The sequence below is a fragment of the Pinus tabuliformis genome, chromosome 6 (genome assembly GCF_031772625.1).
Source record: "Pinus tabuliformis cultivar Carrire ecotype Pingquan chromosome 6, CPIR1, whole genome shotgun sequence".
NCBI lineage: Eukaryota > Viridiplantae > Streptophyta > Pinopsida > Pinales > Pinaceae > Pinus > Pinus tabuliformis.
The window spans coordinates 769,912,106-770,056,284 of record NC_142292.1 but is presented as its reverse complement, the minus strand read 5'-3'; the positions used below and the strand labels follow the sequence as shown (position 1 = coordinate 770,056,284).

Genomic DNA, 144,179 nt, shown 5'->3' with positions numbered 1-144,179 from the left:
ACTTGTCATGAGGGGAATAGAAGAAGAAAGGCTTCTCAAACTGCAAGGAACCTCTGCTCATGCACAACATTTCTCATATATTTCTCGTCATGAAGAAGGTACACTTCCATCAAGTTTATTATGGCATGCTAGATTTGGACATTTAAACTATGACAGTCTCCGCTTATTGAAGAAAAATGGTGTTGCTGGTTTGCCTACAATTCCTAGGAAACATAAGCAATGTGATGCTTGCATTCTAGGAAAGCATAGCAAACAGTCTTTTCATGATTCACATTCAAGAGCACATAGGAAGCTTGAACTCATTCATTCAGATTTATGTGGTCCAATGCCTGTTCCTTCTGCAAATGGAAATAAATATATCATGACATTTATTGATGATTACACCAGAATGTGTTGGGTTTATTTATTGAAGAACAAATCTGATGCTTTTCAAACATTCAAGAATTTTCATAAATGGATTGAAAATGATGCACAATCTCATATTGGGTCTATTCGCACTGATAATGGAAAAGAATATACATCAAATGAATTCGAAAACTATCTTCGCCAACATGGGATCAAACATCAAACAACTGTGCCTTATAATCCCCAACAGAATGGTGTAGCTGAAAGAATGAATAGAACAATCTTGAATATGGTACGATCCATGCTTTTCTTCAAAAAATGTAAAGATAATGTTTTGGGCTGATGCTGTTCTATGTGCTGCATATATAAAGAATAGATGTCCATCTAATGCTATAAGAAACAAGACTCCTTATGAATTGTGGTATGGACATGTTCCTTCGGTAAAACATCTCAGGATCTTTGGTTCCACCTGTTATGCTTTGATACCAAAGGTACATAGAAACAAACTTGGTGCTAAAAGTCATAAGTGTATCTTCCTGGGATATTCAAACACCTCCAAAGCATACCGCCTCTATGATGAAGTAAATAAAAAGTTTGTCGTATCTAGAGATGTAATTTTTCTGGAATCATCCAAATCTGGCAATGTTGTTGAGCGGCAACTTGATCGCTTGGATAGATTCGCAAAAACGAAATCATTTCAAGAATTTGATAATCAGATTCCACATCTTGAAGGTGGGATTCCTATACTAGATCAACATGTGGAATCTTCTTCTGAAGAACAATCTTCTCTGCATGAAACTCCAACAACGGATGATGCTTTAAGTGATGTAATTGATAGAATTGGGAGACTCAATCTTGATTCAGTCCCAACTCAATCAACACAGCAGCCTGGACCATCTCAGAAAGGTCCCCCAAAGTGGCTGACAAAGACACTTGAAAGTGTTCATCTTGATGAAATTGGAAAAACAGGAACCAAAAATTCAAACCAACAAAATGGAGGTGATGTAGATGACTCTAATTCACCTGTTGATATGGATGTTACTTATGATTGTGAATTGAACTTGTCTGCAGATTTTGAACCAACTTCCTTCAAAGAAGCTGCTTCTTATGATGAATGGAAAGAAGCAATGCAAAAGGAGTATGATGCCCTCATAAAGAATGGCACTTGGAAGCTGGTTGATCCTCCATTTGGAACCAAACCAATTGGCTGCAAGTGGGTCTACAAGAACAAGTACAAAGCTGATGGCTCACTTGACAAGCACAAAGCTAGGCTTGTGGCAAAAGGTTTTTGCACAGAAGGAAGGGGTCGATTATGAGGAAACTTTTGCCCCCACAGCAAAATGGGCCACCATCCGGACACTCTTTGCACTAGCAGCTCAGAACGGTTGGAAAGTCCATCAAATGGATGTAAAAACTGCATTCTTGAATGGAGATCTAAAAGAGAATGTTTTTATGTCCCAGCCTGAAGGATTTGCTGTGAAAGGACATGAACATAAAGTATGCAAACTTGTGAAGTCCTCGTATGGCCTCAAACAAGCACCGCGAGCCTAGTATGAAAAACTAACTGAGCATCTTCTAAAACTCAACTTCAATCATTTTGATCTCGATGATGCAACTTTATTTGTCAAGAAAGTTGGCAAAACAGTTGTGTATCTTGTGGTATATGTAGATGATCTTTTAATGACAAGGAACAATGAAAGCTACATTGCATCCATAAAGAAGGAATTGGGGAAAAGTTTTGAAATGACTGATTTGGGCTATGTTCATTACTATCTTGGCATTGAAGTAACCCAACATCCAAAATCCATATTTCTTTCTCAAAAGAAATACATTGGAGATTTGTTAAACAGATTTGGCATGACAGAGTGCAATTCTCTTTCTACTCCAATGGAACAAAACTTAAAGCTCACATCTATTGAAGGAAAGGAATTTGAGGATGCAACAAAGTATAGACAGCTTGTAGGAAGTCTCATCTACCTCACTACTACCAGACCAGACATTTCATTTATTGTTGGAATCCTCTCCAGGTTCATGCAAAAGCCTTGTGAGGGACATTGGTCTGCTGCAAAAAGAGTTCTAAGGTACTTGAAGGGAACTCAAGACCTTGGAATCAAGTATACACAGGTGGACGACTTCAGCTTGATTGGATACTATGATTCAGACTTCGATGGAGACAAAGAAACTGGGGTATCTACTTCAGGATATGCTATGAGTCTTGGATCAAGAGTTGTCTTCTGGAGATCACGCAAACAATCAGTTCCAGCAGATTCCACAACAGAAGCAGAATACGTGGCAGCAGTTGAAGCAACGAAAGAAATTGTGTGGCTCAGGAAAATTCTTGAAGATTTGTAGGTAAAACAAGTACAATCAACTCCACTCATGATTGATAACACCTCTGCAATAAAGTTGACCAAGAACCCAAAGTTCCATGATCGAACAAAGCATATCAATACTAAATATCATCTGATTCGACATCATGTTGAGACCAAAACAATCCATCTCCGTCATTGTTCCACAAATGAGCAAATTGCAGACATCTTCACCAAAGCACTTGGAAAGGAAAAACTTGAACGATTCAGAATGATGCTTGGACTCACCAACATCCCTTCAGATTAAGGGGGGGAATGTTGACACCTAATCTTCATGATTGGGGGAATTTGTAAATAAATAAATTAGGAATGTGAACAGTCATCGAGAGATGAACTGGACAATCACTCCTATTGTATATAACAATAACCTATTTATGGAATAATAGACGAATCAGTTTTACTGCCTTTGGAGAGTTACTGCCTGGTCTAACACATATGACATAAACGTCTAATGCAATTTCACTTTTCAAGATACTAGAGGTCAATTAGACAAAAGTCTATAATACAAACTTCACATTAGACCTACACTTGGTATTTTGACAAGTTGTTAGAAAACCTTTGACTTCAGAATTCCCAAGAACAATATGTTGCAATGCATCTGATTGATCATACCTTCTATTTGCGGTCCCTTTGTCTAATCATTGCTTCTTTATATCTGCAGTATGTTAAGTCATCAAATCTTCTTTGAATACACCACAGGAACTTGGTTTGTTACATAGTTTTCTCCTCACCAAAAATTCGAACCTCAGTAACTTCAAATCAGTGCCATAAAATTGTCTCAGAGTTTACGTCCTCAGTCTCAATAATTCAAACTTGTATGATAGATAACTCAGTCTTGAATAAGAGCTAGAGCATATACCATAGAACTTTTGACAACAACTTTGGACTTGTATTTTAGTCAACTCGGACTTGTGTCACAGAAACTTTGTAGTAGAACTAATTTAGAATCCTTCAGAAAATTTTTTGGGCTATAGTAGGCTACTTGGATGCTTCTTCTCTTTTATTTTGATCTGTATTCATCAAAGATATGCATATCTTCCTATGAATTCAAATTATGTCATGAGGGAGAATGAGTGACTTCAGTAGTCTTCTGAAAGGGTCGAAAATTTTTCTCATTTGAGTAGGGCTTCTCTAGCTCAACTATAGGACAAATTTGACCTTTTTGTTTATGGATCATGGCCTTCTTCATAAGGTGATATCAGTGCTCCATCCATTCACCAAAAGCCCTAATACCATGTTGATTTTTCAAGTGCAATTTACACGAGCAATTTATTTATGAAACTTGATAATTACTTCCAATGATGTAGACGTTTATTTTGCACCTTTCAATGTATCATTAAGCAATTACACATTCATAAATTCAACCATAAATACAATGAAGTAGTAGAGATCACAATGCATAGTAAAGGCACAATGTTTACACTAGGGAAACCCACTTGGGGAAAAAGGCCAACAACCTTCTTCTTAGAGGAATATTCAATTCAACATGAGATACATCAAAGACAATGTGTATGGTCACACTCACAAGACAATCAACAAGATGTCAAGTCCAATTCTTTTACTTGTCCACAAGTGGTCCTCCTTGAACAATTTGGTTAAGGGTCAGCAATGAAGTCCAAGTATGGACCTCCTTCTCCCACAAAAGCTCACCATCATGTCATTGTCTTACACAGACTTAGATTACACCACATGCTCGTACCGTTCGACATATTTGGATCATCATAGGTTCGGACCGACATAAAAAAGAAGGCTCGATATCACAGACTTGGATCGTGTAACTTATATTTGTTACAGAGATATTCTCACACTTTTCATTCTCCTTTTCTTCTCTTTAGATCAGATCATATGTACTCCTGTTGTGAGGTTGAATTATATCTTTGGAGGAAGGACTTATCTCATATTTATATGCATAGGAAGCGGTTCGAAATTAAGTCCTAGGGGCTGAGCCAACTTGAAAATTAGAGGAGCCGAATTGACATCTTATTGAGTCTAGATTTTACTTTTGAAAAATCCAATTTCTTTCCTTTGAAAAGGGCATGAAGAACAAAAATCATAAATCATGACAAAAATCCTAAATAATTTTTCTTTTTCTCACAAGCATGAAGAAAATGCTAAATAATATTTTCTCACATCACAAATACAACTTATATTTTATCTTTACATCTACAACAATGTACATTATGAACATTGACCAAAGCTACAAAATTCAACAAAAAGTAAAATGCAAAAGATGGTGAGGACAAAAAGTTAGCACATGGGGAAAATCCTAGCATGTATTCGACCACCTTCACTAGCCATAACTTAGTTCTCGAGCACTTGATGCTTCTTCTCATCAAAAGGAACCCTTGCTGTCCCAACCTTGATGAGTGAGAAATTGACTTATCTTAAACGGTAAAATAAATTCTATATCATAAAGAACAAGTTTTGATCCTTGAGAAATGCACTATTAAAAACATTATCAAAAGGAAGTAAAAGGTGCATTAGAGGGGTGAAAAAGGCAAGTTGAGAAAAGGGGTAACTCATGCCTTCTTTTTTACTCCACTACATCTATACACTTTGAATGTGGACTCTCATTGGTGGGTCCCCTAACCATGGCGCTTGGCCATGAAGTCAATCCTCTCAATTGCCACCTATTGTCACATACACTTATAAATTGAAGGGTGGACCTTGGGAATGCCACCTCCCCTTAGGGGCAGGAAGCACCTAATAGGGTTGATTATCTGGCCACCCCTACAAAGGCATGAAACACTTTTATGAGACTTGGTCTAGTTAGATATTTGAAGGTGATCTCGGTTTGAAGTATTATTATGGCCTTAATAATTAAATATGGTCCACACTTAGATTCATATATGGCTATTCTCTCTAACGAATGTTTTCTTTCACTTTAGTTTGAGATGATTTTGCACGGAGCAGGTGAGGCAGAAGAGGGAACATTAATTTACTCCTACTCCACATGATGGCCATACTACACTTTTGGAGAGCATGATGACTTTGCAGATGCAACATTGCCATTATTTAGTAGAGCATTGGGCACTTGGATGCTCTTTGATAGTTGATGGACACCTCAAAGCACCGTCGAATGCCAGAATGCTAAGCTTATCTTGCATAGCATTGACAATGGTTAATGATGTACTAGTGGATCCAGCTTGCCCCCATGATGGCCTTTACATTGCTTGATGAGAAAACCTTGAACTAGAGCCTAGATGAGGATGATTATCTCCTAGAATGATTGAGGAGGGATTTTTGCACCTGATCGAGCCCCAATGTTGAAGAGAGAGTACACCACGTTGTCTACATGGCACCCATAGAGATGACATAAGGCCACCCAGAGCTAGTTCTGGGACACATGGAGATGCTTTGATGCTCTATTTCAAGACCCTTTCTCAAATTAAGGTTAATCATCATGCTCTTAAACTCATCGCACCTTTCCATTGCATTTTTGGAACATTTTGAGCAATAAAAGGGCATAAGGTTATGCTTATTGAGGGCTTATGGCTTACACATGGGCATTTATTGGCATATTTTATTTGCTAATCTAATGGGTTTGCTTGTAATCCATTTATTTTGTGTCTACTCAAAATAAAACTTGTTTTAGGGTCTTTTAGTGGATTATTGGAGGTGATAGACCTATAAAAGGAGGATCACCTCTTTTCATTGATCATCATCACACTTATGGATTTCAACCTCTTTAGAGGAGCTCGACTTAGCCTATTACACTTGACTACTTGAGGAGATGTGATCTTATGTGATTTTTGCTATTGGGGACTAGTTTATGTGTTCGAGACATCATTTTGGGATTGAAAGAAGGTATGTTCATCGATAATTTGCGAGTATTTACTGCATATATTTTATGCTCTTACATGTATTGAAGTATTTCTAGGGTTTATATTTGTTCCTTGTCTAAATATGATTTTTTTTTGGAAATTCTTGGTAAATTGTTGCGTGTGTAATCTATATTCCTTGAACTCCGTAGAAAACCTCCTAGTGAGCATATTTTCTAGTTAATTTCTCTTGTCATAGAAACATAGCTAGGGCTAGAAAGTAAAAACTAGGGTTTCCCCCTAATTGCATGAAAAAATTTGATATCTCTATGCTGTAAATCCCCAAGACTCCATCAACCAAATAGGTTAAAGGCACTGGGATCCCTTTGATGATTTAAAATATTGAAAACTTGTATTTTAGTCTCTCTCTCTCTTTGTTCTTTTCACCCTTCAGGGCAAGCCACGATGACTAGGGAAAGGGATGAATTCAATTAGGGCTTGAATTATTAAAGTGTTGGAGTTGATTCGGTATTCTCTCACCTTGCTTGACATTACAAACTTAAAATCTAGTTTATTGCATGGTGGAAAGTCCCTCATTAGGGTTGACATCATCAACTCTACATAATTTATGGTGTTAGAAAACCCTAATTCTATACAAGGCTTTAACTTAGGGCTTGTTGAAGGTTTATCATTCCTGTTGTTGATCATATGTTTAAAGTAAACCTTTTCCCTTATGCTAGCATGCCTAGGCGTTCTCTTGTTTAATTATATCTTGAAGCCCTAGGCCCCAAGCACCCTTTTCTAGGCTTAATTAGTTGTATGCTGCTCCTTGAAATCAAGACTTGTGACTCGTTGCCTCAAAATCTAGCAAGTCTTGTGAAAGGGCTGTCAAGACAACTAGACCAAGGGAACACAATCAGGTGGAGGTCCATTGTCACTACAACAATTCACCCCTTGCTCTTTAGTGGAGTTTCACCACAAGGGAAGCTACTCAGTACGGGTCGCCTAATATATTTTCTAAGGCAATAGTTCAAAGGTGACAATTGGAATAAGCTTAAGAAGGGCACTGACACACTGCCTGAGAACAAGGCTCAATCCAATGAAAGAAGGAATAACATGCTCTTCATGAAACCTATTAAGGGTACATATAGCCTAGGGTTTGAAGAATATACAACAAGAATGGCTCACATAGGGATATAAGACCAAAAAAGGCTTGTAAAAAATAGGTATAATAAAAAAAGGAACCACAAACGTTCATTAAGCCCTAATTTGCGGCCTTAATGCTAAACTAGGGTTTCCTAGGGAAAAATTGCTTAGGGTTAGTGACGTTAGCCTCAAAACAAGCTACTAATGAATTAGACATAGCTGAAGTCATCGTTATGTCCTAGCCCTAGCGACTTGCTTTGAAGGGCTAAAATTGATAGATAGAGCGAAAATATAAGGTTGTAATGATATTTGATCATTTATGTGGAAGGCCTCTTCTTATGTGATGGATTCTTTAGGGAAAAATTATTATGGAGATATCAAAGCCTAGAGGGGAGTAAGGTGAACCCTAGTTAGCCACTTTCAAAATCCTAGATATCACTTTATGAGGGGATAAAATCAAGAGAATATCTCTCTAGGAGGTTCTCAATGGATGTCCAAGATTCTTCAATTAAAGCATATAATATTTCACCAAAATTTCATATAAAGATACACAATTGAAGAAGAACATAGAAAACCCTAGCAAATATATTGCATGCAATAATCATTAAAAGATATTCAACAACAAAAATACTAACAAGATATCCATGACCAATCCTTCATTATCCCAAAAAGACATATCTAGAACAAGGACTAGTTTCTGATAGAAAAGATACCCACAAAGATCACATCTCCACAAGAGTGATAGGCTACATGAGCTAGGCCGAAATCTCTAAGGAGGTTGAAATAGTCCACAAGTGATGATGAAATGAAAAGTGAGATGATATTTTATTTATCTAAGGCCTATCTCACCTAATTTTATCTAAGAAGTGTCTAAAACAAGTTTAACAATGAGTAAACACAAGTAAACCTTGGGTTACAAGCCAATTCACGAGCCCAGCATGAATTATGCCATGATATACCCACATGTGTGTCGTAAGCCTCAATTTTGATGATTCCATGCTCCTTTGGGGCTCCAAATGTTGAGTGATGGTGAAGAGAAGACTAAAGGTGTCTCTAAGCATCATAATTATCCATCATTTGAGGAGTAGTCCTCAAGTACAATTTCAAAGCAATTCCATAGATCCCAAATTCAACCCCCATGTCATCTCCATGGGTATCAAATGGTCAACGTAGTGCCTTCTTCCTCTGGGGTTAGTGATCCATCAAGTGCAACAAGCCCTCCATAGCCCTCTCATGGAATACTATCCTCATTTAGGCTCTGAATCATGGGTTGCCCATTAGGTAATGTTAAGGCCAGCTTGAGGGCATGCTAGGTCCAACGTTGCAATCATCAAGAATTCTCTGTGCTAAGAAAAAGAATACCAGTTTCCTGGGTTGTGGAGGTTGTGCATTAGCTGCTCAAGTCATCATATTTCCCAACGCTTTGATGAAAATGGGCACTGGTGCATATGCTAAGTCATCAACCTTTCTGTAAGGCCTTGGTAACTATGGAGTGGGTGCCCTTAAGGCTTGTGTTGTTGTGGGCCACCTGGTAAGACCAATGTAAACTCCAACAAAAGAAACCATTCATTAAAGACTAAGATCATATAAGCATATAAGTGTACCAAACTTGTATGTTAAAGGCATATTAATATTTGAAAATGGGATCACATTCCAATATCCAACTAGACCAAGTCCCATAAAGGTGTTCCTTACCTTGATATAGATGACTAATGTTCAACCCTATTTGGTGCTTCCAACCCCTAAGGGGAAGTGGCATTTGCAAGATCAAAGACTCAATCAATACGTGTTAGTGTAAATTAGTGGCAATGGAGGAAAAATGATTCATGGCCAAGTGTCATGGTCAAGGGGATCGACTAATGGGGATACACATCCCAAGTGTATAGATGTAATGGAGGGAGAAATCGTGGAGGCATGAGTTACCTTGCTTGGCCTGCTTTTTCCACCCGTCTAGTGTGCCTTTTACTTTCTCATCATAAGGCTTTTTATTTTGGGTGCATAGCTCAAGGGTTAGAGCTTGCTCTTTATGATGTAGCCTTTAATTTTACCGCTTAAGATGAGACAATTTATCGCCCAACAAGGATGGGACATGTAAGGGTTCCTTTTGATGAAAGGGAGCATCAAATGCTTAGGATCCGAGAGATGGCTAGGAGGGTAGAGCTCATGCTAGGATTTTGCCCACACGCCAATTTATGTCTCAACCATCTTTTCATTTTGATTCTCTTTTTCTTTCATGGTGGCCATAATATTACTTTCCATTATTTTAGTTGCATCAACCTACAAGGCAATGTTTCTTGGCCTTTGCTCAAGGACATGGATGAGAGGGTGCCAAATCCTAATGAACCAATGACAAGTTAGACTGGGAGAAAGGAGATGGTATATAAGGGGTTTGTAATGTGAAATGTAAAGTGTCAAGTATTGCTTAAGGGAGAATGAATACATTATTTCAATTCATGTTTTCCAAGTAGTGCCCTCATATAACCCTAAGGCCTTAAGGTAGGTCCCACTGGACTGAGGCTAAAGATTAATTCCCATGGTAAGGTGAGAGAACAGATTTTACAGTCAAGATTAGTCAATCTTCTAGATAACCCCTTTATCCATACTAAATGCCCAAAACAAACAAGTATAAGCACCCGATTGCAAAATGATCAAAGTACCTTTTGAATAACAACCCACCTTCTTTTAAGAGGCAATGTCAGATGGTGCGAAGTGCATGGTTGATGGAGATGGCGTAGGAATATGGCATATCATCATGAAGAAATGAATGTTAAAGGTTATTGGCTAGCTGGTTGTCAAAATACGAGAGAAATTTTTCCTCAAATAGGTTTACTCGTTTTGGTGGGTAACATGCCTTAATTAAAATAAGTACCTTGATCAAGGAATCTATTCACATCACCTCAAATGTGTTGACTTATAATAAATTTTAAGTGATATACGGGGAAGCCTCTCATGTGTTGAAATTCCACTAAACCACGGGAGGTGGAGTGCTAAGGTGGTAGTGGCAGCCGCCTCATTATTGTGTCTTAGTTTGGTTGTTTCCTTGTTAGGTCTCTCACAAGTCTTGCTATATTTTCAGGCAACATTTCTGGACTTGTTTCCAAGGAGGATTTTATTCGACCTCATCGTTATCTAAAGAATAAGCTTCATCAAAATTGTGGTGAGAACACCAAGCTAAATGACAACATTAGTTCTGACTTGGCAACTTCATTTATTGTGGGGGAAGAAAACTTCAAACAAATTCTTACATATCAGAGAAGGACAAGTGATTCCTATTTTAGAGAGGTTAAACATAGAGGGAAAAATTAGACGTTGGATCCATTATACTATGTCTCCTCTTAACTTGGAAGGAATCTTGGGATATCCTCGCTCCTTGCCAAAAAACAATAAATGGTTACCACTCTTTCGTGGGTAACTTTGAGGATCCAAAGAAGCATTTAAGGGATTTTCAAATACCCTGCTTTTCTCATTTAAGCAAAGAAATTGACAATGATGTGATTATGGATCTTTTTTTTTTTGTTCTTGAGGGATTATGCTAGAGAATGGTTCCTATCCCTTCCCAACAAATCTATAAATTCATGGAATGACCTTGCCAAAGCCTTCTCATTTAGATGGATTGAAGAAAGGGATATTGCAGAACAAGCATACATGAAGATATAGGGGAGGGAGTATGAATAGTGCACTTTAGTTACATCTTTAGCACAAGATGAACAAAGATGAAATGAATATGAAGTGGTTATCATCTCATATGTCTTCTTCATCTTCTTCACAAGAGTAAACCCGTCACAAGAGGAAGATCCCAACAAAGATGTCCTCTTTCCCTTTCATAACTCTCCTAGGGTTTCGTCGTGAACTCTAGGAACTTCCTTCAAGAAGACAAATACAAAGGGTGTTGATTTTGGGTAGCATTGGATGTGCTCTAGCTCTGAAATTTTGTGAAGGGGCTAGAACACATGAGATATCCAAGACCCAGAAATCGTTTCATGAAATTCCACCCAGATTGTATTTTTTTAAAACAATTAATATTTTTAATGGGGTTCCTAAGTATAAACTTAGGAAAATTAAAATATTAATGGTTATTAATGAAAATATGGGTGAGAAGCTTCTAAGAGATCAAGATCAAGTCTAATTTAATCTTAGCCATTGATTAGAGATTAGATCACGATCGTTGATATCTCAATAGGAAAAGTATAAAGAAAGACTTGAGAGTCATTTGGAGACACACTGGGCAAATACTCAGTAACCCGAGGGAAATCGATTCTCAAGAAGTAAGAGTTCGATTTCAGAGGGAGAGTTGTAGGGTGAAGGAAGAGGAGGGCATCAACATCAGTCAGAGACTGAGGAGGAGGTGACACAGTGCATTAGAGAGACAATGCAGAGGGATAGCTCTGAGAGATAGTGAAGCTAGGGACGCAGTCCTCACACAGAGATGATGCAGAGGTGACGCAGTGAACGCTGGTGGGTCTCTGGGGTGTCAGAATTCCTCCAAAGGGAGGAGGAAAATTATCTCAGGTGTTTTCTCAGAGGTTTCTCTATGTTCTGCAAAACCATTTCTTGTAAAGAGATTGTTGCTGAAGAATAATAAATAAACCCTCATTTGCTACACCGGCTTTCCCACATTGGGTTTTTCCGGGGACTATTGTCCAAAAACAATTGTGTTGATGTGATTGATTCTTGTGCTTGTATTTCACTGTTCTTTTCTCTATGCTATTATGCGACACTTCAGTAGAATTTACTTCGATGTTTATTGAAGGGTTTTGTAAATAACTTATTGTGGAAAATAAGTAGGAGAAATAAATCAGTGATTGCAGTAGAATTTCTTGTTTGAAATTTTCACAAAGGGAAGAGTACAATGATGATAATGAATGAACAAACTCTCTCCTTTCTCTATATACATGAGAAGTAAAGGAGGTCAACAATAGATATGTGGGTGATTGCTTTTACGAGCAACCTATAATAATCACATGTAGGCTTACATGTGGAATGCTACACTCCAAGGGTAGAAATGACAAGTTTCAAGGTGATGTCATCCACAAGCAAGGCTCCAAATGCAAGGGCACTCAATGAGGTGAGTCCTTTGGTTCTTTTACAAGTCTCTAAAGACTACATTAGTCCCCCTAAGCCATGTACTCTGATGGGTCTAGTCTCCTTACATGAAGACTATCGCAACTTGGGCATCACCAAGTCAACTCCAAGACTCTACGCAAACATCCAAGCTACCCTACACTATCTAGGGCTTGATGCCTTCCTCCAAGATGTACAACTTCCTTGCTGCTTAGGGCATTGGGCATTCTCCAAGCAAGCAAATTTTTCCATGTGGCCATGATGATGGACATCATCTAAGTTTTCAAGAGAACTACAGCTCCTTAGGGGAGAATGCTAAGCAAGAACCTAAGGTCAAGAAATCAGCAGCAAGCCATCTCCAATCTGTAAGACCATTATGATCCATTTCTCATGTGCAAATCTGTTTAGGGCCACCTAGGACCTAAACATACACCATGTACCCCACATCTCATGAAGCACCCTGTAACATTGTGTAAAGATTTTTGGAGTAACCCAAAAGCTAAAAATTTGTTTGTGTTCTATTTTATTTTTTAGTTAAAATTAGTTAAGCTTCACGTTGCGATGCTTTGCAAACCTTGTAACCTAGGATTACTTCCTTGGTTTTATTGACAACTTTATCTGACATATATTATGATGGATTGCAACTATGCCTGTGTCACAACCTTTGTTGCCTTGCAATTGGAATTGACTATATAACTCAATTATATTCTCATAATAATCTGTCATTAATTTTCCGATCATTTTCTTTTCATTTGTATTTATGTCCTTTGTTTATTTATTTGTATTTATGTCCTTTGGTTTTTTTTTTTTTATATAACTATGTTGATCATTCCTGCTGAAGTGTATCTTAGGAGTTATAATTTTTAATGCAATAGTTATTTGATTTGTTCTAAGGATTTCTTTTTATTCTAGTGGTTGCTACTTTGTTTAATTAGAATATGAATGACATATCATGTGAAACTTGGGAAAGAAACAGAAAACTTATTTTCAAATTGGATATCAACACATAATTTTTGTGCATATTACATTATTGTGTTATTGATCTCTATAAAAAAAATATATATTACTAATCATTCTTTTCAAAATTTGGTATAAAAGAGTAATACCATTTGAAACTAATCATTCTTTTCAAAATTTGGTATTGTATAGTGAAAATTGCAAGGGTGCAGATGATAAAGAAATGGATATCCAAACGCCATGTTTACACTTCTACTTGCAAGGGAGTGGTACTTCAAGTACAAATGAAAATGTTTGGAATACCATGGTAGATGAAATATCTCCAAAGTTGTTGGAGACCACAGCTAAAGGTATTTTCTGTGATAGTTAGTGATGTGGAAAAATATTCTGATGGAAAAGTATTGTGATGTACTTCTACTGTAAAAATTTTACATATCAATTTTTTCTATTATTTTTTTTATATATATTTTCAATTTTTTTATATTAAAATCTTTGAATCTTCACATGATTGGTTAGTTGATTAACTTGAGATAAAAAGTAAAAAAAAAAACTTAATAATGGTTAAATTTAACAAATCAAATTTAGGCTAGTAGCATAAAAGAATTTATACACGAAAAGATGGTAAAAGACTTGCTTTTATATTTGAAGAATAATGGAGGAGAGGAAGATATGTGGAAATGAGCATTTTATATAATAATTAATTTATTCATCATGCATTAAATTTGTGTTATTTTTACAGATTTATTGTGTGGATGCACTCTCTAGCTCAATATGGTAAAGATGTTGTAATGTAATGTTTAACATTTTGACAAAGTGAATTTACATAAAATAAAATTAAATAAAAAGATTAATGTAATGCAATGTAAATATTTTAACTCAGTCAAAATAAAATTAAAAAATAAAAATAAAAATAACCCTATAAAAATAAAAAATGATCCATGGTATTCCCTGGGCTATTGAGAACCCTTGGTATTGACCTATGGTATTCATGTGGCATATAGTCTATTTAAAGGGGGAAAAGTAAATTAGTCTAGATCCATCTTAGCTCTAGATTACCAAGCGCCGAGAAAGGTCAAATCTCTTAGAGTTGCAAACATTTTTTAAAGTAAAAAGAGATTTAATCCTTCTCTATGCTTGGTAGATCCGGAGTTAAGATGGATCTAGACTGGTTACATTCCAAAGCTCATCCAAGGAAATGTTTATTATTATTAACACTGTTATTATTATTAATGTTATTTTTCACTATTGTTATTTAATTTAAGTAAATTAATTAATAGAGAAATTGATTTTTATTTTGGAAGTTTGAGCAAAGCTACTTTTAAAATTTTTTAGCAAATAAAAAAAAAATCTCCAAATTTTTTCATAAATATTAACTAATAATTCCAATTTCATCATATTTTCTATGAACATTAACTAATAATTCCAATTTCATCGTATTTATACAGTTAGAAGGGCTTATGATGACTATCAGTAATGTGTTCGTCTATTTTTTCCTTTAAACTGGTTGGAGCTCGTTTTAGACTGATTTAGGCTTGAACCGGCTTGTTTAGGGACAAAACTAATTTCCGTTCATCGTCTAAATAAATAAATAAACTATAGTCAAATTAATTAAAAAAAACCACGATTAGAATAAATTCTGTCCAAATGTTTTTTTAGGGAAACGTAAACATTAACTAATCAGTAGTGTGTTCGTCTCTTTTTTTCCTTTAAACTGGTTGGCGCTAGTTTTAGACTGATTTAGGCGTGAACCGGCTTGTTTAAGGACAAAAAATAAATTCCGTCCATCGTCTAAAAAAATAAATAAGCTATAGTCAAATTAATTAAAAAAAACCACTATCAGAATAAATTCTCTCCACAATTTTTTTTGGGAAACATAAACATTAACGAATAATTCCAATTTCAGCATATTTGTAGTTACAAGGGCTCATGATGACCATCAGTAATGTGTTAGCACTCGTACTTCCTTTAAGCTGGTTGGAGCTAGTTTTAGACTGATTCAGGCTTGAACCGGCTGGTTTAGGGACAAAAATAAATTCCGTCCATCGTCCAGTGATAAAAAAAACATATACATATTCGCCGTTCAGTCTGCCACCTTCAGATCTTTCAACTAGAAAGATGGATTAGAGGAGACTAGGATACCTCAAATTATTGTAGATAAGCACAAGTTGCAGGCTCCAAAACCTCGCATTTGTTGCATTGGAAAACTGGTGTGACGCACCTTTTCCACACATAACATCTGCAAACAGGGATAATGAAAGGTAGGACATGCAGTAACGAAACAACCAACCAACTATAATGCGTTGCAGTAAAAACTGTATCTGCAACTAAACATATTAGCAAGTCAACAGTTCTCAAATTTAAATACTACTATGATCTCATTCCACTGCATAATTGTGCTAAAGCCAACTAGAATCCATTAATCGAGTCGTCATTGTCATTCGGTTGAAAAGGGCTATGGTGAGGTGAAACAACAGCTCGAAAACAATGAATGCGCGTTTACAAGGAAGAGAATGGGCAGAGGAATGATGGAAGAGATGAAGTAAAAGAATTAGAAAATTCATGTAGTAGTTGGCCGTATTACTACCAATATTAACCTGAGCCATAGTGGCCTCGAACAAAAGAGCAAAACTACTTGTGACAGCGGGTAGCGGCGGCTTGTTACTTGAACCGTGAAATTATGAAATTAATACCAGCAACCCTTAGATGCCACATTTATGGAGTACTTGTACCCTTGCGTTTGCAATAAAATGCAAGATGTGAAACGATAATGACTACACAAAATGAACTAGCGATAGAGATGAGAGATTACACATAAGCTATAGAAATAACAGATTACACGGAGAGGGAAAGTGGTTGCTGTTTTTCCTTGTCCTAGTCTCTATTCCTTCTAAACGACAGAAAAAATTTCATTTATTTGAGGTTCAAAACCTTCACTTTGCGCTAGTAGACAATGCATAAATGCTTTTGACGACACTTAATTTGCTTGGTTGTTGGCTGCAGTTGCTATTGGTCCTAGTCTTCATGCCATTGACACAATCAAGAAGAATGTTTATCCCTCAAGGTCTTGATTTTAGTTCAGGAGAAAATACATAATTTGAAGTCTTCTGTTCTCTTAATGCATTTTCTTCAGATATTCGATTCATTTTGTGATTTGACAACACATAATTTGCTCTGTGACGCAAATCTTCCATGCTTCTCTCTTCATCTTAAATATCAAATCTTCCATGTTTTTCTCTTCCTCCTTGATTTCGGAGATAGTTTAAGTAAATATCAAATCTTCCATGTTTTTCTCTTCCTCCTTGATTTCGGAGATAGTTTAAGTAGTTAAGTGTATTTGACAACAGCTTAGTCAAACTATTTGATACTTGATTTTTTTAGGTATTTTTTGGTCCAATATTTTAGAGGGATTTGTTAGAATCGTAAGTTTAAGTTGTGTATGCGCACAATCTTAGTGTGTCATTTATTTGTCAGGGTGTTGAATTATTTATGCATTTAAAACACATTTTAAATAATAAAATATTAGAATCTTGTCAAAAATTGTATCAACGGTTTTTGATGAAGAAGCCAAAACATCTAACAATTAGAGTACATTTATAGTAGTTTTGCACACTGAAAAACAACATTTTGGCTCATAGTTCGGTTTTTGTCTCTTCTATGACTATTGATTAATTTGAATCAAGTATTTTTTTTAGTGTGATTTACTACAATGGAGATCAGTGATCGCTACGTCTACAGAAATATTCAGGCAGATCCACCCAAAGGGATCACTTCCTATCGGCTCATTATAGACCCTAACCTCGAGAGCGTCAAGGATAATTGATTCCGTGACCTCACATTAGCAAAGTGCTTTTAACAATGGGAACTCGACCAATTGAGCTAACCCTCGGAGCTATATTTGACTCAAGTATTGTATATAACTTTTTTAGAATTAAATGGTGTTTTTTTTAAATTTTAAAATATTAAACATTTAGAATTAGATAGTGTTTATTTAGTTTCGATCAATGTTTTGAAAACGAAACCAGTGACCGGATCGGTCCACCTAATGAACCGGGTTTCGAACCGGAACAGACGAACCGGGATTGGTCAAGTCTAAACGAACCAGTTTTAAAAAAATACATTAAATAATTAATTTTTAATGAAAAAACTATTTTTAAGAATTAAAACCATGATTACAAGCCAATAGAAACAAAATATGCAAGGTTTGCTCATATATGTACCTTGTAAAGGTGAATATATCAAAATGGCATTGAGTGCAATACATATCTACAACAAAATACATAATCAATGAGGCTCTAAATGGCCTCTAGAGCCCGAAAACAATGCTCTAAGCTATGGAGTCACTGAACTACTACAAGTCTACATATCAGTGATCAACAACATGATCACTCCTCATCATGATCAAACTCATCACCACTACTAGACAAGAGATCATCAACATGAGCTACATAAATAATATGCCTCTGAGTTTTAGGACTCCTAAAACTCCTCTACAACTTTAGTAGTAGTAGCAAAAATAGACATCAAAACTACAAATCATTGATCAACATGGTCACTCATGAAACTCATCATTGATTCAACACTACTAGAAAACATAAACATCATCAACAAGAGATACATGAACATCATCTAGCTCAAAGTCTTTAGACTTGGATTTATCAACCTTGTAACATGATAGAAATTGAAAAGGTTTAACATGCCTAACCAGTGATTTTGGTTTGAGTGAAGGGTTCATCTCCTCAACCTTATAATTTGGTAGAAAAAGATTAGCATGCCTAACCAGTTGTTTTCCTTTGAGTGAAGGGTGCATTCTTGTTAAGGCCATGGTAGAGGAGTTCAACAATTAGTACCACCAACATCAACAAAGTTCAACAATCAATGCCACCACAATCAAGGTTCTTAAAGGGCTTCATGTTCTTGATCAAATGTGAATCCCATACCCTCACGCATGATAGAATCAAATGGAAACATTGCAAACCCTCAAACCATGAAATCTTGAAAACCATTAAGTCTGCTGAATTTTGTGTGAAATCTAAAATTCTAGTTTCTCCTTATGAAATCTAATGAGGTCGAAACCACTCTCAAACATCTTGAGTCATTTCATGGTAATGTTAAAGTAAAAGGATGAAAATGAAAATTAAAGGAAATGTCAGGATGAAAATGAAAATTAAAGGAAATGTCACTATGAAAATTAAAGGAAATGTTAGGATGAAAATGAAAATTAAAGGAAATGTCACTTTTACTTTAAGAAATTAACATTACCATTAATTGCCAACATTGTTAGGGTTGAGATATGTTAGGAAAATGAGAGGGTAGGCATGTTTTTCTTGGAAGGACTATTTTGGAGGAAAACAACCCCAAATTCCCCTTAGAACAACTTCAAAACTCATAGAAATGCATTTTTTGGGGTTTATAGTTGCCCTGGCAATAAACCAGCCAATTTAGGACAAAACTGGCCGGTTTGACCACAGACCGGCCGGTTCTGTCCTAAACCGGTCGGTTAGGACCGGTTTGTCCATTTTTTTTGGCGAAATGGAGGGTCAAATGGGTTTTTCTGCCAGTTTGACCCGGTGGGTTAGCTCACCAACCGGTTTGACTGGTTACCAATTTAGACCGGTTGGTTTAGATATGTTTTTGACATTATTAAGAAAGATCTATCATAAATTTATTTTGAAGTGTTTTCAACATCTTAAATGGACATTCCACATATTATTAAAGACTTATGAGAAATTTAAATAGTAGAGAAAAATATTTACTAATAAAAATAAAATAAAATAAATATTAATTGGAGATGTAGCCATAATACCTTAGAAATTAAAATATCCAACATGAAATTTTCATATTACTAACATAGAATTAAGTATTTGATCAAATAATTTATTTGAAAACTATTACATAATAATATTCGTCAAATGTATATATAATTTATTGGAAAACTAACATTATATATATATATATATATATATATGAATTTCATTAAAATAAAACATTCATTAACATATTACAAAAAATATTACATTTTATAAAGTGCAGGTAGCAGTGCTGAACTTTTGGGAAAAAAATAAGTTCTATTTCAATTTCGATAACATATTTTTGGATTAATTAGAATAATCATCAAAAGCTTATCTTAAAATATCTTAACTTTTTGTTTTCTTTCCAGTGTAGGTTGAGCCTAAACTTGGCTCATCCTATGTGTTGGATGGAAGAAGGATCAACCCAACTACAAAATGTTGTCACAAGAATGGTGCAAGACCTAGTTAAGCTTGGATGCCTCGGGAGAGTTTTTATCCCCACAATTGGCTCGCACCTTCAACTCCTTTGTATGATATTTGAACTTAGACCTAATGGGAATTTCTTAGCTATTTCTTATCTTCTATCTAATATAGATATTAAATATATGAAAAGTTTCTATCAAAATCAACATCAATCCATAACATGCTTCCATATCAATTTTAGTGAAGACATCTCTGAGAAGAAAGAAGCTAGATTAGAGTCTACTAAAGACAACGACAAAAATGCCTAGAAAAAAGAAGAAAGGGGTATTTAAGTATCTACTAAAATAGCCATCCTATTCTTGCTAGATCTACCAAATCCAAGGTCTAAGGTCTAAAGGAAGTGCCTCTTTGGATAAGGAATTATCCTGAGCATTTTGTTAGAGAGTATGTAATGGAAAGAAATATATGAGAATTGTGTCTTCCTAGCATGGACCTTAAAAAGATGAAATAGAAAGAATACATGAGAATATGTCTTGCTAACATCAATGTCCTCATAAATAGGATGTGAAACAATGTTTTCACAAACAAAAAAAACCCACCATCTGATTGATAACCAATAAGGAGTCTCCAAAGTCTTGAACTTTCTAATAAGTGCAAATTTTGTATAATTATTGGATCTTCTTCTCATGCCCCCATTGAATTAAAAAAAACAAATGATATGTATATGTATATATGTAAATTAGTATTATTTATTTTATAGAGGCAATTGAACTTGGTAAATTAAGATTATTTAATTAATTTTTTTTATAGAAAAGAAATTAATAATTGATTGGGGATGTAGGATTGAGAAAGTTTTGTTGATGAGAAACTATAGAGCATAAAGTGGGTGGACTTTATATTGATAGATCAGTAGGACATAGAATTAAAAGGGAGGAATGCATAGTAAAGTAAAGAACAATTAAATAAGGGGTATATATATTGGAAACTTTTAGAATTAGAGAAAATTGCTGAAGGAAGGGGGTGATTTAATAGGGGTTAGGATGAAAATAAAATATATAAGCAGTAAACATAAATAAAGGAGAACCAAAAAAAGGGGTTTAAATTAAGATTAAAGCCATTTGGTAATGGGTTGCCAAGATCAGTTAAGTTTAAACTTTATACTCATCTTTGTGATGAAAGTTATTATGATGTTTTTTAATTTCAAATGTTTCACTAATTATCTAGGTTGAATAGGGGTGGTAGTGGTTAGGGGCTAATGCCCCGAAGAAAAATTGGAAATTTTGTATTCATGGGGACTCAGTGTTCAAGTAGACGCCTATGGTTTATATCAACGTTTCTTCCAGGAATCATTGCTCAATGTTCACAATTTCTTTCTAGTAGGTGATTTCTGTATTTCAATGTATCATCTGAAGTTTGGTTCCAGTGATAAAGATGCCAAAATCGACATCCTTTTTCAACGAATTCGAAGTTTCTTGTCCCAATTCGAAGAGTATATTTCTCTTAATGTATTTAGACACAAGAATGTTGAAGTAGATCAGTGTGCTAACTATCATGCCACAATGGGAGCCCAAATTATTTCCCAATCCCTTAATGAATGATTGTCATGTTTAATACACCCACCTGGGTGTTTACTTCTTAGTCAAATGTCTAGGATGATAACGACATTTTGAGAATGGTGGCATGATCTTATATAGAGGACGAGATGCTTTGATATTTCAAAGGCCATCGGTGGAGCCTTTCATATCAAATTGAAATCTATGCTACAAGATATGGGTATGATCAGTCTGCAAAAGGATTTTTTATTATTGCACAATCTACTTGTAGAGGAGATGAGGATGGTGTTAGCCAATACTAGAATTTATGGTGATTTTGGGTCTATAATGTTGAAAAGTGTAACTAGGTTCGGTCTTCATAATGACATGTAATTGTGATTTTATGTAAGAGATGTAAAGAAGAAAAATAAAATTATTGTAATACTTGCATCATGGGTTTCATGAGCAAGAGATTTTATTTTTAGTATAGGCTCCCATTGAGAGCCCTTAGGAATTTTTTCATGTAGTCATAAAGTCTAAAGAGTCATTGTCATGTAATGAAGACATGTTACACATTGTAAAGAGTCATACTTGTCTATGTAAAGTCATCCTCCAAGACCTTGTCACTAGCCCTCATCAAGTCGGCCTACAATGAAGAGATTATTCTAGAAGATGAAGTTGGCCTTCTCCACAGGTCATCTTGGCCTAAATAGTCATGACCAACGACTATATATACAAGTGGTTGTCCTCATTTGGAGACAAGCAATTCGGTGAAGCAAGTATGCATAGAAGTGCAAACGAGATACTAGAAGAAACCTCTATATCAACGTAGCAAGAAGGAAGGATAGCCAAGATAGTTGTCACTGTTTTGGGTTAATTTTTCTTCCCACATGCGAAGGTAGCAGATCCAAAGGTGTCTAGAGAAGGTCGAAGGATTGCACCTACATTGAGGTGATCGTGTTTGGGTAGAAGACCTCGCTAGAAGGAACAGAGTAGAAGTGCGATAAGTCTCTCTCTCAAGGAGACTATTCAAGGAAGTGAAAGTAATCTAGGGTTTCTATGGTAGGGTTGTAGACCTACAAGAAGAGCCCAAGATTCTCAAGGAAACCGAGAAGGAGAATAGAAAGAGCAGCGTTGGAGAGGAGGCTAGTGACTTGGTCTTGGGAGGACTCTAATGTCAAGCGTCTTTGTCATGGTCTTGGTATTCGTCAATTGAAGATCTATAAGAAGAATTTCATTTGTGTTTTCCTCTCAAAGAGTGAGAGGTTTTGGCCTTGGCTGACAAGCCTATATACTATGTATCTTATCTCCTTATTGTTCATGATTTGGTAATTGTCTTGATGAAAAGAACATAATAATAACCTAAGAGGAGAAGATCATAATCAAGAAGTAAAAATTCTATAGCAAGCAATTATCATAAGTAGAGAAATCATCTATACATTTGATGTCGTAGATTTCCCAACATGGTATCAGGGCTAAGGTGCTAAAGTCAAGGAGGGGCATCTAATCTACTTCAGCAAGAGTCTTGCAATCATCATCAAGGAGGAAGCAGAAAGAAAGACCAAAACCCTAGAACCATTTCCGAGACCATCACTCATCCATCATCTAATGAGTGGAAGCTTGTCAACGGCTAAGGAAGACTAGATAGAATAACATTATCATCATCTTCAAAAGGGGTTCATAAAGAAATATCTCTCTCATCAAAGAATACTTCAAGGAATAATCTTCTACTATCTATATCACTATCAAAAAATTTAGGAGGAATCAAGGGAAGAAAGCAATGTCTACTCAAGTAAGTATATGACTTCATCTAAATCTATCATAATGTCTTTTTGCAAGGAGAGCAACAAATTAGTTGGGGCTTCAAATTTCCTTTCATGGAAGAAAAGAACAGACCTAAACCTCATTGAGAATGAAGTCATGGATCACATCAAGGGGTCAATAACCCAACCTCCCAAACAAGATACTCAAGCACTTGCTAAATTCATGAAAGGGGAAGTGAGGGCCCAAGAGTGTTCTCATAGAATCCATCAAAGACTTCGTCATCCCATATGTATCAAAATTAGACACTTCAAAAGTAATATATGACAAATTGGTAGAGTTGTTTTTTGTAAGTACCATAGGAGAAGTTCTCTCTCTAAAGAAATAACTCTACAAATTGAAGATCTCAAGGGAAGAGGGATTAGCCTCAAGATCTGGGTGAAATAATGTCTGACAAAGAAATGACCACTGTAGTATTGAATGCACTACCAAAGGAATGGGGAACCTTCACTTCAAGCATTTATGGGAAGAAAGAAGCCACCGCTTTCCAAAATATATGGTCATTATGAAAGATCGAAGAAGTTAGACTGAAGGTAAAAACTAATGTGGGATCAAATGAGCAAAATGAAGCATATGCTGCTATGACAAAAGGAAAGGGAAAGTTTGGTAAAATTGGTCCTCAAAAGAAAAGGAAGAACATGGCTAAGGTACAGTGCTATGGATGTCAAGAATATGGGCACTATAGAAGAGATTGTCCTAAACATAAAGGGGACAATAACAAGAGAAACAAGGAAGAAGCTCATATCACCGAAGAAATGGAAGAACCTGAAATAAAGAAGCCTAAGGAGGAAGTGAGAGATCTCTACTATGACTAAGATAATCTCTTTCACTAAAAGGTATTCTACTGTTGTGTAAATTATAGATAGGAAGCTTGGTAAATAAGATAGGATGCATCATATTAGAGAATGGCATCATGGTAGAAGCATTAGAAATAAGAGCTTGTGACATGAGTAACATGAAGGATGTTTGGGACAAATCTATAGCTATGTAGGATGTAGCTCTTGGAAACCTTATTGAAAGTTTAAAGGATACTTATGTAAAAAGGAAGAAGTCATCTAGGATAAGGCTCATCATACATTTGTCAATAAGTTAACATCTGCAGGATAGGATATGCAAGGTCCTCCAAGTTCTCTGATGGAATCTTCATTGCAAGGTTCACCAATCATAAGGAGATGCAAGTGCTTCATCAGGAATTACAAACTTGTGAAATTCATGGAATGATAGTATGATGACATAACAGAGAAGCAGGTCAATGGAATGAAGCTTCTTCATTCAAGGAAGCTGCTGCAGGAAGACTGGATGACCCAAAGGAAAGATGAGGTAGGTATGCTTACAGGTGATATTACGAAAGTCATATGGTTGCAGACAACATGGATCAATGCTCTATCTTGAGAAGCATGATCAAAGAAAAGATCTCCTCCCGCAAAGGTTGCAGGAATGCATAGGTCACATATTTACTACATGAAATCAACATAATATGTCCTCATATGGAGTATGAGGTGACTAACTACAATTGAGGAACTCTAATTGGAAGTTCCTGGGAATGAAATATGTGACGAAAGAAAGGAAGAGATCGTGGAATAAGAAACAATGGTAAAGTGTTACACAATAAACATCGAAATAAAATCTATTGCAGCCTTCACAACATAAAATATTGCGGAAACAAAATACTACACAGGATGGAAATAAACACAAACACGAATATAATGTTGTTTTTGGACAAACATCCCTGAAAAAACCCAATGTGGGAAAACCGGTGCAGCAGTTGAGGGTTTGACTTATTATGCAGTAGTTTCTGACTACAAATCTCTAGATGCCCAAACTGGCAATCTGACACAGAGAATAAATTGGTGAAGAGGTAGTGAGAAATATTCTCACATTGTCATTGGAAATCTGACTTTGATCCAGACTCTGGATGGCTAGCCCCACGGTGCCTCTGCGCAGTCTATGCATCACAACTTCTAGGAATTGCATCACCCTTCCAGCTGATCGATTTTCTGATTTGAACTTGACTCTTTGGCCCTACGGTCTCACACCTTGGCTTCCGGCACTAGATCTCAATGGCTCCCAACAAAATTACCGACTCCCTCTGAAGCATTGCGCTACATCTCTAAACCTTTCGTTGCTTTCTCTACCTTGCACTCTCCGGAACTGGAAAAATCCCCTTTGGTCTACTATCCCTGCCCCTCATTACAAGAAGATCACTCAATCTCTCTCTGGCAACTCAATGTTGCTACTCTTGAGAAATTCAACCTCTAGATCTCACTATCTCGGTGTGTTCTTCAAGTGCCCATCATGCTCCTTCTTATAATCTCTTGTTAAAACATAATCAAAAGCTAAGATTAATTGGGAGCTGATCCTCATCTTTTTCTAGAAGATTTGCGCCAAATTTAATTAATACCCTTTAATTAATCACATTTCCTAAGTTTAGACTTAGGAATACATTAAAAAATGATTAATTATTTTAATCAAACCATCTCTAGGTGGAATTTTCCCAAACAATTTTTGGGTCTTGGAGAATGCATGTGTCTTAGCTTCTCTGCAAAATCTTGAGGCTAGAGCACATTCGATGCTATAGAAATCAACACTCCCTCTTCGCGAGGAATGTGCTCTATTGTTGCAACCCACTAAAGCATCACTCTGTCTCTGCACCATCCCCTGCTACGTTGCTAATGTCTAGCTACTACTGCCCACCAACTATTGCGCAACTCTAATCATTGGATCTGTGTTGCTGCTGGACCTGTTGAATTGCTTCCAACACTGCATCTGCACTGCAACCTTCTCCAACTGCTGCTGTTGCAACTACAACAACTGCAACGGAAAAGCATCCAAAATACTGAACCAACTGCTGTCAGTATGATGCATCTATAACCCAAGTCCTGATTACTGCTAGACTTTGCTCCATCATTGAAGCCTCTGCACTGCTGTTGACTTTGCACTACGGACAACTCTGATTTGCGTTGCTCAGTCTCTGACCGCTACTAGCTACTGCATCTGTCACTCTGGCACCTGACTACACCAAGTGCCACTGATCCATCCTGCTACTACATGTCTTGGGCTCTCGTAGAAAGGTATTCATTCATGAGGTGGACCACCTCAAGAATCCTTCCCATCCTATAGCTCGTTGGGGCTAGAACTCCATATCACCCCACCTCACCCCTGGAGGTAACTCAGGGACCATGGCAAAGTCTTCCTCCAATCTGGAGGACAACTTGTCGATCTCAGCAGATGCAGCCTGTTGATCCTGCTTCTCCTCCTTTTCCTTCTTTATGAGAGGACATTGAGTGTTGTAGTGGCCAAGCTCACGACACCTAAAGCACTTGATCTTGGAAATGTCCTTCATCCTCCTACGTTGCTCCTACTGTCCCTTTGATGCAAGGGCCACATCTTCCTCCTCCTTTACTTGCTTCGTCCCATTGTTGTTGGTACCACCACTGATAGTTCTCTTCACCAGATCTCGCCTCATCTCCTCCTGTTGCAGATCAACCCACACACATTTCCAATTTGGCAGTTTTTCTCAGCCCAGGATACTCTGGACGAAAATTTTCCATTCTTCGGAAACGTTGTTTAGAGCTAATCGTACAAACTCTGTAGACTGGGGCGCGCTGTCCCTATTGAAGCTAGCTGATCCCGGACATCCTGAAGCCTAGTAAGGAAAGGGTCTATACGCTCCTCTTTCTGCATTCTCGTACGTCTCATCTTCTCCTCAAGATACATCTTCCGCTGCTCGGAAGATCCTTCGTACAGCGTAGCTAGTGCCTTCCACATCTGTCAAGCAGTCTCTTTGCCAGCTATGCGAGATAGCACGTGATCTCGAACCCCATCAAGGATCAACCTCTTAGCTTTCGCCATTTCCTTCTTGTATTTCTTAAGCGGATCTGCATTTGCAGGTACAACTACCACACTAACAATGTAAGTCTTGAGATCATGTTCATTTAGAAGGTAGGAAATTCTAGCCTTCCAGATCACATAGTTGTAGGCTTTGTCCAACCGATCTTGCTCTCTCAACCCTGCTGATGCCATCTCTCTGAAAATGTCGAACTCCTCCTCTTCTCCTTTGCGCAGCTATTCACACTCGCTTTTGGAGTGAGAAACCCCGCACATAGCTACTGCAGCTCTACTAAGAAAATTTGAACTTCTTGGCTAGAAGTCCCCTGAGGAAGGAATTCCCTCAGTGTGTGCTCTTCTTCCCTTCTGCCGCTACTTTGCCAGCAACTGCTGCAAAATGACTGCGTCCCAGCTGAAGATCTACTCTGCCTGGAAATTGCTGCACTGATCTGTCTGCCTCTGCAAATCTTCGATTCGAAAAAATTTACTCTCTGTCGACTCACTCTGAGAAGTAATTTTCCACGAAAATTAGCCCTCCTGGCCAATGGATTGCGCAGCCACTCTATGGTTTCAAATTGTTGCATACACGGTCTTTTCGAACTCCCTCTTCTGCCTGCAATTGAGCTCTTCTTTGCTTCACTTGCGTTCTGATACCATGTGAAAAATCGGTGACCTAATTCCCTACTGGAGCAACTGATTAAATTTCTCCTACTTGTTAATTTTTGAATCAAGTTATTTACAGCGTTACATAGTAAACATCGAAATAAAATATACTGCAGCCTTCACAACATAAAATTCTATGGAAACAAAATATTGCACAGGAGAGAAATATACACACACAAATACATTGTTGTTTTTGGACAAACGTCCCCGGAAAACCCCAATGTGGGAAAATCGGTGCAGCAGTTGAGGGTTTTAATTATTATGTAGTAGTTTCTGAATACAAATCTCTAGATTCCCAAACCGGTAATCCGATATAGAGGATCAACTAGCAAAGAGGTAGTGAGAAGTATTCTGACGCTGTCATTGGCGATCCGACTCTGATCCAGGCTCTGGATGGCTAGCCCCACGCTGCCTCTGTGCAGTCTCCGTGTCAGAATATGCAGATCTACGTCACAACTTCTAGGAACTGTGTCACCCTTCCCGCTGATCGATTTGATGGCTGGAACTAGACTCTCTGGCCCTCCAGTTTCACACCCCGACTTCCGACACTAGATCTGGACTACTCTCTGCAAAATTACAGACTTCCTCTGAAGCACTGCGCCGCCTCTGTGTGGCACTGTGTTGTCTCTGCGTGGAACTGTGCTGCCTCTCTGAACCTCTCATTGCCTTCTCTGCCTTGCACTTTTTGGAACTAGAAAAATCCCCGCCCCACACTGCAAGAAGATCACTCGATCTCTCTCTGGCAACTCAGCGCTGCTATTCTTGAGAAATTCGATCTTTGGATCTCACTCTCTTGGTGTGTTCTCCAAGTGCCCATCAAGCTCTTTATAATCTCGCATTGGAGCACCAATGTCCAAGATTAAAACATAATCAAAGGCTAAGATCAACTTGGAGTTGATCCTCATCTTCATCTAGAAGATTTGCACAAGATTTAATTAATACCCTTCAATTAATCACATTTCCTAAGTTTAGACTTAGGAATACATTAAAAAATGATTGATTATTTTAATTAAACCATCTCTAGGTGGAGTTTTCCCAAATGCTTTTTGGGTCTTTGAGAATACATGTGTCTTTAGCCTCTCTACAAAATCTCGAGGCTAGAGCACATCCAATGCTATAGAAATCAACAAAAGGCAGGCAACATCCGAAAGACCAAGAAGTTTTGACTATGATATCTCCCAGAAAGATATGAAGAGTGATGGAAGTCTGGAAAAGATAGAGACCCTTGACAATGCATATCTTTAGGAGATGTGTCAACATCTACGCTGGACGCTAATGCTTACAGAAAGATGTCATGATGAAAGACCATTGCAAAGGTAATTATGATTTAAGTGTACATTTCTTATTTATGAACTAGTATCTGGATGGGATGATGCAGTTCTACCAAAGGGATGCACTGTATATGTCTTCCAAGAGAACCATGTAGAAGGATGCAAGATCCTTCCGAAGAAGAAAGCATGATGAAGGTAGCATAACAAGGAGCAATGCCAGATGTAGACTGATAGATCACTTTCTGATGAGAGGAATGATGACATGACTAACTCATGAATGAAACTGATTGATGGTCTTTGCCTTATGAAGAAGTCCCAAAAGATGAAGACTTCGTAATAAAGAAATTCATGACATCGAAGGAAGGATTTCTTTAAGCAGTTGGTTGGCCCATCATCTACACTTGAGGTGCTGTTGTGGGTCCCTACTGACTCATGGATGAAAGTGATTGATGGTATTTGACCTATGAATAAGTCCCAAAAGATGAAGACTCCGTGACAAAGAAATTCATGACATCGAAGGAAGGAGTTCTTGAAGCAGCTGGTTGTCCCATCATCTATATCTGAGGAGCTGTTATGGGTCCCTAATTAAGAGGGAGCCTAGAAAAAAGTTTCTTACTTGGAAGGAACTTGGAATTCCTAAGCCAAGAGGGAGCTTAGGTACGTTCCTTCTATAGGAATGAGTACATTCCTTTATTGGAATAGATATGCCCTCCCTAATTGAGAGGGAGAGGTAGACACATCATTTTGGTCTTCACCTAGGAAGACAGAATGGAGGATTGATTAATCATTTGGCAATTGATACTCTTTGAGGATGAGATAGGGCATCGAAGATAAGAGTAGTCATAGAGGACCGATATTCTTTGAGGACTGGGGAGTCCAAGATAAGAATAGTCCTGATGGAACACACCCTGAGAACTCGGGTGGGGTATGTTCCGGGAGAGACAATGATGAGCGTGTCTATAAATTCTTGGTCTCGCCAAGCATTGAGCTCAGATCTTATGGAGAGATAGAGTTGTTAGTCAAGGCCTTGCTATGTAACAATGTTGGTTGATATGATGCTATACAAATGGGTTACCAATCCGATTCTTCTTATGAGAAATTCTTTAGATTGAGAATGACCAAGTACCATTATGAATACCTCCCTAGTTAAGAGGGAGTGTTGAAAAGTGTAACTAGGTTCGGTCTTCATAATGACATGTAATTGTGATTTTATGTAAGAGATGTAAAGAAGAAAAATAAAATTATTGTAATACTTGCATCATGGGTTTCATGAGCAAGAGATTTTATTTTTAGTATAGGCTCCCATTGAGAGCCCTTAGGAATTTTGTCATCTAGTCATAAAAATCTAAAGAGTCATTGTCATGTAATGAAGACATGTTACACATTGTAAAGAGTCATACTTGTCTATGTAAAGTCGTCATCCATGTGAAAATTCGAGAATCCCTAAATCACTACTGCAACAAACTGATATTACTTCTCCTACTTGTTAATCCATGCAAGTTATTTACTGTGTTCTACTGTAAATATCGAAGTAAATACAACTGCAACCTTCAGAACTTTAAAAAACATGTAGAAACAAGAATCTGAGCAAGAAAGAAATAACACGCACAAGTGACACCGTTGTTTTTGGACCAATGTCCCCGGAAAAACCCAATGTGGGAAAACTATTGCAGTAGCTAAGGGTTTGTATTATTATGTAGTAGTTTATGAATACAATCTTTGGATGCCTTACTGGCTATCCAATATAGAGAATCTGACTGACAGAGAGATGAGTGTGATATACCTCACACTATCACTGGCGATCCAGTACTGATCTAGCCACAGAATGGCTAGCCCCTTGTTGCCTCTGTGCAGTTTCTGCGCAATCACTGTGCTGCTCTGCATCACAACTTTTGGGAACTGCGTCACTCCTTTAGGCTGATCGATTTGCCTCTGGAACTTTGACTTTCTGCCCTTTTGGTATCACACCCCAGCTTATGGCTCTGGAGCTCATTTCTCCAGCAAATTTCGGATCTCCTCTCAATTGCCTCTTTTGGATCTCTCTATGCCTCCTCTGCAATGTACCCCCGGATCAGGAAATCTTCCTCGAAAACTATCCCTACCCCTCACTGTAAGAAATCACGTAGATCACTTCTTCAGCAACTACTGCGCTGCTCTCTTTAGAAATCGATCTCTTGATTTCTTATTTGATGTGTTTTCCAAATGCCCATCAAGCCTCTTCTTATAATCCTCTCGTTGATTAATCAACGACCTAGATTAGATTCTGATCAATGGCTTAGATCATTTTGGCTTGATCCTCGTCTTCTTTTATAAGATTCACACCCAGTTTTTTAATACCCTTTAATTATTTTAATTTCCTAAGTTTAGACCTAGGCATCCATTAAAAATAATTAACTATTTTAATAAAACCTTCTCCGGGTGGAATTTTCCAAAACGATTTCTGTGTATTTTGGAATACATGTGTCCTGGCCTCCATGCAAATTTTGAGGCTTATATCTCATCCGATGCCACTAGAAATCAACAATCCAAGAATATCCCTCATAATTAGTATGATTCTGAGTATGTTGAGGACAAGCAACACAAGGAGATGGACATGTTGTGCCCATAAAGATATAACCTCAATCTTATGTAAATGAATAATTTAGTAAATAAAAATGAAGGTTGTTGCTGCAAATTCCAGCAGGTCTTGTAGAGGGGTACCCTACAAGGCAAGCACTAGACTAAGGGACAATAATAAGGTAGTGGCCCATTGTCACAACAACCACTACCCCGAGCGCTTTATATATTTTCACCATTGGGAGGAGTCCTTGTATATAGGTCTCCTACAACACATTCTAGGCTTAGAGTTTTAAGGTGACACAATAGGCTTCCAATGGATGACACAACTCAGGCACAATGCTCAAGCAATGAAGACAAGGTAATTCACATCCCTAAGATAGGCCTAGGTAGCGGACGCTTAACCTAGGATTTGAGTAATAATGTGTATAATGTAATAGCCTAAGGTCAAGGTACCATGAAAAGGTTTCCAACAATGTATTTTAGCAAAACAATGGCACATGAAACCTTTAAGAAGCCCTCAAGTTGAAGCTTAATTGAACTAGGGTTCCTCCTTGGGGAAAATAGCTAGGGAAAGAGAAATTATGGAGAAAAATAGAGAAATTAGCCACCAAGTGGAATGATTTTGAGGGAACCACTTCTACTCTTGATGTTGAATCCTTCGAATGCCAAAAATTCCCCTCCTAGTTCAATTCACCCAAAGCCCTAGGTGGGGATGCTTATCCATGAGAGGGACAAAAATAGAAAGATACAAGGAAAGTGAAAATCAATTTGTGGGTAAGATAAAGGTTGATTGCCTATTAGACAAGGCCAATGCCTAGTCCTTAGGTGGATGGAGCCTATGGATTTTCAAGATTGGCTAATCCTTGTGAAGGAATAAGGATATTTTTGATGGCTTAACACCAAAACCCTAATATTATCTTTGTGAGGATCAATATTCACGTAAAATAGCTATTTCAATCCCCCACCACGGGTGATAATTCACGCCATCTGGGTTAAACATGCGGATCACCCTTCGATTTGATAGCCACTTGGCTCACGTAAATTCCACAACTAGATGACACAGATGATTTCAATTCACTACAATGGGTGTAACTCTCTCACTCTAGGTTTTGGTACGAGATCTCCCTCCTAACTTTTAGGGTAATCATGGTGATTCATAATTATATGGATTGGTATTCATGGAGGTTGTGTATGGGCAGCATCATGGCCAACGCACACACTTCGTCAAGTCCATTTATAGATCAGAAATGCTATCAGGCAAGGTCATCTCTCCTTTCTGCAATGTATGTGCCTTCCGACTGCCTTGCCCACATTCTTGATTATTACCCTTCATTTGTTGGCTAGTCCTTTTGTTGCTATGCACTAGTCCTCGCAATGATGAAGCATCAACATTGTCGTAGTCTTCTACGCCTTTCCTCCTCCAAGAGTATGGGGAACATGGGGACTTTCTTGGCCTTTTCGATTCATGGTAATGGTGTGTCTCTCATAGCGAATGCTTGGCTTCCGCTTGGTGAGCAGGCGGCTTTGAGTGTCCTTCATCTCATGAGAAGCTCTTTCAATGTTCAACAATGTCTCCCACATTTTAGGTTTGGTGTGGTCTTAGTCTTGCAGACTCGGCTCTGTTAGTGGTGGAATTTAGGTCTTTATATGGTAAGATCTGCTCTGTTACTGGTGGTTATGGCATGTCTCCATCCTTTTAATGGCGATAATTGCATGTCTCTTGAATCTTATGGTTCTCGGAGGGGGCTCTGTCAATTTTGGAATTGGGATTTCAATATGGTAAGTTCGACACAGTTAATTGTGGTAATTAAAATCCTCCAGCCAGTGTCTCTTGAAACTCATAGTTCCCAGAGGGAGTTCTCCTTTCTACGCACATGGCTTGCCTAGCTCATGCTTTGTTGCTTTGGGTGTCGATGGGGTGGACGAGTGCACTATGGAAACTTTGTGGTGGCTTACAATTGATGACAATGCTTTGCAACAACATGTGGTCAGTGGATGGTATTCTTCTATAGGGTTCCATAATGGTTATTCTCGGCATGCTCAATGGATGGTATGCTCTCATCACAACCATTCATGTGTTGTGGTTTCTTATCGTCATGGATGCACCTCTTGGTTAAATCGCATTTTGTGGGTGGTGCATTTAAGGCCGATGATGTTCCAATGGCTCTCAATGTGGCCAAGCCAGCTTAGTGGTGGCTCTTCTCACTAATGGCCCTCTATGCAACACTTCCAGGTCTTGGCAAAGCTTCATTTTGTGTCTCAATTGTTAACGGGTAGCTCCATTTTGTGTCAGACTGGTCATGACTCATAATTACTTTGTCAAGTAGAGCTCCCATAATTATGCTCTCATGTCTATGTATGTACTTAGGGATTATGTTTTCCTTTTGTCGTCCAAACTGCTGAAAAGGACACTTGCAATCTTAAGATTCTCTATCTATACTATTGGTCTGGTTTTCTAGCGGGCGGACCAATAGTACAGTGAAATATCTCATGTAAAACTCTATTGCAGTAACAAAGAGGCAAGCTTCAAACGATAAAAAAGATCTAATTCAAAGGTTCACCAAGGGATTACCATTTACATATTATTCATAAGTAATGCATGCAATAATGACATCTAGATTCTATGCAATTGATTTTCAACAAATTATAGAAAAACCCTAGATTATCAATATATTCCACACATTAGACATAAAAGCATAAATTTAGCAATAACAAGGCTCACTTACAAGATAATAAGCATGAGTAATCCTTTCACTGGTCCAAGATAACTTCTCCAAAGACAAGAATACAACTCCAATAAACAAAATGCTCCATAGATCACATCTCTCCAAAGGTACAAGAATACCAAAATTCTCTAAGAGAGGTTGGATTAGTCCAAGTGATGATGATTAGGAATGAAAGTCCTCTCCTCTGTTTATATGAGGAGGAGTCATAATATTAGGCTAAAGCCCCCAAGAACGAGCAAAGTCACAACAAAACCCTTGGGTTACAAGCGAACCCACTAGCTTTTGAAAATAATGCAAAACAAGCCCACACATGTGAGATGCTAGGCTTCTAACTCTTACATCATTCATGAAAGGTGCTCAAAATGCCATGCATTGGTGGTACAAGGTTCCAAGTGTGATGTAGTAGCGTCTAAAAATCATGAGTTGATGGTTGGCCCTTAAATCACCCTCAATAGCTCTCTGTGGTCTCAAGTCGGCTAGGGTACCACAAAGGGGTCTCCAACTACTCATAATGTCCATCTCTACTCCATTGTTGAGGGATTTCCATGTGCTACTAGCCCTACAAAGTCTCTGAAGGTGAGACCATCCTCATATGGGTTCTGAATTAGTTGTCATCCCTCATATAGTGCTAAGGCCGACCTGGGGGCATGTTGGGTCTAGGTGTGTCATCTTGAAGAATCATCAATTCTAGTACAAAGTGGTAGAACGTCTTGGGTGCAAGAGGTTCTTAGGGTCGCGTGATGTGCTATTGCTACTTGGAAGCCCAAGGCTCTCAATGCTTCACCTATGAGTTCCAATATACTTCTCTGGTGGCCTCGGTACCTGTGGGTAAGGTGCCCAGGGCATGGTCTTGAACCACCTAATAATTGCAAAATAGATTCTAGTGAAAGTAAATAATCATTAGGAACAATAACCATTGTTGCGACCGAGTGAGCGAAGCTTGAATATAATGGGCTATTTAATACTTCAAATATGGATTTCCTTCCAAAATCAAACCCGGTTCTCGCAATAATGTTTCCTCCCTAGGTAAGAGTGGCTAAAGGATAACCCTATTAGGTGTTTCCAGCCCCCAAGGGGAAGTAACATTTCCTTAGTCCACCCTTCAATTGATAGGCTTTAGTGAATAATAATGATGGTATGGAGGGGAGAAGATTTCATGGCTAAGTGCCATGGTCAAATGGACCAACATGGTGGGAATCCACATCTTGAGTATACAAATGTGAGGAGGGAGCAATGATAGATGCATGAGTTACCAACTCGGCCTTTGTTTTTCCACCCCTCTTGTGCACCTTTTTCTTTTTCTTTTTCTTGATTTTTTCATTGTATTATTGTTGGTAGCTCAAAATGTTAGAGCTTGCTTTGAATGATATAACAATTGTATTACCCCTTAATGATGAGCCAATTTATCGCTCATTGGGGGTGGGACATGCAAGGGTTCCTTTTTATGATGTAATGGAGCAACATGTGCTCAAGAACTGGGTGATGGCATAAGGAGCGAGGTAGAGCTCATGCTAGACTTTTGCCCATATGCTCATTTGTATGTCCCCACCATCTTTTGCATTTTGATATTCTTTCTTTAATTTTGTTTTATGGCCATGTTATGATTTTTTACTTTCTTTTAGCTGCATCAACCTCCCAGGGAAAATATTTGGGCCCTACCCAAGTATGTGGATGTGTGGGTGTCAAATCCCAAAGATCCAATGGTTAGGTGAACCTGAAGAATGGATGTGAGATAAGGGCTTGTAATGTATGATGGAAAGTGGTGAGTATGGCATAGGGATTGATGGAACTACACCATATTAATCAGGACTTCCCATCTAGTGTCCCTCCTATACCCACTTGGCCATTAGGGGAGGTCTCAATCGACTAAGATAGAAGATTAATACCCCCATTTATGGTGAGAGAACAAGATCACAGTCAAAACCGCCTCACCCTTTTAGGTCATCCCATAATCCATATCAAAGGCCCAAATATAAAGAAGCATAAGCACTTGATTGCAAAATGAATAAAGTACCTTTTTATCGAAAGCCCAACTTCATCCATGTGCTCTTGTTTGATGGGTGAGAATTATATGGTTGGTGTAGGTGGTGGAGATATAATGGCACATCATCAATAAGTCGGAGCAAAGGAAAGAGCATCATAAATAGCAAGAGACAGAAAGGCGGGAAAAAAATGAATGAACCAGTAAGCAAGTGAGCAATAGCAAATAACGATCAAGAGGTAACTCTCTCTATTGGGAGCATCCCACTTTGTTTCATTCCTCCCCCACCGACAGGCCAAAGGGTCATATTACCTCCTTCCCCACTGACAAGCCAAAGGGTCATATTACCTCCTTCCTCGAGGGCGCACCCCAAGCCGCTAGGAGAATAAGATTGTCACCCCCTTTATTAAGGAGAGCAAGGTCCAGACGTCTTGTCCTTCTTAAGGAAGGTGAATTCACATTCATTGACATGCATATAGTTTTTCCCAGGCATAGGGGAAAGAAGAGGAAGATAGATAGTAGAAAGAAAGTGAATATAGATAGAAGTGGCACCCTAGTAATGTTTTTTCCTTGTAGTGAATATCCCACGCCGGCAAGGCTCTGAGGATAGGGAAATGAAGCAATCCACCTATATATGTCGAAAGTCCTGAATCAGAAGGTTAGAGGTGGTTGTCAAGGGTTGCATGGTTGGCCAATTGGATGTGAAGAATAGGAGAAAATTTTTCTCCTATAGGGTTACCCATTTTCATGGGTAACAAAGGTTTAAGAGTGTGAGTCCTTCATGATGTATATTACATTTGTATCCTTTGTAAGTTCATATATATGATATAAGCCTCAAACATCTTAAAAATGATTAAATACATATCTAATTATGCCTTAATGTTTTCCTACGCCCAAAGTAATTTCATTCTCCTCTTATGTATAATAAGTGGTGTTTTTATGGGGAATTGACAGGAGATTCCATTGCCTTTATGGATGTTTGACAATATCCCTTCCTAGCTTCTTTGGTTACCCTAATTGAAGGTGCTTAACTTTCTATTTTTGAAAGCTAATAACTCTGAAATGGAAGGTGTGACTAGAATTTTCCATATCCAAGTATGTTAAGTTGAGTAAATCTTTGTTTCAAAATATTTCAATTAGTTAAAAAGTACTCAGGTAAAAGGTACTCAATTCATACAAATTGATGGAAGTGTATCAGTGAGGTGCTTCCCCCCTTCTTGAGTTGCTTTTAGAGATGTGGTGAGGCTAGGGGCCTAACTTCTAGCCTTTGTGCTTTATTCATTCATTCTAAATAGGTGCTTCTCTGTCATTAGGTTATTGTCTTCAACTAAGGATCCATTGACCATGGTTTTAGGAGAGATTCATTAATGATCACACTTCTTTTCACCCACATTCCTCCACCAAAGATATTGTAGCTTGGCTTTCTTAGTGTATACCATTCTCTAGAAGGCATCTTTTGTTTTAACACTAGTACTTTCATAGTGGTTGATGGGACTATAGGCTCATTTTCTAATTCCATTGCAGATTGGAAATTGATTCCCCTCTTACTGGTTGTATTCTTTTGTCTCGCTGATCTATTTTTGGGCATTTGTGTGTTATCTTATCTTATCTAAGCGTAGACTACGCCATTGTTTGAATGACAATCATTACGGTCAACATTGGTAGTTTCACAATCATTGAGAGGATTACAAATCCTACTTCGAATTTCAAGGATTTGATTCTTTACTTTGCTTCAACTCATGATCTATCCAAACTTATCTATGAGGGGCCCTTTTGCACAAGATCACCTTCTTCTCCATTTATTCGGGGTTACTTCTTTGTTTTGTTATTTTTTTACTCCTCATTTTCAAAATATGGCTTAAGCACTCCCACAATGACGTGGTTTCTTGAGATATTCAAGTTTCATTCACCTAATTAGTCATTTGTGAACATTAACATTATTCATTTATTTGTTTGCTAATTTTAAATGTTTTTTTAAAATAATTTGTCCTTTCTTGAAATTTAGTTCCGATTTTCTTTTCAAGGCATTCTAACTTTTGGTGTGTAGCTACCTCCACTTTAACGTGTGGCATGAAAGTTGATATACATTGTCAATAATGGAATGGACATTTTGCTAACTTTACCATATATTATTTGATAAGTTGTTATGGATTTGAAAGATCCCAAGCATATGAGAATTGTTGAACACAAACACAATGGACAGGAGATATCAAAATAATTCTTCGTATTTATATATAAAAAATGGGTGACGTCAATTTATCCAAAGAGATTAATAGAATACCAAAATCTTATTGACACTAAGGGGACTTTGCATTGTATTAATTATAAAAAATCAAATAAAAAATCATCAACTCAGTAAACTGATTATAGTCTGTAATTTTGGTTGGTTATGATGAGTTGGATGTTTTTGATTCTAAGACAATTGAAGAGGGGTAGCCCAAGGGGTTCGCTTAATTGGTGATTGCTAATTTTGTTGGGTATTTAATTAGTTTTATGTCTGGAAGTGCCCAATCTAATTCCATTGGATTAGGAATGAAATTATTAGAAATGTCATCTATAAATGTGGTGAAACTCAAGATATTTCCACAAAATTTGGTTTGTAAAAAAAATTCAAGAAATTTGTAATTGAACTTGAGTAAATGAATTAGAACCTAAGAAACCAGATTTGTCCCCAAACTCCGACGTGTCGCGAATCCGGTGAATTGGACACGATTCGTGCTCGAAAATCGGACACGCGTGTCTGATTAGGACACGATTGAATCTGGATCGTGTCCTGATCGAGAGACGACGTGTTTCAGACACGAATCCAGAAAACAGTGACTCGCACGGCGTTAAAAAGCAACTTTTCTCCCTTATTTTTTCACATTCACTTGTTTACTTTGTTGTGGTTTGTTGTGGGTGTTTGGGAGCAAGGGGCAAAGGGTGGGATCATTTTCAAGGAGATTCAAGCGACAGGTAAGTGCATTTTCTCTCTATTTTTTTGCATTTTTATTGCAACAATTTGCATATGCATTTTTTGTTTTTTTTTTATAGCATTCATCGCTCAATCAAGGGCAACAGGGAAGGGGTAAAGGAAGGGGAAGAATGTCCCAATTGGAGATGCCCCTCCTCTCCCAATTTCATCAGAGTCTGCTGCAAGTATTCCCTCTATTTCAAGTAACATTGAGGGAAGACTTCTCAATGTAACATTGACAAATATCCCTTGTGGAAATATGTCACAAGAGAGCAAGGGCCACCCAGCAAGGTGAAAGGAGGAGGCAATGTGAGTTGGAAATGCAGTTATTGCCACAATACTTTCAAGAGCACATATTTTCGTGTGAAAGGTCATTTGTTGGCTTTACCACGTTGTGGAATTGGAGCTTGTGCAAATGTGTCTTTATCAAAGAGGAAAGAAATGCTAAGAGAGTCCAATGTTGGTATGGCAAATGTGGATGCAAAAAAAAAAAAAAACCAAGAATGATGACCCCCTTCCATTCTTGAGGAAAAGCAAGAAAAAATTCCCATTTGAGAGTTGTGGTGGGGGATAAACAGCGAAAAGAAAGGCAATTTCACTTGGTCCAATGGACAAGATTTTTCAGAAGGAGAAACGGGAAGAGCTTGATCTCACCATTGCCTTTTTTTTTCTATCAAAAATTCATATCCTTTAATGTTGCATGCTCACCTCTATTAATTGAGATGTGTCGAGCTCTAACTCAAGGGGCTCCATCAGGTACGTGCCTCCTAGGTCAGAGAAGCTTAGAACTACATTGTTGATAAAGACAAAAAAAGAGGTGGAAAAAATGCTTGAGCCTATCGAAACATCATGGCCAACATTCGGGGTAGCATTGTTTCTGATGGATGGAGAGATCTAGCATGACACCTACTCATCAAATTCATGGTGTCTTTCTTGAATGGTCCAGTTTTCTTGAAAACGGTGGATGCACTTGGACAATAAAAGGATGCACAATATATGGGTGAATTGTTTATTAAAGTTATTGAAGATGTTGGTGTTGTTCTTGTGTGCAAATCATTACAGATAATGCACCTGTTTGCAAGGCTGCAGGCATGATTGTGGAAGCTAAATATCCACAAGTGTTTTGTGGGAAAATTCGAGAATCCCACCTGAATCAACTATTGTAGCAACTGATTAAACTTCTCCTATCTGTTAATTACTGAAACAAATTATTTATTGTTTCCTACAACAAATATCGAAGCTAATACAACTACATCCTTCACTTAATTAATTAATTTGCCCAAAACAATAGGGAAAGATACACACAAGTGACACAGTATTTTTTGGACAAATGTCCCCAGAAAAACCCAATGAGGGAAAATTGGTGCAGCAACTTTATATTGTTAAGCAGTAGTTTCTGAATACAACTCTGGATGCGCTTTTGAAAATCCAGTTACAGAGAAAATAAATTGGCAGAAAAACCAATTATCCCTGGCTATCTCTGTGCTGGCCCTACGTAGGCCCCGCATCAGCCTCAAAAGGCTTTGCATTAGCTCAACTGGGAAATGTTTGCCCTCTGGAGTAGTTTCCAGCCCTCCCGGCGCAGAAATGTCAGCTCACTTAGCAAACTCGGACTTTTGCGTTGAACACTGCATAGCTTCTGCATGAGCCATCCTGGCTCAGTGTAAAGCTCTGTGTGGACTCTCCTGGCCCATTGTTAACCGCTCCTGGGTCTGCCCTGCCTTCTCTTGGTGTCTCTCTGCCTCTCTACTGCGTATCCTGGGTTCTGGAGAAGATACTACAACCCAACTATCCCTGCCCCTCGCTGCAATAGCCCACTATTGAAAATCTACCGGCAGTTGGTCTGCATCAGAAAATCAAACTTCTAAACTCTCTATGTATCTTTCCAAGTGACCCTCAAGCCTCTTTAAATAATCTCCTCGCTGACATTCAACGACCTAAATTAGAAGCTAATTAATGGCTAAGATCATTTCTGCTTGATCCTCGTCTTCTTCTAGAAGTTACATCCATAGTTTATATTAATGCCCTCTAATTATTTTATTTTCCTAAGTTTAGACTTAGGGTCCCTTTAAAAATAATTAATTATTTTAATAAAATTGTTTCTAGGTTGAATTTCCCAAAACACTTTATTAGTTCTTTGGAATACATGTGCCCAAGCCTCCCTGCAAAATTTGAGAGTTAGAGCACATCTGATGCTACCAGAAATCAACACTCCCTCGTAGCGAGGAATGTGCTCTAGCATTGCAACCTGCGTAAGCATCACTCTGTTCTATAACATCTCCCTCTGCGTTGTTGATGTCTGACATGCTCTCCACCAACCACTGAGAAAATGCTGCATCTGTACCACTGTTGATCCTGCCACTGTCGACACTGCATCCGTACTGCAATTCCCTCTGAAATTTTTCATCCGTGTTGTTGTCGGCACTGCTACTGCCAACTACCACTACACTGCAAACTATTGCTGCTCCATCAACAACAGAAAAACATCCCAAATCACTGAACTAACTATGCTCAGTATGATACCATGTGAATGTTGGAGCCTAACTGCTGCTAGTCTCTGTGTTGACCCACTGAATCTACTGCGTTGTTGTTGACCTCTCCTTTGTGCCATCTGCATTGCTGCCAACACCTCTTCATTGTTCCGTCTTTGGCGTTCCTAGCCACTACAACTATCTCTCTGAGACTCCTTGACACCATCCGACACTAGTCCATCCTGCTACCACAAAACTTTGCTCTTGTGGCAAGGAATTGATCCAAGAGGTGGGTTCCTCAAGGATCTTGCCCGTCTGTAGTTCTTTCGAACTACAACTCTAAATCAGCCCACCTCCCTCCTAGAGGTATTTCAGCTGTCATGTTGAACTCCTCCTCCTCGATCTTCTTGGGTGTAGCCTTCGGATCGTGCTTCTCATCCTTGACCTTCTTCATGAGAGGACACTGTGTTGCGTAGTGACCCATCTCACCACACCTGAAGCACTTTATCTTTAAGACGTTCTTCTTACGTCTCTATTGCTCTTGCTGTCCCTTCGATGCAAGGGTTGCATTATCTGCCTCTTCCTTGGGCTTCGAGCCATTGTTGTTGCTTCCATCAAGTTTATACTTAACCAAGTCTCTCCTCAACTCCTCTTGTTTGAGAGCTGCCCACATCTCATCCCAATTCGGCAAAGTCGCCCTACCCAGGATACTCTGGATAAAGGCTTGCCACTCATTTGAGACAGAATTGAGGGCCAGTCTAAGCAACTTCGAATCTTGAGGTGTAGCCCCCGCAATTGGTAACTCATCTTGGGTCTCTTGAATCTTTGTGAGGAACAGATCTACGCGCTCCCCTTTCTGCATCCTGTGTAGATCTCAACTTCTACTCTAAGTACCGCTTACATTGCTCGGAGGATCTCTGATATAGCGTAGGCAACGCATCCCACATCTCCTTAGCAATCCCTTTGCTAGCGATGTGACAGACAACATGATGCTTCACTCTGTCGAGGATCATTCTTTTTGCCTTTGCCATTTCAGCTTGGTACTTCTTCAACGGATCTACATTTGTAGGCACAACCACCACATTGTCGACATATGTCTTGAGGGCATGCTCATCTAGAAGGAATGACATTCTAGCCTTCCAGATCACATAGTTGGATGCTTTTTCCAACCTATCGTGATCCCTTAATCCACGGGTTTCCATCTCTACCACAGATGTCAAAAATCTCCTCGCTGGTTCTTACTGTTGCTGCTCAGCCAATAAGAAAACAAACTTCTTCGTGGGAAGTCTTACTGAGGAAGAAATTCCCTCAATTGTGCTTCTTCCTTCTCTTCTGATGTCTTTCTGCCCAGCAAAACGGCCTGCCGAAAGGATTGCGTCCCACCAGCTTCCCCTCACGCTGAGGCTTCAGCGTTGCTCCCTTTGCCATGGCAAACTTTCGAACTGGGAGTCCTTCCTCTTTGTCGACTCAAAGAGAAACTGCCTTGAAAATTAGCCCTCTGGCTAGGACTGCGCAAACACTCTGGGATTTCGACTTGCTGCCTCCTGCAGCTTTTTTGATCTCCCTCTTCTGCTCAATGTTGGGTTCTCTAGCACTTTCTTCTTGCTTCACCCGCACTAGCTCTGATACCATGTGAAAATTCGAGAATCCCACCCGAATCAACTACTACAACAATTGATTAAACTTCTTCTATCTGTTAATTACTGAAACAAATTATTTATTGTTTCCTACAACAAATATCAAAGCTAATACAGCTGCAGGCTTCACTTAATTAATTATTTTGCCCAAAACAATAGAGAAAAATACAAACAAGTGACAGTTTTTTGGACAAATGTCCTCGGACAAATCCAATGCAGGAAAACTGGGGCAACAACTCTGAGGGTTTTATATTATTAAGTAGTAGTTTTTTATTACAACTCTGGATGGCCTTTAGGCAATCCAGTTACAAAGAAAATAAGTTGGCATAAAAACTTAATGAGATTACCTCACTCTACCTAGCAAATCCTGACTGTTTCGGCAGCTAAACCAACTGTCCCTGGCTATCTTTGCATTGGCCATGTGTCAGCCTCAAAAGGCTCTGCGTTAGCTCAATTGGGAAACTTTTTCCCTCTGGGGCAGTTTCCAGCCCTCCTAGCTCAAAAATGTCACCTCCCTCAGCAAACTTGGACTTCTGCGCTGAAGACTGCACAACTTCTGTGTGAGCCCTCTTGGCTCAGCGTCAAGCGTTGTGTGGGCCCTTCTGGCCCAACGTTAACCCCTCCAGGGTCTGCGCTGCCTCCTCTTGGTGTCTCTCTACCTCTCTACTGCGTATCTTGGGTCCTAGAGAATAGCCCACTATCGAAAATATCTCAGTAGTTGCTCTACTTCAGAAAATCAAACGTCTGAACTTTCTATGTGTCTTTCCAAGTGACCCTCAAGCCCTTAAATAATCTCCTCGTTGACATTCAACAACCCAGATTAGAAGCTAATCAATGGCTAAGATCATTTCTGCTTGATCCTCGTCTTCTTCTAGAAGTCACACCCATAGTTTATATCAATGCCCTTTAATTATTTTATTTTCCTAAGTTTAGACTTAGGGTCCCTTTAAAAATAATTAATTATTTTAATAAAATTGTTTCTAGGTTGAATTTCCCAAAACGCTTTCTGGGTTTTTTGGAATACATGTGCCCAAGCCTCCTTGAAAAATTTGAGACTTAGAGCACATCCGATGCTACCAGAAATTGACATTTTGGACACCTTGCATTGTCCATTCATTGAACTTAGCACTGAAATCCATTGCCTCTGATGTGCTTTGTATTGGTAACATTGTTGAGGATGCACGACATATCCGTAACTTCATACAAAATCATATAAATTCCATCACTATCTACAAGGGGTACAACAATCTATCATTGTTGAAGATTGCGGATACACAGTTTGCCTCTTCATTCATTGTGTTGAAGTGGTTGAGGGAGGTCAAGAGTCAAGACCACTATTGCGGCCATGGTCATTTTAGAGTTTTGGTCTTTTTGGAGAAAGACAGATCAAGTAGCCTCTAAAAGAGTGAAGGACATAGTGTTAGATGATGCTTGGTGGGAGAGGGTAGATCCATTGATTCAGATCATGGACCCTATCATTTCTTTGCTTCGATTTGCAGATACAGACCAACCCATCCTAAGAGAGGTTTATGAGGGATGGGATTCCATGATTGAGTCTATGAGGAGCATTATTTTACAGAGTGAGTGCCCCGAGTATGAGACATCACCAGAGGCCGCCTTCACCACTATACAGGATATTCTTGTCAGCAGATGGGACAAGAATTGCACACCTTTACATTGTTTGCTCACTCATTGAACCCAAAATAGTACAGCCATGAGTGGCTGAATGGTGGACCTTCTCACAGATTCCCTCTTCACATGGATGGTGAAATCTCACAGGGGAGGAAAGATGCAATTAGGCGGGTTTTTCAGGATATAGCATCCCTTGATGAGGTGGAGGATTCATTTGCAAATTTTTCCACTGGCACTGGAAAATTTGCAGGATATGATTTGATTAGAGATAGGGGGCTAAGAAGCCCTATTCTTGGTGGGCAAATCATGGGCAACAAGCCCCCCTCTACAGCAGTTAGCCATGAGGCTTCTGTCTCAGGTGAATTCATTCTCTTGTTGTGAGAGGAATTGGAGCACATATGGGAATTTGTATAGTGTCAAGAAGATCAGGGTTGAATAGCCCAAGGAAGAGACAATGGTTTATGTGTGTTAGTTTGTGGTAGCATCGGATGTGCTCTAGCCATGAAAATTGGTGGAGAGGCTAAGGCACATGAGTTCTAAAGAACTCAAAAACCGTTTGGTGAAATTTCACCCGGATTGTATTTTATTAAAATAATTAATATTTTTAATGGGGTTCCTAAGTCTAAACTTAGGAAAATTAAAGTATTAATGGGTATTCATCAAAGTCCCTTGTGTTCTTGTCTCATCTATTGTTTCAGTTTATGATATGTATGTTAGTGTAGTTTGCAGTAGTGTTTACATCACTATTTATCTAATTAAATAACTTGTTGAATGAAATAACAAGTAGGAGATTTTAAACCAATAACTGCAGTAAGGATTTCTGTTTGTAAAGATTCAGAAATTTTCACATTGTATCAGAGCGATTGCAGATCATAGGACACTGAAGCCATCAACCGAGAGATCCATCAAATTTGCTGCAAAGAGGCAGTTGTCCCGAGTGACAACGTTGTTTCAGAGCCAGAGAAGCAGCTAAAGGGGTGACACAGTGCAAGACGAGTGACACAGAAGCTTACACAGTGCCTGCATCAGCTTTCTGAGCCAGGAGGAGGTGACACAATCGCCGAGAGGAGCCCACGTGGTGATTGCGTCAGCTCTCTGGGCCAACGCAAAGCTTGAGGCGCTTAGATTAGTCAGTTGTCAGGGAAGTAGGAGCAATGTAGATTAGATCTATGGGGTTGGTGGGACATTGTTGCTGTTGTTGCAGAACAGTGTCTGTGGAGACGAAATCGAGGTAGAGGGAGTCACTGCCTTAACAAATTTGTTGCCAAAGAAATCTAGGTCTAGGTTGCTAAGCAGCAGCAAAGAAGGATCGGAGAGGGGTGATTCGACATTATTTGGTGAAAGGATTTCCGTGAAGGAAATCAGGACTCAAAGGGAGTCTAGAAGGAACTTGGTCCTTAAAGGATTTCTAGCACCAAAGAAATCCAGATTCGAGTTTTGTTGAGGCAGCAGCAAAAGAGGCAGAAGAGAACCTGTTAGACATCCATTTGAGCAGAGATGGCATTTAATGGACTGAGGGATCATGACAGATTGGATGGAGCATCCAAATTTGTCATCTGGAAGGCCAGGATCCTGGCAGTATTAGATAAGAATCACATCAAAGATTATGCCTTGCAAACAATTGTTGTTCTGGTCGATGTTGATCCTCTCAATAAGTACAAGGAGGCTTAGGCGAAAGCGAAGTGCATGATCTTGGACGGGGTCAAGGATCATGTTATCCCACGTAATGTTGAAAAGGACACAACAAGGGAAATGTGGGAAGCCTTGACCACCTTGTATGAGGGAACATTTGTTTAGCGGAAGATGTTACTTGAGAATCAGCTGAGACAGTATCAGATGTAGAAGGGGGAAGAAATCGATCCCTTCCTTCTCAGGTTGCAAGGGATTCGAGACCAGCTGACTTTTGTGGGGTCTACACCAGATCATGAATTCATGGTCAGGATTGCCCTGAATTCAGTCACTGAACACTGGGAGACCTTTGTCCAGAGCATCTTGGGCAGGGCTTCTCTCCCCAGTTGAGAGGAGATGTGGGCAGCTCTTCGACAGGAAGAGTTCAAACGGTTAACCAAAGCAGGAAGTAGCAGCAAAGGAGTTAGAGCCAAGAAGGAGGAAGAGGAGGGTGCAACTCTTGCATCAGCGAGACAATAAGGGCAGTAGAAGAGGAAAAAGAAAGACATATCCAAGGTCAGATGCTTCGGATGTGGGGAACTGGGACATCTCGCCGGTCATTGCCCTCGGAAGAAGGGCAAGGAGGAGAAGTATGACTCAAAGGTTGCTCCCGTGAAAGCCGACAAGGAGGATGATGATGAGGATTGCGCCATGAGTGCTCATGCACCTCTAGAGAAGAGGTGGGGCGACATTGAGATGTAGTCGGGAGGACTACACGGGGGCAAGATCCTTGAGGTTCCCAAACTCTTGGATCACATATGACTACGGGAGCCCCTAATGACAGTAGCAGAATGACGGGAGTTAATTGGTGTGAGGAATGATGGAGCGACAGTGGCAGACCTAGAGTGCCAAAGTGTGAAGCAGCGCAGTAGAGTGTTGCAGCAATGCGGGAGGCATAGAGCAGATACAACAGCAGTGTAGCAGCATCAGAGGGTCAACACAAATTAGCAGTAGAGGTAGCATCAACATCTAGGGACATCCAGACTGACCAGCATGTCAGCTTTTGGGTGGCTTTTCAGTTGCTTACTTCTCAACAACTGAGTTGGAGTGCAACAGTTAATAGTGGCAGTGCTATGGGAAACATGATGCAGCATATTGAGAGGGAGCTGTAGTACAGATACAACAGTGACATTGGCAGTGTCATGGGCAACAATATAGATTGCAACAACGTAGTGGATGAAGCGAAGCAGGTTGAGCATCAACAACTCAGAGGACTGATGCCATGGATCAGTGTGATACTTTTGCTGGGAAGTATTGCTAGAGCACATTCCTTGCTAAGAGGAGTGTTGATTTTTGGGTAGCATCAGATGTGCTCTATCTCCAAATTTTTGTCTAGGGGCAAAAATACATGAGATCTCCAAGACCCAAAAATCGTTTGGTGAAATTTCACCCGGTTTGTGTTTTGTTAAAATAATTAGTACTTTTAATGGGCTTACTAAATCTAAACTTAGGAAAATAAAAATATTAATGGGTATTAATGAAAATATAGGTGAGAAGCTTCTAAGTGACGAAGATAAAGTCTAATTTAATCTTAGCTGTTGATTAGAAACTTAATCTCAGTCATTGATTCATCAACATGAAAGTATAAGAGGAGGCTTGAGGGTCAGTTGGAGAGACACCAAGTTGATCAGTCATTTTGATTTTTCTGGGGCGTGGTTTGCTGAGAAACTAGAACAAGTGATCTGCGTTGAAGTGAGGGGGGCAGAAATAGAGATTTGGATCGGAGAGGAAGTTCCGAGCCAAAGAGTACGTAGCAGAGAGGCAACTTGAGCATCAGGGAGGCAGCGCAGAGGGCTACGCAGCCCATGAGGGGTTGATGCAGTCTAGAGGGGTTCTTGCAATGGTAGTGCTGCTAGTGCAAAGTATTCGTCAGTAGTTCGAGATTTTGCTGGAGAAGCAAGGTTCTGAGCCGGGAGGGCTGAACAACAGTCTTCATCCAACAAATCGATGCAGTAGAAGAGGAGACGCAGTTCTCTAGAGGCAAGATGCTGGCCCACGCAGTGATTGCATACAGACTTTGCAGTGTTTGCCCGGAGGATGTTAGATCACTCATTGGATCTGTTGTGACTTGAGGAGCAAGGTAAACCCTCGAATGTATTTCTTGTTGCCGTGATTTCTCTGTAAGGTTAGTTGGTGTGAGAGGCAACCAATTGTACTTAGATTCTGCTTGCTTAATAATACAAACCCTCTATCTGTTGCACCCGTTTTCGCGCATTGGGTTTTTCTGGGGATGTGTTGTCCAAAAATATCAGTGTCCTTTGTGTGCTTGTCTTGTACATTGTTTAAGTTTATGAAATGTATGTCAATGTAGTTTGCAGTAGTGTTTACATCACTGTTTATCTAATTAAATAACTTGTTGAATGAAATAACAAGTAGGAGATGCTAAACTAGTAACTACAGTAGGATGTAGGATTTTTGTTTGTATAGATTGAGAAATTTTCATATTAACTCCTATCTTCAACGTCTTCAGGACACCAGAGACCAGCTTGCTGCAGTGGGGTCTACTTCTCAGTCTACCGCAATGGTAAGGACAGTCCTGAACAAGTCTCAGATAAATGGCAAGTCTTTGTCCAAAGTATATTGGGCAAGGAAAGACTACCTTCATGGGAGGAGATGTGGGCAGCCTTTGAACAGGAAGAATTAAGGAGGGATTTGGTTAAGGTCAACCTCAATGGCAGCAGTGGGAGTGGCACGAAGACCAAGCAAGAGGAGGAGAACACAGCTCTAGCATCAAAGGGATAGCAAAAGCAGAAGAATGACATTTCGAAGGTGAAATGTTTCAGATGTGGCTAGATGGGGCCACTTTGCATCCCAGTGTCCTTTGAAGCAAAAGGAGAAGGATGAGAAACATGATCGTAAGGCTACTCTAGCAAAAATTGACGAATATGAGTTTGCCATCCGTGCCCACGCATCTCCAGGAGAGAAATGGGGCGATATAGCACTGTAGTCGGGTGGACTACATGTGGGCAGGATCCTTGAGGAACTCACCTCTTAGATTAATTCCTTGCTACAGGAGCTCGAGATTCAGCAGTGGCGAGATGGACTTTGTGTCAGATGATGCAGTGGGTTGGTTGGAGAGACAGATGCAGTAGCCTTAGACTAGACACTGATCAGTGTAGAGCAAGGTTGGTAGCAGTGCAGAAGTCAAGAGCAATGTAGAAGATTCAAAGGGTCAGTGACTATGTAATATTGCTAATTAGCCATGGCTAATTGGAATATTCGATTTTGCTCAATTTTGCCTTCTATAGTTATTTATAAATAAAAAGGTGAGGAAAGAGGGACATAACTCACTTTTTGAATAAAGTCACTCCCTAGTAGCACAACGTTGTATCTTAAAAGGGGAGCCAAGGGGGCCAAAGGACCACGTAGAGTAGGGGCCCACATGGACACTTGGAGGGACTGCGCAAATGGAGAGAAGCACATGGCAAGAGAGAGGCTACGTTGGAGGAGGCGGGCCTTAGGGTTTTGAGAGAGGCCAACGCTATAAAGGAGAGCGGAGCCTCCTCATTTTGGCATTCGATTATGTGCATTTGAGCTAGTCACTTCAAATTAGAGCATGCTAGCTATTTAGCCTGTCTGCAACACTATTTAGTGCATCGAGTGTCTTCGTTCGGAGATCTCACCCTTAGCCCCGAGGGACTTCGAGTACCTACTCGGGCAATGTAGTTTCCAGCAATCTTTTGCAGGAGGATTGATCTTTGGCGTTGAGGAGGAGCTGAGCATTTGATGACTACGCAGTCTTGAGAGAGGAGGACGCAGTCACTTTGGGTAGGAGCTCCGGATTGGGTTTGTGTGGAGGATTTGAGTTGGGAGATTGAGCAAGGGATTAGCCCTTGCATATTGGAGGATTTTGGCAGAGTTTCGGGCAGAGTTTTGGAGGGTTCCATTTAGTGGTAGCGGAGAGCCTTAAGGGACAGCGTAGATCCTCAAGGGGGTGATTTTCGGGGGTCAGCCATTTTAGAAAAGCTTTCTGGGCTTTCTGGGTTTGTTGAGCAGAGGCTGATTCCGGAATTTCAGCGTTTTCTGAGGAGGGGAACAACCCCAAATCCTCAATTGATTCCAGCAGTAGCAGCAGCACAGTAGTTCTCCGGCAGCTTGGACGCAGTTCAGAGAGAGGCCATTTCCTTACCATTCTGAGTGTATTCCTTCACTTGCTTTGTGCAAGTCGAGGTGCTATCTTTCTGATCACATCCTGTACTCTTTCCATTACTCAGAATAATAAAATGGCTTAGCATTACTCTCTGCATTTCTTGAGTATCTGCTTATATTCCATGTTTACATTATTGTATGTTGCACTACTGTTATTTTTATCTCTTTGAGCTTCCCAACTACTATATCAGTATGTGTTATTTGATTGGAGTTTGCTAGGGTTTGAGGGATATCCCTGAAAAGGGATATTACAGACTAGTAGTAGTTAGATTCCAACATTCACACGGTATTATGCTAAACACAGTTAGTTCAGAAATTTGGGATGCTTTTCTGTTGCTGAACAACAACAATTGGGAAAATGACATAGTCCAGAGCTAGTAGTGGCAATGTTAGCAGCAGATGCAGAGGGAGATGTAGTACAGATGCAACAGTGGCAGTGGCAGTGTCATGGGCAGTAGTACAGTAGCAGTAGCAACACAGTGTTGGTGGCAGCCACCGTACGGAAAGGAGATGCTTCAGAGACAGAGTAGCATGCAGTTGGACATTGTTGCTAGACCACATTCCTCGCTAAGAGGGAGTGTTAGTTTTTGGTAGCATTGGATGTCCTCTAGCCATGAAAATTAGTGGAGAGGCTAAGGCTAAGGCACATGAGATCTAAAGAACCCAAAAACCGTTTGGTGAAATTCCACCCTAGTTTTTGGTAGCATCCGATGTGCTCTAGCCATGAAAATTGGTGGAGAGGCTAAGGCACATGAGTTCTAAAGAACCCATAAATTTTTTGGTGAAATTCCACCCAGATTGCATTTTATTAAAATAATTAATATTTTTAATGGGGTTCCTAAGTCTAAACTTAGGAAAATTAGAGTATTAATGGTTATTAATCAAAATATCGGTGAGAATGTTCTAGAAAGCGGATCAAGTCAAGTTTTTAATCTTAGTTGTTGATTAGAGACCCGATCTCGGTTGTTGAAGTCTCAATGAGAAAAGTATAAGAAGGAGGCTTGGGGTTCATTTAGAAACACAAACAGAGAGAACGAATTGATCTAGAGTTCGAAATTTCTGGGGCTAGGAAGCTGAGAAATTCGAACTAAGTGATCATTCTGCAGCAGAGGGGTAGGGATAGTTCGAGAATACTGGGCAGAGAGGCGGAGAGCCACTAGTGGAGGCAGCACAACACCTAGAGGGATTGACGCTAGACCAGTGTGGGTCCACGCAGGCTTGACGCTGAACCAGGGAGAGCCAACGTAGAGGAGAAGCTACTCTCACGCAGAAATCCGTAATTTTGCTGGGGAGCTATTGGAACAGCCAGGAAAGGTTGACGCGGAAGCTCCAAGAGGCAAAAGAGACAACGCACAGTTGCCGCGAGGCCTACGCAGGGACAGTGCAGAGATAGTCGGGGTTAGCCAATTCTGTTGTCGGATCAGCCGGAAACTGTCGGGTGAAGTGAGGTAATCTCACTCAGTTTTCTGCCATTATATTTTTCTCTGTAACTAGATTGTCGGGAGGGCATCCAACATTGTATTCAAAACTACTGCTTAATAATATAAAACCCTTAGAGTTGTTGCACCGGTTTTCCCGCATTGGGTTTTTCTAGGGACTATTTTGTCCAAAAATAACAGTGTCCTATGTATCTTGTTCTTTGCTCAGTTTCTTGTTTCATGTAATCAAATTAAATTGGTGTAGGCTGCAGAAGTAATTTACTTCAGTATTTTTCAGAAAATAACTTGATAATGTATATTAAAATCAAGTAGGAGAAGTAAATTCAGTTTTGTTGCAATAGGGGTTCCTTGATTATAGGAATCATCAAAATGTGCACACCAACCTTCGTCTTATTTACCCGCAGAGGGATGAGTGGTTGATGGGAAAGACAAAGATGTGGGATGTCTTTTCTGTTGATATGGATCTGGAAAACAATGTTGAGTTGACATTGGCCAACTTGGATCTCAATGATCTAGTGCTAGAGCCTGTCAGGTTTGATGATGGTGATACTATAGTGGGGTCATCCTCCACACCAACAAATGTAGAGATGACTTTGGATACAGAGGACGACGATGTAGCAGAGGAGAGTAGTGGTGACCATGATGATCAGGACAACGATGTTGATTTTGATGATGACTATGAGGATTGATGACTCATGAGTCATGAGCTACCTACTGCCTTGAGGCTTGTATACTTGTAGTTGTTTTGTATTTGCTATTTCTATTTGCCTTGGCATTGCACTACCTCTTTAACAGATTTTGATTTTGATGACTGAATGAGAAAACTACAGTATCGTTATCTTAATATCTTGTCTTTCTCCTATCGGATCATTGATGAATTGAATAGGTATTATGATTTATCATTTATGTCACAATTGTATTTGTATGCATAATGTTAATCTGTAAATCTTACATCTAGATGAAGATCTATGTTTGAAATCAATGCATTTGTATCATGAATGAGAATTTGTATATATATATACAAAATAAAATAATATATAATGTATCCAAACGTGTCATGTTCTGGGGGTCAACGTGTCCATGTTCGACACTCAAATCCCCGTATCTGTCGAATCCCGAATCCTCGTGTCAGGTGACTTAGATTAGAACTATGTTATTAGTTTCATTTTCGATGGCTTGAGATGGCCTAGTTTTTGTAAATAAAGGACTTGAAATGCTTTATGAAAATAAATAATGAATAGGTAAGCAATTCTTCTTGATATTATAATTTTACCTCTTTGTCTTCATGTTTTTTACTCTGATTTTCTTGAATCTTCTAGATTTAGATCTCTACTGTACAATCCGTATCTCATTTACTGTTTGGGCCTTTTCATTTATATTGCACAAAAAGTTGTATCGGATATTAACAAGAGGGGATTTCTCTTGTTTCCCATACTTAGATGGATTGCAACATAGGTTTGAGTTCAAATTAATTTCAAAATATTTCAAATTGTGCGGAGAATAACAAACTTGGTATTTCATCAAAGAAAAATAATTCTATTGCATGATATTGATTTATACTTTTTATAAAATTGAATTCATAATCTTAATCTTTAGAATCTATGCCATGCTAATTTCAGATGATATTGATTGCTAGATTTGGTTTGTTCATTACTATTCAAGAACAAATCTATGCTTTTGTTATCATCTAATCTAAAGATTATAACTTGCATTCAAATCTTAATCTTTAGAATCTATGCCATGCTAATTTCAGATGATATTGATTGCTAGATTTGGTTTGTTCATTGGTATTCAAGAACAAATCTAAGATTTTGTTATCATCTAATCTAAAGATTATAACTTGTATTCAAATCTTATAGCTAGTGTAGTTCCTTTTTTCACATTTCTCTCTCTGATAAGGTAACCAACTATCATGGTCGATTGATAAATTCTAATAACTATCTAAGTCTAACCATAAGCATTTGCTGGAAATGACATTAGAATCAACCTAGATTCTACAAAGTCAAGTAGGGGATAGTATTGACATTATCAATGTGTTGTTTCTATTTTGAGCTTATATTAATAATAATAATAGTCAACCCATAGGGTATTTTGGATCAAGGATAAATCCTTAATTTTGTGGCATGTTCATCTAATGTGCATATTGAGTTCACAATGACCATGAAAAATTCTGAAAGTCCTTGAAGGAAGTTTCCTCTACCTGTAACTCTTAGAAAAGCATGTACATGGTTGTAAATCATTGAAAACGTGGCCTGAAACTCTTCTTGTTTGTTTGATGTGTATTTCCATTCATGCAACGACCTCTTTTTGTTTTCGGGGCAAATAATGGGTAGCAAGTTGTAATCGTTATAATATGTACCACAATTGCATGTCCCTAAATATTTGTAAACATAAAGATAGTTGTAGTTGTTAAATATTTATGAACATACGTACATATATATACACATTGATATGTAAAGTTATATTTCAATAGTAAAAATCTTTTTTGACGACCTTCTTGTAGTATTTTATTTACATGTTGAATACAATTTGCAGGTGATGATCGCATCGAAGCAATAAGCATTTCATGGAGCGATGTTAATTCTCCATCATGGGTTCCGTTAGAAAGAAGCATGATTCAAACTCTTCAAGGTGAAATCACTATAGAAGCAACCATAGATAGACGCAAAGTAAAACAACGTGGTGACACATGGAAGATTGCCCTCGATGCATGCTTACCTATAATGGAATTGCTAAATACCAGAAGATGCATTCCATATAGCATCCATGATATATACAAGTGCTTTGGAGTGTCAGCGGCTTATTATCTTCTACTAAAGGTAATTGATGTCCATTTATTTAATATAATTTATTTTATAAAAGCAATACATTATTTTAATTTGAAATTTGGTTAGAATATGATTTCAAATTGGATTGTCATTATTAATTAGTTATTTAATTCATAATTATGTAATTGAAAACATGCATTTATGAACGGACTCTAACTTTACAATTAAAAGATGATTCCATATGGCTTGGTGTATATATCCACCTATTATATCTATCTCTTTGATTGCATTAAATAAAGGGACATTCTATTTTAACCATTTTTCCTCGATTCACAAAGAAAATTGTGTTGAAGACCCTAAGCAAGAAAATAGTTTATTAATTTATTTCATTAGAATCTCTGTTGCATACTCTTTACTTTTGTAATCCGATTTTTTGCATTAAGGCCAAGTAACTAATATATCCACTATCTGTTTCTGTTTCACCTATTCAAGTAATTTCAAGTTGTATCTTCCGTAAATGACTGTCAAAGTAAAGGGAATATGACATGATCAAGAGGATCACAATATGCCAATGGAGACTACTATTAGTGATGCACTTATGTGATTAACTTTTACTAATTTTTAGTGAAAAAATAACTCAACTTCTTGTGGTAAAATAATCTGAGATTTTACACAATCATACTCAAAAGCATTATGGATTACCCTTTGCTATTGCTTAGCTACTCTCTTTTTAAACACCATTTTTGAATAATATTAAATATATTGATGGGATGTATGAAGCGTTGTCTTACATTATGTGCTCACATTCACCATATTGAATGCAATTACGTATGACATATCTCATTTTCTTGTTTCATTTTTGTTTTTATGCTATATTTATATTGTGTATCTGCATTATCTAACATGGTATCAAAATAATGGTAAGTGTTTCCATCTAGGTTAATGGTGGGGGTAAGAGAAATGAGAATCAAGGACTATGTGGGCACATTAATGTGAAACGACATCAAATATTAACACAGGTTGAAGAATAGAAGGGGGAAAACAATAACATAGCAAACGTGCATTGGGAAGAGATACTAGGGATTAAATAAAAAAGATGTTTTAAGCTTTTTTTTTATTGCATTCAATCGGTATACTAAAGATGAAAAAATGTTTTAAGATATGGTTTATGTTATAGACCCAAAGGGGATGAAAAAATGTTTTAAGATATGGTTTATGTTATAGACCCAAAGGGTTTATAAATTTCTTGCACATATAGTATAGATCTTAAGAGACATATAATGGATATATATTGATATTAAAAATGTGGATGGATGATTATATTGAATGACAATAGCATGTAAAAAGATGTCAGACAAATGATAAATCATGTCCTTCGATAAAGAGGAATGGTTTTGCTGAAATATGTAACTAGCTTCGGTCTTTATAATGGCATATGTAATCGTGATCTTATGTATTTAATGAAAAGAGAAAAATAAATTTATTATTTGTATTCTTGAGGCATGCGTTTCATGCTCAAGGGAAATTTATTTTTAGGTCAAGCACCTATTGAGTGCTTCTAGGTTTGTCATAAAGTCAATTGAGTCATTGTCATGTATTGAAGACCCATTTGGGCATGTTACATATTTTAAAGAAAAATTTATTGTGTCAAAATAGAGTCAAAAGACCCTCCAAGACCTCGTAATGGAACAAAGATCAAGTCAGCCTCAAGATAGCAATTTGTACCCCTCACAAGCCTATAAATTAGAAGGATTTCAATCGCCTATATCTTGTGTCCTATTGTCTCATTGTTATTTATGATTTTGTAGCTGTTTGATGATAGAGAACACTAATAATAATTAGAAAAGAAGAAGTTAATCAAGAAAAGTAAAAATATAGCTAAGTTGACTACATCAAGAAGGGAAAGACGAAGAAAGGATACTTTAGGGTCGAAGTATAAAGAGATCATCTTGGAACATCAAGAGCATCAACCATCGAGAAGGACCAACCCTCTCATTGTGAGAATTTATGAATCTACACATTAGAAATCCTATTGCAATCATTGGTTTATCATTTCCTACTTGTTCTTTACCTTTAACAAGTTATTTAATTACTTAAACAACGATGAAAAAAACTATTGCAACCTACACATACATACATATCATGCATTGAAATAAACTGAGACAATCACGCAAGGGACACCGTTATTTTTGGACAATCGTCCCTGGAAAAACCCAATGCGGGAAAACCAGTGTAGCATATAGAGGATTTGTATTATTAAGCAGATTTCTAAATACAATTAGGGTGCCAAATCCGACTCACCTAATAGAGAATAAACCTAGTAGAAATACCTCTATCCGGAGACAGATATTTTGGCAATCCAACAACTAGATGATCAAACCCCACAGATGACAATTGTTGTTCCCATTGCTAGGCAATGATGGCTTCTCCAAGCTCTCTGTTCGAACTGTGTCACCTCCTCTAGGAGTTGCGTCACCCTCCGATTGAGCCTCCCTTGCTCAAAAGTTGATATGTTGAACTACTGCTCTCTCTACCCACAGAAAACCCTAGCGCTGCCTCTAGGGAACTGCATCAGCCTCTCTAGCTTCTGCATCAGCTCCTCTAGCTTCTGTGTCGGCCCCACTAGCTTCTATGTCGGCCCCACTAGCTTCTGCATCACGCTCTCTAGAGCTGTGTTGTCTCTCTAATTGCTGCTCTGCCTCTCTGCTATGTATCCTTGGCCTTGGACTGAAGTCCCTCTGTCGAACTGTCCCTTTCACTGCAACTCAAATCACTTAGCTCAACTTTCTCAGCAAACCACGCCCCAGAAAAGTTAAACTCTTTGATCTCTTGGTGTATCTCCAACTGACCCTCAAGCCTCCCCTTATACTTTTCATGTTGATGAATCAACAGTCGTGATCTAATCTCTAATCAACGATCAAGATTAAAATAGGCTTGATCCTCATCACTTAGAACCTTCTCACCCGTATTTTTATTAATACACATTAATATTTTTATATTCCTAAGTTTAGACTTAGGAACCCGTTACAAATATTAATTATTTTAATAACTCCTAATCCGGGTGGAATTTCTCTAAACGATTTCAGGGTTCTCGAGATCTTATGTGTTCTAGCCCCTCCACCAAATTTTGGAGCTAGAACACATTCGATGCCACCCAAAATCAACATTGCCTCTTAGCGAGGAATGTGCTCTAGCAATACTTTCAACTAGAAGCATCACACTGATCCAATACAATGGTCCTCTGTGCTGTTGATGCTTGGCCTGTTGCCCTTCATCTACCGCATTGTTGCTTCCTGTACTGCTGCCCATGAATCTGCCACAGTCACTGCTACATCTGTATTGCAACTCCCTCTAAAAATGTTGCATCATGTTGCCCATAGCACTACCACTACTAACTATTGCACTGCAACTCAGTTGTTGAGAAGTAAGCAACTAAAAACTCACCCAAACACTGACATCCTGGTTAGTATGGATGCCTCGTGATGCTGAAGCTACCTTTGTTGCTAATCTGTGTTGACCTTTTGTTGCCAATGCGCTACTGCAAACTGCTATGTTCCTATTGCATTGCTACAACATCCACTGCGTTGCCTCAAACTTATGCACTCTAGCTCTGCCACTGTCGCTCCATCACACCTCGCACCAACTGACACCCGTCTTCTACTACCGTCATTAAAGGCTCTCGTAGTCATATGTGATCCAAGAGTTTAGGCACCCCAAGGATCTTGCCCCTATGTAGTCCTCTCGACTACAACTCGATGTCGCCCCACCTCTTCTCCAGAGGTGCATGAGCACTCATGGCACAATCGTTATCCTTGCCTTCCTTGGCAGTGTTCGCTGGAGCAGTGTTTGAGTCAAAAGCCTCCCCCTTATCCTTCTTTCGGGGGCACTGAGTGGCATAATGTCCTAGTTCCCCACAATTGCAGCATCTAACCTTGGTTATGTCCTTCTTTCTTTTCTGTTGCCTTTGTTGTCCCAATGATGCGAGAACTGCATCCTCCTCCTCCTTCTTGACCGGGGCTCCCTTGTTGCTACTCCCTGTCTTGGTCAACCTTCTAGGCTCTTCTTATCAAAGAGCTGCCCACATCTCCTCCCAACAGGGGAGAGTTGCTCTGCCCAAGATACTTTGGACAAAAGTCTCCCAGTCCTCGATGACTGCATTTAGGGCAGTCCTGACCATGAACTCAGGGTCTGGTGTAGACCCCACAGAAGTAAACTGGTCGCGAATCCCTTGCAACCTGAGAAGGAAGGGATCAATCTCTTCTCCCTTCTGCATCTGGCACTGTCTCAGCGAATTTTCTAATAGCATCTTTCGTTGGACGGAAGAGCCCTGATACAAGGTGGTCAACGCCTCCTACATCTCCCTTGTTGTGTTCTTCTCAGCAATGTGTGGTACTACATGATCTTTGACCCTGTCTAGGATCATGCACTTGGCCTTAGCCTGGGTCTCCTCACACTTCTTCAATGGATGAGTGTGGACCGACTCGGAAACTACCTTTAAGGCATAGTCCTTAATGCGATGTTTGTCTAGGATTGCTAGGATCTTGGCCTTCCAGATGACAAAAATGGATGCTCCATCCAATCTGTCCTGATCTCTCAACCCATTCATTACCATCTCTGCTAAAAAATAGGACCAGTTCTCTTCTCCCTCTTCTGTTGTCAATCTAGCAAGACTTGGATTTGGACTTCTTTGGTGCTAGAAATCTTCTAAGGAACAAGCTCCTCTAGGCTCCCTCTAAGTCCTAATTTCCTTTACGGAAATCCTCCCGCCAACTAGCGAATCACTTCCTCTCCAATCCTCCTTTGCTGCTGCAACTTGGATGTAGATTTCTTTGGCTAGAAATCTGTCAAGGCGGTGATTCCCTCTACCTTGGCAATGTCTCCACAAACACTTTTTTGCACCAACAGAAACAGTGTCCCACCAGCTCCTCAAATCGAATTTGCTCTGCTCCCTCAGCCCCGACAATTCACTGGTTCGAACCTTTTAGTCTCTCCACTAGCCCAAAGAGTTGACGCAGTCACTGCGTGGGCTCCTCTCTAGCTCTGCGTCACCCTCTGCAGGCTCGAAATGCTGACGCAGGCAACTCTGTGTTACTCCCCTGGCTCTGCATCACTCCTGCAGCTGCTCTTTTGCCTCTGAAACAACGCTATGACTTAGGACAGTTGCTCCTCTGCAACAAATTCTCTGGATTTCTCTGTTGGTGTCTTCAGTCTCCTATGATCTACAATCCTCTGATACCATGTGAAATTTTTTGAATCTACACATCAGAAATCCTACTGCAATCACTGGTTTATCATCTCCTACTTGTTTTTTACATTTAACAAGTTATTTAATGACTTAAACAAACGATGAAAAACACTATTGCAGCCTACACATACACACAGATCATGAACTGAAATAAACTGAGACAATCACACAAGGGACACTGTTATTTTTAGACAATTGTCCTCGGAAAAACCCAATGCGGGAAAACCGGTGCAGCATATAGAGGGTTTTTATTATTAAGTAGATCTCTGAATACAAATAGGGTGCCAAATCTGACTCACCCAACAAAGAATAAACCTGGCAGAAGTACCTCTATCCAGAGAGATATTTTGGCAATCCAGCAACTGGATGATCAAACCCCACAAATGACAATTGTTGTTCCCAATGCTAGGCAGTGATGGCTGCTCCAACCTCTGCATTGGCACCGTGTCACCTCGTCTAGGAGCTACGTCACCCTCCCAGTGAGCCTCCCTTGCTCAGAAGTCAATATGTGTAACTGTTGCTCTCTCTGCCCCATAGAAAACCCCAGTGCTGCCTCTAGGGAACTACATTAGCCTCTCTAGCTTCTGCATTAGCTCCTCTAGCTTCTGCGTCAGCCCCACTAGCTTTTGTGTCACCCTCTCTGGAGTTGTGTTGTCTCTCCTTCTGCTGCTCTGCGTCTCTGCTATGTATCCTCAGCCTTGGATTGAAGTCCCTTTGCCGAATTGCCCCTCTCACTGCAACTTAGATCACATAGCTCGACTTTTTTAGCAAACCACGCCCCAGAAAAATCGAACTCTTTGATCTCTTGGTGTATCTCTAACTGACCCTCAAACCTCCTCTTATAATTTTCATGTCGATAACTCAACGGTTGTGATCTAATCTCTAATCAACGACTAAGATTAAAACAGACTTGATCCTTGTCACTTAGAACCTTCTCACACTTTTTTTTATTGATACACATTAACATTTTTATTTATCTAAGTTTAGACTTAGGAACCCATTAAAAATATTAATTATTTTAATAACTCCTCATCCAGTGGGAATTTCTCTAAACGATTTCTGGGTTCTGGCGATATTATGTGTTCTAACCCCTCCACCAAATTTCGGAGTTAGAGCACATCCAATGCTACCCAAAATCAACACTCATCATATTGAAAGGGAATAATTAAGAGCATCAAAGAAGACCTCAAAACCCTAACTCATCTAAAGAAGGGTTCCACACTTGAAGCGTTCTTAGGAAACTAACACATTCTACAATCATTATCACGAGGAAGGAAGAGCGAAGCACTTTTGGGTCTATTTTTATGGGCTATATTCTCCACACGTGCGAAGTATTAAGACATCCTTTTGCAGCAGCAAGTATCGAATTGCTTGCACCATCAATGATCAAGTTTTGTGCCAAGAAAGGTCTCATGTGCAAGCCAAAATAACAAGAAAAAGAAGTTGAGTCAAGTAAAGTAGAAAAGAGGTATATTTTAACATCTTCTAGCCACACGTGTGAACTAAGGTTATTGTAGAAAATGATGAAATTGCATAACTGCTACAACAAGCTGAAATTCTGAAGAAGGGTTGAAATTTGAGGTTGTGAAACAAGTTTAACTAACATTGCCTTGAAGGAAGAAAAGCAGGAAAAGGCGTTGTCATCATCATTAAGGAATCAATGTGATCTCCCTTTGATCCAAGGATCACTTTTGAAGAAAGACATCTTCACCAAGAATGCATCTTATATTATCTACATCATCATCAAAATCAACAAAGCATCAAGTTGAAGACTTCATCATCTAGGAGTATCTTCACTAAACAAGTAAGTATTTTTATATCTATATTTGAATATGTCAAAATGACTTCATATTGCAAGGAGAGAAACAAATTGGTTGGGTCGTCAAACTTTCTTGCATGGAAGAAGAGGATAGATTTGATCCTCATAGAAAATGAAGTCATTGGTCATGTTAAGGGTTTAATTGTTGAACTGCTGAAAGAAGAAGCTCAAGCTCTACAAGATGAAGTTATCAAAAGAAGAAAGAATAGTCTCATACTTTATGAGGGTGTCAAAAATAGAGACCAACTCCAAGAGTTGGGAGAAATAATCTCTGACAAGAAAATGACTACCATAGTGCTCAATGCACTGCTAGAGGAATGGGGCAACTTCGCATCGAGCATCTATGGGAAGAAGGAGGCTACTCCATTAAATGACCTATGGTCATTGTGAAAAATCAATGAAACAAGGCTGAATACAAAAATCGATGTAGGATCAAGCGAGCAAGCTCAAGCATTTGTTGCCATGGCTAGAAGAAAAGGGAAGTTTGGGAAGCTTGGTCCTCAGAAAAAAGAAGAAGAACATGTCGAAGGTTCAATGCTATCGTTGTCATGAATATGGGCACTACAAGAGAGATTGTCCAAATCTCAAAAGGGACAACTACAAAAGAGTGGAAGGGAAGAAGCCCATATCATTGAAGAAGTGGAAGAAGTTGAAAAGAAGAAATTCAAGGAGGAGGAAGTAAAAAATCTCTACTATGATTGAGATAGTTTTCCTCACTTAGTTCTTTTCAGGTTTTTGTTTTAAGTTTTCTGTTTTAAAGCATAACTATCATGGTAGGAATCATTAGAAGCATGATAGGATGCATCATGTTAGGAGATGGCATCATAGAAGCATACGATTGAAAGCAAGAGTTCATGACATCATCATAAAGAAGCATGAAAAATAGTTGAAATAGAAGTCTATGGCTGTCACCTATAGAAGGATGTAGCTCTTGGTAACCTCATTAGAAGCATAAGTAGTACTTGTGGGAAAAAGAAAGTCATCTAGTATAAAGCTCATTATAAATCATTCAAAAGGAGCATTTGCAGGTTGAGGATGATCAAGATCCTCTGTTGGAATCTTCATTGGAAGGTTCGCCTTTTGGAAGAAGCAAGTGACTCGCTGGGAATTCCAACTTGTATGAGATTCATGGGATGATGGTATGATGTCAAAAGAAGTGAAGCAAGCTCAGGCATTTGTTGCCATGGCTAGAAGAAAAGGGAAGTTTGGGAAGCTTGGTCCTCAGAAAAAAGAAGAAGAACATGTCGAAGGTTCAATGCTATCGTTGTCATGAATATGGGCACTACAAGAGAGATTGTCCAAATCTCAAAAGGGACAACTACAAAAGAGTGGAAGGGAAGAAGCCCATATCATTGAAGAAGTGGAAGAAGTTGAAAAGAAGAAATTCAAGGAGGAGGAAGTAAAAAATCTCTACTATGATTGAGATAGTTTTCCTCACTTAGTTCTTTTCAAGTTTTTGTTTTAAGTTTTCTGTTTTAAAGTATAACTATCATGGTAGGAATCATTAGAAGCATGATAGGATGCATCATGTTAGGAGATGGCATCATAGAAGCATACGATTGAAAGCAAGAGTTCATGACATCATCATAAAGAAGCATGAAAAATAGTTGAAATAGAAGTCTATGGCTGTCACCTATAGAAGGATGTAGCTCTTGGTAACCTCATTAGAAGCATAAGTAGTACTTGTGGGAAAAAGAAAGTCATCTAGTATAAAGCTCATTATAAATCATTCAAAAGGAGCATTTGCAGGTTGAGGATGATCAAGATCCTCCGTTGGAATCTTCATTGGAAGGTTCGCCTTTTGGAAGAAGCAAGTGACTCGCTGGGAATTCCAACTTGTATGAGATTCATGGGATGATGGTATGATGTCAAAAGAAGTGAAGCAAGTCAAGGGATTGAGTCCTTTCAATCAAGGAAGTTGTCGAAGGAAGTCTAAATGACCAAAAGAAAGAGATGAGGTATGTATGCTCGTACTTGATTAAATAGAGTCATGTCATATGGTTGCAGATATCATGAATGAGTGCTCTACCTGAAGAGCATGATCAAAGGGAAAGGATCTCCTCCTGTGAAAGGATGCATGAAGGCATGGTTCACACATTGACTAGATGAAATCAACATAATATGTCCTCATATGAAATATGAGGTGCTTGACAAAGTCGAAGGAACTATGATTGGAAGTTTTTGGGAGGAAATAGGTGAATAAAGAAAGGAAGAGATCATGAAAAGTGCAAGTATGGATAAGGCAATCAACATCCAAGGACTAGTAGATTTGACTATGATATCTCCATGGGAAAGATATGAAGATCCTGATAAAGTTTGAAAAAGAAAGAGACCCTTGACATTGTATATCTTTTTGGAGATGTGTCAATATATATGTAGGATGTTGATGCAAACAAGGAGATGTCATGATGAAAAACCATCACAAAGGTATTTTTGATTTAATGTTCATTTTCTATTTTTGAACAATATCTGGATGGGCTAATGAAGGGCTACCAAAGGAAGAGTGTTGATTTCCAGTAGCATCGGATGTGCTCTAGCCTCAAAATTTTGCAGGGAGGCTAGGACACATGCATTTCACAATACCCAGAAATCGTTTCAGGAAATTCCACCCAGAGGAGGTTTAATTAAAATTATTAATTATTTTTAATGGATGACTAAGTCTAAACTTAGGAAATTAAAATAATTGAAGTGTATTAATTAAACTGGGTGCGAATCTTCTAGAAAAAGACGAAGATCAAGTCAAGATAATTTGAGCCATTAATCAGAATGATAGAATCTAATCTGGGTCATTGATTGATCAAAGAGAAGATTATAAGAAGAGGCTTGATGGGCATTTGGAAAACACATAGAGAGACATCAAGAGATCGATTTCTCAAGAGCGCAGCGCAGCAGTTGCAGGAGAATTTATCAAGGAGATTTCTTGCAGTGAGGGGCAGGGATAGTTTTTTGGTTGGAGAGTTTCCTGATCCGGGGATACATTGCAGAGGAGGCAGAGAGAGATCCAGAAGGGGCAGCGTAGAGCCACGTTGAGGCAATGCAGAGGCCTTGAGGAGATCTGTGGATTTGCTGAGGAGTAGATCAGATCCAGCGTCATTATTCGGGGTGTGAGACCAAAGGGCCAGAGGATAGAGCATCCAGTGAGCAGATCAATTAGCCAGAAAGAGTGACGCAGTCCCCAGAAGTTGTGACGCAGAGCAGCGTAGAGGCTACGCAGAGGCAGCTTGGGGCTAGCCATTCAGTGGCTGGATCAAGGTCGAATCTCCAGTGATAGTGTGAGGTATTTCTCACTAATTCTCTGCCAGTTAGATTCTCTATATCGGATAGCCAGTAAGGCATCCAAAGATTGTATTCAGAAACTACTACATAATAATTAAAATCCTCAGCTGTTGCACCGGTTTTCCCGCATTCGGTTTTTCCGAGGACATTTTCCAAAAGCAACGGTGTCAATTGTGTGTGTGATATTTCCTTCTTGCTCAGTACTTGTTCCCGCAGTATTTTTTATGTTGTGAAGGCTGCAGTAGATTTATTTTGATGTTTACTATGTAACACTATAAATAACTTGATTAAAAAATTAACGAGTAGAAGAAATCTAATCAGTTGTTGCAGTAGGTAATCAGTGAGCCGAATTTTCACATGGTATCAGAGAACAGGTGACGCAAGAGAGCAGAGCCAGAAGAGTCCAGCATTGAGATGAAGAGGGAGGTTGAATAGCTGCGTAGGCAGCAGATCGAATCCCCACAAGGATTGCACAGTCTAGTGCCAGGAGGGCAAGATTCTCAAGAAAAAATATCTTTCTGAGTGAGTTGACAAAGAGAGAGATTTTCTAGATCGAAATTTCGCACCGACAGAGGGAGCAATGCAGCAGCAGCGTCAGTAAAGAGGCAGTCTTCAGGTGGGACGTATTTTTTTTTGCAGAGTGGTTGGGGCAGAAAAACGTCCAAGGCACACTGAGGGAATTTCTACCTCAGAGGACTTCCGGCCAAGAAGTCTAAATTTTCCAAGCAGAGTCGCAATAGTTGTGTGCGGGATTTCTCACTCCATAAGAGAGTGCGAATAGATGGGAAACAACTGCGCAAAGGAGAAGAGGGAGAAGTTTGACTTTTTTAGAAGAAATGGCAACAACAGGATTGAGAAATCAACATCAGTTGGACGGAGCCTCCAACTTTGTGATCTGAAAAGCTAGGATCTCCTGCGTTTTAGACAAACATGATCTCAAGATGTATGTCAATAGTGTGGTAGTTGTGCCCGCAGATGCAGATCCACTCAAGAAGTATAAGGTTGATATGGCGAAAACTAAGAAGATCATTCTCAATGGAGTTCGAGATCATGTAGTGTCCCATATAGCTGGCAAGGACATTACACGACAGATGTGGAAAGCCTTAGCCACGCTATACGAAGGATCTTTTGAGCAAGGAAAGATGTACTTAGAAGAGAAGTTGAGATGCATGAGGATGCAGAAAGGGGAGCGAATAGACCCCTTCCTTAAGAGGCTTCAGGAAGTCCGAGATCAGTTGGCTTCAGTAAGGTTAGGGCCCCAACCTACAGAGTTTGTTCGATTAGCAAGTGTTTGTCCAGAGCATTCTGGGCAGAGAACACTTACCAGATTGGGAATGTGTATGGGTTGATATGCAACAAGAGGAGATGAGGCGTGACCTGGTGAAGGCCACAATCAGTGGCAGTAGCAACAGTGGGACGAAGGTCGTGAAGGAAGAGGAGGACGTGGCCCTTGCATCAAAGGGGCAACATGAGCAACGCAGGAGGAAGAAGGACATTTCAAAGATCAAGTGCTTCAGGTGTGGCGAGATGGGCCACTACAACACTCAATGTCCTCTCAGAAAGAGGGACAAGGAGGAGAAGCAAGGTCAGCAAGCTGCATCCATTAATGTTGACAAGCTTTCCTTTAGGCTAGAAGAAGAGTTTCCTATGATTTCCGAGATGCCTTTAGGGGTGAGGTGGGGTGATCTAGAGTTGTAGCTTCAGAGAGCTACAGGATGGGCAGGATCCTTGAGGAGTCCACCTTTTGGATCAAGACCTTGCTACGGGAGCCCATAGTCAGCAGTCGCAGGATGGACTAGTGTCAGTTGGTGTAGTCATGTGTCAGAGTGACTGATGCAGTGGTTAGTAGCGATCATATTCTGAACAACATAGAGATAGAGTTGGCAGCAGTGCAGTTGGCACAGACCAGAGTCAACAGCGACGTAGAGGCTTCAATGACAGTGCAGAGGCTAGTAGCAGTTAGAACTTGGACGACAGATGCATCATACTAAACACAGTTAGTTCAATATTTTGCATGTTTTTTCGTTGCAGATGTTGCAGTGGAAGCAACAACAGAGTTGCAGTGCAGATGCATTAGTTGACAGCTGTTTAACAGAGTCAGTGGCAGAACAGATGCAACGCAAATCAGAGTCGCGTAGTAGTTGGTGGGCAGCAAAAATAGACATCAACAGTGCAACAGGAGGTGCTGCAAAATCAAAGTGATGCTTCAGTGGGTTGCATCTCTAGAGCACATTCCTCGCCAAAAGTGACTGTTGATTTCTGGTAGCATTGGATGTGCTCTAGCCTCAAGATTTTGCCCGAAGGCTAGGACACATACACATTCTACAATACCCAAAATCGTTTTAGGGAATTCCACCCAGAGGAGGTTTAATTAAAATTATTAATTATTTTTCATGGATGCATAAGTCTAAACTTCGAAAATTAAAATTATTAAAGTGTATTAATTAAACTGGGTGTGAATCTTCTAGAAAACAAGGAGGATCAAGTCAAGATGATATGAACCATTGATTAGAATCTAATCTAGGCTGTTGATTGATCAACGAGAAGATTATAAGAAGAGGCTTGATGAGCACTTGGAAAACACATAGAGAGAGATCAAGAGATTGATTTCTCAAGAGAGTAGCACAGCAGTTGCAGGAGAAGTCATCGAGGAGATTTCTTACAGTGAGGGGCAAGGATAGTTTTCCGGTTAGAGAGTTTCCTGATTCCGGGATACATTGCAGAGGAGGCAGAGAGAGATCCAGAAGGGGCATCGTAGAGCCACACTGGGCATCATAAAACCACGCTGAGGCCTTGAGGAGATTCGTGGATTTGCTGAGGAGCAGATCAGATCCAGTGTCAGGATCCGGGGTGTGACACCGAAGGGCTAGAGGAAAGAGCATCCAGCCAGCGGATCGACCAGCCAGAAAGATTGACGCAATCCCCATAAGTTGTGACGCAGAGCAACGCAGTGACTGCGCAAAGGCAGCTTGGGGCTAGCCATTCAGTAGCTGGATCAAGGTCGAATCTCCAGTGATAGTGTGAGGTATTTCTCATTAATTCTCTGCCAATCAGATTCTCTGTATCAGATAGCCAGTAAGGCATTCAAAGATTGTATTCAAAGACTACTGCATAATAATTAAAATTTAAAACCCTCAGCTACTGCACCGGTTTTCCCACATTGGGTTTTTCCGAAGACATTGTCCAAAAACAATGGTGTCAATTGTGTGTGTGTTATTTCCTTCTCGCTCAATACTTGTTTCTGTAGTATTTTTTATGTTGTGAAGGTTGCAATACATTTATTTCGATGTTTACTGTGTAACATTGTAAATAACTTGATTCATAAATTAAGAAGTAGAAGAAATCTGATCAGTTGTTGCAGTAGGGAGTTGGTTAGCTGAATTTTCACAAAGAGTTGTAGATGTCATCTGCAACTGACACTCATGTGGTAGGATAAAAGATCCTGAAGGAAACATGATGCGAAGAAGGAAGCAAGGTATGAAAGCAAGGCCAGATATGGACTAATGGATCACTTTCCAATGAAAGAAAGGATGACATGACTGGCATCATTCATGATTGAAAGTCATGGATGGTCGATGCCCTACGAAGAAGACCCAAAGAAGTTCACAACATCGAAAGGAGGAGTTCTTCAAGTAGATGGTTGTCCCATGATCTCCAACAAAGAGCTGCTGGAAGCAAGTCCCTGATCAAGAGAGAGCTTGGTCAAGTCCCTGATTAAGAGGGATATTGGGTACATTCGTTTTTTATAGGAATGGGTACATTCCTTGAGGAAAGGATGAAATGACTGGCATCATTCATGATTGAAAGTCATGGATGGTCGATGCCCTACGAAGAAGACCCAAAGAAGTTCATGACATCGAAAGGAGGAGTTCTTCAAGTAGATGGTTGCCCCATGATCTCCAACAAAGAGCTGCTAGAAGCAAGTCCCTGGTCAAGAGGGAGCTTGGTCAAGTCCCTGATTAAGAGGGAGATTGGGTACATTCGTTTTTTATAGGAATGGGTACATTCCTTGATTGAAATGGGCATATCCTTCCTAATTGAGAGGAAGAGATAGACACATCAGTCTTGTCTTCACCTAGGAAGATAGAATGGAGGATTGGGTAAGCATCTAGCATTTAATACTCTTTGAGGATGTGGTAGGGCATCCAAGATAAGAGTAGTTGTAGAGGACCAATATTCTTTGAGGACTAGGAATCCAAGATAAGAATAGTCTGGGCGGAACATACTCTAAGAGAACCCGGGTGGGGTATGTTTCGAGAGAGACAATGATGAGGGTCTCTATAAATCATTAGTCTCGCCATCATTGTGCTCTAATCATGTGGAGAGATAGAGTTGTTAGTCAAGGCCTTTCTATGTGACAATGTTGGATGATATGATGCTATATAGATGGGTTACCAATCCGACTCCTCTTATGAGAATTCTTCAGATAGAGAATGTCCAAGTACCTTGTATGGATTATGAATACCTCCCTAGTTGAGAGGGAGTGTTGAAATATGTAACTAGGTTCGGTCTTCATAATGGCATGCGTAATTGTTATCTTATGTATTTAATGAAAAGAGAAAGAATAAATTTATTATTTGTATTCTTGAGGCATGGGTTTCATGCTCAAGGGAAATTTATTTTTAGGTCAAGCACCCATTGAGTGCTTCTAGGTTTGTCATAAAGTCAATTGAGTCATTGTCATGTATTGAAGACCCATTTGGGCATGTTACATATTGTAAAGAAAAATTTATTGAGTCAAAATAGAGTCAAAAGACCCTCAAAGACCTCGTCATGACACAAAGATCAAGGCGGCCTACATGAAGGAACAAGTCGGCCTCAAGATAGCAAATCGTACCCCTCACAAGCCTATAAATAAGAAGGAATTTGACCTCATTTGCACACCCACTCAAGCAAGTTCAATCTCCTCAAGATAGAAGTTGGAAAAGGATGATGAAGAAGAAGAAAATCAAGATCAAAGTTTTTTGGGCCTCTCTCTCTCTCTTTCATTAGGGTTTCTATAGTTTTTGGGCTAGACGAAATTTTGAAGCTGCAAGGTCAAAGTTGTGAAGCTTCCTCTAAATCGAAGTTGTGAAGTTGTTAGGTCAAAACTGTTGAAGCTACATCAAGGTCAAAGTTGTGAAGCTGCTAGGTCGAAGTTGCTGGAAGGTTGAAGTTTGTTGCTGAAAGTTGTGTAAGGAAAGTTCATCAAGAAGGAAGGATGACTTGGTCTTGGAGGGTCTTGGTCAAGGTCATAGGTCTTGCTATTTTTCAATTGAAGTTCTATAAGAAGAGAAGAATTTTGGTGGGGTTTCCTCTCAGTGGAGAGGTTTTGGCCTTGGTTGATCGCCTATATCTTGTGCCCTATTGTCTCATTATTCTTTATGGTTTGGTAGTTGTTTGATGATATATAACACTAATAATAAGAAGAAAAGAAGAAGTTAATCAAGAATAGTAAAAGTACATCACAAGCAGTTATCAAAGTAAGAGAAATCACCTACACTTGTTGTCCCTTAGATTTCTCAACAGACTTATCACATATACAATGATTAACTACAACATTATGACATTATATTTGACATTGTTGCATAGAGTTGATATATATTATTGGGTATATCACAAGTCCTTCCTTATCAAATGCTTTATCCTCGAAACCATTAGTAGTGAAGGATGTTGTTTGAGGAATGCTTCATCTTCCCAAGATGCCTCATCTTTTGATTATGTTTCTTCCATTTTAGAAAATTCTCCATTATTGGTTGGGTGAAGCTTCTTATTTTTGGTTTTGTTGCTATCTAAACTAACATCAAAGTGGAAAATGGTAAATCTCAATTTCATCTTAGAATAATAAAGGGGAGTTGTATCACTTTCATCTCAATACAACTTCCTCTTTACTTTTGGGCAGTTCTCAAAAGGTTAAGGAAGGTATCCATTCAATATAATATTAATTATTAAGATAACCTAAGTAAATCTCAACAACAAACTAATTAAATCCCTCAAAAGACATAACAAGTAAAATGTAAAAGATTGCAATAGCTTACTTGCCAAATGTTTTAAGATAAATCTTTAGAAGGTAGAAGCACAAACCACTACAATCGACTTAGCTATTTAAAGAAATTAGAAGTATGTGGATTGCACTTCAAATATTATTTTATTATGCATGCAAGAGAAGATTTCATATTTGCAAGTAAGTGGTAATGAAAAGACCTTGAAGAAGTAAATTAATGTCAATTTTAGTGAATGTATCATGCAATATATCCAAATTATCTTTGAAAGAAAATCTTCAAATTAAATATAACCAAAAGAGATGCAATCTTAGTATTAGAGCACAAATTGGCCTTAAGTAATGTGACATTAAGAGAAATCCAATACGTGCTTAAGCAAGAAGAAGTTCAAGGTGTAACTTGGCTTGTCTTAGATTACCAAATCTATTTTGCATAATTAATCATGCAATTCTTGAATTTGTGATTAGAGATAAATCAACCCAAGAAAGTAGATGAACACTTCAATCCAAGACATCTCGGGTTAGACCATCGACTTGGTTTCAAGCTATTGAAGAAGGAGGTGATGCAAGCCTGCAACAAATTAACTAAAGTGAAATATAATGGACTGGAATCAAGAGACAAATCCAAGTTATGGTTTTGCAAGCATTGTTTTGGATTTATTTTACCAAATATTTCTTTCAATAGAAAGGAAATGCAAGTGATAAAAACTTAGGAAAATCTCACAACTAGAAATTAGAAATTAAACCTTAAAAGAAAACCTCTAGATTATGAAGTATGTTTTATAAAGTCTATTTGAGAGAAAGGAAAATATTCTTTAGTTAAGTAGCATAGATAAGATAATATAAAAGATTTTTTTTAACGTCCAACAAATTATCACAATAAGAGATTTATGGAACTCCAAGTTCATTAAATGTAAGTGCTAGATTTGCAAGTTATTGCATCATATTTAGGCGCTTATTGAAGGTAAGACAAGCTTTGGGTGCTATGGTGATGAGTGATGCATGGGATGACATGAGAATTGATAGAGATCATGCTAATGTAGTGAAGAACACTATCCTTGACAGTCACTTTTGGTCACAAGTTAGATATGTTTTGCAATTCACCACACGAATTTATAACATGTGATCAAGTTTGCAGAGTCAGATTGGCCAGTGGGAGGTGTATAAGCATATGCATAGCATGTTGGGGAAGACTATGTAAAGATATTGTTGATCCTATAGATATCAACTTGTATAATCATGTTCGTACAGAGGTAGAAAAGTGATGGAAAATGTTAAACATTCCACTTCATGCCTTAGGATATCTTCTCACACCTAAGTACTATCATGTATCAGACATTTCATCACAAGCACCTAATGGGGGGGCCAAGAGAAAACTACACAAGATGTAGAGGGTTTGACTAGTTATATGAAAGCATTAGAGAAATTAATCCCTAATGAGGAGGAGTGTAACACTATACCAACACAATTGAACAACTACATCCTTTGCACTAGTGTCTTTGGGATCAACCATGCAATGAGAGATCCAGGGAATTTGTCTTCTGTCGAGCAATGGAACATGCATGGTGGTGCTACTCCACAGCTACAATATTTTCCAATACGGATGCTCTCACAAGTGGTGAACACTTCTTTCGCGAAGAGATGTTGGAGCACTTATAGTTTCATCCGTAGTGTCAAAATAAATAGGTTGAATGTAAATTGGGCAGAGAGCTTGGTTTATGTTCATTAACTTGTGATTGTTGTCCCAATATTGTGAGGAGGTAAAGACAAAAAAAACTTGATGGTTTGGGACAAAAATCTAGAGGAGCATAATTTGGAGGATGGAGTGTTGTATTAGAGTAATTCGAGGATGCTCTTATCTAGGATGATGATGATCTCGTTGAGATGCCATCCCCATCAAGTGCCATGGTCTCCATGTCCAAGACTTTAGCAGCAACAATAGGGGCTTCATATTCAACTCCACAACCACCATCTACTTCATTACCACCATGTGGAGCCCTATAATATTCCTAACGGAAATATATAATGATGAACAAAGAAAACATAGCAAAAACACACATGGAATTTGCACACAGATCAGACATCATGAATTGAGCCAAAAATTGCGCTGCTCTGAGCCATTTTATTATAAAATCATGGGGTTACAATTTGGTGTTTGGAAAGTGTGCACTTGAGCTTGCATAAGGCAAGCTAGCAAAACCCAAGTGATGAAAGCAAGGTTGATCTCTCTATGGCTCTACGCTGATCTCCCCAGGAAACTGAACTGCTGGCTGCTAGCGCCTCCTCTGTTGCTCAGAAAAATCCGGGAAATTAACCCCGGACTCTCCTCCAATAACCCACAAAAGCCCATGAAAGAATTAGCCAAACTTTGACCTCGGAATTTCGGCCCAATTTCCCCTAACTCCTCTAGTTGTCGTGTATTTCAACCCACCTATAAGTGATGTCATTGAATGCCCCCCAAAATGGTTGAAATATTAAGCAAAACTCTTCTCAAAACTCTTGCATGAATCTCAGCCCCAAATACCTCTTCTCCTTGTGTCCCACGTGTGGCTCGAAAAAGAGTTGCACAGTCATTGTTGAACCCACTCTATAATGCTCCTGGGCTGGCACTCGAATTCCACCGAAGCAAGGTTGAGATTCTCTCTTGAAAATCTCTTGTGCTCAACAACACATGCAGGCTTGGCCTCCAGCTCAAGCGTGCTAGTCAAGGTGAATGCTCAAATGATTAAAGATGCCCAAAATGAGTCCCTCCTATTTTCTCATTGTGCATATCAATTTCCCATGTGGGGCCTAGCCATCGAACCTCTCATCCTTTCCCTTCAAGGAATGTGTATTTCCAAGTGGGGTATATTTCCTCCTTGGAGTGGTCCCCACCATCCACTAACTATTTGATATTCCCTTTTTCTCCTAAGTTGGGCCTTTCCTTAGCTCCAAAAACTCAAGTGGGGTCCCGCAACCCACTTTTCCCAAGTTTAAGTGCAAAATATGACAAAATTGGCCAGATCGATATTTCCCCTTAGCAATATTGCTAAGTGGGAATGTCACAAGCCCCATGCAGTGGTCGTGGTAGTGTGAGAAGAGAACTAGATAAGCCATTTCAATGTTTTAACAATCTACTTTTTATTATATGCTTAAAAATTTGATTTTTATTTGTAATTGTTAGAATCTAAATGGTTGCTCAAATAATTTATCATTAACATAATATGGATGTCATTTCTATCTTGATTTAGGTACAAATATGCATGTTTTCATATATTCTGTAACTGGTTTAGTATTTTGGATTTTTTTTTTAATATATATATATATATTAGATGTTTCACGTCCGAGGATTTTTGAAAAATAATGATTTGCTTCTCAAAAACGCTCCTGCTTCATGCAACATTGATGATAAATATAAAGATTAGCAAGCAAGGCATGCTAGAATTATAGACATAAGGCAATTGAGGGGAGAGAGAAGGAAGCTCTTCAATTGAGTCATTAATTGAAGTGATGAAAGGACGTATTAGCTCCCAAATCTGAAAATGCGTGCTTTGCTTTTCATTTTCATGTGTGTTTCCTTTTATTAAGCACATAATAAGACCATTGGAGTTCAAGGACAGTTACAAGCTGATAGAAGCGCATGACATTAGGAGATTCCATGCTAACATAGTTGCATAGATTAGGAAGGAAACACTATAACATGAATGCCTTCACTTGTTTTAGATTTAGAGCATTTGTTTTAGATTTAGAGCATAAGATAAGGTATGCTAATGTGTTATTTAACATCAAAGGTTGAATGTCCACTTAAGGAAGTTGTTAAAGCATGTTGAAAATAGGAAGAAATCCTAATAAAATAGCTTCAGCCTTCCATCCATTTAATGGTATATTTGGGAGCTACATTGGCTATAATATTTGAAGGTTTGAAGGAAAACTCTTTTCATAATGAAATGCCACTGGCCTATCATACAAAGAAAACTCTTTGCATAATGAAATGCCACTGGCCTATTATACATCTCTGAAGGAAAACTCTTTGCATGATAAAATGCCCAGAGACATTATGTACATTCAAAGGCAAAAGGAACAAAGCATTCCACATGAAGGATCTTAGAACATGACATGTGGAAAAAAAGGAGGGGATGCGAGTGGAGGGTTAAAGCAGGAACACCTTGGCTCAAAGTAATGCTACGCAGCACTAGAAATGCTTGAATGGATGCGGAAGGTCACTCAAAAAGAAATATTTAAGGAGGGGGTCCTACTCAAAAAGGGGTTGAAAGCATGTTAAAGGGGGTTTATGGGGTATTTGGGTTATATTTGGCATTTGCGCATTTTCCTCGGATTGGCTGTCTATGGATCAATGTTGTTTAACTTCATTTCTCTTTAGCTAGTGTCGTTTACAAGTTTGCTATATCGTTCTGCACGGTCTCAAGATTCTAGCAACAAATATCGTACTTCTCTAAATCTTTGGAATTTGTCTGTCATGTATATAGAGAGAAATGCATTCTTATGGCATGGCTATGTTGTTTTTGACATTTGTTGTTCAATATCATGATATATTTAAAAAAGAAAATGTTACCAAAATGGATGATATAAATTATCATTCATGCTACTTTTGCAGAGACTCTCTCATTCAATGAACATGATGGGAAGTCATGTCTATAAAGAGGACTTGGTATTGATTGCTAACTGCATGTCCTTCTCTGGCATCATTACGGGGTTCAGTGCTGCTGGCTATAGAGAGCTACTTCATACTGTGGGGATCTCTGCCCCATTCACACAAGGTGCACTGGAGGTGTGGACTTGATAAAGCTAGTTAATTTTGGATTTGATGTTTTCCTTTGTGTTTTTCATTTATTCATTATGTAAAAATGCCTATACTGTTAGTTTTCATGAGAATCAGTAGTGGAACTGCGTAGAATGCTTTGACGTGTTTTTCCTTCTGTAGTGAACGTTGTTATTTGAGAATTCATAACGTTGAAGCTTATTATTGTATTTAAATGACATTGCAGATGCCTCTGAAATGCTTTGAAAGGGCAGCTGAAAGAGGTGAAGAAGAAAGAATTTCTAGCACACTAGCTTCATGTTCCTGGGGTCGACATCCTTCTGTAGGCACTGGTGGCAATTTTGAATTTTTATGGAACTATACAGTGGTAAGTTTATTTTGTTTTACAACATACTCTGAAGCGTTACGAACAGAAGGAATAGATACTGCATTTTAGTTTGAAATGAAAGGTTCCTGTCAAATGAGAAAGGTTCCATGATGAATCTGAAATTGTAAGTACCACTTTCAAGTCAAGTCTCAGGTTGTGAATTGCATTAGTTGTTATCAAAAGGACTATTACGAACAACGAGAGTAGATATTGCAGTTTAGTTTGAAATGTGAGGTTCGTGTCAAATGAAAAAGGTTCCACGATTAATATTAATATTCTTAATCCACGATTAATATTAATATTCTTAATACCGCTTTCAAGTGGAATAACAGGTTGTGAATTGCATTAGTCATATGAAATTCATTATCGTGCTTTCATGTAATCTCAGATTCATTATAGCCCTTTGACCAGTTCAATTTATCATAGTCCTTCAAAAGGAACCTACTCTGGTCGGTTAAGGCTGTTGTCACCAAAGCAATTGCACAAGAGATGATAACTTTGGATAACGCAACTTCCAATCAAGCACAACGTATTTGCATGGCAATACGTTGGATGACAATACCTGTGACGTTTGTTAAATGAAGTAACTGGCAAACAAGCACAACGTATTTCTGCTAATAGAAACTAGTATCCTTCATTTGGATGGCAATAAAAGTTCAGTAATATACTGGAGAAGTATCTCTTCAACTAAATTTGTCGTCAGTATCGTTTGGTAGTTTGCCAATAAGGTGCTTAAGTGTGTGGAGATTCCACATGTTATGGCATCCTAGGTATCACTCATTAATTTGCATGCAAATTGCGCCTTCAACCTTTGCTATGTTAGTAAGCAAGAAATGAAAGTGATTTCGTAGTTTGTGAGCATACATCACAAAACTCTTCGCAAATTAAATTTGGAAAGTACTTTACCCGTTTGCAGCCTTTTAAAGATTTTCTCAAAACACACAAAGACAATTTGGCCTTCGAAGATTTTCTCATGACATAGAAGAGACAATTTTTTGGCTATGAAAACCTTACCAGGTTATGAAGGGCTGCTTCAGAGGAATTGTCTTCTGTTATACCCGATGCTGCATGTAAAAATAAGATAAAGTACAAATATGTTTTATACTGAATTTAATGGAATGGTAGATAAATGCATGTAGTTCTTGTTCCTCTTCAACGATGAAGATGCCCATTTATCTAGGAAAATATTCCTTGTCGTTGAGGATTGTTATTATTCTCCTGACTTGTTGTATTCTGCTAGTACTATGGCATATGACATGCCATCCCTATAAAATATTGTGTTCTTTGGAGCATAATTAGAATCACATTTCTCTTATCCCCTAATAGGATATCATGGCTTGAAAACTGGTTTTTAAAGCTTTAACAGTCATGAGTTAACAAACATAATTCAAAGTGCACTTGAGAAGTGCAAAAGAGCAAAAAAGTAGGAAATGAGAATCAAATTGTTTTCTGTAAATGCTTGGTTTGATGAAGAATGCAAAATGGCAAGGAGAACCTTGAAAATGGCAGGCAAGGAGAAGATCAATGTAAAGTTATATAAGCAGATACTAAAAAGGAAAAAAGATGAGTTCATGCAAACAAGGCGAGAAGAGTTAATATATCTAGGCAAGATTAACCCAAAGCTTTTCTAGCAGGAAATTCAACCAAGGAAGAAGCAAATTGAAAATAATATTACAACCAATCAATGGTTTGAATATCCAAGACAACTCTATGAGAAAGAATCATAGGTTGAGCCTCCCCCTCGGATCAACACAACTACAAAGCTATTCACGTTACGGGAAGTGGAGATTGGAATTAAGAAGCTGAAAACAGGAAAGGCAAAGGACTTGGTTGAACTTCAAGCAGAGTATCTAAAATGGAGAATGAACACTCTTGCACCACATCTCATGGAAATATTCAACAACATCATTCAGTAAGGATTCCCAAGAAACTGGACAACTAGCCTAGCAATACCCCTTTTTAAAAGTGGAGATATTAATAATCCTTCCAATTTTAGAACCATTATGATTAATCCTTTTTTTGCAAAGCTTTTTGGCAACATGGTAGAAAATAGAATCAGTAAGTGGGCATAAGTAAAAGAAAAGAGGGCAAAAGGACGAGCGGGTTTTAGGCCAAAGCATTCTACAGTGGATCATGGTATCACACTGAGACACATTATTGAAAAGGTTTGGCGGGACAAAGAAGAAATACTCTGCTGCTTTTTTTACTTCAAAAAGGCATTTGACATAGTCCCTAGAGATAAGTTGTGGTGTAGAATGGAAGAACTTGAAATTCCTTTGCATTATAGAGCCACTATCCATAGACTTTATGAAGAGGTGAAAGTCAAAATTAGAACCTTAGCAAGTATTTCAGAAAGATTTAGAAGTGACATTGGAGTCAAGCAAGGTTTCCCTCTATCCCCTACTCTTTTGGTTTATATATTGGTAAACTAGAAGAGTGGCTAAATCTGTAAGGTGGAGATGGTGTTCGGTTGGGGGAGTATGTGATAAAGCTTCTTTTATATGTTGATGATCTTGTATTGATTGCTAAATCGGCCCATGGATTGCAGATGCACTTATATGCCCTTGAGCATTTTTGTATAGAAGTGGGGATGCAAGTCAATACTAGCAAGACCAAAATAATGATTTTTTCTAATAAAAAGGAGCAGAGGAAACATATGTTCTTCTTTGAAGACAACATTCTTGAAGAAGTAAATGGGTACAAGTACCTTGGGATTGATTTCAACAACAAACTTAATTGGGAAGAGAGCAACAAGAAGAAAGTTTTAAGAGGGTGGAAAGCATTATATGCTCTTCAAAACAGATGTAGAGAGGTAGAGTTATGGGATTGGAAAATTACTAAAATGTGTTTTGGACTCGTATTTTGTCCAGTGATGCTATATGAGTGTGAATTGTGGGCTAGCAGCACCCCTGTCTCAAAATGGAAACAAATTGAGAAAATCCAAGAATGTTTGATCATGAGCAAGTTCAAAATAAAAAGTTCGGTACCTTATGAGATAATGTGAGTGAAATAGGAGAAACTCCCATCGAAGCAATTGATATTGTGGAGCTTATAAGATATCTGGAAAGAATTGAGCAAATGGGAGTAGGTAGATGGCCTAATGTTATCTTCAGTGAAGGCAAGAGTGAAAGAAAGAAAAGATGAATGAGGCAAAACTACACATGGATGCAAAAATGGAATATCTACCTCAATGTTTGTCCCACAAATAGCAAGGAGCTAAAGAATTTTGTTGTGGAAAAATTTCGTAAACGGGTATGGGGAAAAGAGTTGGGTAGAAAGAAGAAGTACTACATTAGAGAATTCAACCCCACCGACAAAAAGAGTACATTGGAGCTAGCATTCCATAGAGGGAAAAGGTTCTTATTGCTCAATTTAGAACCAACTCACATCAACTTCGGTGTGAAACAGGACGGTGGAAAAGGCCTAAAGAAGATTGGAAGAATGGGTGTGTACATTTTGCACGTCTGGGGCAGTGGAATCGAAAAAACATTTCATTTTGAAATGTGATACGTTCAAAGACATCAGAGAAAGTTATGGGAATATGTTAGCATTGATTTCATGGCATTGTTTTTTCAGCAAGGTGATTGTTAGAAGGTTGGGCCAGCTCATCATCAATTTGAATAAGAAAAGGATTGGATTGTAAAAGGTGAAAAAACAGGGAACTAGTGTTCCCATAGACTATTTTTAGTCTCGTGAACGTTAAAATATCATTTCATTTCATATCATAGCTTCTCGGCTAGTGACACTAGCCATACGAATTATAATTGTGATTTGTAAGATCCAATGAATTCTTCATTCAAATATATCGTTATATCACTGGTATATTACATGTTGTTTTTAGTAACTTGCATAACATTTAATTCTAAACACGAGGTTTTAGTCAATACTGGATATAATCATGGTAGAGAAAAGATTTCAGAGAAATTTCCCTATTTGACAAGTGAAAATATGTTTATATTATATTATCATAGAAAGCACAAAGATGAAATGAATTGACTTTTATGTGTGCACTTGAACGGGAGGTACACCTTTGTCCACCGAACTGTGAATGAATGTACATCGATGATGAGGTTATTTAAATACAGAGTAAACCCACTATTTAGGTGTGCCATGTCACACCTTCGAATATTAGCCAAATATTACATGTAATGTGTTATGTGAATAGGTCCTCATGTGCATTGATACAGTAATGGTACACACAAAGGGTTACACTTCGAGATTTTTCGCTTAACTCTATTTTGTTACATGATTGTCGAGATCACGTGGAATTAGTCGTGTATTTATTAATATACTTGGAACAATTAGGAAGTGTGTTCAATATATTATATATTATGATGGGTAGTTAAGATATAAAGCATGGGGTGGTAGGAGGGGGAGGGATTCTCATTAATCTCGAAGGAAACATCGAAGACAGATATGCTTGGGGCCTGGGTAGGAAGACCAACAATCAAGCTGAGGCTAATGGTATGTTTCTAGGACTATCCTTGGCTAAAAAAAATGGCATTGGGAAGATCCAAGTTTTAGGAGACTCAAGGTTGATCACAAAACATATGAAATACAATTCATGAGCAAAAAACATGAACCTAAATCAAATTATTCAGAGATCCCAAGGTATGATTCCCTTCTTTGATTTGATGTCGTTCTTTCACATCCTAAGAGGAAATAACCAGGAAGTAGATAAGCAAGAAAATTTGGCTTGTCAGTTGATTGCAGAAAGAATTATTGTGAATGAGATACAGGAAACGATATGCATTCCCTAATCTTAGTCATGGGATCCAAATATTGCTCTAAGGTTGGCATTCTTGGCTCAACTACGAGTTTAGAAAGGCATAACAATTTGGAAATTTTAAGGATTGTAACGCATTATCTCTCCTTAACCGCCCCTCCTCTCCCATTTACCCCCTATTTAACCCCCTGCGCCCCTTCCTCCCCCTCCCCTAACTCTTGTCACCCTTCTCCTTCTCTTCTCGTTAGGCCTCCCATCCATTTTGTTCCCCCTCCTCTCCATTTAGTTATGACTCCCTTCTCCATTTCATTCCACATCCTGCTCCTCGATCCTTATTGCATCGACCTTAACTCGGTCCACCCCATCCTCGTGCCTCATGGCATTGGTAGTCTTAGCTCCTTGCAGCAACATGGATGCGTCCATCACGATGGTACTACACTTGGGTTAGGGAGATCTCACAGCGTGAGAACCTAGCCCCCACGACATAGAATCTATTGCAATGGTCGGCAATCCAGCATAGGAGATGTTAAGTTAATGGGAGAGCATGAGAAACATTTAATCCCTCGAGCATTGGGATCTCAGCTTCATGAGTACCAATCTCCAGTACTGCATCAAAATCCAAACCTACACCTTCTATAAATGGAGTAACAGTTTGATATGTTGTCATGGATTATGGTTAATCTTTGCTAAGGTGGTCTTTGCAAAAGTCCGATGGCTGAAGCTGGGGTCACTGAGCATCTACTGTGGGTTATGGGTCAAAGCGTCAGCCTTCAGGGCTCTCTCTGGAGGCGTATGCAGTCGAGAGGGGAAGTTGTGTGTTGATTTGCAGAGTGCTGGTTGTTTGAGTGAGGTCAAGAATTGTGTGGGTACGTTGACTCGGGTGGGGGAGTTAGAGCAAAACTTTGCGAGCTCTGGGTTAAGTGTCGGAAACATTCCGGAGTTGGAGGTCTACGGCATATTGGAGACTAGGCTTTCTAGTGAAGATAATGAGTGTGCACAGTAATTCAACAGAGGAATTCTCTCTGTCCAATTCTTGGGGATGTCGCTGGCCTAGGACAGAGGGGTCGAGGGAGGGAAAAATTCAAGGGGGCAGCAACAGGAATGTCTGTAAGGAGTGTGTGCAAGATCACTTGGAAATTCAGGAAGGTTTGGCAATTCTGCAGCGATGTATCCATTAGCAGCAAAAAGAGGCTCTGGCCATGCAGGAGCTGCAACTCGAAAAGGAGCGCATCTAACAACTGGAGGATGAGGTGGATGCACTGAGACAACAAATTGAGCATTTGAAGCTCAAAATGGAGGAGAACAACCAGAGGAATGAAGAAGAATTCACTGGACTTGATCTTAACAGTCCAGCGCCAATGGAGGAGTAATCTGTTCTCTCATTCAATGTTTGAAAAATGTTTTTGTATGACAAACTATAAATGTAAATATTTTCTATTTATGTACTGTAGAATGTATAGCCACAGGCTACCAATAATGGTAAATTTTTGTAAGAAGCATGGGGAAAACTCCTAAGGAAGGGATGGGGAACAATTGATGTCTCAGATGCTCTTAGCAAGCTTGAAAATATGATGTAAAATCTCGTTTTTGCACTCGAACGGGCACGATTTATATATATAAATACACTACTCATTATGGTTAAAAAAAGATATAAAGAAAATACATTAAAATACAAAATCATTTACTTCTATTTATAGAAATTGTTTCCAATCTTTAGAATTTTTATACTGTCTTTGTGCTAGTTTTTTTATCATGAGAGGTGATGAGGTGGCTAGGAAGTTTTGCTTGATGAAGTGTACCTTTCTTTAAATTGGTGGATTGTTTCGGAATATGCATCGAAAGAGGTTAAATGTGTTACTATCATTCTTTATTATTATGACAGAGACTTGTTCCCTATATGATTGAAGCAACAAGTGAGACAATGTTTTAATTGATATTAGATCATCTTTCAATATTGGAGTCGATTGCCTAGACAAGTCTCATGGTGGACGGATAGGTCTTAGAGTATCTTGCTTATGGCCAATAGTAAATGAGGTAATTTGTTGACTTTAGAGACTTGTTCCCTATATGAGTGAAGCAACATGCGAGGCAGTCTTTTAATTGATATTGTATCATCTCCCAATATTGGAGGAATCAATTAGATAAACAAGTCTCGTGATGGACGAGTAGGTCTTTGAGTATCTTGCTTATGGCCAATAGTAAATGAGGTAATTTAGTGACTTCTAATGTCCAATTATATTTATATATTCTTCAAGGAAGAGCACAAGCAAAACCTTTACATTTTGTTTTCCTTCTCTAAGATGTAGGCACCAATTAATATTTTAGGTGCCATAAATACATGCTAGTAATGTTGATATGGTTTTCAAGTAGAAAGACACAACAATCCATTGGAATGATGCCATAACCCTCAGTGCCTACAAAGCACTGAAAAAATTATGACACAAATGTGATTGAATCATGTAAATTGCATGTTCACATTGATACATTTAAATTGAATAGGTGTGGAAGAGGTGATGTAGGACAAATGATATTTTGGTAGACCAATTATTTTATACCTTGTTAAAATTGTGTGTAAACATGTGGTATTTCTTTACTTTGGACGTTATGTGAATATTTCTTGAGGCCATTTTCTCATCGCAGCTATTTTGTGTATCAGTGTGTAAACCCTAGTCTCTATTATAATAAAATATGAGATTATCCCTGTTCATTTTTTTGTTATTTTGCCGTATGCTAATGGTTACACTTTTAAATGGCAATGTTCTGTTAAAATAATGGAAATTTTTATGGAGTAAATTTTGTTCAGTTAGTTTCCTGCACAATATTTTGTTTGGGACATTACAGAATAGAAATAACAAAAGATCCAAGAGGGAAAACAAACTAAAATATAAATTGGGATAACCCAAAAGACATAATATGTTCGCAATTACAAGTGTTGGCGAAATACTTATCCAATACAAGATTCTCTACTAAGAGAAGCTTTTGTGGTTAACCTAAGGGGAAAACCTCTAGTTATACAAGAAAGGGACTAAATCCCAAGTTACCTTTATGAGGTGATTAAGTACTTATCTAGCTATTATACCCTAAACACACTAGTTACCTATTTGAGGCCTTGTTTAAATAAGTGACATTGTACAAAATATCAAAAGACTAAGACAAAAACATTATTACAAAAATAAACACACCTTTCTCTTTGGAAAGATTTAACTCCAAAGCTTGAAGGTACTAGAGTAACTTAGCCATTTGACTTCCTCATTTCTTTAATGTTTCCTTGGATGCAATCACCACTTTAATTGATAATAACTTGTGAACAAATTATCTTTGATGTATAGAATGAAATCATTTATTTTACTCTATTGATGATGCCCAACGGGTATTATGGGTCCAATTATGGCTCACCCAAGACAATATCAATAGTGATCAAAAATGACATCCATGTAGATGTGTATGACTTGTCATGGAGGTGAAGAGAACATTTCCAGTGAACAAGATTCAACTTTGAAAGTTTCTTTGCAACTTCATCATGGTTGTAACTTGTTCTCAATAAGTCAGGCTTTCTAAACATCCTTTTCAACTAGTATAATATTGTTCCTTAGAGATTCAACATAGAGAGAAGGAGAGCTACCAAAGAGAATTAGGGAGATCTTGTTTGCCTATTGTAAGCCTTATTCATAATGAGACTCATTATCGAGAGTAAACTATTCTCAAAGATAAGCTCAATGTATTTGTTACTAACTTACCACCTACATGGAGGATTTTGACATCCGTATCATATCATTCCTCAAAATTTTAAATATAGCCTTGCATTTATTTCTCTACTATTTTCTTCCTTTTTCGTGCAAGAAGAAATCTCTCATACAAACATTCAAAACTTTTTTCAACACTTATGATCTAGTCGTATTTGAATATGCCATGCTCTTTCTTTTACAAAATACTTGTCAAGCTAGGGTTTGATACAGGAAATTAAGGACATCCTTTACAATTTTATTTTAAAGAGTGCCCTTCCTTAAGCATATTTGAACCTTAAACTTTACGAAAAAGTAGATTTGGACTTCTTCAAATTATAGAAAAAACATTCATAACCTTTCTCCCAATAGAAAGGGTGCACCTCAACTATACACTTTAGCTGAAAGTTATACTCTATTGAAGACATGGTTCTTGAAGGACACTATTTTCGAGATGTTTTAGAAGGGAAAATTGTGATCGTTGTATCTCTCTTGATATTTCTATAAAAATTATGATGACCTATGTGAAAATTCCTTGAACTGAAGTAACTGGATATTATTCTCCTAACTTCAATAGTTTATTTGTCTTCTGTAATTATTATTATGACAAATAGCGAATAATTCACACTGCAATTCTTCACAATAAAATTACGCTGCGGGAATACAAAATGTGGAACTGAGAAATAGATGCACACACAATGACACCGTTATTTTTGGATAAAAGTCCTTGGAAAAACCCTGAAAAGAAAACTAGTGTAGCAGATGAGGGTTTTATTATTTTACAGCAAAAATAGAGAATTACAATCGCTAGCCATTATGGCTTAGCTCTGACAATTATCGAGAGTAAAATATTTCTCAGAGATAAGCTCAATGTATTTTTTACTAACTTACCACCTACATGGAGGATTTTGACATCCATATCATATCATTCCTCATAGCCTTGCATTTATTTCTCTACTATTTTCTTCCTTTTTTGTGCAAGAAGAAATCTCTCATACAAACATTCAAAACTTTTTTCAACACTTGTGATCTAGTCGTATTTGAATATGCCATGCTCTTCTTTACAAAAAGACTTGTCCAGCTAGGGTTTGATACAGGAAATTAAGGACATCCTTTACAATTTTATTTTAAAGAGTGCCCTTCCTTAAGCATATTTGAACCTTGAAATTTACGAAAAAGTAGATTTGGACTTCTTCAAATTATAGAAAAAACATTCATAACCTTTCCCCCAATAGAAGGGGTGCACCTCAACTATACACTTTAGCTGAAAGTTGTACTCTAATGAAGACATGGTTCTTGAAGGACACTATTTTCGAGATGTTTTAGAAGGGAAAATTGTGATTGTTATATCTCTCTTGATATTTCTATAAAAATTATGACTTATGTGAAAATTCATTGAACTGCAATCACTGGATATTATTCTCCCAACTTTAATAATTTATTTGTCTTCTGTAATTATTAATACGAAAAATAGTGAATAATTCACACTGCAAATCTTCACAATAAAATTACGCTGCGGGAATACAAAATGTGGCACTGAGAAATAGATGCACACACACAATGACACCATTATTTTTGGATAAAAGTCCTTGGAAAAACCCTAAAAGGAAAACTAGTGTAGCAGATGAGGGTTTTATTATTTTACAGCAAAAATAGAGAATTACAATCGCTAGCCATTATGGCTTAGCTCCGACGATTTATCTCAATTTATCTCAACTGGAAATATACTAGGAATTTATTTTCCCTCATAGTGACTCGATCTGGCCTCTTTGGGCTACTCGCACTCCTTCCTGACACTCGCACCTCTGCCCAGAAATGTGCATTGTAGCCTCAAAAAAAGTTGTTTTGCCTTGGAAACCCTTCTACGAAAGGCATCATGCCTCCCTTTGCCTCTAGGGACTGGATCCCGGCACTAGCAACTAAATCGATCCTTCTTTCAACAACTTGCACTAGGAATTTGGCTAACTCACACTGCAAAATACAACCTCCTTTGCTGGATAATTTGGCCTCTTGTCCTGACCCTAGATTACTAGAAAAGATCCTGAGAATTTCTTCGAAAATTCTCACTACTGCAAACCACGCCACTGTCTCTTACTTGGCTTGAATTGTGCCCTATTGAATACTACAAATTTGTTGATTGGAACTTCCTTACTCACTTGATGTGTCTTCTCCAACCCCTTCGACTTGCGCTTATAATCTCTCGCTAGAGCTTCAATGGCCAAGATCTAATCATGATCAATGGCTCAGATCATCTTAGACTCCGTCAAGTCACTTTTCTGGAAGTCTCTAGAGCAAAATTGATTTCCTTAATTAATACCCATTAATTAATCAATTTTCCTAAGTTAGACTTGGGAACTTTTAAATTATTGATAAATTAATTTAATTGAGAGGTTTCTAAATGTTTTCTCTCAAAACCTTTTATGGGTTTTAGAGATCTCATGTTCCTTGGCCTATTTGACACCTTAGAGACTAGAACACATGTCCTATGCTACTCCAAAACTCAACAACCTACTCATTGGAATCATATTTGAGTTCAGTTCCTTCTAAATAAAATAGCATATTTATCGGACTCCCTAGTAGAAATTTGCACCTTCTAAAACACATACACCTTCTTCTTCCTTACAAATCGAAATCGAATTGTTTGGAAAAAGACGCCAATCCTTTTTACTTGGAAAAATTACCATAAGGGTTTCCTTTTCAAAGAGAAGTGGAGTACAAGATTTAGCTTAAAGAAGTATTGATCCTCACTAAATGATTAACTTAATGAGTAATTAACACTAAAAGATAACTGGAAATGTTGCTAGTTGTTCTCATAGGCTTAACATAGATGACAAAGTAGATTGAACGCACAATAGTTTAGAATACACACATAAGATGCTAATGGTTGAAACAACTTTTGATTTAAGTTGTGAGTTCTTCTAGTGTGTATTGATTTATGTTATATTGTAGGGGAGTACCCCTTAGTCCCCGATGCTCCACACCCAAGTGTGCTCCTAGAGAGAGAATTTGGGAAGTACTTTTGGGAGCGTACTTCTTGAACACTCACTTCTAGGAGCAATTTGAAAGATCACATTCCTCAAAAAAACATGATCCTTTCCCAAATAGGGAGCATTAAGAGAGTGTTGTTCCATAGACATTCCTAAAAAATGCTCCATAAGAGATGAGTGCAAATTGAACTTTTTTCTTGCATGTGGGAACCAAGACAAGGTTTTAAAAGTTTGGTTTAGGAATGGCTAGGATTCCTTTGTGGATTAAAACACTCATTCACTCCACTTTCTCTCATTTCACTCATTTCTCTCATCTTTGCTAAGGTTTTGAGTAGGTTGCTTGCAAGTTGTTGAGTGGATTTGTGTGTTGGAGGGAGATTGAAGGATACCATTTGTGAGATCTTGGGAGGGAGATTAAAGGCTGTCATAATTACATTCAACCACCAGTGGAGACCTGAAGGGATAGGTTCTAAAGCCCACTCTTGTTTGTTTTTAATCTTTTATCCCATTTGTTATAAACTAGTATATTCACTATGTTGAATGCTTGAATGTTGTCTTTTCCTATTTTTCCCCAATTCTCCATCATTCTTTTGTAGGCAACACATTATTCTCAAGATTCAGTAGGGACAATGGGTATGTCAATGTGGTTTATCCTTTTTGTTCCATTTTTTATTGTGATGATGGTGTTGGGATGTTGTAATACCAATGATGGAAGAACTAGAAACAGGGAACACATACCATGGAGAGGATGAATAAATGGAAGGGAATGATGATCATGAAGCTGAAAACAATGATGGATAAAAACACAAAGAGACTTCAATGCCAAACTAAAAGCAAGAAGCTCATACCACAAAGGAGGAAGAATGATGATTGTGAAATTGACAACAATGATGGAAAAAAGCACAAAGAGACTTCAACACCTTGTGGAAGTATGTGAAAAAGCTTGAGGGAGAGAAAGGGGTTAAATCCTTAAGATTTATATGCTCACATTGTCATAAAAACCTACAAAATTTCATATACCCATGTGAGAAAGCATCTTTCTAAGATTATGCCATGGGATAAAGGTAAGATTATAAGAGTCAAAACCTATGAATGTGTGCCAAGAAAGATAAGAAACAAATACAAGAAGGAAGAGGAGGTTGCACAAAACAAATCCAAAGTATCAAGGGTTGAATTTGAGACCTCAAGCTCACAAAGAATGCTCATGGTCAATCCTTATTTCCCCAAACCCATTAATTCTTAACTACGTATTGGAGGCATAGTATGATATCTCATTTCCTTAACCAAAGTTTTAGGGATGTCGATGCAAGAAATTTCAAGTTATTTTATGCATGTGTTGTACCATTTGATGTTCTTCGCTCACCCAGTAGGAATGAAATGGTACAACCCATCAACAATGCCCCTAGAAGGTACCAAGATTCTTGAAAGGAAAGAGCCAAAATTAATAGTGCTCTAGGACAATTTATGAATGATTAGACAAATTACGGGGTAACCATTATGCATGATGATTAGACAAATGTTAAAGGCGATTCATTGATAAATATACTTGGAGTGTTTGTTAATGGTGCATCCTTCCTTTCATTCCATGACTAAAATCATTATTACATTATTGGTATTTATATTATAGAACCCTGAATTGAAACCATTCAATAAATTGGGCCCATTCAATGTCATGTAGGTCATCATTGATAATGTCATTAATTGTAAGGTGACAGGGGTTGAAAAATGTGTAACTAGGTTCGGTCTTCATAAATATGAAATGTACTTTTTGTTCTTGTATAATGTAAAATGAAAGAAAATTATTATTATTATTATTGGAGCATTAGTTTCATGTTGAAGGTCTATTATTTTATAGGTCAAGAACCCATTGAGTGCCTCTAGGGTTTGTCCTAGGTGAAGAAGTCAAAAGAGTCATTGTCATAAGTTGAAGACCCCATCAATCACATTGTAACTTGTAAACAAAATTATTTTTGTCATTAAAAGTATCAAAATACCCTTCAAGACCAAGTCGGCCTGGTAGCTAGGAAGTTGGCCTATTTTGAGGAGCCACGTCCACCTTGAGAAGCCCATATAAAGGAGGAACTCGACCTCCTTGAGTCACATTCATCACTCATTCAAGCGAGGAAGAAGAGCAAGAAGACAAGTGAAGAAGGAAGAGGACCAAGAAAGATTGTTTTTGGGCTTAATTCTCTCTCACACATGCGAAGAAGAGAAGCTAGTGTTTGTTGCTTCAAGGTCGAAATTCTCTATATGCTGCAAGAGGGATCAAATTTGTTGGAAGAAGGGTCTCCTCAGTCACCTACTAGCCCTAGACATGGAAGCAAAGCAAGCAAAGTTGTTGAGAGGCCTTGGAAGGCTAATTTTGCTCACGTGTAGATGTAGTTGTAGTTGTAGGCGACCAAAAATTTCGGAGTTGTAGTAGAGGTCAAAATTCTGAAGCTAGGGTTCAAAGTTATGTTGTTGGAAGATATTTGACTGGGTTTGACTTGGATAAGAGAAGCACATCATTCAGAAAGGTTGGACTTGGTCTTGGAGGGTATTGATCTTGATCTAAAGTTCTTGGAATTCTTCAATTGAAGAATCTATAAGAAGAGGAGATTTTGCGGGTTTTCCTCTCAAGTGGAGAGGTTTTCGCTCTAGCTTGCAGTGTATATTCTGTGTTCTTGTGTATTATTGTTCTTCTTGTTTTGGTAGTAGGTTGATGATATTCGAACACAATAATAAGCGAAGAAGCTAATAAAACAAGAAAAAGTAAAAAGACATCACAAGCAGTGATTATAGAAAGAGAAATTATCTTAACTATTGCCCTATAAATTTCTCAACAACAGGAGCAATAATTGAGGATATGTACCATGTTTCGCCCTCATATGGTATGATGAGATTATGATCATATATTTGGGCTTCTACTACGAGCACCACTCGTCCAATGGCATGATGTTCTAGCCCACACCTATTGTGCGCACTTCAGATTGGTCATCTAGAATACAAATGCCAAATATTTTTCTGCATGTTGGTCCTGTTGATTTCTGGTAGCATCAGATGTGCTCTAAGCCTCAAAATTTGCAAAGAGGCTTAGATACATTCATTCTCCAATACCCAGAAATCGTTTTGGGAAATTTCACCTGGAGACAGTTTTATTAAAATAATTAATTATTTTTAATGGGACCCTAAGTCTAAACTTAGGAAATTAGAATAATTAAAGGGTATTAGTCTAACGATGGGTGAAACTTCTAGAAGAAGACGAGGATCAAGCATAAATGATCTAAGCCATTGATTAGAAGTTAATCTGGGTCTTTGGTTGTCCAACAGAAAGATATAAAAAGAGGCTTGAGGGGCACTTGGAGAACATACCAAGCAGAGTTCAGAAGATCGAATTTCTAGAGCAGAGTCGCTACTAGTGAGAAATTAGAAGTGAGCTTTTGCATTGAGGGGCAGGGATAGTTCCGGTTCAAGATTTCTCTTGACCCGAGAATACTCAGCAGAGGAGACAGAGAGCGATCCGGGAGAGGTGGCACAGAGCCAGAAGAAGCTGACGTAGGGCTGCGCAGAGGCAGTGCAAAGCCTTGAGGAGGTCTAAAAATTTGCTGAAGGAATCGATTTCAAAGGCTAGAAGCCGGGGTGTGAGACCGGGAGGTGAAATCGAAGTTCTTGGGCAGCAAATCGATTAGCGGAAGGGGTGACGTAGTCCCCAGAGGCTGTGACGTTGCGCTGACGCAATGACTATGCAGAGGTAGCCAGGGGCCGTTCATTCAGTGGCTGGATCAGTCAAATCTCTAGTGATAGTGTGAGGTAATATCACTTATCTCTCTATCAATGACATTCTCTGTATTGGATAGCCAGGAGGGCATCCAAAGATTGTATTCAGAAATTACTACTGCATAATAGTAAAAACCTCAGCTGTTGCACCAATTTTCCCACAATGGGTTTTTCCGAGGACATTTGTCGAAAATAATTGTGTAGATGTGTTGTGTATTTCTTTCTTGTTCAGTTTCTTGTTTCCACATTTTATTTAAATGGTGAAGGTTGCAATGTATTAGTGTCGTTGTTTATTGTAGGAAATAGTAAATAATTTTGTTTAGTAATTAACAAATAGAAGGAACATAATCAGTGGCTGCAGTGGAAATTTGGGCATCCAAATTTTCACATGGTATTGAAGCTGCAGGTGAAACAAGAGAGCAGTGCCGAAAGAGCCCAGTGCTAAAGGAGGAGGGGAGTTCGAAAGTCCTACAGAGGCAACAAATCGAATCCCTAGAGGGATTGTGCAATTCAGGCCAAGAGGGTAAGATTTTCGTGGTAAATCTCTCTCTAAGTGAGTCGACAGAGGTAGGATTTCCAAATCAAAATTTGTCAGCGGTAGAGGGAGGAACACAACAATAGCGTCAGCAAAGAGGTGTTTCTAGTGGGATGCAGTTTTCTGCAGGCAGTTGTTGGGCGAAAAGATGTTAGAAGGAAGAAGAGAGACACTTGAGGGGATTTCTTCCTCAAATAATTCCTAGCCAGGGAATACGAATTCTCATTTATTGAGCAGCTGCAGAAGAGAGGAGGTCATTCGACTTTTTTGATTGGCAAAGATGATAGCGAGTGGATTGAGAGATCAGGATAGGTTGGATGGTGCATCCAACTATGTGATCTGAAAGGAGATGATGTTGTGCCTTTTGGATGAGCATTTTCTCAAGATCTACATCGACAACATGGTAGTTGAGCTGGCGGATCCAGATCCACTCAAGAAGTACAAGGGAGAAATGGTGAAGACCAAGAGAATGATCCTCGACGGAGAGAAGGATCATATAGTTTGTCACATCACTGATAGAGACACTATCAAGGAGATGTGGGATGCTTTGTTGACGCTATATCAGGGATCTTTCAAGCATTAGAAGATGTACTTGGAGCAGAAGATGAATTTATGCAGATGCAGAAGGGGGAACGCATTGCTCTGTTCTTTACTAAACTTCAGGAGACCTAAGATGAGCTGGCAACGGTGGGGTCAACACCTCAAGGTTCCGAGATGGTAAGACTGGCCCTGAATTCAGCTTTTGAGGAGTGGCAAGTTTTTGTCTAAAGCATCCTGGACAGAGCGACTTTGCCAGAGTAGGATGGAATGTGGGCAACTCTTAAGCAAGAAGAGTTGAGCAAAGACTTGGTCAAATGTAAACTTGTCGGAAGCAACAGCAGTGGGTCGAGGCTATGACACTGCGTTGACGCAGTGACAGTGCAGAGGCATCCAGGGGTCATTCATTCATTGATTGGATCAGTCAGATCTCTAGTGATAGTGTGAGGTAATCTCATGTATCTCTCTGTCAGTGATATTCTTTGTACTGGATAGCCAGGAGGGCATCCAGAGGTTGTATTTAGAAATTACTACTACATAATAATAAAACACTTAGCTGTTGCACCTGTTTTCCCACGCTGGGTTTTTCCAGGGACATTTGTCAGAAAATAACTATGTAGATGTGTTGTGTATTTCTTTCTAGTTCAGTTTCTTGTTTCCGCATTTTATTTAAATGGTGAACGCTGCAATGTATTAGTTTCGGTGTTTACTGTAGGAAACAATAAATAATTTTGTTCAGTAATTAACAAATAAAAGAAACATAATCAGTCGCTGTAGTAGAAATTTGGGCATCCAAATTTTCACATGGTATCGGAGCTGCAGGTGAAACAAGAGAGCAGTGTCGGAAGAGCCCAGCGCTGAAGGAGGAAGGGAATTCGAAATTCCTGCAGAGGCAACAAATCGAATCCCCTAATGGATTGTGCAATTCAGGCCTGGAGGGCAATATTTTCGTGGTAAATCTCTCTCTGAGTGAGTTGATAGAGAGGTAGGATTTCCAAATCGAAATCTTTTAGTGGCAAAGCGAGGAACGCAACAGTAGCTTCAACAAAGAGGGGTTTCTGGTGGGACGTAGTTTTCTACAGGCAGTTGCTGGGTAGAAAGACGTCAGAAGGAAGAGGAGAGACATTTGAGGGAATTGCTTCCTCAGAGAATTCCTAGCCAGGGAATTTGAATTCTCATTTGCTGAGCAGCTGCATGAGAGAGGAGGTCATTCGACTTTTTGATTGGCAAAGATGGCAGCCAATGGATTGAGAGACCAGGATAGGTTGGATGGTGCATCCAACTATGTGATCTAGAAGGCAAGGATGTCGTGCCTAATGGATGAGCATTTTCTCAAGATCTACGTCGACAACTTGGTAGCTTAGCCCGCGGATCTAGATCTGCTGGCAAAGACCAAGAGAATGATCCTCGACGGAGTGAAGGATCATATAGTCTGTCACGTTGCTGGCAGAGACACTACCAAGGAGATGTGGGATGCTTTGTCGATGCTATATTAGGGGTCTTCTTAGCATCGAAAGATGTACTTGGAGCAGAAGATGAGATCTATGCAGATGCAGAAGGGGGAACGCATTGATCTGTTCTTTACTAAGCTTCAGGATACCTGAGACGAGCTGGCAGCAGTGGGGTCAACACCTCAAGGTTCTGAGATGGTAAGACTCGCCCTGAATTTAGTTTCTGAGGAGTGGCAAGTTTTTGTCTAAAGCATCCTGAACAGGGCAACTTTGCCAGACTGGGATGGAATGTGGGAAACTCTTAAGCAAGAGGAGCTGAGGAGAGACTTGGTGAAGTGTAAATGTGACGGAAGCAGCAGAAGTGAGTTGAAGCCCAAGGAGGAGGAAGACAATGCAACCCTCACATCCAAGGGGCAGCAGAAGCAACAGAAGAAGAAGAAAGATGTTTCAAAGATCAAATGTTTCAGGTGTGGTGAATTCGGTCACTATGCAACACAGTGTCCTCTCAGAAAGAAGGACAAAAATGAGAAGCATGATCTGAAGGTTGCAGCTGCGAAGATCGAGGAGGAGTTTGCCATGATAGCCCAGGCATCTCTAGGAGGGAAGTGGGGAGATCTAGAGTTGTAGTCCTAAAGGAATACAGATGGGTAGGATCCTTGCGGGGTCCACGTCTCGGATCAATTCCTTGCTCCGAGAGCCCAGATCAGAAGTAGCAAGATGGACCAGTGTCAGTTGGTGCAGAGGAGTGTTAGAGTTATAGTTGCAGTGGCTAGGAGTGCTAGAGTCTAAGCAGCGCAAAGCTAGAGTTGGCAATAGTGCAGTTGGCACAAAGCAGAGGTTAGCAGCAACGTAGAGGCTTCAAAGGGTCAGCGTAGAGACTAGCAGCAGTCAGAATTCTAGCAGCGAGGTGCATCATACTGAACACCAGTTCAAATTTGGGATGCTTTTCCGTTGTTGATGCAGTAGCAGCAGCAGTTGGAGACTGTTGTAGTGCAAATGCAGTATTGGTAGTGGCATTGCTAGCCGCAACACAGATGCAGAATTGAGAGGGAGTTGCAGTACGGATGCAGTGTTGACAGTAGCAGGGTCAACAACAGTAATTTGGGATGCTTTTCCGTTGTTGATGCAGTAGCAACAGCAGTTGGAGACGGTTGCAGTGCAGATGCAGTATTGGTAGTGGCAATGCCAACAGTAGCACGGATGCAGAATTGAGAGGGAGTTGCAGTACAGATGCAGTGTTGACAGTAGCAAGGTCAGCAGGAGTACATATGCAGCATTTGTGCAATGGTTGGTGGACAGGATGTCAGACATCAGCAGCGTAGAAGAAGATGTTATAGAACAGAGTGATGCTTCAACAGGTTGCATTGTTAGAGCACATTCCTCGCTAAGAGTGAGTCTTGATTTCTGGTAGCATCGGATGTGCTCTAAGTGTCAAAATTTGCAAGGAGGCTTAGACACATGCATTCTACAATACCCAGAATCGTTTTGGGAAATTCCACCTAGATACAGTTTTATTAAAATAGTGTTAATGGGACCCTAAGTCCAAACTTAGGAAATTAAAATAATTAAAGGGTATTAATCTAACTGTGGGTGAAGCTTCTAGAAGAAGACGATGATCAAGCCTAAATGATCTAAGCCATTGATTAGAAGTTAATCTCGGTCGTTGGTTGTCCAACAGAAAGATATAAGAAGAGGCTTGAGGGGCACTTGAAGAACATATCGAGCAGAGTTCAGAAGATCGAATTTCTGGAGTAGAGCAGTTGCCGATGAGAAACTCGAAGTGAGATTTTGCAATGAGGGGCAGTGATAGTTCCAGTTGGAGATTTCTCCTGATCTAGGAATACTTAGCAGAGGAGGCAGAGAGAGATCCGAGAGAGGCGGTGCAAAGGCTGACGCAGGGACACGTAGAGCCTTGAGGAGGTCTGAAAATTTACTGGAGGAATCAATTTCAGAGGCCGGGGTGTGAGCCCGAGAGGTGAAAATCAAAGTTCCTGGGCTGCAAATCGATTAGCAGGAGTGACGCAGTCCCTAGAGGCTGTGACGTTGCGCTGACGCAGTGACTGCGCAGAGGCAGCCATGGGTCATTGATTCATTGGTTGGATCAGTCAGATCTCCAGTGATAGTGTGAGGTAATCTCACTTATCTCTCTATCAGTGATATTCTCTGTATTGGATAGCCAAGAGAGCATCCAAAGATTGTATTCAGTAATTACTATTGCATAATAATAAAACCCTCAGTTGTTGCATCGGTTTTCCCACACTACTTTTTTCCGAGACATTTGTCCAAAAATAACTTTGTAGATTTGTTGTGTATTTCTTTCTTGTTCAGTTTCTTGTTTCTGCATTTTATTTAAATGGTGAAGGTTGCAGTGTATTAGTTTTGGTGTTTACTATAGGAAACAGTAAATAATTTTGTTCAGTAATTAACATATAGAAGAAACATAATCAGTTACTGCAATAAAAATGTTAAACTTGGCAACTAGGGCCAAACTCCATGTGGGTCATCTTATTTATGGCAGCTGATATTTTTCTTGGATTCCTCTCGTCGAGAGGTGTAAGATTTATCTAACGGTCATCCGATTCCGACATGTATTTATGGAGATATGAATTTATTTGTATATACTTAGCAATTTGTCAAGGTCGGCCAACAAAATAAAGTGTGTGGCACACTCCCAGCTTATCCTCAACGATTCATATAAAAGGAAGATACCTTGTGGCATTATTTCACATCATCTAAACACTCATCTTCTCTCTCTTCATCTCATTGGGCCAGCGTAGGAGCAGTTTCTCTCACATGTGCAAGAGGAAGGACGATTTTCTGTTTTAGGGCAGCATTGATTGTTTTTAGGGCAGTGTTGACTTTCTGGATAGCATTGACTTTTCTGCAATGTTTTACAACTCGGCCGAGGATCGACTCCGACTCGGACTCCGACTCGGTAATGACTCGGCCGGCTCGATTTCAATGACTCGGTCGTTGTAAAAAATACATTAAATATTTATTTTTTTTATAAAAAAACATAATTTTAAAGATTTTCATTCATGTTTCCAAACACACAGCATTATAATATAGATGGAAGACAACTTTGTATCCATCTGGCCCACATTTGCCAAAAGAAACCTAGCTGCAGGCACCGAGGGTATCAAGATTCAAACCCTATTACAAGCTTTAAAGGGGACATTTACCCTTGACGCTGGGGTTTAATAGATTTATTGTTGTTAATCATATATACTGATATTTTATTTACAGGCCTAGAGATGAATTTGAGGGATTGGTGTGAGTTTACATTGAGAATTTGTCATTTGTGACTATCCCTGTTGATTTACAGGCCTGATTATCTTTCCTTACCCTGGCCACTGGCTTATTGGGCATTATCACAGGTCTAAAAGGCTTATTTCTCTTTTCTGCAGCCTTGTTCAGCCTTGTCTCGACTCTCCCTCAGCCACCAGCATCTACAGGGTCTCTTCCTTAATGTATACAGTACAGGGCCAATAAATTTGTAATTGCAGGCTCAGCGTTGCATTCTGAAGGGGTCACATTGCCAAATTGGAGTCCAACATTCATATCCAGGCTGATTCAATGTTCAAATTTCATACTGAGACAGAGTATACCAAGTGTGTATTGTGGAATCACTGTTATGTCGAGAAATATTGAATTCAAGCTGAGATTGGAAGGATTCATTTAATAATTATAATATTTTCTGCCAGAGTATGTTGAGACTCAAGAGTGTATTACCTCTTTAATATTATAATTATCTGCAGAAATATTGAATTCAAGCTGAGATTGGAAGGATTCATTTAATAAGCAGTACTGTTGAGAATCAAGTCAGATTATTATGATGTGGTAACAACTGTGATATGATGAGAGTGTATTGCAATACTCTGTTGTCTGACAGAGTATGTTGAAACTTGAGAGTGTATTACCTCTTTAAATATACCGAGATCATGACTGGATGCCGAGACAGAGAGATGTGCTTCCTTATCATTCTTGCTATGCTGAGATGAGACAAAGATTGCGTTTAGACTCCAAAGGCCTGGGGAGTGACTCGGCCAGCTACCCGGCCGGGTTGACCGAGTCACATATGACTCGGCCGAGTCATTGGATGACTCGGCCGAGTCATATGTGACTCGGTCAACCGAACCGGGTAGCTGGCCGAGTCACTCCCCAGGCCTTTGACTCGGTTCGACTCGGCCGAGTCGGAGTCGATTCGGCCGTTTTGTAAAACAATGCTTTTCTGGGCTGCGTTGACCAAGGAGCAGGGCTGTTATTTGATGTGTTGACCTGTGCATGCTGTTTGGGTGTTGTGTTGACAGAATTGTTGACCAACATTGATTGGTTAGGGCTAACTGCAGCCTATTGATTATTGATGTTGTTTTGACCGTTGACCGAGGGTTGTTTTGAGCTGCCGAAGTTTGTTGTTGAAGACCGAGTTCTTCAAGGTTGACTAAAGGTCAATCCGGGGCTGTTTGACTAGCTTTGACTTTGTTGGTTGCTGATTTATTATTGCTGATATAAAATATCATACTTGTGATATTGTACTATCTCTCTCTCTCTCTCTGTTGAATTATTGAAGAGTATAGAAGAATTGATCAAAGGGTTTCCCCACATTGGGGTTTGTCCCTGGCTAGCCGCCACATTTGGTGTCTCTTGTCTTGGCTTGTCTTCTGTCGATTTATTTATGTTCTATCAGCGTTTTACTTTATGTTAATGTGATTGCTAAACAGTGAAATTAACATTGGGCTAATAAGAAGAAATTGAAGTAAATTGCACTAAGCATAGAACATACCATAATTTAACAAGAAATTTGGGCATCCAAATATTCACATGTCCTTCTTTGCATAGTGGATATGCCATTACTTGATGACTTCACAATGGAGATATGCATGGTTCAATGGGTATTGGCACGTCGATAACTTTCTACACGTGATGGGAGCACCCATTACTTCAATTTTTTAGTTAGTTTCATGATAATGTTTGATGTATTCATTTGTGCTCATATGTAGTGATATTGTTTTCATAACATTGGTCACTGAACATTAGTGTAATCTGATAATGATATCATCACTCTAAATTCTTGTGTTTTTCTTAGTTGTAACATGGTGGTTCATAATTTTCTTTTAGATAAGTGTTTTCACCTTTTGAGTCTAGTCATACTACAAGAGACTTACTTAGGAGTACCATGTCATATTTGTAATCATTTGCACACCTTACCATTTTCCCCATTTTTCCATTCACATTCATTATTTCCCCTATCATGGTTGACTCATCATATGTCATATAGCTAGTTCAAAGGAAAGAAAATAAAATACCATGTATGAAAAGCCTAAAGTCAAGATTATAAATCTTGTGCTACACCACCTTGTAATAGAGTTGAATAATCCAAATCCCATGCTTAAAGAATGCTAAATCTAAAGAAAGGAGTTAATCGAATAGAAAAAAACAAAAAGGGGATAGTAAGAAAATGAGTCCCAAAGAATGGTAACTAAATGTTAAGCACTCTGTCCCTAAACGCACACGTGGACACTGGAATCAAATAAAAACTCATTTCTCTTTAAAGCTACTAAACGGAGACCTCTACATCATCTTATGTAGCTATGGGGATCAACTAATGAAAGCTTTGTTTTCCCTAACATCACATCACATATTCTTAATTGAAGTCCTAGGAAATGCTTCTTGTCTTTAGAGTTGTCAAATGTAATAGAGGTTCTTTATGTCCACAAGATGGTTTAACCTAGGGAATGATAAAAACCAAATGAGTCATTGAGAAGTTAAAGGATGTCACTTAATGTTTCACCACCTAATGATACATATAACAAGGCATAACTCATCATTACTAGTAGGCACCCTTGCATTGGTATTAGTGTACTTGCCTAGGGTGTTGCATCTCTACCTTCAAAAGTGTGTACTTGACTCAAGAATTGTGTGCTTGCATTCAGAGCTATGTACCTTCCTTGAGCATTGTGAGCCTATGCATAGATTGTGACATGCTTGGGGCATGATCATAGGCCTTCTACACATTTTGGAACAACATGTACCACTTCGTTTCTTGTTTGGAGGGGTTAGCATGCTTCTATTGGGCCATTGACTAAGGTAGATAGACTTGGAGGCAAAATTACCTCTCATTTTAGTTATTAGGCATCATTTATGAAGGTTGGTGGACAATTTTCAAGGAGCAATCCTTCTTTGGGCATCTATCTCATGTGTGGGGTGTGTTGAGCTATTGTTGAGTATTATGAGGGGAAAACTCTCTTTCTTGCTTTGGTTCCATAGATGTGGAGGATATCATAGCATTTTGAGGCTATGTAGTTGCATATTGAATCTTGATGAGGTCAAACCCCAGGAGGAGGGGATTTGTGCTAATTTAACTATTGTGATTTTGAGGAAGGTGTCCATTTTTTTGCCCATTTATTGGATGGAATTTGTACATGTGGTATTGGTCTACATTATTAGATTGTCATTCATTTGGCATATCTAGTTAGTTATAGGATATTAGTATGTTGAGCATAGATATAGGGTTTGTTGCCGCCCAAAGTGTACACCTGAGACACAACGCTGAGAGTAGGGGTTGTCACCCTGATCCCTACTCACTCCGTTTAGACTCTCTCCTAATTAAGTCAAGGGAGGTAGTCCCTAAAGGTGATAATGAGGGGAAAACTTGTTGGAACAACAAGTTCTAGGAGATCTGAGGCAAGGAAATTACTTCTCTAGGTAGCTTGAATTAAGATTAAAGGGCAAGTTATTAAATTGAGCAATGTGAGATAGATAACTTCAGTTAGGATAATATGACACTTAAGATGAAACCATAAGAGACCAGTGCCTAGATACAATGCTCAAATAAATTAGAGAACTTGTTCAATGATGCAATATACCTCAAGCCACAAGATAAGTAATGTTGCAAGGAAATGTTAGTGCAAGATGCAAGACTGATATGTGAGCAAGAGATGACTTGCGAGAATGATAAAGCAATGTACTTCCACAATATAGCAATATCATATGATAAAAATGAGTGGCAAGTACAAAAGAAATGTAAATCTGCAAGTTAAGGGTGCTCATGCATCAATGATATGCTAATGAGATGCCAAGGCCCAAGACTGCAAGATTCCAATAGTAAATAATGAAGCATGTAAAATAATGACAGTAATATCAAATGCCTCTAAAAATGTGTTGAGGAATGCTTCAATGTAAGAAATGTTAAATCATTTGCAACCAAGCTTATAAAATATGACATGAAACACAAGATTACAATACTTCTTACAATGATATGCCAATTAAGCATGACAATATCATATACCTTTTACTGGATTACTTGTTTAGGGTGTTCTTTACTTAAAGAATTAGGAACACATGAAATAAGCACAATTAACCATAGGTATATGAGATTGCTAACAGAGAAATCTAACTATTGTATCAATGCAGTCCTATCTAGCAAAAAAAGGAGTTGGTAATCAAGAGAGAAAGAAGGAGAGACTCCTCTTACAATACTTCTTACAATGATATGCCAATTAAGCATGACAATACCATATACCTTTTACTAGATTACTTGTTTAGGGTGTCCTTTACTTAAAGAATTAGGAACACATGAAAGCACAATTAACCATAGGTATATGAGATTGCTAACAGAGAAATCTAACTATTGTATCAATGCAGTCCTATCTAACAGGAAAAGGAGTTAGTAATCAAGAGAGAAAGAAGGAGAGGCTCCTCTTAACACCTTGGGAGATCAAAAAGAAGACAAGCAATTTTTTCAACCACCGCTCAAGCTTACCAGTTGGCAGAGGCAATAGCAAATAAATAATCAAATGAATGATTGCACCAACCGTTATGAAGAGCCCACTGCCTAGCATAATAGTCAACCAATACCTGTGTCTAGGAAGAATAAAGGCTCGAAAATTTATTTAAAATGTTATGAATTTTATATAAACAATTTCAAGCTAAGTTGCACGAAACAGGGAAACAGGTACGAGTTTCCAAAACGGGCAGGGTACGAAACGTGACCCCCCAAATTTTGGAAATGGGGAAACGCAATATATATATATATATATATATATTAGAATTTAGGATATTTAAGAAATGTTATGTGCAATTATAACACATACATGATACATTATAATTTATTACATTTAAAGTTTAAATATTATGATTAAATTGACATCTCATTTACTCATGAATGATCACCTAATGAAAATAGCAATATCGAAATATCCAAAATCGACCTTTATTATATATTCAAATCTCAAAATCAGCCTTTATTATATATACGAGGTCGCAAGTACAATAAAGACAGACTGCAAGAACTATAAAGGCAAAAGACCAGTGCTCTCTTCCTCTTTTCTCCTTTGCTAAAATCATTCATCTCTAGAAAAAACAACTTGCTCAATTGTGTGATGAAGGAATGAGGCAAGAGTCTTTTTATAACTTGAGAGAAGCATTTAGAAGCATCCACAAGATATTTGATTCGCCCAATAAAAAATTACAACTGAAAAAAAAAAAAAATTATAACTTGAGAGAAGCATTTAGAAGCATCCACAAGATATTTGATTCGCCCAATAAAAATCAGCCTTTATTATATATACGAGGTCGCAAGTACAATAAAGACAGACTGCAAGAACTATAAAGGCAAAAGACCAGTGCTCTCTTCCTCTTTTCTACTTTGCTAAAATCATTCATCTCTAGAAAAAACAACTTGCTCAATTGTGTGATGAAGGAATGAGGCGAGTCTTTTTATAACTTGAGAGAAGCATTTAGAAGCATCCACAAGATATTTGATTCGCCCAATAAAAAATTACAACTGAAAAAAAAAAATTATAACTTGAGAGAAGCATTTAGAAGCATCCACAAGATATTTGATTCGCCCAATAAAAAATTACAACTGAAAAAAAAAAAAAAAACAACAAAAAATAAAAGAAAAATTTGCAATATGAAGTGAAAACTTCATCGTACCATTTGGAAACTCGTTTCCAGCCGTACTGGCCATGTTTCCCAGGCTGGAAACTCTTTTCCAAGCTAGGCCATGTTTCCAGGCTGGAAACTCGTTTCCAAGCTGTACCGTACGCGTTTACCGGCGAAAACGGACGTGGGGGCAACGTTTCCTGCAACATAGATTTCAAAGCCTTTAATTATTTACATATTTGCATGATAACCTTGCAGGTATTACGTTTCAGATCTGAGTTAATTTTTAAGGGAGCTTTTATAATATTTCAGGGCTTGAAGCCTTAGAGATGTAAATTCAATCAAGTGTGGGTGATTTCATTTAATTGCCAAAAATTTTATGACAAAAGGCTTTGGAAAAAGACGCTGGAGCAAGGGTTCAGAAACCTTCAAAAACAATTGGCAGATAGATCAGATTTTCAGACCCTAAAATGCCTCGCACCAAAGAAAGAAATAACCCTTTGGGATCACTGTAATGATGGAAATAAGCCTAAAAACTTACAAGCTTTAAACACTGAAACTCTTGTCAAAAGTTCCTATGAGAAACTCCCTCAAAATAATTTCAAATCTCTGCAAAACAATGACAGCAGCTTTCTGAAAAAAGAAAAGAAAAACTATATAAGCCATAAAGAAAACTTGAAAACCCTTCAACTGATTTGAATTTCTCTGCAAAAAAAACAGGTTTAGAACAGTAATTTTAAAAGGAAATCAAACCCTAGATGCCTGCAGCTATGTCAGAAATGCTTCTCGGGCCAGACAAATTAAGTATTTTGCTGTTGTTTAAAAACCTTAGCAAAATATGCCAGAATCGAGAGCCTGTGGCTTCCTTGAAAGGATTTCAGACCTTGCAGCATTGATTAAAAGGTGGGTTTCAGAATTTCGATTTCCCTTTAGATGCTAAACCAAATCCTGCAAACAAAAATATATTCGAAACCCATTGCTTTTGCTTCCTTCGTAACTGCCGATAAAAGGAACTACACGGGAAATATACAATGAAAGGTTATATAAAATTATATTTGCAAAGTTTAAAGTTAAATATTTTTAAAACTAAAGTTAATAAAATAAAATAAAATCATTTACAAGATTTTATAATTATCCTTTCAAAATATATTTAAATCAAAGATAAATAAAATAGTTACAAAAAATAAAAAATAAAATAAGAACCCAAGAAATTATATAAACCAGAAAGAATTTTAAAATGCAATGGGTTAGTGAAATAATACAAGGTGAAAGGTTAGTATATATACATACAAATGAAAAAAACTCTTTTCAAGTTTTGAAGGTGGGATAAGAAAAACACTTTAATTAAAACTTAAATCAAATAAATATTTACACTTTTGAAATCTAAAAACCATTTGCAAAATAAATCTAAAAAAATATTTACAAGTATGCTAAAAACCACCAAAAAGTAAAATTTAAAACAAAATCGAAAACCCCAAAGGTTAGAAAATCAAAATTATTCTACAAAGACTATAGAATTAAATTACAGATCTGCTAGATCGGAGGAGTATGAATCTAACTCCGCTCCTAGATTTGTAGATTTCAGACCTTTGCTAGCCAGATTTAACTATTTAGCACAAATTATTAAAGATAAATAAAAATTTTAATTGAGGTACTAGCCCAGAAAATCTTTACAGAATTCGTCAGATAATCCTAGGATTTTAATCAGGAAGGCTCTCCAGACCTTATGTCTCAGGAGTCGGTTGGTCAAACCGAGGACTTCCCCAAATGTCAAATTTTTGTACACGTAGAATTTAAGCTGTTAAATCAATAGAGATACAAAATAGCGATTAAATTTTCAAAGATTAGAGATACCTGCTAATCAAATCAAATTATAATGCTATCTCAAACACAATAATCTAAGCAAGATACCTGCGCAATAGATTACTATATGAAAGTTATTAACCAACAACATATTAAACAAAATCAGTAGAATATAAAAAACAATGTTACCATAAAACACCGAAGACGAACACTACTTCAAATAAAAACCCCAAAGACTTTGTGTTGTATTATTCAAGAAAAAATATTACAAGAAAGCTTCAAAAGCTAGTACATGACTCAATGAGTGGATCTTTTTAATGACAAATGACCTCTAATTTATAGATTAATTCTCCAACGGCTAGTTAATTTGATCCCCGTCAAAGTAATCTCGACCGTTAAAAAATATTTAATTATCTTTTAATCTCCTATGTGGAAATTATTTTATTTTTTGAAGAAATTTGAATTTTTCTTTTAATTGAATTTTAATCAACTCAAAATTAATTATTTTGAGTTGACTTCCTCAAAAAGTTGACTTTGACATAACTACCAAGGCCCAAGGGTCCAAAATCTCTTGAAATTTTCAATATTCTGTTGGTCAGAGATGTCCAAAAATTAATTTTTCCGAGACTCACGAATTTTACTTTTTGGAGAACTAATTTTTCCTAGGACACAAAATTAATTAAATTTTTGGCTCAGGATTTTAATTTATTTTTGCAAAAAATTTGATTAACTAACTCATAGGGGGATTAATAATTTTTCCAACCCTCTAATATTTTAGCCATGGTGTCTAAATATGAGGGACCATGAACTTAAAATATTTTTTACATCAATATATTACAATTCACCCGTGAAGGGGGAAAACCCGTTCGTTATTGACCCTCAATCATCTACCCAATTCTGCGACTCAAATATGATCTAGTAGACCAAGTAATTCGTAATAAAATAATTTAACCAATTAGCCTAAATTACTCCCAAATTACTTTACAAAAGACTTGACTAGAACACAAGAAATTACCTAAAATCTTGACGACAAAATCCACCCTAGCTTTGGGGTGAGTTGGAGGGAAAAATTTTGTTGATCATCTGTGTTTAGAAACACGTGAATCAGTGAGATAAAAAACCAACTAGAATAGAAATCATCATCAAAACGGTAGGCTTACCTAGGTTGTTACATACATATGCAGTCTTACTAAGGTCATTTACATTCTAAACTTGCAGAATGGGTTTACAATTCTAACAAATTGAAAATTGATGATAAATCCTGCATGATTTGAATAATGAAATCCCTTTTGCGAAAAAAAAGGTGTACTACCATAGGGTAGTTTACACGGAGTGGTCAACAAGGTTAATTATGGATCTCATGTTGTTTTATTCATGGAGTTTTAGCTCTTGATTTATAAATAAGAAGCTCGTCCACATTGGAATTTTGTTGGAAGTGGCTCTATCACCATTGGAATAGAACTATTTTATCTTGTTCAAGCTTTGTGTGATGATGATGTCTCTTTTCTAAAGTAGGTTGACTTGTTCTTGGTTTTTGTTAGAGTTAATATGACTGATTTGAGGATGTCAAAAGCAACTCAAGGGCCATAGAGGAGCAAAATCTACTACAATATAAGACGTTATGTGCGATAAAATTACTACTACTCTCTTTGTTTTATTTTCTTAAAAGAATGATACTTGTACTTTTGAAATCAAATGAGACTTTGCATTTGCTAGGATCTTTAGGTAAGGACCACTCTCAGTGTTGTCTTAGAGGTGGATCTTTCATAGAGCGCTTACTTCTTTCAATTTTTTTTTTTATCTAAGTTGCTGTGTTAGGGCTGTTGTTTTTACACATCATTGCCTGTCAACAATCCCCAATATCTCTTAAGAATAGATCTCTTTAAGAGTCTAACTTGACCCTATTTTTCCAACGTTATTGCCTGTCAACAAATCCCAATTTCTGTTAATAATATGCCTCTTTAAGAGTCGAACTTAATCCCAATTGCCCAATGATTTAAGGCACTAATTATTTCTTCCAACCAACCACAGAAATTACGAAATTTCTCTTTTAATTTTCTGTTTTAATAATTTGAATTTACAGCAAGAGAAAATCATTAAATCAGATTGCTTTACAAGTCATTTATGCTTCAAATATATATCATTAAGTTGGCTTCTTGTTTTTTGTGAAGTAAATCTTTGTTTTCCTAGTGTCAAAACCTAGCTGATTTTCTTGATCTAGCCCTTTTTTACTGCTGTTATATATTTTTGAAAATGGTTTTTAATAATTTAACTCAGTTCACTGATATAGATCAGCTAATGATTGGGAAGGTGTATGATTAAATAGGCTAGCATGCTAGGAAAAATCAAAGACATTATTGAACTGAGAGATGTGATCTTGTATGATCGTATTCATAAACATGTGGTCAACAGGTGCGATAATCTGAATGTCCCACTCTATACCCTGCCATATGTCCTTACAACCAATTATTATTCTTTATCTTGGTTGGCCCTACGAGCACGTAGGAATGGGGTTAGGAGAAAACCACATGCAGATTTGGAGGTACAAAACGGGTATACATTGCAATAAACAAGTTGGTGCCTAATGAAAGGGTGTGCTCAAATACAAAGCCAATTGAGCAAGTACATAGTGAACATGGAGTCTTTCCTAACCTACATGTAACTAAAGACCAAGATAGGTTGAGTCCTATTGAATGGTGGTATACACATGGGCCTTTTACCATACTACGTAAATTGGTGGGCGGGGTGCTTTCATAGGTTGTGAACTCTTCTTGTGCAGAGAGGTGTTGAAGCACTTATAGCTTTATCCACAATGTTACCCACCAAAATGTGTAACCCTGTAGGAGAAAACTTTTCTCCTATACTTGACAGCCATTTGGTCAGCGATGCAACCAATAGCCCCTGAGAGCCACTACTAGTTGATGATATGCCATATTTTCTCTACCACTTGCATCAGCCATTTTTGCACATAGATGAAGGGGAGTTTCCACTCAAAAGGTACTTTGGTCATTTTGCAATTGGGTGCTTATACGTGTTTGTCTTTGGGACTTTGGTATGGATTATGGGGTAATCTGGAAGAATGATGAGCTTTTATTGTAATCTTGTTCTCTCACCTTAAATGGGGGGTTAATCTTCGATCTTAGTTTAGTGGGACCTCCCTTCATGGCCCAATGGGTATAGGAGGCGCACGACTTGGGAAGCCCGGATTGAGATAGCATAGTTCTATCTATCCCATATATCATACTTAACACCTTCCATCTTACATTAGAAGCTCATATCTTACCTCCATTCTTCGGGTTCAATTGACCATTGGTTCTTTGGGATTTGGCACTTATATGTTTACATACCTGAGTAGGGCCCAAAAACTTTGCCCTGGGAGTTTGGCACAACTAAAAGAAACAGAAAGAGCATATCATGGCCACAAGCAAAACAACAAAAAGAAAAAGAAAATCAAAATGCAAAAGATGGCATAGGACATACAAATTAACATGTGGGCGAAATCCTAGCATGAGCTCTACCTCACTCATATGGCCATCACCCGGTTCCTAGGCACATGTTGCCCCACCACATAAAAAAGGGGAACCCTTGCATGTCCCAACCCCGGTGAGCGATGAATTATCTCATCATTAAGGTGTAATACAATTGCTATATCATTCAAAGCAAGCTCTAACCCCTAAGATATGAGTAGTAATACAAGGAAAAATCAAGAAAAAATAAAAGACACATAAGACGGGTGGAAAAAAAAACTGAGTCGGTAACTTATGCGTCCATGATTGCTACCTCCTCACATTTGTACACTCATGATGTGGATTCTCCCATTAGTTGGTCTCCTTGACCATGGCACTTGGCCATAGAGTCTTCTCCCATCTGTTACCATCATTATTATTCACTAACACCTACCAATTGAAGCATGGACCAAGGGAATGCTACTTCTCCTTAGGGGTTGGAAGCATCTAATAGGGTTGTCCTTTAGTCACTCCTACCTAGGGAGAAAACACCATTGCGAGATTAAGATCTTGATATTGGAAGGGGATCCTTATTTGAAGTATTAAATAGCCCATGACATTTAAGTTGGGTTCACTTAGATGCAATAATGATCTTTGTCCTTAATAATTGGTTCTTTCACTAGAATTTTTGTTTTGATTGTCAAGTGGTTCAACAACCCAGGGCTTGGGCACCTTACCTACAGTGTCTCAAGCCATTAAAGAAGTATATTGGCACAAACAACTGAAGCATTGATACCCTTGGGCCTCCTAGCAACACCAACATACGCTGCATGTTCTAAGACACCTTTTCTACCAAGGACATTTTGTCACTTTGCACTAGATTTGATGATTCCTCAAGATGACACACCCAATGTTGAATGAAACGGAGATAAAGCGAAGCATTGGAAGTGTCATTTTTCAAAAATCTAGGAAACAAAGCGTCTCAGAAGCATCTAATATATATATATTGCATTTATATTTAAAAAAACATCCAAAATACCAAATTAGTTGTAGAAGATATGAAAACATGCATATTATACATAAATCAAGATAGATATGGCATCCATTGTACATCAATGATTAATTATTCGAGCATCAACCATTGAGAATCTAGATTCTTCTCCTCTTATCTAGCCTTTGCCTCTACCTCGATTGTCTAGGGATATTAGTTAACATTGTAGAAAAAGTTTAACATGCTTGATCAATGTTTTTGAATTGATTGAAAGGTAATTTTTTGCTAAGGCCATGACAAAGGAGTTCAAAATTAACACCACCAACACTAGGGTACATATAGGGCTTGGTGCTCTTGATGAAATGCCAATCACATACCTATTAATTTTTTAGCATAGGGCTTGGTGCTCTTGATGAAATGCCAATCACATACCTGTTAGTTTTTGTAGCATCGGATGTGCTCTAGCCAAATAATTTGGTGGAGACGTTAGAATACATGAGATCTCCAAAACCCAAAAATCATTTCTCAAAATTCCGCCTAAAAATGACTTAATTAGATTATTAACCAGTTTTTAAATATTTCCGAAGTCTAAACTTAGGGAATATGATTAATTAATCAATATTAATTAACTCAAGGTGAGAATCATCTAGAAACTCACATGGATCGATCCAGAGATGATCTTAGCCGTCGATTATGTTTTAATCTTGGCCATTGGTGCTCCAACAGAGGATGATAAGAGGAGGTCGATGTGGTGACGGAGAAGACACTTAAGCAGTTCAATCTTTTGGCAGATCGATTTCTAGAGTAGCAACAGTCAGTTGCCGGAGAGAGCTAGAGATCGAAGCATTGAGCGAGGGGTAGAGACAGTGAGGCTGGAGGAAGTATTCCAGATCCAGTGAGTACACTTGCAGAGAGGCAAAAGAACTATAAAGAAGCTAATGCAGGGGCAGCGCAGCAGCTTCTAGAGGCAAGTTCAATTTGCTGAGAGAGAAAGATGTCTTCAGTTCCAGAGGCCGAGAAGGAATCCCAGAGTGTTGGAGAAGCATTTTCTCAGCCAACAAAAGGCGAAACGACTTCATGAAAGACCAATCAGAGGCTTGACGTCAAGCATGCTACGCAGAGCAACACAGAGGGTCAGAGGGATGAGTTTCTGAAGGCAAGTTGTGTTGGAAATTGCTTGTGGGGTGAGGAAATTCCTCACTAGATTTTTTCTTGTATTTTTCTCTGTAGGATTGCCAGATTTTAGCATCCAGTTGTACTCTGAATTTCTCACTGTTGCATAATAATAAAAACCCTCATTGTTGCACTGGTTTTCCCAAGTTGGATTTTTATGGGGACTTTTGTCCAAAAATAATTGTGTTAATTTTAGGTGTGTGTTAGCGTTTTTTAGTTTCCAGCACGTTATTTTTCCACAGAATTTTATTTGTGAAGGTTGCAGTGTATTTATTTCGATATTTGTCATAGCAGATAAATTGTTAATTAATTAACAATTAGGAGAAATAATATCAGTTGTTGCAATAGGGTTCCAGTTTTGGAATTTTCACATGGTATCAAAGTGCAGTTGATCAATCAGAGAGCTCAAAGGTGAAAAGAAGGAATTTCATTGCTTAGTGTGGGCAGCAGGCTGAGGAAGACCGATTTTTCTGAGGGGCAGAAAAATTCGATCCTTCCAGATCGAGTGATTCTAGATGCTGAGGGAGCAGCTCAATTTTTTTCGTTGGGCAAATCTCTAGCTAGATGCAGAGATTTTTGCAGCAGTACGCTAGAGCAGAGCCAACATCGGAGTGGAAGAGGTAAAAGCACACACAAAGATAAAATTTTCCTCAGGGAACTTCTAGTCTCAAGAAGTTCGATTTTCCTTACAGATTGACAATAGTTGTGAGCAGTTCTTCCCATGCCAAAAGGGAGTGCGAGACTCGAGTAACTAGGCAACAACCAAGCATAAGGAAAGAGGAAGTTTTCGACAATTTGTTGCTATGTTGCACGAAACTTCTAGGAACCCAGCGTTTCGTGCCATACCCATACCTGAAACTCCGAAACTTGACCGAAACTCAGTCAAAACTCGACCATCATGTAATCATCTATGAGAGATAGACTTGTTTTTCCTTCTAAATTGTCATCTATGGGTCTTATTCCATTTTTTCTTGCAAAGATAATCTTATTCACTTATATATATATATATATATATATATATATATATATATATAGATACATATATGACGTTTCGACCGACGTTTCCATTTTTGGGAGGTGATGTTGACAAACAGATGGCCATTGCTGGGCTTCATGATCACGACAGGTTGGATAGAGCTTCCAACAACGTCATCTGGAAGGCAAGGATGTCCTTCCTTCTAGATGAATATGCCCTGAAAGCCTACATTGATGTTGTTGTTGCAGTTCCTCAAGATGAGGATTAATAGAAAGAATACAAGAGATGGTGCGGGCGAAGCGGTTGATCCTAGATGGAGTCAGGGATCATGTTATCTTACATATAGCTGGAAAAGATACTACCAAACAGATGTGGGATGCTCTCTCCACGTTATATCAGGGTACTTCTGAGCAGCAAAAGATGTACCTAGAGGAGAGGTTGAGACTCATTTGGATGTAGAAAGGGGAAGGCATAGACCCTTCCTTACCAGGATTCAGTAGGTCCGACACCAGCGGTCAGTTGTTGGGGAAACACCTCAACCCACGGAGCTAATGCGATTGGCATTCAATAGCGTCTCAGAGGATTGGTAGGTCTTTGTCCAAAGTATATTAGACAGAGATAGGCTACCAGATTGGGATAGAATGTGGGTCGATTTTCAGTAGGAGGAGCTGAGACGAGCTCTGCTAAAGAGCTCCATCAGTGGCAGCAACAACAGATCGAAACGATGAAGGACGAGGAAAATGTGGCCCTCGCATCGAAAGGTCCCAGTTAGGGACAGGGGGAGGAGTGAAAGAAGAAGAAGGACCCGTCAAAGGTCAAATGCTTCAGGTGTGGTGAGCTTGGTCACTACAGTACCTAGTGTCTTCTTAGGAAGAAGGACAAGGAGGAGAAGCAAGATTAGCAGGTAGCTTCAATAGAGATCAATAGGCTTTCCTCCAGGTTGGAGGAAGACTTTGAGATGTTCGTCGATATACCTCCAAGGGTGAGGTGGGGTGAGTTGGTGTTGTAGCCCCAGAGCGCTACAATTGGGCAAGATTCTTGAGGAGTCTACCTCATGGATCATTACCCAGCTATTGGGACCCACAGTATTCAGTAGCAGGATGGATTAGTGGTAGTTGATTCAGTGAGTACCAGAGTGACGGTTGCAGATTAGTAACAGACAGATGTTGGGGAGCACAATGCAGAGTCAATAGCAATGCAAATTCTTTAGTGATAGTGCAGATGCGAGTAGCAGTAAGGGACTCGAGATACAGATGAATCATATTGATCACAGTTGATTCAGTATTTTGGATGCTTTTTAGTTGCAACAACAACAGATGAGAGGGAGTTGCAATGCAGATGCAGTGTTGGCAACAGTATGGCAATGTCAGCAGCAACATAGATGCAGCATATATCCGAGTTGTGTAGTGGTTGGTGGGTAGCAACAGCCAGATGTTAGCAGTGTGACAGGGGATGATACAAAGACAGGGTGTTGGTGGCATGGAGTGCAGCACTAGAAAACATCTCTCGCTTAGAGGGAGTGTTAGTTTTTGTAGCATTGGATGCATTTTAGCCATGAAATTTGGTGGAGAGGCTAAAATACATGAGATCTCCAAAACCCAGAAATTGTTTCTAGAAATTGCACTTAAAAATGATTTAATTAGATTATTAACTAGTTTTAAAATATTTCCTAAGTCTAAACTTAGGGAATATGGTTAATTAATCAGTATTAATTAAGTCAAGGCAAGAATCATCTAGAAACTCACACAGATTGATCCAGAGATGATCCTAGCCATCGATTATCTTTTAATCTTGGTCATTGGTGCTCCAATAGAGGATTATAAGAGGAGGTCAATGTGGTGATGGAGAAGACACTTGAGCAATTTGATTTCTTGGCAAATCGATTTCCAGAGTAGCAACAGGCAGTTGCCGGAGAGGTAAAGATCGAAGTAGTGAGTGAGGGGCAGAGACAGTGAGTCTGGAGGGTGTATTCCAGATCCAATGAGTGCATTTACAGAGAGGTAGAAGAGCCACAAAGAAGCTGACGCAGGGGCAACGCAGCAGCTTTTGGAGGAAAGTTTGATTCGCTGAGAAGGAAAGACTTCTTTAGCTCCAGAGGCCAAGAAGGAGTCCCAGAGTGTCTGAGAAGCATTTTCCTAGCCAGCAGAAGGTAGAACCTCTTCATCAAAGACTAGTCAGAGGCTTGACGTCAAGCAGGATGTGCAAAGTAGCGCAGAGGTTGACGCAATACAAGTTGTGTCGAGAATTGCCTGTGGGGTGAGGAAATTCCTCACTAGATTTTTGCTAGTATTTTTCTATATAGGATTGCCAAATTTCAGCATGCAATTGTACTCTAAATTTCTCATTGTTGCATAATAATAAAAACCCTCACTACTGCACCGGTTTTCCCAAGTTGGGTTTTTCCGAGGTCTTTTGTCCAAAAATAATTGTGTTAATTTTATTTGTGTGCTAGCATTTCTCATTTTCCAGCCCATTATTTTCCGCTGAATTTTATTTGTGAAGGTTGCAGTGTATTTATTTCGATATTTGTTGTAGCAAATAAATGTTAATTAATTAACAATTAGGAGAAATAGTATCAGTTGTTGCAATAGGGTTCTAGTTTTGGAATTTTCACAATACCTTCATACATGATATAATCTAATGAAATGCCACAATCCCATTGACCCTAAATTCCTGAAAACTATTAAGTCTGTTGAATTTTGAATAGGATATGAAATTGTGTTTTCTCCATATGAAGTCCAATGAGGTTGGAACCACTCTCAAACATCTTGAGTCTCTTCATGGTAATGTTAAAAATTCAAGTAAAAGGATGTCCTTTTACTTTAAGAATTAAACATTACCATGAGGGAACATCTAGGAAGCATCTAAGGAGCATCAAGGGAGCACCTTGGGAGTATCCGAGAACCCATAACCCAACTTAAGTCAAAGAAAAAATTAAAATCCTGCAGAACCGCCCGTCTCCCTCCGAATCCACTTGCAATCTGCGTGGATCCATGAATGAAACTCCACAGATTTGCAGCAAATCATTTTCTTGATCTGCAAATCAGGCCCATGTGGTTCCGGATTCCCAAAAATCACCTCAAAGCAATGGAACCGCAGATTTGATTTTTGGATCCACAGTTCTGCGCAAGGATCGCCCAAGGATTTGTACGAGACATGGTTCCAGTCTTGGATTCCTGTGGGGGGGAGGGGGGGAAGGATCATGCAACACTGGACACACCTGGACCAAGTATGCCCCTAGGCCATCCTTAGCACCATTTGATGGATGGAAGTTGATTCAAGGCCCAGAGGAGGATGGTCTCACCTTTAGAGACTTGGGAGGGCTAGTTGCACTTGAAAAGCTTTCAACACTAGAGAAAAGATGGACGCTTTAAGAAGTTGGAGACCCATGGAGACCACTTTGTAGTGCCCCTGCTAGATCTTGGGATCACAGAGCCATTGGGGAGAATTTGAGGGCCAACCCTCATTTCATGATTTTTATATGCTATTACACCACATTGGACACCTCATAGCACTTGGAGATTCCACTTGGAGCCTATTTTTAGCATCATGTCAGCCCTGGAAGCCTAGCGGCTCACATGTGTGGGCTTATTAGAGCATTTATGGTTAAAGGGTAGTGGGTTGGCTTGTAACCCAAGGATATATTGTGATTAAACTTGTTTTTAGGGGCTTATTAGGCTAATTAGAGATCTTACTCATATAAATAGAGGAGAGGCTCATTCATTCTATTCACCATCACTTGTGACTAATTCAACCCTCTGAGGAGATTTTTAGCCTCTTGTATCGTTGGAGAGATGTAATCTATGGAGTACTTTGTTTATTGGAGTTACTTTCTTGTCTTTGGAGAAGTTATCTTGGATCAACATTGGATTAGACATGCATTTCATCTTGTAAGTGGGCCTTGTTATTTATGAATTTTTTATTTTATGTCTAATGTATGGAATGTAATGGCTATCTACGGTTTTTCTATTTCACTATTGATTTTTGAAGATAAATTGTATAGAATCTAGATATCTTCATTGTATGCATTATCATATATGGAATGTTAATGATAATCCTCATGGTGAACTCTTGTTGTAGCTCTCCCAAGTGTCTTTGATCCCTCACAAGGATAATAGTTTGGGCTTGGTGCTAGGGCATCAAAACATCCTTACTCCTTTGCAAGAATTAACTATTCTATAACATCCATAGATTCCATCAACCCAGGGACTATGAACTAGCCTTGTCAAGCTGGTGATAAAACTTATTTTATCCATAATTTTGACTTCTCTCTATTTTCTCTCTTTACTTTCGACCCTCTCAAGGATAAGTAGCCTCACCTAGGGCTTGGTGTGAATTTGTCTAGGAGGGGAGTTTTCAGTGGTGGAAGGATTCAACATCAAGAGTAGGGTTGGTTGTGAAAATTCCACAAATAGGAATCATATTGGATCAATTGATACTATTTCTCCTAATTGTTAATTAATTAACAATTTATCTAATACGACAAATATCAAATAAACACACTACAACCTTCACAAATAATTTTTTGTGGAAAAATAAAACATTGGAAGCTGAAAAATGCTAGCACACATAAAATTAACACAATTGTTTTTGGACAAAAGTCCTCGGAAAAACCCAATGTGGGAAAAGGGGTGCAGCTACTGAGGGTTTTATTATTATGCAACAGTGAGAAATTTTGAGTACAACTGGATGCAACAATCCTATAGAAAATCATAATAGCAAAAATCTAGTGAGGAATTCCCTCACCCCATAGGAAAGCCCTGGCACAACTTGCCTTCAGAAACTTGGCTCCTGACCCTTTGCGCAGTCTAATTGACGTCAAGCCTCTGATTGATCTCTGATGAAGTCGTTATGCCCTCTGTTCTCTAGAAAAATGCTTCTCTAGTACTTTGGGACTCCTCCTCGGCCTTTGGAACTGAAGATGTCTTTCCCTCTCAACAAATCAAAGTTTCCTTTACAAGTTATTGCACAGCCCCTGCGTCAGCTTCTCTGTGGCTCTTCTGCCTCTCTACAAATGCACTCACTGGATCTAGAATACTAACTCTAGCCTCACTGTCTCTGCCCCTCTCACACTACTTTGATCTCTAGCTCTCTCTGGCAACTGATTGTTGCTACTCTAGAAATCGATCTGCCAAGAAATCAGACTACTTAAGTGTTTTTTTCCATCACCACATCGACCTCCTCTTATAATCCTCTGTTGGAGCACCAACGACCAAGATTAAAACTTAATCAATGGCTAGCATCATCTCTGGATCGATCCATGTGAGTTTCTAGATGATTCTCACCTTGACTTAATTAAAACTGATTATTTAACTATATTCCCTAAGTTTAGACGTGGGAAATATTTAAAAACTGGTTAATAATCTAATTAAGTCATTTCTAGCCGGAATTTCCAGAAACAATTTACAGGTTTTGGAGATCTCATGTATTCTAGCCTCTCCACCAAATTTCAGGGCTAGAACACATTTGATGCTACAAAAAATAACACTCCCTCTTAGCCAGGAATGTGTTCTAGTGGTGCACTCCCTACCACAACACATTGTCTCTGCATCATCTCCAGTCATGTTGTTGATGTTTGGCTACTGCTGCCCACCAACCACTACGCAACTCTGATATATGCTACTGACACTGCGATACTACTACCAACATTGCATCTGCATTGCAACTCCCTCTCATTTGTTGTTGCTGCAACTGCAACATCTACAACTAAAAAGCATCCAAAATACCGAATCAACTATGATCAGTACGATGCATCTGTCTCTCAAGCCTTTGACTGCGACTAGCATCTGCATTATCACTAAAGGATCTGCACTGCTGCTGCCAACTCTGCACTGCGCTTCCTAGCATCTAACTGCTACTAGTCTCTATAACTGTCACTTTTGATACTGACTGCATCAACTGCCACTAAACCATCATGCTACTGAATATCGTGGGCTCTCGTAGCCAGGTAATGATCCATGAGGTGGACTCTTTAAGGACCCTGCCCAATCTTTGTAGCTCTCTGAGGCTACAACACCAAATCTCCCCATCTCACTCCTGGAGGTATATCGGCGAACATAGCGAAGTCTTCCTTCAGCCTGGAGGAAAGCCTATCAATCTAAGTTGAAGCTGCTTGCTGGTCCAACTTATCTTCCTTGTCCTTCTTCGTGAAAGGACACTGGGTTTGTAGTGACCGAGCTCACCACATTTGAAGCACTTGACCTTTGATAGGTCCTTCTTCTTTCTCTACTCCCCTGACTGGGACCCTTTGATGCGAGGGCCACATTCCCCTCCTCCTTCATTTTCTTCGATCCACTATTGCTACCACTGATGGAGCTCTTTAACAGAGCTCGTCTCAACTCCTCTTGCTACAAATCATCCCACATTCTATCCCAGTCTGGTAGCCTATCTCTGCCCAATATGCTTTGGACAAAAACCTGCCAATCCTCTGAGACGCTATTGAGTGCCAATCGCACTAGCTCCGTGGATTGAGGCGTTGCCCCAACCGTTGACAGCTGGTCTCGGACCTCTTGAATCCTGGTAAGGAAGGGATCTATGCCTTCCCCCTTCTGCATCCGAATGCATCTCAACTTCTCCTCTAGGTACATCTTCTACTGCTTGGAAGTATCTTGGTATTACGTGGAGAGAACACCCCACATCTATTTGGTGGTATCTTTGCCAGCTATGAGACAATATGATCCCGGACTCCATCTAGGATCAATTGCTTTGTTCATGCTTTCTTGTATTCTTTCTGTTGATCTGCATCCTGGGGAACTGCCACTACAACATCAATGTAGGCTTTCAGGCCATATTCATCTAGAAGGAAGGAAATTCTAACCTTCCAATTGATGTAGTTGGAAGCTCCATCCAACCTGTCCTGATCAAGAAGCCCAACAGTGGCCATCTCAACAAATTGTCGAAAACTTCATCTTTCTTTTTGCTCAGCTGCTACTCGCACTCCCTTCTGGAGTGAGAAAATTTGCTTACAACTACTATCATCTACAAGGAAAAATCGAACTTCTTGAGACTAGAAGTTCCCTGAGGAAAATTTTCCTAGTGTGTGTGCTCTTCTCTCTTCCACCCCGACATTGGTTTGCTTCAGCTTACTGCTGCAAAGCCCCTGCATCCAGATAGAGATTTGTTTAATGAAAGCACTAAGCTGCTCCCTTTCCCTCTGGAATCACTCGATCTGGAAGGATAGAATTTTTCTGCTCACTCAAAAAAAAAAAAAGAACCTCCTCAAGCAACTCGGCCTCCTAGAAAAAATACTGCACTGCCCTTCGGAATTTCGCCCTGTTGCCCTTGTTGAGCAGCGAAATTCTTTTCCTTTGTTTCTGAGCTCCCTGGCTAATCAACTACGCTCTGATACCATGTGAAAATTCCACAAACAGGAATCCTATTGCAGCAACTGGTATTATTTCTTGTAATTGTTAATTAATTAACAATTTATCTGCTAGAAGCTGAGAAATGCTAGCACACACACATAAAATTAACACAATTTTTTTTGGACCAAAGTCCCCGGAAAAGCCCAATGCGAGAAAACCGGTGCAGCAACTGAGGGTTTTATTATTATGCAACAGTGAGAAATTATGAGTACAACTGGACATTGATATCTGGAAATCCTACAGAAAAAATAATGGTAAAAATCTAGTGAGGAATTCCCTTACCTCACAGGAAAACCCTGGCACAACTTGCCTTCAGAAACTCGGCCCCCAACCCTCTACGTCAGCCTCTGCGCAGTCTAATTGACGTCAAGCCTCTGACTGATCTCTGATGAAGTCGCTATGCCCTTTGCTGGCTAGAAAAATGCTTCTCTAGCACTCTGGGACTCCTTCTCGACCCTTGGAACTGAAGACGTCTTTCCCTCAGCAAATCAAACTTTCCTTTAGAAGCTATTGCACAGCCCTTGCGTTAGCTTCTCTGTGGCTCTTCTGCCTCTCTGCAAATGCACTCACTGGATCTGGAATACTTCCTCTAGCCTCACTGTCTTTGCCCCTCTCACTCTGCTTCGATCTCTAGTTCTCTCCGGCAACTGATTGCTGCTACTCTGGAAATCAATCTACCAAGAAATCGGACTGCTTAAGTGTTTTTTCCATCACCACATCGACCTCCTCTTATAATCCTCTGTTGGAGCACCAATGACCAAGATTAAAATTTAATCAATGGCTAGGATCATCTCTGGATCGATCCATGTGAGTTTCTAGATGATTCTCGCCTTGACTTAATTAAAACTGATTAATTAACTATATTCCCTAAGTTTAGATTGAGGAAATATTTTAAAAATGGTTAATAATCTAATTAAGTCATTTCTAGGCAGAATTTCCAGAAACAATTTTTGGGTTTTGGAGATCTCATGTATTCTAACCTCTCCACCAAATTTTGTGGCTAGAACACATCCAATGCTACAAAAACTAACAGTGGCCTCAAAATCATTATTTTTGGTGGCTAATCTATCTTATTTAGGCCTTGATTTCTCTTGCCCTAGCTAATTTTCCCTAGGAAAACCCTAGGGTGGCCAAACTTCAATTTGAGGACTTTTGTAATGAACAAAGTTCATATCCACAACTGTACTCTTCAGAACACTTTGAAGGCATAAACATCCATTGTAGGACAAGTAATTGTATATCGAATATTATATAAAGAATTGATGTGAAATGATTACAATGAGGGTGAGGGCCTGCTTATATGATTCACAAAAGGTTATGTCCTTAGGGACATACCTTTTCATTAACTAGATACTACTTAATCATTATTTATTATTATTATTATTGTTTTACATTATTTGTATTATTTTATATATTTTTTATTCATAACATTGCACTCCTCTTCAAAAAGCTTTGTCCTCAAAGCTTACTGAAGAAAGGGCTTGATCTTGTCCCTATTTCAAATATCTTCTCGTCTCTGAACTTTCATCTTGGTTGATACAAGATGATATGATGTTCTGAGTGATAAAAGAAATTGTCGGACTGAGAACAGATCAGACAATCCTAGATTAACCTTCTATGGAATATTTTGATCACTGGAATTTTGTAATGAATTGTTATCATAGCACTGGATTCTGCAAAATTCAGTATTCTTTGGAACATAAATTTTTTGTTTCGGTTCTGAATGGTTCAAATATGTAGATTGACTTAGTTTTCTTTTCTCGTGATTCGGATGTCAATAAGGAATTTTTGTAGTTTGGTCTCGCCCTAATCTGTTTGTGGTGATTTCTCGATTAATTTCAGGTATTGTTGTTGTTGAGTTGCTTACTGAATCATCACTTGGAATTTTCATTATTTGCAATGCAACATCTAAATATGTTTTATCTTCCATTGGTTTCTCTTCTTCATGATTTGTGACATTGGCTGGATTGATATTCGTTCCTTTATCTTCAACTTGGATTGTTACGACTGGAGACTTCAATACTTCTTTTTGAGTAAGTTGTTCTAACTTGTCATTCAATGACTTCTTGTCACTTTTAAGCTTTTTTATTTGCGTAAGAAGGTTTTGGTTATGATTCCGTAGACGTAAAAGTTCGTCATTATCTGAATCATTGACCTTGTCTTTAGTATCCTTCTCTTTATCTTTAATACTTTTGATTTGTTCTAATAATTTTTTATTAAGGTTCTGTAAGCGTAAATTTTCCTCTTCCTTCTCTGATAAAATTTTGTTGAGCTTTTGGTCGGAACTTTCTTTTTCTTGTTTTAGATTTTGTTTTTAACCTTATATTTTTTTATCTGTGCAAGTAATTTTTTATTGTGGTCCCTTAGGCTCAAAATTTCCTTTTTTCTCCTTTCGACTTATTGTAAAACACGTTTTCGAAATCTTTATATTCATTTTCCGATCCATTGTTCTTTTGTTGAAGTTTTGCGAGTTCTTCTTTTCATCTTTTAATTTGTGTCTGAGTATTACCTTGATATTCTTCCAAGGTAAACAATCTTCAACATTTTGACTAAGTATTGTGTGATTTTTAAAAATCGATAAATACTGATATTTTGTTCGACAAAATGGACATCTGGTCTAAAATGTAGAATTATGTATGGAAACCTTAGTTTCTCTATTCATTTTCGAATTAAATTCGTTTCTTTCTCCTCAATGGTTGACTCCAATTTTGTCTTTTGACAAAATTATAATCCTTTCTTGACTTCTTTGAAGTATATTTCCTTTAAACTCTTTAATTCAGTTTATTATGTTTCTCACAATTAGAGAAGTCTGGGCTCTAGAGTCTTTCTTGAGCCAGAAATCACCTTATCTTGAATTTCTTAATATTGACCTTTTATTGCAAATATAATATATTGGGTGGGCAAAAGACTCTAACTGGCACTGTGGAAATAATAGCATAGTTGTTAACATTTTAATGCTTAGTTTTAACTACAAGTGAAATGCCATTTCAAAAATAGTAGTTTATAGGTGTTAGAGTACAACCTAGAAGCCAGAATAGTTGAGATTGTTGTCACTCACATCTTAATGTGCCTTTTTTTTTTAATAAGAAGTTAATTTTTGTTTAAGTTTCTTTGTTAATAAAGTAAGCTGAGCACCAACTCTGTCATTTGGTACACAGCTTCTCAGACTCCTCTTGGTTCATATAGCCATTTGCACATAGAGAGATTATGAACACATGAAAGGAAATCCAGTAAATTCATAATGTCCATCTATTGCTGTAAAATGCATTAAAGTTGTGAGTCAAGAATAATAAAGGTTTCTTCTATGTCACAAGAAGACAGCCCAAAGTTGACGCTGTAAATTGCCTGTATAAGGTAAATGATGTTACTCTTATTGTCACTTTGTTCAATGCTTGATGATGACAAATCCAAATATATTCTCTGTCCAAAACAATATGATAGAAGCATCGAATTTTTAAGTTGGAAAACAATTTTTTTGTCAGATGCTCCAAAATCTGCTTTTCAGGGTCTTCTCATTGCCTCTGTTATTAGCATAATGTATCAACCATGTAATCGGTACGATAATTATATAGTTTATACCAAGTTCATTTTCAAATTTTCAGGAATGGAATCCATGGAATGTACATTGGTTGATGTTAATAATTTTTGTTTATTGAAAGTTTGGTTCTGCAATATGAAGTTGTAAAGTTAAATGGGAAGTGAACTACGTCCCACTTGTCTGTCCCTCTGTAGAAATCATGCTCTAAAAAGTACTTTTTATCAGAAGTGGCATCCATATGTATATTGTTGTGTTACATAGGATGGTATTATTTATGGTCTCTTTGCTTCCTGGCTGTCACTGCATTTAACTAGAGGTATTTTTATCCCACATTCTCTATTTATGTACAACCAGATATTGTAAAATGTACAAATTTGCGTCGTTCTGATTCTCTGCTAAGTGTACGTATTTGCAGCCTTCTGAGAATGCCAGATTACTTCCACTAAACAATCCATAAAAATAACTATTTTAATACTTGGTATTTCAGGCCACTTGTCCTAGTATTTTATGTTTCTGTGCAGTCTTTCCGGCAATCACTTTTTCTTTGTCTGCAACCATATTTCTTCATACTTGAAAGGATTAATTACATTATCCCAGAAAATAACGAATCTAAAATCTGGAAGATTTATTTGCATGTTTTGACAATTTGAAACCAACACGATTCTCCTTTGTTAATTTAACAATCGTTTCTCCCTGCAGGGTGCCAGTGAACGTCCCGATCAACTCTGCAAGCATGAAGATGTTTATGATTTCTTGGAAAATATGGGCATGATTCCCTGTGGAAAAGAAGCTTCCTCCTTAGAATCCCATTTGGACAAAAATATGTGTGATGAAATAGATGATACCAGTGATTTTGTGTGTTCAGATGTTATTTTTGTGGATTCCCCAATGGAAAATGGGATAGCTAATTGTAAGAATGGTGATTTAAAGTCTTCGTGGGACACAATTGCAAATTCCCCAGATCAAACAAATGGTTGGGAGGCATTCACAAAGCCAGACTCACAAACAGATGGTTGGGAGGCATCCATAAAGCCAGACTCGCAAACAGATGGTTGGGAGGCATCCATAAAGCCAGACTCACAAACAGATGGTTGGGAGGCACCCATAAAGCCAGACTCACAAACAGATGGTTGGGAGGTAGCCACAAAGACAGACTCAAACAAAGATGGTTGGGAGGCATTGACAAAGCTAGAGTTGCAAACGGAAGGTTGGGATTGCCCATTTACTGGCAGCAAGGCATCCAAATGTCAAACATCTATTCAGTTGTCTGGTTGGGAGGCATCCACAAAGCCAAATACGCAAACAGATGGTTGGGAGGCATCCACAAAGCCAAACACACAAACAGATGGTTGGGAGGCATCCACAAAGCCAAACACACAAACAGATGGTTGGGAGGCATCCTCAAAGCCGGACTCACAAACAGATGGTTGGATTTGTTCAAGGGATGGAAAGAAAGCATCCAAATGTCAAACAACTATTCAGTTATCTGGCTGGGAGGCATCCACAAAGGCAGACTCACAAACAGATGGTTGGGAAGCATCCACAAAGCCAAACTCAAACACAGATGGTTGGGAATCATGGACAAAGCCAGACTCAAACAGAGATGGTTGGGAGTCGTGGGCAAAGCTAGACTCACAAGCAGAACGCTGGGTTTGCCCAGTGGCTGACAAGAAGGCATCCAAATGTCACACAACTGCCCAGTTATCTGGTTGGGAGGCATCCTCAAAGCCAATCACGCAAACAGAAGGGTGGGGGGCATCCACAAAGCCCGACCCAAAAGCAGATGGCTGGATTCACTCAATGGCTGGCAAGGAAGCATCTAAATGTCAGACAACTATTCAGTTATCTGGCTGGGAGGAATCCACAAAGCCAAACTCAAACACGGATGGTTGGGAGTCATTGACAAAGCTAGACACTCGAACTGAAGGTTGGGTTTGCCCAGTGGCTGAGAAGAAGGCATCCAAATGTCAAACAACTATTCAGCTATCCAGTTGGGAGGCATCCACAAAGCCAAACACACAAACAGATGGTTGGGAGGCATCCACAAAGCCAGACTCACAAACAGATAGTTGGATTTGCTCAACGGCTGGCAAGGAAACATCCAAGTATCAAACAACTATTCAGTTATCTGGCTGGGAGGCATCTACAAAGGCAGACTCACAAACAGATGGTTGGGAAGCATCCACAAAGCCAAACTCAAACACAGATGGTTGGGAGGCATTGACAAAGTTAGACTTACAAACAGAAGGCTGGGTTTGCCCAGTGGCTGACAAGAAGGCTTCTAAATGTCAAACAGCTATTCAGTTATCCGGTTGGGAGTCATCCACAAAGCCAGACTCACAAACAGATGGTTGGATTTGCTCCATGGCTGGCAAGGAAGCATCCAAAAGTCAAACAACTATTCAATTATCTGGCTGGGAGGCATCCAAAAAGACAAACTCACAAACAGATTGTCGGGAGGGATCCTCAAAGATGGCTTCACAAAAAAATGGTTGGGTTCATTCAATGGCTGACAAGGAAGCATCTAAATGTCAAACAACTAATCAGTTATCTGGTTGGGAGACATCCACAAAAGATGATTCACAAGCAGATGGTTGGGTTTCCTCAATAGCTCAGAAAGAAGCATCCAAATTTCAAACAATTACTCAGTTATCTAGTTGGGAAGCATTGACAAAATCAGACTCACAAACAGATGGTTGGCTTTCATCGATTGCTGACAAGGAGGCGTCTAGATGTCAACGGAGTATTCAGTTTTCTGGGTGGGAGGCATCCACAAAGCCAGACTCACAAATAGATGATTGGGTTTGCTCAAAGGATGACAAGAGAGCAACCAAAGATGAAATGAGTATTAAGTTATCTGGTTGGGAGGCGTCCACTTGTTGGAACTCAAATGCGGAAATTGCAGGGGGCATGTCAAAATGTGGAGAGAATTCATGGGACAGTAATTCGCAGCATGATGAAGTTAGAAATTTGTCTAGTTGGGACTCAAACTCGAGGCCTGAAGGGAAAAGGCACTGCGCAGTCGGTCGGACAAAAATCGACAACTCTCGGATATCAAGGGAAGAAAAATGGCAATGCTCTAAACAAGAAAAAGGTTGGAAAATTGGATTGCAAGCGGATGATGTCACATATTTATCAGGTTGGAACTCAAATGTAGAAACATCAGATGGAAAAGATTGTAGGGGTGATTTGCAAGGTAATGTAATTCCTAATATGTCAAAGAATAAGGACCTGAATAGCACATTTGCAAGTAAGAAAAGAACTAAGGATTATACTCATTGGGATAACCGTAGTTCAGAAAGAATACATCAACACGAGATGACAAGAATTCATGATGGTCGGCAGAGTCACTTCAAATCAGCATTACCTAGATTTCAAAAAACTACTGCTTTTCAAGGGAAAGAAAGTAAGATATTTCATAAAAATCTGGACAATAAGTGCGGACCTGAAGAAAGTGGATCACAGAAGTATTCATCTCTTCCTTCTGGGTTTTCTTTCCAAGAGGACAGTTACTCAGGAAAGAAATTTGCATTCCAACAAAATGGGAATGAAAACACTGGTTGGCCTTCCAGTACTGATATTTTAACAAGTTCTAGTTGGGAGGACTGTGCAAAAGAAGAAAGTGAACATAAATCGTCTTTTTCTAATGTCACAGTATCTGATAAGAGATCTGAATTTAAAAAGACTCACGAAAGACTTGTACCTCTGGTAAAAACAAGATCATTTATAAGAAACCAGACAGAAGCACATCCTAGAAATATTTTTCAGGAGGTAGAACGGAATCAAAAGACAGGCAAAGATTCACGAGCTACTGGATGGGGTGTGGATTTGCAAGCAGAGGTTCAAGAAACAAGTTCAACCGGAAAACAGCCTACTCTGAAAAGTATGCGTGTTGAGAGTAGCACTCAAGATACAGTAACTAAAAGTAAAAGTCTGACTGCAATCACGAACTGTCATGTTAAGGATATTTCTGATGAGAATGCAACAGCAAATAGACATAGCAGTGTAAATGAAACAAATGATAAGGTGATAGATTTATTAAAAGGTGAACATTCTGATGGATGGGAACCATACTCAGAGTCGATGATTGAAAAACATGGTTGGGAGGGATGTAATAACGAAAAAATTGTTTCTGAAAGCAATGCAGTGAAGTCTACGAGCGCTGATAATCTGGCCAGTCCAACATGGGGTGGGTTTTCGGAGGGAAAACATGATAAATGCTATAGATCTTTGTCTGATCGTAGCAACAAATTCACGCCAACAGGTGCAAATATAGTCCCATTAGGAACAAGATCGTACGGAAGAGCCCAACCAGAAAAAATTGATAGAAATAATATACACGATCAAGCAGTGATGAAAGTGACGCAGCCAAAGGAAATGCTTCTAGGTTGCCCTATGCAAGAAACTAGGAACACGGACTGGACAACTAAAGAACCTTATAGGGAATATAAGCATGCCGAATTTGACATTCAAAATACATTAAGTTTGGAAAAAGAAACCATTCCTGGAGAAAGTTGTCACAGGCCAAGAACTTCAGGAGAGGATACAGTCACACCTGGCTACTGCGACATGGAAACGGAAGAAAATGTTGGTTTGACTATAAAACAAGGACAGGATTCAGATGGATGGAATCAAAGACCAGAGAGAATAACCGTAAGACCTGCCTTGAAAGGATGGCGTAACGAACATGACACGTATGACGGCAAAACACCTACAACATCGGGTTGGGAAGCAGAAAGTGTAAATAATCCAGCTAAAAAGTCTTGCATGAAAAAAGGTATGGAATATGGAAGGACCAGCAAAGGTGGAGGTGGTATTCCTTCATTGTGGTCCGTGAAAAAGGATAACAAGCATCGGGACCATAACAATTTAACTAACAGAAGATGTGCTCCCAGATCATATAACACTAGAAGTTACGTAGAGCAGACTTCTAACATCCCTCCAAAATTGCAGGGGATTTTTCAGGAAATCAATCCTTTACTCCATTCAATGAGAACAATTCTTCATTTCAGCAGGTAATGATTTTTTATTTTCGGACACCATATCCAATGAGAATCAAAAGTACAATTGCTATATTAACATGTATTATTGTTTCAGTACTTAGTAGAGCCATAATCTTATTGAGTACTGGTAAAATAATCTTAGCTAATGATGGGAAAATAACCTTATAAAATGAAGGTAATGCTTTGTCACTTTGTCGTATTTTGGCATGAAGCTCTGGGGTCACTATGCCAAAGTCATACTAATTTACTGTGTTTTAATCAAATTTTTTGGAAGCTTTCTTGAGGAAGGAAAACAAATTCATTGATTGTTTAACGAAGAAACTGTATATCATGAATATTTTATTACTTAATTGTATGTTAGAAAAGCTGGCTTGTGACAAAGTTTCATATGAAAAATAAAAGATTAAATGTTAATGATTTCGTAGTGGTAAGTGGGATGTGGTAATGATTTCGTAGTACTGAGTTTTATATGAAAAAATAAAAAAATTAAGCATTAATGATTTCATGGTGCAGAGTGGTATGTTCTGAGATGCTGTAGTGATGAAATTCTTGTCTAACATCGACTTGTTCAATTATGAACAGTTATAACAATGGTGATAGACTACGGCCTGAACATGAAAGAGAAGTTCTTGAAAAGATTCTCATTCACCATCCAGAAGCTGAAGGAAAGATGGGATGTGGTGTTGACTTCGTAATGGTAAGATGCTGTCATACTGGCAGTTCGTGAATTTCCAATTTTATTTGATGTTAAATTATATAATAATTGAACAAATGTCGCTGAAGATGTTTGGTTAGTTATTTATATTAGGCAACTTAAAACCATCTACATTTTTGTTTCATGTAACAGCACCATTTGCACAAGCAGTTCTTAGGATCCGATGCTTGACCCTTGTAAGATTTGAATTAGGGCAATTTGATGGTAGAAATTCCACGTCGACAGTTGACCTAAGCGTGGTGATTCAAAGTCCAGCCTGTATGAAAGGAATTTGTTTTTAGAAATCCTCTGCTCCTTGACCTGGTGCATTTGCTAATTCCTTGTGGGGAAATTTAAGGGTCACAATGAAGAATTGGTTTTACAAAATGCAGGGCTAAGAAAAGGGAAAAATATGTATATTAATGTCCATAAATGGTGAAATTATGTCAATGGGCCATCCTGTCACCCGTTCCAAAGAACTTTTTTCACATGAAACTTTCCAATACAGGACACATTACACATTCTTCAAGTGTAACAACATTTGAAAATTAGCTTCTTCTGAAGATAGACTGAAAATACATGTTCTGTAGGGTTATTGAGAAGCTACTCTTCATCCCAACTAGTATTCTATTGTTATTTCATATTCTAATTCCATTTAATGATCTGTCTCTTCTTATCGTAACATGCAGGTGGACAGTCACTCGCTGTTTAATTCAACTAGATGCTTATACGTTGTGAGGAAGGATGGAACGAGAATAGATTTCTCGTATTTGAAGTGTTTAAAGACACTCGTAGAAAAGAAATTTCCAGATTCTGCAAAGGATTTCATAGAGAGGTATCTATCACAGAGGAAATAGGAGCGGTGTTTAAAGACACTCGTAGAAAAGAAATTTCCAGATTCTGCAAAGGATTTCATAGAAAGGTATCCATCACAGAGGAAATAGGAGCAGTGGTCACACAAGTCCTTTTGGAGTTTGAAAACTAGAGTTTCGATTTATCTGCTACCCGAAATATCAGAGAGCGTTCACACCATGGATTGGATTAAATCTGTTTGCATATCACAGGTACTCTGTTGTTCTCGTATATACATGAGTGATTGATATTATGAGGCTTCAATATTTCAGTCATAAGAGAGAATTTCGGGGAAGGATCTGGAATCTTGTTTAAGTTTGATATGTTTATGGCAGATGCGATTTGAGATTTAATCTCTGTGTAATTCTGATTGTTATACTTTTCTCTTCTATAGTTCAATGGAATGCTTTATTTAATAGGTTAAATTATTTATCATATAAATAATGCTTAAATTTTTATTAAATTTATATATATATATAGCAAGCATGAGTTTTTGATATTTGGGTACGAGAGAATAAGTATTTGCCTAAATTTATGGGAAATTTCAAGTTGGAAGCGACAATAATATAATATATTAAAAATAAAAATAAAATAATTAATTAATTTTTATTCAAAATTTATTGATTAAACTCCATTTTGCAAAGAAATATGTAAAAATTAAACTTCGAAACACTTCACAAAAAAATATTAATCTATCAACAATTTGCCAATTAAATTCTATTTTGCAAAGAAATATGTAAAAATTAAACTTCGAAACACTTCACAAAAAAAATATTAATCTATCAACAATTTGCCAATTAAATTCCATTCTCAATAAAGAAACATGCGGAACTCCCAAACTGTAAAAAAAGGTTGTTATTATTCTATTATTATATGATTTCATGCAATGCTATATTATATTCAATTTCGAAATTCAAGTTTGGAAATTTATGAAATGAAATTGACTAACACACTACTCTCTTTTTTACTATCACTGCAATTCATTGAATCTTATCATTAAAGCTTCAAGATAGGCTTCAAGAGAGTAGACTTATTTGCAATTGTTGCTACATCTCGACGGCTTTATCCTTTTATAAAGCTCATGCAGTCCAGCCCCCTAACTAGGCATGTATCACTTAGAAAATAAACAAAGGGTGTCTTCCCTGCCTAAAATAGGTACCCGAAACGTCAAAATCTGCTCAAAATAAGTACTCAAAATGGCAAAATCTGTTGCAGTGAAACTCTCGAAAAGCTCCAAAGTACCCGTTGAAGCTCTTGGTGATTTTAGAGTGTTTCCTACCAGCGTCCAAGCTCTAAGGAGTGTGGGGCATGGGGTACATGCTCTACAATCCCTGGGAGCGGTACACAGGAGCATGGGGTACATGCTCTCAAATGCCTGGAGCAGTACGCAGGGGCATGGGGTACGTGCTCTCCAATACCTTGGGGTGATACCCATGTAATTATGATATATATATCTTGAGATTATAGATTTTAAATATTAAAAATAATTATTTTTCAGTAATGGGAATTTTCTTAATTCCTCATCTTCTTGCTGTCTAGAATAAAGATGGATATACACTGCTTATAATCATGTATTAGTAACAAAGCGAATTGTTTTTATTGAGACTTTTTGGAAGTTTTTCCCGAGACTTTTTGGAAGTTTTTCCGGTGGTTTTTTCTCGTCTAATTTATTTAAAATCAGGTAGGAATTTATTGAAATCACGCGCTTGATGGGAACCCCCTTAACAATCGAAGTGCCTTAGGGGTTTTTTAGGGTGTTGAATTCATATATAGAGTCAAAAAACGAGTGTAAATAACATAAATCAAGATTTCACCTCAAATTTTTCCGCGGGATTTCAACACCAGAAAATTCAAAAAGTCCACTTACATAGCAAATTGGATAAACTGTCTTTTGCCGACAAAAAAGACGACCATACCATGTTTCCTACACTGCACACTTTGCAACTTCAAACAATGACTCGCATGTGCCAACTGGCTAAATCGAGTTCCTTGACCTTGACCTTACCCTTTGCCCTTTTGCAAGCATATATCTAATTAATGTGGACTACGAAAACTTTTATATATATATATATATATATATAAAATTTATTGTGTGTTTTATGGAGTTGCAGTAAACTACAATCTGGGCTTTTATCAACAAGAAAGGCGACCATTTGGCTGCATTGCACACTTTGCAACTTCAAACAACGACTCAAATGCGCCAACTGGTAAATCGAGTTGCTTGCCCTCGCCCTCGCCCTCTCCGTCTCCGTCTTGGAAGCATATATATAACTAATATGGATAAGGAATATATGTAATTTGATTAACTATTATATATGATTTTAAGAGGACCGCACTGGTTCGGAGAGGAGCGGCCGGAGCGCGGGAGAGCAAGCGGTATCCAAAGAGATTTTGACACCCTATCACAGACCCGCACAGGTTTCGACATTTTTGTCAAGGATAGACACCTGGCGAGAGTTTCTTCTGGTTGTTGTGGCTCGCAAGGCATTCTGCCACCCTGTGTCATAATGTTGGTTTCTGCATGCGTTCTCGGGTATCAGCCACCGTTTTAAGCTCATGACAGAAAATTCCTGGGAGATCTAAACACTTTTGCAGCTGAATGGCTTAGTGTGGTTTATACTGCATGCATTCTCGGGTATCAGCCACCTGTTAAAGCTTAAGACAGATTATTCCTGGGAGATAGCAGCTGATTGGCTTAGTATGATTTGTTACAGGTGTCAACTCTCAGACATTTTGTCTGTAGGTCCTAAAATCTCGCCACCCTGCGTATAGGATATAGGGTCATGCATGTTATCCCCTCCTCTCCACTGGACACGTTGATGGTTCTAGTTTACATGTAAGGACGCCTGGAACGGGAATAGGAGGGTGTTACGTCGACCCTTCGAGCCTACAAGTATTCCTTCAGAACGCTTAATTGTGTTTTTCTTCTCTCAAATCCGGGGGCCTTCTGGCCTTGGATTTCACGGCAATTTTTGTTGCGAGGGGAGTCTGCACCTGAGTTTTTCCTGTGTGCAAAATTCGGGCCTCTTTGGGTCTCAGATTCTTCGGGGCTCTCGTCCACTCTTGCATGGCTCTCTCTGGACCGGTTTGGACGCTCTCTCCCGCTGCTCCGGTCATAGCTCAAGGAGGTTAGTTATTCTATTCTCATCATAGTTTTCTGTAAATAATTTCTGAAATGATGATGTCTGTTTTCAGGGATGGTAGCAATCTGTTTTAACAATATATGGTATAGATATAGGCTAAGCAGTGGTTCATGATATAAAAATGCTGAAGGCAATCCTTACAAAGATAAAGAACTCCATAGTTTTTTACAGCCCCTGTACTGATTTCCGCATTAGAATAGGGGAATTGTGGTGCGTTTTTCAGCCTATTTGTTGCTGTATAGACTGTCATGATTATCCTTCTGCATAGAGCTTCAATCTCCCTTCTGGTTCCAAAAGTGGTTTCAAACGACTGTCGGTATACCAGAATCAGGTTATGGCTCTCCTATCTTTCCGGTGACCGGAAAATTCAAAATCTTCCCGAATAGTTATCAGTCTCTGTCTATCTTTATTGGTGATACCTACGTCCAGTTTCAGTACACACCCCTCTTGACTAGGGGAATGTTAACTTGTCCTGCTCTGTCTTATCATCAGATACTTTTTTAGTCTGTCAACTGATCCGCCTCCATACTCCCGTTCTGGAGTCTTCTATCTCTAGCTGTCCGCACCCACACTCCGCAGAAGCTCTTAATTATTCCTATCTAGTTGCGTACTCTTGTCAGGATTGAATCCACGGATAGATCTTTCCTGATCTGTCTTATTAAATTTCTTATCCTCCAGGCATTACTCTATCTGGGGTTTTTTCACAGAAAGATCTACGGGCTAGATATTGCTTGTACTTCTACTGTGGTGATAGATCCCAAAACACTTATCTTTACCCTGATCGCGTCCTATCATTCATAAATGATGGCGGATGAGTCTGACTCATCAGCCACGAGAGCGCTTGTACAGGCCACCATTCAAGCAGAAGAGGCGCGGGAAAAAGGATCAAACCTTACAGGCTGGCAAGCAACAGTGGAGGATATGATAATTAATCCAGCCTGTAAAGTGTTACATGGATCAAAAAAGGATTTATCTAGGAAAGGCGACTCTCCTTCCCTCTTTTTTAACAAATCCAAGAACCCTGTAAAGACAGTTCCTCCCCCGGAAGCTGTTTCTCTGGATGGTACCACCCTTTCAGAACGAATCGACAGTCTGAAGAACTTAGCTCTGGTCGGGAAGTGGAATTTCCCTGAAATGGATGACTCGGTCATGAGGAAATGGTTGTCGGAAAAATGGTCTCCTCTGATAGGGTATACCCCTATCATCTCCCGGCTCATGAAGGAATGGTACTCATTCCATTTCTTAAAAGCATCTGATTTAGAGATGATTCTAAATAATCCCTGGGTTTCTGGTAGAAGTTTCCTGGCACTTTCTCGTTGGTATATAGGTTTTGATCCTTTAAAGAACACCCCATCGAACAGTTTAATATGGGTGAAACTCCCGAACTTGCCGCTGGAACTATGGTCAGAAGAAACTCTCTCAAAAATTGGCAATTCGATTGGCAGGTTCGTGTATGTAGATCCCTGGTGCAGAGGAGAGAAAGACAAGCGAATTGCTTGGATCCTTATTGAGAAACCTTTCAAAGGTGGATATCCCGATCATTTGGAGTTAGCTTGGGGCAGTTCTAAAATCCATCAAAGGTTAGACTTTTGGGGCATACCCTTCAGGTGCTCCTGGTGTCACAAAACTGGACACTTGATCAAAAACTGCAGTCATCGAGCCTCCAGAAGAATTAAGAAGTCCAAATTCAATCTAGATAGGAAGTCTGAATCCGACCACTCCCTGGAATCTTTGGAGGTTCGGGAGACCTCCCTACAGGTGGAACAAAAACATGCGGCTCATGCTATAAAGAAGAATCAACATATCCATGATTCAATATCTCAGCCAGATCCAAATTGCTCCCTACAAGACTCTCTTGGTCGGGTGGATTCATATTTCTCGCCTCCTATTTTCGCTCAAATTCCAGAGCCCCGTGAGGATATCCCGGTTCCTTCTCCCCCTGTTATGAATCAAAGGGACATTGTTGTTGGTTCTCTCCCAATCCAGATATCCTCTTCTTCCCCGACCCCTGTGAAATCTCGTACTGATGTTTCAAAAGGGAAGGATCCAATAAGAAATGATCATTGTCATGTGCTCTCCCCGGATAATACGCTCTTAGATTCCCCTGTCAACAATCTTGATAGTGACATTGACTATCTTCTAAATAGGACATCTCTGGATTTTGAACCACTGACCATCCACAAGCCGATCAGCTCGCCCATTCATAATATAAGTCCAAATTCGGCAAAAAATATAACGGTTAGGAAGAAATCTAAAGGAGGTAGTCGTCATTTTAGAGGAAGAACTATAGCCACTGTACATGGAGTAAGGAATTTATCACTTGTGGAAGTTCCTGTTTTGGATTCACCTGAGCTTCAGCCTCTTAGAGCATGTATGGCTGGCGAATCATCAAAATGACCTTTCTTGTTTCTATGAATATCAGGGGCTTAGGCGCAGCTCCAAAATTTAATGCGCTAAAAGATGTTTTCTTCAGGGCTCATCCAAAGATCATTTTTATCCAGGAAACCATGCATCCTAGCTATGTGTCAATTGCTTACTTTAGGAGAATGTTTCCGCAGTGGTATATGGTTGCCACTGAGGCAAACGGCCAGTCAGGTGGTCTTGTCGTTTTGTGGGACCCAGTGTCGATAAGGGCAAAAGCTTACAAGTGCAGTGCAGGAATTCTTATAACAGCATCTATCAGGGGTCAAACTTTTGTTCTCAACTTGCTAAATATCTATGCACCATACAAAAATAGACTTTCTTTTTGGGAAAGGCTATTTCAATCCCGAATTTTTGAGATCGATTCTCTATTGATGGTGGGTGATTTTAATCTGACTCTCAATCCTGATGAATGCTGGGGTAATTGCAGGAAAAATGACCCACTGGCTGATAGAATGAGGAAAGAATTACTAAATAGGGATCTGGTGGACATTGCCCCTGATAAAATGAGGCCTACATGGGACAACAGTAGGACCGGACAGGCCTACATAGCAAAGAGAATTGACAGAGCCATTATGCATGCCAGCATTATTGCAAAAATGGGATTGCCAGTATTATCCATCGGGAATGATCACTCTTCGGACCATAGACCCATTTTCCTAAAATGGAGAGAAAATTCTATCAGACTTGGCTATCCTTTTAAATTCAATAGGATACATTTAGCAGACTCTTCTTATAATGAAATAATCTCCAGTAAATGGAAGAGCCTCATTGAATCGGAAATGGCGCCTTATATGCCTTTCCGTGTTAAAATGGAGAGCTTGCGGGCCGTGACGAAGGAATGGCAAAATCAAAAGAGGAGAAAGGATAAACAAGAGCTGGAAAATACACGGAAGGAACTGGATTCCCTTCTACAGATAGCTGATCCCAATAGTCTTTCTTTAGAACTAAAAAGCATGATAAGGAAGTTGGAGAAAAGGAAACAAATGATCCTGCTAAAGGAGGAGGCTACATGGCGCCTAAAAAGCAGAGCCATATGGCTCAAGGAGGGAGACAGAAATACGAGATTCTTCCATAAATTTGCAAATGCAAGGAGAGAAAGGAACTCCATTTGGAGCATAAAAGACGGAACCGGAAATGTTCTCATATCACAGCATGAGATCACGATGGAGGCCGTGAGATTTTTCCAAAATCAATATAAAAGAAGGGAGGTTCTCTTTCAAGATGCTATGTGGGGAATAGAGTTGGTTCCGGAAATGTTTGATGAAGCTGCAAATGATGAGTTTATTAAGCCAATTTCTGAAGATGAACTTTTAAAAGCTATCAAATCCTTTAAAAAGGATAAAAGTCCGGGCCCGGACGGATGGCCAATTGAATTCTTCTCCCACTTCTTTGACCTTCTTAAATCAGACTTGCTGCGGATGGTCGAAGCATCTCGGATGTCTGGAAGCATCCATTCTGCCACTACTTCAACATTTATAGCTCTAATTCCAAAAAAGAAGAGGTCTGAGTCCTTTCATGATTTTAGACCTATCTCGCTTTGCAACATCATGTTCAAAATATCCTCAAAAATCATTGCGGAAAGAATGAAGCCTATCTTAAATTCCTTTATTTCGGGGGACCAACATGCCTTTTTAAAGGGTCGTTTTATTTTGGATGTGGTTGCCATGACACAGGAAGCTCTGTTCTCAATGTTGTCAAAAAATAGGGACGCGGCCATCCTCGAGATTGACTTGCAAAAAGCCTATGATTGTGTGGATTGGGGTTTTTTAAGAATTCTACTGGCAAAAATTGGACTGAAGTCTCAAAGTGTTAATTGGGTAATGAGCTGTGTTGAGAATGTCAAATATTCAGTAATAGTAAACGGATATCCTTCACCTTTTTTCCAAGTGGAGAGAGGACTCCGACAGGGATGCCCCCTTTCCCCACTGCTCTTCATTCTGGTAATGAACTCTCTCAGTTTGCAGATAAATAAAGCAGTTGTGGAGAAGCGATGCCGCCCAGTAAAGATTTGTAAGGAAGTCTCCCTTTCTCATAATCTCTTTGTGGACGATGTCCTTATCTTTGATATGATTTGTAAGGCCTCGTGGATTTGCATAAATGATATTCTCACCAAATTCCAGAGAGCTACAGGTCTGTTTATCAATAAGGAAAAATCCTCCTTGTTTCATAATGATTCAAATATGGAGATTGTTCTCTGGATATCTAATCTGATGAGTATTGCTCCTCTTTCAATAAAGCAAGGGTTTAAATACTTGGGTTTCTCCTTAAAGGCAAAAGGGAACTCAAATATGCACTGGCTATGGCTAATAGATCGGTTTTATAAAAGGATTTCAGCATGGGAGTTAAAATTTCTTTCTCTGGCTGGCAGATCCATCCTTGTACAGGCTGTCCTTACTCAACTTTCAGTCTATTGGGCTCATGTTTTCTATCTCCGCGCTAGCACTATAAACCATATGAACAGATTGATTGCATATTTCTTGTGGGGAGGCCATTCATTTCAGAACAAAATTCATCTTGTTAAGCTCTCGGCTATTTCGAAACCAAAAAGCGCTGGTGGATGGGGCCTGTTGGATTTGCGCACCTTCGGAAATGTCCTTCTATGTAAATCTCTTCATCGAGGTATCTTTGGCGACGGACCATGGAGTAAGATTATAAAGGCAAAATACCTTCGGGGCAAGAGTATTGAATATTGGTACAGGAGGCGGTCCATTGGTATCAGGAGGGGATCGTCGATTTGGCAGAGTCTCAGGAAAGTGCATCATTTCTTCATGAAGTATTTTAGCTGGAATCTTTGCTCGGGAGCTAGTATGCTCATTGGTTATGATCCTATTTCTTGTGCCCGGGAGTTCTCGTTTCCTCTGCCGTTGATCCTCACTTTTCATAGGCTGGGATGCTTTACTTGGGATAAGCTGATAAAAGAATGGTCTGGTCTATCCCCGGTTTGGAAAGATGGTGAAGACCTGCATCTCCCCCTTTCGATGCTCTCCCAGTGGAATTTGGTAAAAGCGAGCCTTTGTAGCTTTGGAATCACGCGATCAGGTACAAAAGATCTTCTGGTTTGGGGCCTCAAAAGATCCAATCAGTCAATGAGCGTAAAGATTATCTATGCTGATCTGATCTCTGTCACTGAAGGCAGTACTCAGTCGCAGTTTCCCCCCTGTCTCTGGAAGGCTGCATGTCCTCTCAAAATGATTATTTTCTCCTGGCTGTTATTTTGGAACAAAAATCTTACATGGGAGGTCCTTCAGAGGAAATCATGGCAGGGGCCGAGCAGATGTTCTATGTGCCTCAATGATGCAGAATCAAACCTGCACATGTTCTTTCAATGTGCTTCGTCTCTCAATATCTGGTATGATTTGTCTTTACAGTTTGGTTTTCCTTACATTATCTTCTCTTCTGTCCAGGATGCCTTCATTTGGTGGAGCAAACAATCCTCATCTTGGAGGTCGTTGTTTATCATTTCCTGTTGGTTCTTGTGGATCTGGCGAAATGATCAAATCTTCCAAGGTTCAGGGGTTCCCCTTCATGCCATTCTTCAGCGAATCCTGGCTTGCCATGAATCTTTTCATCAAAATGTCTGTTTGCCAAATGTGCCTGCAATATGATTCTGGGGTCTTTTTTTTTCTGCTCCGGTTTTGCTGGTAACAGTCTTTATATTTTTGGATCTCTGCTTCTAGGACGATCTGTCTGTTCCTATTTTCGTATGTGTTATCTGTAAATGAAAACATTATGTGGACTGTCTCTTCCTGCTTCTGTATAAATCTGTGGCAATCCAGGTCATGTGGGTTATATAGATGTGATGTGTAGGTTTTTTCCCTGCTTCTCATATGGAGCTTTCGGACTATCCATAAACATATTTCCTTTTTTCAAAACATGTGAGCTTCTTTTCAGCTGAATCTGCATCCTTATGTATGGAGGATCTTTATATTTTCTTAATATAAATCTATGTTGGATTTTTTTCTCTGAAAAAAAAGGAATATATGTAATTTTGTGTTTTATGAAATTGCAATAAACCATAATTTATATATAAAAGAATTGCCCTAGTCTCATACTGGTGACACTGGCTTGATTCCAACTATTGCCATTATAATTTTTAAATGGCTATGTATGTAAATAGAAGAAATGCTTCAAGCTTTCTTTAAAATTAATAAAAACAATTATATTCGAAGTATCCTCACCCTTCGTGATAATCTGGGATAATAATTTTTAAATGGCTATGTATGTAAATAGAAGAAATGCTTCAAGCTTTCCTTAAAATTAATAAAAACAATTATATTCGAAGTATCTCACCCTTCGTGATAATCTGGGATGAAAATTTATATATGTGGTTTATAATCATGTATGCTGGCATCTAATAAAATATATGGACAAAGCAAAGATTACTTTTAAATTTATATGAAAATTTGAATTAAAAAAGTATTTTAAAATTTATTTCAAATACTAGTTTTAAATTCATATAATAAGTCAATATAGAATAGAAACTAAAAGTGTTTTAATAAACAAAAAAAATCTAAATATTCAATAAAAATCTATATAAAAAATGGAATTTTTTAATTTTTCCTCAAAATTTATATACAGTTTGGATATAAAAGAATTTGTAATAAAATTTAGAATAATTTGGATATAAAAGATATTGTAATAAAATTTCATCTAAATGTGTTTTTTAATTTATATGAAAATTGCAATTAAAAAATTTTAATAATATTTTTTCCAAATATGTATTCTAATTTATATAGCAATTAGAATTACCATAAATTCATCAAAACATCAAATTGAGATCCAGGAAAAATTGATTATTGTCTTAATAGACTCAAAAACTAAGATGAATATATATTAGTTAATGATATTACTTAAATCAATATAAATTTCACATTTTCATAATATTGTTATTTTTAATTTTATTAAAATATTAATTATATATGTTGCATTTTTTTGACATGTTATATAATTTTTTAATATGATATGCATAATAGTAATTAGATATATAAAGTCTAGGAAAAAATATTGTTATAAATATTGAAGTTTTATATATTTATATATTAAATTTAAATACGAATTTAATAATTATTTAATATGATATGCATAATATTGGTTAGATATATAAAGTTTAGGAAAAAATATTATTATAAATATTAAAATTTCATATATTTATAAATTAAATTTAAATATGATTTAATAATTATAAATGTATTATAATTATGAAAATAAATTATTATTATTTAAATTTATTTATTTAATTTATGAATATAAAATTTTGTTTATAATTTATTAATAAAAACAATATAATTAAATATATATATTATTATTTTTTAATTCAATTCATGATATATTTTGATTTAATATTTTATATTAAACACCACTATAATATTTTTTTTTTCTCTGTAAAAACTATCTAAGTAATATATTATATGTACAAAAAGATTACAAACTGCATGACATGCCTTCCAGAGCCTGAAGAGTAGCCCTGGGACTCCTGACTGTAGACCTTATAGCTCCCTCGCAGGGGCAGCTTCTCCAAAACCAAACTGAATTATCCATGAAAACAAAAAACCCATACAGGGGCAGCAACGAACCAAACTCTTAAGACAATAAACTAGACACATGATTGCCCACGCAGGGGCTAGCAGCAGAGATAGTCTGACCTTTATATCTGACAAATGTAAGCGTGACTGTGTTACTGATGTCAGCTATCCAATTCGACTTCCCAATGATGAGGCAAGACCATAGACATGACCAAAGACTCAGAATTAACCAGGACCAAGAAGTAAGAAGCGAATGCCAAAAGACTGAGACAGAGGAAGCAAAAGCCAGAGGACCAAAAGACAAAATCAAGACGTTACCCGCCACAGCTTCAATCTTGGGGACGAACTGAAGATGGCTGGATGGACGCGAAGTATGCATCTGCCGCCTCAGCCAGGCTCGAATCTTCCACGACATAAGCCCACCCGTCACCTTCTGCGCGCCCTTCCCACATTTTCCGCCATGTATCTTCTTCCACACTTGGAGGAGGTGGCCCCATCGGAGGGAAGCGGTCTTGCAGACTTGATTCCCCCTTGCTTCCAACAACAGACGCTGGAAGCACCTCAGCAGCGTTCTTTTCCACAGACGAGTGTTCTTTTCCAAGACTGATCTCTCTGCCCGAGTCTTCCAGTTGTTTTTCCTGCGGGTCCTGGAGATGTTCTTCATCTGGAATTTTTGTAAACATGATGGAGATGTGGGCGTTAACGCCTGCATTATCCTCGGTGCTTGGCAAGGTGAAAACCACGGAACCGAAAGCCGGGAGCTCCGTTTTCCTTTCACAGGAACCCCCAACCTCCACATATTGTCGAATGGGAAGCGGGGTTGCTCTAGCTCTCCTGTGACAGTAGCAGCAGCAGCAGTGGTGGTGCTCATCTGCTGCAGGTGATCTTGAGGAGGACCCTCTAGATGGGCCTCTTCTGCATGGCTGTCGTTCGCGAAGTTTAGCCATTGTAAGTCTAAAGCTACCTCTGTATACTCGATGGTGAACCTGGAATTGGTAGCAGCAGCAGTTTCCTTCCAATTCACTCTCAGATGCCCAGCTTTCCCCTTGGCTACCTTCGCTTGAGAGCCAACAATTTCTTTTCCAGACTTGATGCTGCAAAGCATCAAATTGCCATCTCCTCCCAACCCAGCAACCAGAATGGCCACCAAGACAATTCTCCAGGCTGCAGGGGAATGAAACGGTGCTTGGCCGGAGCTTGCTATGCTTCCACGACCGCCAACTTTCCTCAGGCCAATATGCCTTGAACGAGCCATCAAACCTGTGATATTTTCCCCCAAATTCTCGTTGCAGGTGCACATTAATGCCGCCCTGCTCCTCCATCTACCCCGCCTCTTCTTCATTGAATGCATTATCAACTTGGGTGGCTTAATTGCCATACGACGGCCTCCATCGGGGAGCTAAAGGATTTACACGAGGCAGCCCATGCGCTGCATGTGGCGTGCCTGTACTTCTCGACTCGACACCCGCATCCGGGGAAACACCACTATAATATTAAAGTGCCCTTTTAATAATAAAAAAATCCAAATAATTAAAAGTATTTACATAAAATTTTGGAAAAATAATTTTTAATGATTGATTTTCTAAATACTTTAGTTTTTTAAAAATAGAACTTAAATTTTTTTAATTATATATATATATATATATATATTATATATAATTAATTAATTAATGCTCTTGCATCCATCTTATTCGAAATATAGAATTTAATTTATTTATAGGAATTTATTTTAAAATTTAATTTTAATATTTTATATTGATTTTTTATCTTTATTATTTTTTAAAATATTAAAATAATATAAATTATAATTATATTTTTTTTCAAATTTTAATATGATTATCCTCAATGGGGTGTCAGTTATCTAAACGAATGTTAATACGTGGGCGTTAATGCACACAGCATGCGTAATTAAGGAAGAGGAAATGTCTTAGACAAGTTTTGCTTGGTGCCTTGTGGGCGAATGTTCTAGGGAAACTTCTAGGTTTATTTTGTTTGGTCTTGATGTTAGAACGTATTTGCAAGTGGAGGGAGATGAGGGAGAGCTCTGTTGGGGGTGGCATATGTTCAAATGTGAGTGGAGGCTTTATAGGTGAGTCATTCACTTTCTCTGGTGTCTTGGTGGTGCATAGGAACAATGAAGGGGGAGAGTCTCTTATGGTGGCAGCGCCACAGGTAATGCAAACCACCACTTGGGATCCAAGCTCTCGGTGCAGTGTTGAGAATAGGGCTAGTTTTGTTTAGGCAAGTAAAGGTGTTCAAAGGTTGGCTTGTTATTATTCAAGGCAATGACACAACAATTTGGGCCTTTACGCAGATAATTTCGTCTTGTTGCTCTCTGTAGGTTTCGGTTATTGGAAGTTTTTGTTTGAATTGATTTATGGTGAATGCATTGGCGTACATGAGGGAATTGTTACGAAATGTGGGTGGTCTTATTGGCCCAAGTTCAGAAGACGCCCCTATCTCTTGATTGTGGTGGACTCATTTTGTAGTTTCTCTTGCCAATGTGGTTTGTTGACCTTTAGTTCTTCAAGGTCTCATTTTAAACTATTGTTTTTGTCACTTTGTAGCCTTGAAAGGAGGGGTGGACAAAGTAAGGAAGTTGATGGTCAAGTTGGGGCAGCGAAATTTATCTGCCTTTGCAACCAGGGGGAGAAGTTATTCAGTGTTGTATTGGTAGTAGAGAGACGTCGTATAGGGGGGTCGATGAAAGGAAATCCTTGTGCTTGTAGAGATTCAATGGGTAGTGTTTTGCTTGGCTAGGGTGACAGAATTTGGGTAAGTGGAGGATCTGCTTGTGAGAAGAGTTTTTTATTGCATGGTGTTGGTGTTGGTTGGTCGACGCACCTGGGATAGTCACTCTCAAGAAGATTGGAGACCGGTGGATTTTTACATTGGGAAAGCGGGGATTGGAAGGCGTAGTGGACGTATTTTGCAGGGACAAATATCACCCCCTTGAAGTGGTCCGCCTGGTTTTTGAAAGGTCGGGCAGGTGGGGGTCAAAGGAAACCATTAACAACATTCTCATATTGTAACAGAGAGGACGACCCTAGAGAGGGGTAGGCCTGCGGGGGTAGGGAGTTGTGCATTCAGTAGAACCACATGATGATGGTGAGGAGTTGGAGAAAACACATGTTATCTCTCCTGGGCACATGGACCTGCCTTTGCCCTTTGATTCCTTGGAGGCTCAAATCCGCCAAGTGACAATCACTGTTGAACAATTGGCACGAGATAGGTACAATGACCCAATGAGGTAATTAGCTTCGTGAATGACATACAACAAAACTAGTGGCAAATTCTAGATCGACTAGTCTCCCTTCGAAGAGATAAGGAGTAGATTCATGAGCAACTGGATAATTTCAAAGGGAGAATGGCTCACATGGAGTTCCATGTACATGAAGCGTTTTGACACCCAGCAGAGGACAGGATGTATACTTAGGCTCCAAGCAACCTGGATGCATAATGAGGATGGTGTGATATATTTTGTTTTCTAAGCAGTTCTGGTCCATATAGGCAATCAATCTTGGTCTACTATCTCTTTTGTTAATATGTATCTTTTTGTTGATACCTGCTAGCCAATAAATTCCGTAAGAGTGAGGTCCTAGCTATTTTGAAATTCTGCTATCCACGATGCAAATTTGACATGATTTAATAAAAATGGTTGATTCATAGAATATATATATATATATATGATTACTAATTATTATATTAATATTATTTCTATCAATTAAATTAGGTTATATAGTTAAGTTGGAATTGATAAGTTTATAGAATGGTTTAGTAATAAGCATTGAAGTGATTGGGTTTGTGTTAAGGTGAATATACATGTTAACTTAGCCAACAAAATTTATAATTTGTATTTAAATAAGAATGCTTAATAAATATTTTATTTATTTTTAAATTAAAACCTCTTTTAATTTATTTATAAAAAAATCAATTTCTAATTTATAACTATAACATATTTATAAATTTAATTAAAGAAGAAATTTCTTACCCCCGCCACGGGTGAACACAAGGTAATCCTTTGACATCGTTGCTCTAAGACATGCGTTATACCCAGACCTGGTGTACCACTACGTTTATACCCTCACGCTCTTAACCTTTCGCAACTCGACCAAAAAACAGTGTCAGTATCATGATGGGTTTCTATTATGGTTTTATCATCCTGTTTCATTTCAATTCATGGCAGATTAATTCAGCAACGTGTGAGAAAATATAGAAGCCATTGCCTACATGGGGTCTGGCAAAGGATTTCGCT

The 144,179-nt window shown here is 38.6% G+C and overlaps 1 protein-coding gene across 1 annotated transcript; it reads left to right on the top strand.

The window, feature by feature from the left end:
* Nucleotides 1-52,768: 52,768 nt before the first annotated feature.
* LOC149260999 (uncharacterized) lies at nt 52,769-129,175 on the top strand. The gene is made up of 7 exons (XM_089367132.1): nt 52,769-52,814; nt 54,717-55,000; nt 75,864-76,037; nt 76,255-76,395; nt 122,986-127,301; nt 127,872-127,986; nt 128,673-129,175. Exons 1-7 carry the CDS (start codon nt 52,769-52,771, stop codon nt 128,838-128,840), a joined length of 5,244 nt encoding a protein of 1,747 aa, XP_089223258.1. The 3' UTR covers nt 128,841-129,175.
* The last annotated feature ends 15,004 nt before the right edge of the window (nt 129,176-144,179 follow it).

Coding starts and splice junctions, on each gene's coding strand:
- LOC149260999 (XM_089367132.1), top strand. CDS start 52,769: ATGACTTTGGATACAGAGGACGACGATGTAGCAGAGGAGAGTAGTG. Junction 76,396..122,985: donor TTTTATGGAACTATACAGTG/GTAAGTTTATTT, acceptor TTCTCCCTGCAG/GGTGCCAGTGAACGTCCCGA. Junction 127,987..128,672: donor GTGGTGTTGACTTCGTAATG/GTAAGATGCTGT, acceptor CGTAACATGCAG/GTGGACAGTCACTCGCTGTT.